Raw genomic sequence first — 141,266 nt, forward strand, 5'->3', positions numbered from 1 at the left:
ATATTGTAAAAAAGTAAAAAATTTAAATACTTATCACAAATCTATCATATTTTTTACATGTTACAAGAGAATTGTTTCAACATAAATTTATAAATGTAACATTTATAAAAGCTATCAACCAACATGACAATATTTTTTAATTAATATAAGATTTAATTTTTTTTTAAAAATGAAACGTAAAATAAAAAATAAATTTAATATATTATTAAAAATAACACAAAAAATTTAAAAAAATTATATAATTATAGAATTTTAAAAAAAATTGGATCCCTTTTTAACGTATGCGATTGCACCTCCAAACTAGATCTAGATAATGTAAGTCTTTCACCAATAATGACTTTTTCCTTCAAAAAATATATTTATTTATATTTTCCATGATTAATTCTGTTCCATGGCACTCAAGATTAATCTAATTATATATATATATATATATATATATATATATATAAAATATGACAACATGGTCGCACCATAATATATAATTTAAAAAATATATAAATTATTATTAAATAACAAAAACGTGGAAAATATTTAATTTTATTCACTCAATTATTTTTGCTACGTAAAAGGAGTGTACGATATATAATCATCTATAATAACTTTATTTGTTTTCATGGTCTTTGAATGTCAATTTTATTATTTTGTATGTTTTCAGTCGAATTTTGGTTAAGGGAACACAAGTTCATAGTTATTTTTGTTTGTATGCTTCTAAAGGACTTAAATATTTTTTAGGGATAGATCAGTCAGGTGTGTTGGTTAAGCGACACAAGTTCATAGTTATTCTTGTTTGTATGCTTTTGAAGGACTTATATGTTTTTTAGGGATGGATGAGTCAGGACTATTGATTAAAGGACACAAGTTCATGGTTATTCTTGTTTGTATGCTTTAAAAGGACTTAGATTTTTTTAGGGATTTATCGATTACCTGACAATCGTATTTTTATGGATTGTATTAAAAAGCTATTTATAATCCATAATATTTAGAGAGAACATAATTTTAGCTCAATAATTTTTGGAGGATGTATATGGTGGTGCAAAAATATTATGTGTTGTTAACTCATACTATGATTAATGACGTTAGTTTGGTAATGTAGGCGGTGCAAGAATTTATGCATGTTTTCCATATAATAGTCCTAAGTTGCGACCTTAGAGGAGGATGAGTTTCTACATTAATTTGGTTTTAAGTGTCAACTAAGTTGACAAAGTTGAAGATATGTTAGAGAAATGATTTATTATATCAAATGTTTTTTCATGGTCCAATTTTGTTGATGGAGAAGAAGGATGAATCATCAAGGTCATGCATTATTATAGGCAATTGAATAAGCTTATTATAAAAATTTAATACCTTTTGCCCATGATTGAGGATTTGTTAGATCAGTTACACTGAGCAATGATGTTCTCCAAGATTGAATTGATATTTGCATAAGACAACTTTTCGTACTAGGTATGGTTACTATGTATGTAGCCATGCTTTTTGGAGTGACTAATTGATACAATCCAAGCCAACAAGGAGATGACCAAGGACTCACATGATCATTCACACTATGAGAAGTCATCTCAACTTTCAAATGAAGACCCCACCAATGATCTAGCAAACCTTACCAGAAGAAGAAATGGGCAAAGACTAGAAGATCGAATGTTCTTTCTTCTGGTTTTCTTAAAAAATAAAACATGTTGTAAATAATTTGGGGTCACTTTAGGGGTCCAAATAGCAAGGTAGGCTAGAATAAGGTGCATTTAGCATAAAAAGGGGGTGTAGTTATCATTTTAGCTTGTTTCTAGCTCTTTAGGAAGGAAAATTGACCTATTTTCTATAACATCAAGTCTAGGGTGCGTTTTTGACTTAGTCAAACCCTAAAGGCAGCCCCTCACACATTTACCATCCTATCCTTGCTCATCTTGTTTTCAAAGGCACCCATTTCTATAAATAGGGTGCCTTACTCCATGTATTTTCATATTGAATTTGAATAGAAAAGTTACTCAACACAAATTGTGTGAGGTATTTGTGAGGCTTGTTTCCTCTTAGCATTAGTTCTCATCTTGAGTGATTGGAGAGCTCTCAAGTGGCGGCCATCAACACTTATCTTGGAGGAAAACCACACTCCAAGTGGCGTGACCAACTCTCTTCCACCACATAAGTTTTTCCTTCCTTCATCTCTTTCATATTTCCATTACTCCATTTATCTTTGTGTTCTTATGTTCTTATTTTCCTCCATTGCCAATTCGGTTTCCATCATGCTTTTATGTTTCCTTCCATGTTCATTTAATTTCCGTTCTTCATCATCAATCACCATATACTTGTATTTTTTCCTTTGCCCTTTAGAAGTGAACCTTCACACTTACTTAACCACTTGGTTAAGAGTTCGTGTCCAGTGGAGATCTTCTTTGGGTTCTCACCATATAATTAATAAAATCTCAATCCTAAGTAAAGTGTCATGTATAAAATGGATAAATAAATCAACTCACATTACTAATGCTTCACCCATATTCATGATTGCATGAAATATGATTTTTAGAGAATCTATGGTGGTGTTTATTAATGAGTTACTCTCATACGCATGAGGAATATGATTCACATACGAGGACAATGTTGGGTAGTCTAAGAGAGAAGTAGTTGTATGCCAAGTTGTCAAAATGTGAATTATTTTTGACATGTTATCTCGAGTAAAGGGATTAACGTAGATCTTTCTAAAGGCAATGTTGTTCTTCAATGAGAATGTCCCAAAACAATTTCAATGACTAAGACTTTTGTACGGGTGATTAGATATTATAGAAGATTCATGATAATGACTCCTCTAACTCAATTCACTTATAATGGACAACCTTTTATTTAGACAAAAAAGTGTGATTAAAATTTGCTAGAGTTGAAACAGAGGATGACTAGTGCTCTAGTGTTGATTATTCCTAATTTGAGTAAACCTTTAAGGTTTATATGTGTTTGGATAAAAAGATTGTTGCTCATGCTTCTAGTAGTTAAATATTCATGAAAATAATTATTTACCCATGAGTTGGAATTACCAATAAGATTACATGAACATTTTAAATAATAAATTGTGTTTAATGTGAATAAATATAGGAATTTTATGATATGACAAAGAGAAGAAGATAGAGAGAAATTATACATATAGGTTAGATATTTATCATTACTCCTTTAATTATATTATGTTAAAAGTAATATAGAAAAACAATTGTATCATTACTCCCTAACCCACAACCACCCAATGAAAAGGAAAAGGAAATTGAAAAAAAGAGTGAAAAGTTGGGTAGGATATGTAGAAAAGCCAAAACAATGAGGAAATATTGGAAGACCACAAGCAAAACATGTCTTAAATAATGAAAACTGCTTGTTCAAAATTAAGTTAGTATGCTTTCTTAAATCAACCATTCACAGTTCAATAGATGCATCCAACACTCTTTGTTTCCCATGAATACTTAGAACTTTAAAACACACTTCAATTTCTCTCAACACCCTTTCCAAATACATTCTATAATTCCAAAGTGGATATACTTAGCAAAATAAATAGAAGACATAAAAACTACACAGAAATCAAATACAAAAAATACATATATAAGAAAACTTTGATTTCAGAGCCATAAAAAAGATAAAGATATTGAAAGTGCATGTCAATCCTTACTTGGGAGATTTGAAAGACTCTCCCACCATAACTTACATGAAGTTAGTCTAGGAAACATCAAAACAAGAGATAAATAAACAAAGTAATAGCTTAGAGTGTAACCAAAGTTAATTTGGTTCAAGACAACCCCTTAAAGTTTTGTTCATTCAATTGTAAAGTACAGGACATTTATTCAACAACTGAAGAAAATTAAACAATTGTATAACTAAAATAGTAGCCAGATTTACAAAGTGTTAGGTGCATTATGACAAACTATTCATTTATAAATTAATTAAACAAAAACAGATTACAGGATTATTAAGTGAGTATTTGGCAAGTTGGTATTTGTTCACTTCATTTTACTAGGACAAATAGCATTGGTCTTTGAATGGCTGACACCTTGCAATCCATAAAGTGAAAAAAAATCATGTTACATGCTAGCTAGACAACTCATATGAAGACTGTGAACAAGCTAAACCAGCAACCTCCATTGCAAAATTACAATGAACTTCTACATGTAAGTGATCCAACAGGGAATACCTTAACATAGCCACCTAATCTCCTTACAACTCTCCACAACCTAATATTCACCCACAAGTTAGCATCATGTCAAAGTGATCATACTATGGACTAGTGTATTTATGTCATATTTAAATATAAGAAAAAGTTTAAATGAACATGAATAACCCACTTGAGTCAATTTAGTCATTCTCCATAGAACTTAGTGTTAGAACTATAGGCCTTAAACAAGAGGGGTGAATTGTTTATGAAGGATTTTCACAAATATTGAAGGCATAATGAAGGCCAATGAGAATTAATCAATCAAAAATTTGTTCAGCTGATTTTAAAAAGAGTTTTCACTTAACAGCAGAAAATTAACCAGTTGTTGTTTATAGCAACAATTATAAACTTCAAGCAAAAACAGATTTAAAGAGATAAGGGATAGAAAAATTCACACAGGAAATTTATAATGGTTCACCCTTAGCCAAGAGCTACATCCAGTTCCCAGAAAACCTCTGAGTATTCCACTAAGCAATCAAACACTTTGATTACAACACACACACACACCAAAGTGGTGATCGTGAACCCTTCAAGAACACACATCACCTTTGGCAATCAAATCACATAATTCAAAACACCCTCTGAATCTGCACACCAACAATTCTTACATAAATACAATGGTCAAAAGAGAAAAGAAATGATAACACCTGATACAATCACAAATTGAATGGATGAAGTACACAACAATCCTATTCCACTCTTAGAAAGAATCCAAAGCTTGAAGTAATCTTGGAAAAACTTGATTTGAAAGTATTCCCATGAATCAATAACAACCAGGAGCGTAAAAGAGATTATATATACTCTAATCAGTTGTTAAAAACATTTAATGCAAAAGCCAAATCAGTTTTAAAACAAACATAACAGATTAAATCAGTCAAACTGAATTCTATTAAGAATTTTTAAAAATGAACCGATTGAAAACACAAAACAATCGGTTGAATTGGCTTGACAACAAAGTCAACCAATTTCAAGCTTTTTCAAATTCTTTTCAAAAACACTAAGTAAAACAACCGGTTGAAATGAAAATTCAACATGTTGATTTTCTACTTTCTTTAGAAAACACCTTTTTCCAAAAGAACTTGAACCAAATCTATGAGTATATTTACAAATTCAAACTACACAAAACCAACACACACAAGCAACAACAAAGTCTTCAAGCTATCTTCTTGGATTTGGAGACATCAAAGCCTATGTTCAACACTTAGGATGTTTGAATTCCAAGCTCCTCTCCTTAAAGAAGTTTTCAAGCTCTTTCATAAATGCTAACTGATCCTCCTCGGTTCCTGACTCATTATCATCTTAGGAATGGTCAACATCCAGGAAAACCAAGTGCTTTGAGTTTGAATTCCCATTATCAGCAAATCAGTAGCTTGCTTTTCATCAGCCTTATTCTCAACTTCTAATACATTCACAAATTCAGTGTTTGTATCAGTAGGAGCAGGTTGTGATATAGCAGGTTCATTATGACTTGCAGACATTAGGTCACCATTGTCTCAAATTTTACTGTCAACCACTCCACAACCTTTAAGCTTCACTTCCACAGTCATTTCAACATCATCAATATTCTTCTAACAAATATAATCACTATTCTTAACCTTCTTCTTCATTGTAGGAAATTCTTCAACTTCCCCCTTCGCTTTAGAATTTTTTTCACACTCAGTCGAATTCAAAACCTGAGTACAAGCCTCTACTGAGATAAAGTGAAGAGTATTTTTAACATCCTCTTGTGGAATTCCTTCTTAAACAACCTCATGTTCCACATTTTTATGCTCACTAGTGGCTCTCCCTTCTTATTCATGAGGCACACAATAGAATTTTTTATATGTTGACTGAACCTTTATCAAACAGAAGGTACTGATTGTGGAAATAACCTGGTATTATTTGGCTACTCAATTTTCTCCCCAAACAGTATTGAGTGTAAAATTAATGCAAGCAATTAAAGTACCTCCACTCGCACTGCCATTTACATTTTACATAGTTTTATAGTGTTATGTTCTTTTTATCAATTGAGGGAATTCTAGTTTTCAACTCAAATATAATACGAAGTTAAAAAAAATTAAATATTACGAGTTAAAAATGTTTAATATAATATCATTGAGTTTTTCTTAAAAATAAAAAACACTTCAAATAATTATATTTTTATTTTATATATAAACTTGTTGTGTTTAATAGATATAGTTTCTCAATGTTAACATTTAGAATTATACATTTTTTTGATAAAAAAATAAAAACATATTAAAAGAAACATTTGAAGTGTCTTAATTCATATACAACCTACATTAATAAAATTCAGAAATCTATACTTATAACATTTGAGGGAGCACAACTAGGAAACTTTCTACACGTGGCATTCTCACGTTTTTTTGAAAAAAAAACCAAAATTAATATTTACTGAAAGAAGAAAGTTTGACAAGTGTCGCAATGTGAGATTTTTGTGTGTGAACAAAACAGGCCCTTGCTTCAACTGGTGCAAACCCGACCCAATGTTTTAAAACTCATTTTTTCCCATTCTCTCTCTTTCCCCAATCTCTTTCATTTTGTTTTCGCAGTTCTCTCACTCTCTGAAGCAACTAAATTAGGGTTCATCAGTTAGAGTTTTTGAACATGACTTTTCCTTTTCCATGAATGAGTGTGCAATGTCGATTCCAACAGATGTTGCAGAATAATGATAGAGATGGTTTTTGAATTTCAATTTCCGATTTCTATCATTTTTTCTCACTTTTCCCATTCTCTCTGTCTTTGAAACCTGATTACTCTTTTTTCTCTCAAACCCTAATCGCAACCCTTCATCTCAACCTTCCGCCCTCTCTTCTCTCCTTTTCCTTTATTCCTTCTCACCATTCCGGCAACTTCAGAGATGTCGTATTTGAAAGCATTTTTGCCCAAAAACACCATTAGACATTTAGAAATGGCGCGTGCTTTTGAAATTTGAAATGACAATGATGACTGTTTTTCACTATATATACAATGTTGTATAGAACCATTATTTCATTTCTGTTCGGTTTTGTTCTTTTCATTTGACATTGAACGAGGTAATCTTTTATATAGTTTCTAGGGTTGAGTTCGTGTTCTAGGGTTCTAAGCATGTGTTCATTTCATTTCTCTTTATTTTTGCCTTTATGATATTTTGTTCTATTGATTTGTTCATCTAATTCAACTTTTTCAGTGTATTTTACCTCATTTCTATTGAGTAGGTCTGTAAGCATGTGTTCATCTTATTTCTCAATTTTGGCTTTTTGATATTTTTATTTATTCAACTAATTTTTTCTTCTGATTTGTTCATCTCATCCAACTTATTCAGTGTGTTCTTTTTTTGTCATTACTGTTGAGTTCAAATTTTTCATGGTTTGTTGCGGTGCATTTCATATTTATTTTCAATTTGTTTTGGGCCTCTTCTTATTGGATTCATTGATTCAATTCATATGTTGTTTAGTTTTTTTCTTCCTCATTGTTTTGCTGCAAGTTGGATGGTTTTCATATTGATAATGGTTTTGTCACATGTTTTCTTCCGCACTGAATTTAACAGGGTTTCGTTTTAGGTCTATTTGGGGCCATTGCCAACGTGGTGTAGAAGAATCGTAGAGCACGTAAAAGGTAATTTATTTTTGAATTTGAATTGTCCATTATTATTGGTTTTGACATTTGTCATATTGGTTATTGTTAATATTTATATATTGTTTTATATTGGTTTATTAGACTTTATTGTGTAGGCTGCAATTGAAGAAGCACAATCTGAAGAACACGCTCACGTTGTTACTTATTGTGTAGGTTGCATTTGAAGAACAATCTGTAGGATCAAAGAATTCTTTGATTGTTTAAAGACATTTTTTATACTATGATGAAAGAAGTCTATATCAATGTAAAATCAATTTTTGATGTAAAATGTTTAGATTTGGTTCAAGGTAATTTGATTTATATGATTGATACCAGGATAAAAGATTTCTTTGATTGTGTAAAGAGACATTTTGTATACTTTGATGAAAGAAATCTATATCAATGTAAAATCAAATTTTGATGTAAACTGTTTAGATTAGATTCAAGGTCATTTTTCCTTTGTTTTAAGGTCATTTCCTTTGTTTTGTGTAAAGATATGGATTTTCTGTCATTGTTTGGAAACTATTTTCTATTGCATTGTGTTTTGGAAACCATAACATGTTAATAACGTAACATTACATTTATATGATATAAAAAAATAAAAAAAAATATAATGACATTGATTTCCATTCAATATTATTTAAATCATTTTATGAACATTGAATAAATTAGAAGACCTAAGAATTAATGAATAAAATGGAATAATATGGAAAATATTTCTAAGTATAGATTCATAACTAAACTTAAGACGAGTTATACCAAATAGTAGTATTGCAGTCAATCATTATCTCTTTTGAAGGTTAATAAATTTCATCAAATTTTTATTTTATTAATATTATGATTATTATATTAAGATTATGATTATTATTATTATATTAAGATTATGATTATTATTATTATACTAAGATTATGATTATTATTATTATTATATTAAGATTATAATTATTATTATTATATTAATTTTTTTTATTAAGATTATGATTATTATTATTATATTAATTTTTTTTATTATGATTATTATTATTATATTAATTTTTTTTTATTAAATTAAGATTATTATTATTATATTATAATTTTAATATTAATAATAATATTTGATTATTAAAATTAAAATCTATACTTATAAGTTGTAGTCTGGGATATCATTTGAAACACCTTTTCAGTTTCCCACTTTTGCATTGTCATCTTTAGCAACTGTCTTCTTTTGCTTCTTTCAAATTTGGCAAACAGATCCTCCATGCGTTCAGAAACAAGGCCCTGCAACTGTTCAAGTTCTATTCTATTAGTTTTCTTTCTGAAATGCAAAAACTTTCTTCAATTTTTTGTGTGTGTTTTTGTTCTTTGTTTCTAATCAAAGTTGCAAACTTTGATCTTTTCTACCATCCTTTCATTTTTTGTTTGTCAATATGTTTTCTCATGTTTTTTCTCAAATTTTTTTGGTCTTTGGTTCTCTGTTTCTGGTCAAAGTTGCAACCTTTGACATGTTTATGAATATGTTTTCACCATTTTTGGTTGCTTATGGTTCTCTATTTTTTACTTTTTTTCACCATTACTGTTTTTGACATTTGTGATTTATTGCCATTTATAATGTGTTCATATGTTAATTTTATTGTTTCTGATGAACATTTAAATCCATTTCCAATTCCCTATGTTACTGCTAATATGTAGATATTTGTTTACCATTTGTTATAGCACCACTTATACCAAATTTTCCAAATTTGGATGACATATTTGTTGAAGATGGTTGTTGCTCCTTCAAGACATGTGTTTGATGAAGCCATTTGTATAAATTTCATTTGTATTTGCTTTTGCTTTAAGAATGTCTTAGGTATAGTTTAGAGGTTGTTTAGAGTAAGTTTTTTGCTAGGTAACTCACCTCTTAACCCCATACCATGTGATAAGAGCAAGCACAAGTTTCTGAAACTGTTTTACACATGTTTTTGCAAAAATATCCTTACTGCATAAAAAATGAATCTGTTCTTTTCTAAATGAATAGATTATTTTCTTAAGTTGATGCTTTGATTAAGTGTTTTTGAAAATCATGGTTTGTGCATGAAGTTTTTTTTAACTCAATCTTCATTCCTTCAAAACGACTGTGTTTTACTTGTTAATAAGTTTCTTTTATCGTTTTGAAAATAAATATGTTCATCTGTAAATGAATAGATTCTTTTTGGTCTGGTGTCAAGTTTATCTTTAAAAGGCTTTTTACGTTTTTATCCTTGCACCAGTGTGTTTGACTAAGTCTCCTTTACATAACAGATTCTCTTTTGAAAATAAATCTGTTCATTTTATTTTCAATCTGTTCTTTTTATAACAACTTTAACTGTTTTTTGAAAATAAGTTATAAGTTGGTTTTCTATAAAATGAGAACTTGTTTCTACGTTTAAAGGTTGATCATACAATTGAGAAAATAAGTTTTACATCAGAGAATTAGCATGTGTTCTTGAAAGATTTTATAAATCAAAAGTGTGCTTGTTCTTGGTTGGCTCCAAAGCTTGGTTAGAGGTGCTGCTATTGTTTAAGCAATTTGTTCTATTGGTCTAAGGCAAATTTCTGCATTCTCTATCAGGTGTATTCGTTTCATATTTCGAATTCTTGTAAAAGTGTGATTGTAAACTCTTCTTGATAGGGTTTCTTGAAGAGTGTGTGTGCTGAAATGGTGTTTTTTAGCAAGTGTGCCAAGTTTCTTGTAGGGTTCAAGAACAGAGGCTGTGTAAGTGTGTTTGGTACGTTTTGTTTAGTGAATTTCACCTTGGATTAGGTGAGACTGGATGTAGCTCAGTTGAGTGAACCAATATAACTGTTGTGTGTTCATTTCTCTTCATCCCTGCACTTGATTTCTTGTTTATTTGTTAATCTGTCTAAAATTGAATTTGTTCAATTAAAAATAAATCTGTTCTTTCTGAGCTTGTTCATACTGTTCTTATTTTCTGGAAAATCAGTTTGGTTCTGTTAAGAAGATATATGAACTGTTAATTACAACTGAACAGTTAGATTGTGATAGGTTACCCAATTGATTGACAAGCTAATAATTGAACCTTTATCACTTGCTTAAAAATTGAAGGTCATTGTTTTTGCTGTTCATAGTTATCTCTGTAAAATTAGTGTGTGTGGCTTGAAAATTAATCTGCATAACCTTAAGAATTACTTGGCTGATGTAAACGTTTTTAAAACATAAACAGTATCAAAATAAATTTGTTCATTTCCAAATAAATCAATTTATTTTCTGTGTACTGTGATAAAATCTGATTATTTAAAAGGTCAATTCACCCCACTCTTGAACTTTGACACTATTAAACCCAAAAATATTGACAATGGAAGCCAAAGGAAAGTTCCAAACGTTGAACCTGTTAGACGAGGTGTGTTGTCTTCTATTTTTCTTTTGGATTTCAGATCACCATTACGGAAAAAGTAACATGTTTTTTCTTTTGAAAATGATCATGGTTTAGTTGATCGTGCTTTTGCAATCGAGTTCGGGTCTGAACTTGGTCCAACTTGGTTTTTGGTGGATAACGAAGGGCATAGACATATTGTTAAGTATAATATGGACTTGTGTGTTCCTGAGATCATTGGAGGATGGTCTCAATTCCGCGAATTTTATGGCTTTCGTGGCAATCATTTTGTATATTTTGATTATGTAGGAAATAAAAAATTTAAGATCACTTTTTTTAAGGGAAAATTTTCTTCTTCAACCATGAATAAATTTTATGATCGTATCGAGAGTTGTTGCCCTCTCATTGGCGGTCTGTAGCTTTATTTCACTATCACACTATCTATGTCAATCAAGCCATCTGGTAATTTTTTATTGCATCATTTCTTAAGTTTTATTTTACTTTATATTACTTGATTACTGTATTTATACACATGTTACTTGGCTTTTAGGATCTTCCTGTTTCTTTTGCCAATTTCATTCGGAAAAGCAGGCTAAAGTATACTGTCCATCATGGATATAAGAGTGAAGTTAAGTGCAAAATTCTGATACGGCCACCTCCAAAAGCTTCTATTAAATTTGGTGCTGGATGGAGAGAATTTTATAAGATGCATGTTTTTCGTGAAGGTGACAAATTGATTTTTGAGGCTAATATTGAAGTACAACCCACAGATCTGAGGGTGTTGTTAGTTCTGTGATTAGTGAACACGTTAATTTTGCAAATATGTTTCAGCGAAGGACAATGTTACTTTTATTTCATTACAAGTTATGTTTTGTTTCTATTTACATGTTATGTGTTTGAATTTATTTTATTTTATTTTTCAAGATTATTTAATTTAACCGTATTAGCAATAATTTAACCGAATAGTGTTCTAGTAATAGGTTCTAATAAGTGAAATTTCAAGCGTAGTATTGGATTTTAGGTCAAACATTCTTTCTTTGGTGACATTATGATGAATAGATTGCCCAACTATTGCTAAACTTTATTGATCTTTGTGAATAAAATTACACAAAGGAATTTGCATTGTGAATGATAGTTATGACATTCAAATTCAAGTCAGCTAAAATGCAATTTTGTAAGAGTTGTTGAATTTTGACATTAACATCATGCTGCAGAAGCTTCCAGTAATTCTGAAAACAAATTGCATAAAAAACCATCTCCTTTTAAGACATTGTGCATATTTAAGCTAAAGACAAGAGTTTTGCTTTCATCCACAGATTGGATGAGAATGAGCAATTTATCTTCAAAATCAGTAAGCAAATGTTGAAGCACAATCTGCCCTATAACAGAAGTGATAGTAAGATTGACACCATGATCAGATGAAGTAAATATTAGAATAATACTGATAATACTGCTTATATCACAGTATTCATTTTGAGATAGAATTGGGCACGTTTAATATCTACCTTGGGAAGCTACCAAGATCAATAGATAATCGTGTGTATAACTTTTCATGAAATTTGCTTTTAAAATGTTTGTCAGTAATATTTGTAAGTATATCACGTAATTTTGCGAATGTGCAGCCAGCTTTCACCTGTACTTTATTATCAATTATTAATACAATTTGACTGTCCTTTTTAAATCTTTGTTCTCTAGCCTAATTTGTTTTTACTTAAGAACAAGAAGGATATGATGTGGTACAGATTTCTGCAGACTATTGGAATAACCCAAACTTGAGAAAGTCAAAGTGCATCCAAAAAAGAGAATTTGGATTCCCGCTTTAATCTCTACGTATTTGATAAATTCTTTTGTCAAAACAATTTAACAACTAACTGGACTTCACTAACAATGGTATATGCATATGGATCCAAATGAGTCAAAATCTACAAGAAACCAAAGGAAGATCATCCTTCAGAATAAGTTACACAAAGAAGCTACCAAACTTACAGGTAGAACCTCATATGCCATTTATTTTTTTGAAATATAGAATTGAAGTTTATCGTTGATGACTTGATTTCTTGAGGTACTTCAGGTAAAAATTGCAACAAACAAAGTCCTCAGACAACCACAATTTCTTATGGAGAAACAAATTCTGTTTTAACAACAGGTAAATGAGGTTCTGATTGTTGGTTATTATTTACTGCTAATGTATTAAAATCAAAACTGCACTATAGATGTCTGTGACAAATCAGACCACAATCCAACAAAGAAAATGAAGATGGTTTTCAACCAAGAATCCACAAGTCAAAGGAATAAGTTAACAACATTTTCATATGGATTAAACTACTCACAGGATGCGGTTTCTGACATAGAGAGTACAGAAGATGTACATGACAGTTCATCCGAAAATACAATAGAGAGAGTTGCCATGGTTGTTACCCCATAATATACAACCCAAAAGAAAAACTTAGCAGCTACAAACCATGGAGAAGAGTGTATTTTTTCACAGAATGCAATATCAAACTTAGAGAATAGGCAACCCTCATGTCCTTTAAGTACATGTAAGTCTTAAGGCCTTTCTTATAGAGGGATATTGCATATCATTATATATATTACTGATTGTTTATAATATCCTTTACTTGCAGTTAATTTTTCTCCTAATCAAAACACACTACAATCAATTGAACAAAGTAAACCATTATCGGAATTCAACTATAGTAAGTGATGTCTTAAACCTTGAAATTCGATTGATTGAAAAATATTATTATTTGATATACATTTCAATTAATAGTGCATTTGTCATATGTCTTATCTTATTTTAAACTTTGATGACAGATACTCCAATAGCTCAAAAGTCATCTAACTCTGTGCAAAATAAGAAATTATATCAGTTATCTTTGGACACATTGTTGAATACATCGAAGCAGCCAACAAGAATTGACGAAGAACACCTAGGTTGTCATTGTATACACCTTCTCATACGAATTTATTAATTACTTTTTATATGTACATAGTGTTTATATGAATAATTTTTCTATACAGGAAGAATTGAATATGTTTATTGTTCTGAACTTGGACACTATTCTTACTCTGTCTTTCAGAAGAAAGCTATTAGATATCCTTTGAAAATCATGAATTCGATTAGCAAAACATTACATTATGTTGAATGGTCTCCTAATTTTGAAAATAATGGTAAATCATACAAGTATTTTTAACGTGTTTCCTCATATTGTATACAAAATTATTCTCATGTATAAATATGATTCTTATTATTTATCTCAGATGATGTACACAACAATTTTATAAGCGAACTATATTTAAAATCTGAAATGCAAGGTTAACACCTTATTATTACTTGGTCAAAGTACATCTTAATATAACTAATGATCCAGTATAACGTTTTAGCATGTGTATTATAGAAATGAGAATTATAGATTCTTTTTTAAATTTCCAGATCTTTTTTATGTTGGTCAACCTTCAATTGAATGTGTTCATTGTGGAGTTGTTCTCTGGTATGAGGAACGTGCTGATAAATCAAAGCATTCAAGAGAAGTGCATTTTTCTATATGTTGCCAAAAGGGAAAAGTACAACTACCTTTTTTACAAAGACCTTCCGAACTACTAAACAATTTATTAAACGGTGAAGATCCTAGAAGCAAGCATTTCTTAGATAACATTAGGACTTACAACAATATGTTTTCCTTTACTTCCATAGGTGGGAAGATTGATTCTTCTATGAATAATGGTAGTGCACCTCCTCAGTTCATAATTAGTGGCCAAAATTACCACCGTATTGGAAGTTTGTTACCAGAGGCAGGTTCCAATTCCAATTTTGCACAATTGTATATATATGATATAGAGAATGAGTTAAGTAATAGAATGAGTCATTTTGAGTAAGTATTTTTGTATTTACTGTTGTTTAAACGTTCAAATTCTGTCATTGGTTATTGTTAATTCTGTTGCATATTGTTTAAGGTCAAATAACCATAAGTCTATACTTGAAAAATCATTGGTTGGTGATTTCATAAACATGATTGATGAATACAATATTCTTGCTAAATCCTTTCGAAGAGTAAGAGACATGTCTCTTCAAGATAAACCATCATATTTTACACTCCGATTATTTAGAAATCGATTGAAAGATCAAAGAGTGTACAACACCCCGTTATCAAATGAGATAGCTGCTTTAATTGTGGGAGATTTCGCAAACACGGATGTAGACAAAGATATAATTGTGAATAAGGTATGTGGTGATTTATCAAGGCTTCATGAAACACACACTGCTTTCATCCCACTATAATATCCTAAGGAGAAGATGGTTATCAATAAAGTATTCCAATAAGGGATATTTATTGCAAGTAGAAAAATAATTTGTGTTTCCTTAAGGGAATTTATTGCATTCCTTATTCAAGAAAGACATTGTGAGTTTGGTAACATAGTACATGCACGTAGGATTTTTCAACAATTTCCGATTGTTATACCATGATTGAAGCACAACGTTTGTCTTTCATTAGGTCAAATTAGGAAATTAATTCGGTCTGAAATTTTGAATGGCCTACATGAAGCAATTAACAAAGGAGAGACTGATCCTTCTTGCGTTGGTAGACGTGTTGTTTTGCCTTCATCTTTTACTGGTGGTATGCGTTACATGTTCAACAATTGTCAAGATGTTATGGCTATCTATAGAAGATTTAATTATCCTGATTTGTTCATAACAATAACATGCAATGTCAATTGGCCTGAAATTCGTGATGTTCTTGGACCAAAAGGATTAAGTCCGTCAGATAGACCTGGTATTGTTTGCAGAGTCTTCAAACTTAAACTTGATCAAATGATGAAAGATTTCAAGAAGAATAAGTTTTTTGGTCAAACAACTGCAGGTATTCTTCAAGATGAAATAGTTTTAGTGAAATCTTTTTATAGTATTAAATTCCCATAATTAATTTGGAATATTCTTTTCTTTTTTTCAGGCATGTACACCATTGAATTTCAAAAAAGAGGTTTACCACATGCTCATATACTATTATGGTTGGATGGATAAAACAAGCTGCATAATGAAACAGACATTGATAATGTCAAATCTGCTGAATTACCTCACCCAAATTTGTATCTCAAATTGTTCAAAGTTGTTGCAAGCTACATGATACATGAACCATGTGGAGTGGCTAAATTAAATTCTCCTTGCATGAAACAAGGTAAATGTTCAAAATTCTTTCCAAAAAGGTTTACAGTTGTAACTATTATTGATTAAGATGGATATCCAATGTATAGACGTCGAAATAATGGAATTTTTGTGAAAATGGTATCCAAATGGATAATGACAATGTTGTTCCATACAGTCCCCATCTTCTTATGAGGTATCAAGCACATGTGAATAAAAAATATTGCAACAAGTCAAATTCTACCAAATATCTTTTCAAATATGTTAATAAAGGGCATGACAGGGCTATAATGAAAATTGGCAATGGTACTTCCAACGATGAAGAGAAAATGAATGTTAAAGAAATCAAGAATTATTATGATTGTAGATACTTATCTCCGTGTGAAGCTGTTTGGCGAACTTTTGGCTTTGACATATATCATAGATGGTCAACTGTACAAAGGTTCTCATTTCATTTTCCGAAGCAACAACCAATTTTGTTTAAAGATGATGATAATCTTGATCAATTGTTGGAAAAGAATGAATCTATGAAGACCATGTTTCTAGCTTGGTTTGAGGCCAACCAAAAATATGTCGATGGAAGGAATTTGACATATGCTGAATTTCCAAGCAAGTTTGTATGAATTGCTCAACAAAGACAATGGAAACCAAGGAAGCAAGGTTACAACATTGGTACACTAACCTATGTAGCACCTAGATGTGGAGAACTTTATTACATGAGGATATTGTTGACTATTCAAAAGGGTTGTGTTGACTATGCTAGCACAAGAACAGTAAACGAGCAAACATTCAATACATATGAAGAAGCTTGTTATGCGTTAGGACTATTGAAAGATGACAAAGAATTCATTGATGCAATAAAATAAGCAAGTGAATTAGGTTCTGACCATGAACACAAGCATTTGTTTGTTTCATTATTGTTCATGAACGCAATGTCCAAACCGGATGTGGTTTGGAAAGCTTCTTAGAAATTACTGTCAGACGGAATTTTATACCACAAAAGAAAATAGTTGCGATTGCCAGGTATTGAATTTTTAAAATGCTATAATTAATTACATATTTTGACTATAAATTATGAACGTGATGCATGTGGTCTTAAATAATGTTAGGTCTACAACTCGAGGAGAAACAACTACATGATCTTTGCCTATTAAAAATACAAGAGTTATTAATGGCAAATGGGCGGTCATTACAAGAATTTGTCTGTTTGCCTCAACTTGATCTTTCTCATTCATCTTTGTTTCAAAATAGGTTTATTATGGATGAACTTAACTACAACAACGATGAAATGGAAAAAGAGGATATCTCATTGTTGAAATGTCTCACTGAGCAATTAAATGTTTATGAAGAGATCATTTCATTAGTTGAGTCTGAAAAGAATGGTTTCTTCTTTCTATATGGTTATGGTGGAACTGGCAAAACTTTCATGTGGAGAGCATTATCTGCTGCAGTTAGATCTACAGGAAAGATTGTTTTGAATGTAGCATCAAGCGGAATTGCTTCTTTACTACTACCTGGAGGGAAGACAACACATTCTAGATTCTGTATTCTTATTCTAATAAATGAAGAATCAACTTGCAATATACATCAAGAAAGTCATCGTGCTAAACTTTTGATTGAAACGAGATTGATTATTTGGGATGAAGCATCGATGATGAATCAAATGTGTTTTGAGGCCTTTGACAGAACTTTGAGAGATGTTATGGGAACAGTTAATGAAGGAAATAGTCAAAAACCTTTTGGTGGGAAGGTTTTGGTTTTGGGAGGTGATTTCAGGAAGATATTGCCAGTTGTAAAAAAAGGGTTAAGATATGATGTTGTGAAGTCAACAATCAACTCTTCTCATTTGTGGCTAAGTTGTCGAGTCTTAAAACTCTCTCAAAACATAAGATTAAACAATGCAAAATCTGATGTAAGTGCAAACGGTATCAAAGAATTTGCTTATTGGATTCTCAAAATTGGAGATGGCCAAATTGGATTGAATGAAAATGGTGAGTGTGTAGTGGAAATCCCACTTGATATATTGATTGAGCCCACATAAACACCTTTGTTGTCATTGGTGAATTTTGTTTATCCTAATTTGTTGACTGACATGACGTGTTTTGGGTACTTTGAGGATGGAGCAATACTTTGTTCAACAACTGAATCAGTAGAGCAAGTGAATGATTTTATTTTATCTTTGTTAATTGGTAAAGAAATAACTTATCTTAGTTCGGATACACCTTACCAATCAAATATCAGGAAATTGAAGGTGAATGGTTCACGTCTGAGTGCTTAAATGATATAAAATGTTCAGGGATACCAAATCATCGGCTTCATTTGAAAATTGGCGTGCCTATTATGCTTTTGAGAAATATTGATCAAGCCAATGGTCTTTGTAATGGAACAAGGTTGCAAGTTCTTGATTTGAAGAAAAAATGTTATCTATGTAGCAATTCTAATAGGAACAAATATTGGTGATAAAATCTTCATTTCAAGAATGAATTTGATCTCTTCAGATTCAAGTACGCCATTCAAATTCCAGATAAGACAATTTCCAGTAGCTCTATGTTTTGCAATGACAATCAATAAAAGCCAAGGTCAATCATTGACTAAAGTTAGTTATATCTTCCACGTCCCAGTTTTCACACATGTACAGTTCTATGTAGCTATTTCTAGAGTTAGAACGAAAAAATGATTGAAAATTCTTATTCTTGATGAAGATGGGAATGTAACCAACAAGACAAAAAATGTTGTTTATACTGAAATTTTTTACAATATTTGAAAGCAATGGAATGATATGATAAACCTGGAATTATAGTTTCAACTTAAATCATAATGTGAGCTTCAATTTATATTGAAAAATGACAACATGGATATGTCCCACAATTTTGACATCGCACAAACTGTTTATTATTATAATATTAATTTATGGCATAACATAATGTTTTATAGATTCTGTGAATTCTTTATGATTCATTAGGAAATAGTATTATATGGAATTATGATAATCACTAGATGTTAATATACCAAATGTAAAAAGAGTTGAGTGACATCTATTATAATTGTTACAATAATATGTGATTAAAAACTAATTTTACTTTTATAAAAAACTGTTATAATTAATATCGTTATATTAAATATGTATAATAGTACCGTTATATAATAAATCCAGTCTTTAGAAAAGTATACTACTTTTTTTATTCCTACTTCATAATAAATGTATATGCTAATTAATTAAAAATAAATGAAATTAATTTTCTAATTATAAAAGATAATTATTGTTAGTTTGAAATTAAAAATATGATAATTAAATAGAAACAAAATACATAAAATGTATACCTAACCTGGAGACCTTTTCAAACTCTTGAATTTTAAATCCATTGTTTATCTAATGTTTTTTTTATAGTTTTAGAAAACTATACTACTTTTTTTATTCCTACTTCATAATAAATGTATATGCTAAATAATTAAAATTAAATGAAATTAATTTTGTAATTGTAAAAGATGTTTATTGTTAATTTTAAATTAAAGAAATGATAATTAAATAGAAACAAAATACATAAAATGTATACCTAATCCCTGAATACCTTTTCAAACTATTGAATTTTAAACCCATTGTTTACCCAATATACTTTTTTATGGTTTTCTGTACTTCTCATTGATAGTGGAAAATAGCAATTTATTGAGTATCACTGTCATTTCCAAAAATTTAGAAAAACATATTCCTACTTCATACTAAATGTATATGCTAACTAATTAAAAATAAATTAAATTAAAATTCTAATTATAAAATATAATTTTTGTTAATTTGGAATTAAAAATATGATATATTAAAATGAATTTATGATGTGTACATGTATGTTCAAATATGCATCAATATTTTTTTTTATGGTTTTTTGTACTTCTCATTCATAATGGAAAATAAAAATTTATTTAGTATCACTGTTGTTGGAGATCCCACAGCGACTAGAGATTAGAGCCTTTCATCGTATATAAGTGGGTGCAAACCTCACCCCATTGAGCCGGTTTTATGGGGTTGAGTTAGGCTTAAAGTCCACTTCGTAATATGGTATCAGAGCCATTTCGAGCCTATTCTAGCGAGTATTTGTTGGGCTTATCAGGCCACCCGCTATCGGGCCGCTATCGGACCACCCATAATATATAGTCCCACGCACGAGTTGGCAGTCTCGGCGTGAGGGGGGTGTGTTGGAGATCCCACATCGACTAGAGATTAGAGCCTTTCATCGTGTATAAGTGGGTGCAAACCTCACCCCATTGAGCCGGTTTTATGGGGTTGAGTTAGGCTTAAAGTCCACTTCGTAATAACTGTCATTTCCAAAAATTTAGAAAAACGTATTCCTACTTCATACTAAATGTATATGCTAACTAATTAAAAATAAATTAAATCAAAATTCTAATTATAAAATGTATTTTTTGTTAATTTAAAATTAAAAATATGATATATTAAAATGAATTTATGATGTGCACATGTATGTTCAAATATGCACCACACTCTTTATTTGGAATTCTGTTAATTTTTTTTAGATACAAGATATGTGCGAATGAGTATTTAACCACAAAAATATTTATTTATTCATGAGGGTGCATTTTTTATGCATGCACTATGCTCTGCTGGATTGGATTGATGTGTTGCCTCATAAAAGTTTCTCATTTCACATTAAAACGTATACCTAAGTCCTGAAGTCTTTTTCAAACTCTTGCATTTTAAACCCATTGTTTATCCAATCTTCTTTTCTATGGTTGTTTGTACTTCTCATTCATAATGGAAAATACCAATTTATTTAGTATGACTGTTATTTCCAAAAATTACCATTCATCATTTCAATACCTAGAAATGTAACATTATTTATAAATTATATACCTTTCCACAATCATACCATTAGTTGGCATATCTAAAAAATTTCTGAACTCTAATCTACCTTTACTCTCTGTATACTTTTCTCTGGTAAACCACTTCAGTGCTTCATTAACTTTTAAACAAACAAAATCAACAAGGCACACTCAGCAAAAATCATAAGCAGGAAAACAGTAAGTGTTGAACAAGATGCTTTGATGTCTCCAAATCCAAGTGGAAAGCTTGAAGACCTTGCTGTTGTTGTTGTGTGTATGTGTGTCTAGTTGTTTGAACTTGTTAATTCACCCCTTAAGTTGATCCAAGTTCATTTGAATCTTTAACCTTTTGAAAAGATGGGTTTTATAAAAAGTTGTTGAAATTTCAACAAGTTAAAATTTTGAAACAACAGGTTGTTTTACCTTAGCAGTTTTTGAAAAGGTTTTGAAAAGCTTGACTTTGTTGTCAAGTCAATTTAACCGATTGTTTTGACAAAACAACCAATTGTTTTTCTTAAAACCTTAACATAATTCTGTTAAGTGGTTTTAATATGTTTTAAATGATTCTAACTACCTTGGCTCCTTTATTAAATGTTTTTGACCACTTAGTTGGTCTATATAAAGATGGTTTTACGCGCCTAATCTTGGAGTAAGAAAAAGAGTTTATCAAAAACATTTTTTCCAAGATTTGAAAGAGCTTTGGATCATTCTTAAGTGTGTGGAATATAATTGGGTTGTAATTCTGAACTTTAAGCTTTGTAATACCCAGGTGTATTCTATTCCCTTCTTCCTTGATTACTGTATTTCTAGTTTGTGTTGCCAATGAGTGTTGTGTGTTCTTGAGGGGTTCAAGATCAACACTCTTGGTGTGGTTTGCCAAAGGTAGTGTGTTTCTTAAGGGGTTCAATTTGGTGTGTGGTGTTTGTAATATGGTTTTGATTGCATAGTGGTTTACCCAGTGGTTTTTGGGGACTGGATGTAGCTCTTGGTGTAAGAGTGAACTAGTATAAACATTTTGTGTGAATCTCTCTATCCTTACACTCTTTAAATTGATTTAAATCTGTTTTGAAAAAACTACTGATAAAAACAACCGATTGTTGCATAAAAACAACCGGTTGAATTTTTGCATCAAGCTTAAAATCAATTTTATATTTGGCTAGACAGATTTTCCACTTATTGATTCTTCATTGCCTTTCACTCTACCTTCAGAACTTTCGAAAATCTTTCAAAAACAATTCACCCTCCCTTTGTTTTAGCTCATTAATTCTAACCGTAAGTACATTCAATAGCATCATACAACCTTCGGAGGTATGTTCTCATATTTATTCTCCATATGTTTTTTTTCTTTCCGTTTTAGGGTTAACTATTCTTTGTTTGCATTCTCATATTATGCTTATATTATCATAGTATATTTTGTTGTGGATCGAGCCTTTGCAATAATATTTAGTACGGAACTGGATTCTATATGGACCCTTGCGGATCAAAGAGGAAATATATTCAAGGTACGTTATAATATGGACCTGCACAATCCCTTGATCTCGTTCAAGGTTGCAATGAAATGTGTAAGTTGTACGCGTTAAAAGAAGGATCTCATCAAATTCTCTTTTGTTACGTGGGGATAGCTATTTTGATGTAACGATATTTGAGGTACGTTGTCCAAAAATACTGTCGTAGATTTTTTTCTAGAGATTGAAAGTTGAAGCTCACTAACGTATCATGCACTTATGCATTTTACACTAACTTTGACTGCTTCCCAGTGCACAACAAGTCATCTTATATGTTTTTATAATTGACTTTTGTTTTACATATATTAAATGAAAATGTTTTTATTGTCGTGTAGGATTTGCCTGTGACTTTCGCAGTTTATATGCGAAGAGATAGATTCCAAAAATGTCACTTTGCACGGTCCAAACGAACAGGTGCACTGCAAAGTTCTAATCTGAAATGTTCCCAAAAAGTCTGTCAAATTCAGAAGTGGATTCTGCAGGGAACACTCACTTCAGGAGAATGATAAAATTATTTTTGAAGCAGACGATGAGCATACATGACAACAATTTCGAGTTATCATTATGAAAATAATTTGATTGAAAGTTTATTATAATATATTTGGGAGTCGGGACTATTTTTAAAGTTTGATAAAAAGGATAATTTTTTAATTTTAGTTGGACTTAATGTGGGTAACCATATAGGTTGCTCAAACATTATTAATATTTATAATTATTATATTTTTGTATTATATTTTTGTTTTCTAACATGTTTTTTTTTTGTGATTTGATATTTTGTTATTTTGTATAAATTTTGTATCTTTCTTATATTGTATAAATTTCTTTACTTACAAATTATATGCGATGATTGTATTAGGTGAAAGTATATATGTTGTAAATTTATTATTATTAAAACATTTCAATTTAAGGTTGTATAAAATTATTTATATAAGACACTTTAAGACATCTCTATGCATCTTTATTGTAACAAAAAAGGTTAAAATATATACCTACATAAATTACAATTATTTATTTATATATTAATAATATTTCATAAATAAAATCTTTCCCATTTCATAGAAAAAATCTTTTCCGTGCAAGGCACGGGTTAATAACCTAGTTTATATATAAACAACTTTGGTTGTTAATTCGGTGACAAAAATTAATACTTCCAGTTAGCCACCAAAATGAATTTGATCGATGGAAAATAAATAAATTTGGTCGCTAATTCAGTGACAGAAATTAGCACTTTCATTTAACCACCGAAATGAATTCGGTCACTGAAAAATAAATAAATTTTTGTCGCTAATTTGGTGATAGAAATTAGCACTTCCATTTAGCAACCGAATTTATTTCTATCGCTGAAAAATATATAGACTCGGTCGCTAATTTGATTGCGGATTTAACTATTTTTTAATTTATTCAATACAGTCACCAATTTAGCGATCACATTTTTTGTTACTTTCACTTTCGATAGCAGTTTCAGTTGCAAAACTAACTAAAATCATTAACAATTTATTTAATCACTATTTCATTCGTAGATTCGATATTGAGAATAGTTGGTGACTATTTCATTCGCAATTTGCAACGATTGTATTTCAGTCGCTAAATTGTTATTTTCTTTAGTGAAACCAATGCAAACAAAATGAGCTAAAAATAATATCTAAGGAAAAGATATGGTCGATGTAATGAGCAAAGATCAGATGAACTGAATTACAAAATTAAAATAAGTATGTACAATGAACACAATTTATTACTTCTAAAAGAAAATGAGTTAAAAATGAAAACAATGCATATGAAGAGTGCATTCATTGTATAATAAAGTTATAAATGTGTGCACAATGTCATAAAGGTTGAATTGTGCTTAAGATTTTTCAAAAATTTACAATGTATTGTCTTAAAATAAATGGTCAAACGATAATTTCACTTGATAGACGATTTGTCAAAAAAATATTATTTAAAGTTTGGTTAGTAAAGCTCTCATTGTTTTTGTTAGTGCATTATGATAATATGGAACGAACAAAGATAAAGGAAATAAATATTTACACTATGATTTTTATACTAATTTGTCTGATAGTGCATACTACGTTCAATTCTTAATCAACGTATTGAGTTTCACTATGCAGACTACTGTTGTAAGTTAAAATTTGAGTATTATTTGGAATACAGTCATTCTTGGCTAATAACTTTAGTATTATTTGGAAAAACAACAACTCCTAGCTAGAAACCTAGAACTCGACCATTCTTGACTAAACAAACTAAATATATTTTGGACCTTAACTACCCGTGTCTAACCAACTTAGTATTGTTTGGAACACAACAACTAGTGACTTAGACAAAATATTTTTTAGATAACACTCACTGATGACTTTGTACAGCAAGTGCACCGCGTTGTTAGAAGTAATAATTTGTCCCTAAGGACGAATATCGATCCCACAAGGAATAGTTGATTATTCAAGTACAATATTCGCTAAATATAAAATAGAACAATAAAAAGTTGGTTTGAAGATTGTTATAATGACAAGAATTAACAAGAAAACAAATCAAAGAGTAATTGCTTCAATTGAAAAAATAGGGTATGGGTTTCATATGTCTCACTCTTATGTATTTTGATTAGCATGTTAACATTATGTTCTTTGATTGAAATTGATGTCCGTATAAAAGTCATTTATATTGATTCCTCGCATATAAAATTCTTAAGAATGTTCCCTAAATATTGATCCCTCGCATGTTTATAAGAACAACTTAGAATCAAGGTCAGACGTTAATAACAATTAACATTTCAAGTCTATTCCTAGCACTCAAATATGTTAAGTATTGTTGTTTAGGTTAGAATCCTAAAAATACTTCCCAATCAGATTTAAGATCCTCAAACATGTCACAAATATTTAAAAGTAAAACAACAATACCAAAAATCAATCAAGAACAAAATATTATATCATAGTTAAATATCACCTCAATACATAAGAGTTTGAACAGATTACTCTCAATCTTAAAGGGTAGAATTAACCACGCATACTTCTAGCACCTTTCATTCTCCCAATTGGTTACAATTCACTCAGTGGTGTTTTCCTCTCAATCTTACAGACTAGGGTTGAGCGTCTGGCCCCATATTTAACCTAATTTACTAGGGTTAGGTAGCTTCCTGTGTCGTGTTGATGGGCTTAAGTGATAAAAAATAAAAATAAAAGGTTCAATATGTTTGACGCATTCTCGCTTGAGTAAGGAATTCTCGCTTGAGTGAGAAAGACGTCGATTTTCAAAAATTGTCCTGGAGCATTCTCACTTGAGCGAGATACTCTTGTTGCAAAATTGGCTTTTTTGGCGCTTTTCTCTATTCTGGGAGTCCAGCTTTCTCTTTTTAGCTCAAATCATTCTCTTTTATTCCAAATCTTTAATCCTCCCTAAAAGCCTGCAATTAACACCAATTTGGGAATAAAATGCTCTTATTCAAATAAAGATCATAAAAAATGTAAAAAGGTATAAATTCATAAATTAGATTATTTTATATGTAAATTAACAATTAATACTCACAAGTACCTCTATTTTAATATGAAATATTACTTAAATTAGACACTTATCACTTACTCAAGGCCAAAACATCGAGTATTATTTAGAACATAGTCACTCCTGGTTACAACTAAGTATTGTTTGGAACACAATCACTCCTAGCCAAGACAAAGTGTTATTTTGAACATAGTCACTATTGGCTAAGACCGTAAGGTTTACAAAGATTGAGATCTAAAAGGTAATAGGTTCGCTTACTAGAAATAGGGGTAGTGTCTTGTGATGTACACAAGAGTTATCACTCCTATAGATCGCTAATGAACATGAATAATGTTCTTTCTCACAACAACAAGGCTTTGAAGCTTAAAATATTTTACATGTTCTTCTAGCAAGACTTTGTCAACCTTTCTTCTTCAAAAGAATCTTTTATATAAAGAGCTTGAAAAAAGAAGAGTTGTCACTCATCCTTTTATAGTCATTGTGAGGGTTTCCTTATGCTACTATTTCTTCTTGTGTATAAGCATGCTTTGAAGCTTAAAAATACATTAAATGCCTTAAACTTAGCCTTGAATGTGTGTAACTTATTTGACTACACCTCTTAAATGATGACAATGTTTCACAAGCCTGAACAAGTGACTTCTCTCCATCATTTGATCAAAGTGTAATATTCGACATATTACTGACTCCACAACACTAACATGTTGCTTGTTCTAGAAAAACTATTTGCATAAAGCAACCCTCAACAATTTCTTTGAAGATATTTTGATATGGTCAAGGCATTGTGAAACCTTATTGAAAGAAAGAATAATCATATAATCCCTACAAGCATAAAATAAACATTTATTGAAGTTTGACATGTATTATATAACTGCTTAAGGCCTACATCTGTCAGATTAATTATACTTATTGTCTTATTCAAGCAAAAATTTATTGGACTAACTTTACACATTTACTTATGTTCGAACAAAAGTTTACCAAACAAGGCATGTGCACAACACTTGTATCTATTAGACGATGTATGTGCATAACATTTGCGTCAGTCAGATGAAACACATTTTAAATAACACTTTCATCTGTCCACCTATACAACTTGCGTCTATTGAACTAGACTGAATCCATTGGTTTGACATTATCTAATACACATAAATTATGTTTTATACTTAGTTATTTAAGCAAACAATCAAAACCAAATAAAGGGCTTGTTGAACTAGGATCTAACATAACAAAATTCAAAATTTTGACTCCTAAATTTATTGGATTGTATAAGATTATTCAAAAGAAAAAATAGGTCCAAGTACTTATGAGTTTGCTTTACAATCTCACCTCATCAAAGTACATAATGTGTTTTATGTATCTCAATTGAGAAAATACATAAAAAAAATCCAGATCATATCTTAAAACCTGATGAGTTTTGTATCAAAGAGGATTTATCTTATGATAATAGGCTGATGACATCGAAGATCGTGAGGCAAGACAACTCAAAGATAGAGACGTCATAATGATTAAAGTGTTATGGATTTGTAGACTGATGATTTACATGAGAATTGGAAGACAGCAAACGAGAGAGTTTTGTTATATTTTCCTTGTTATATTTTCATTGATAAGTGAATTTTCGAAAATAACAATTTTTTATATGAAGGAAAAAGTAATATCTAGTTTTGATTTTAAAAAACTTAATAGATAAATAATAAAAACTTTATAAACGAAGTATAAACATTAATTTTTTATTTCATTAAGAATCTTATATTTATTTATGAAAAACTCATTTTCTTTAAAGTCTCTATAATTTAAAAAAAAATAGGATTCTATGTTCTTAGATTACAATCTTAAGAAGACAAGATAAAGATTATCAATTTTAATCGATCAAAGTTGTGATTTAGAAAAATTCTTACTTAAAATTTCATTATCTTTTCTTCTTTTTCATTTTCATTGTGGTTAATTTGTAAAACGAATATATTATTATAGGGTTTGATATTTAGTAGATTATCAATAACCCAGATAGATTTCTAAAAGTGTGATAAGAATACTTTTACTTGTATGTACACTACATCTAACTAAAAGATTGTATGAATATTGTGTTAATTAGATTATTATATATGTAAATAAAATAAGATTTTTTATTTTTAATTATTTATTATTATTATTATTATCGTAAAAAACACTTAAACCTATGATGTGGACTCCATGGCTGATTATAAGTTATTTTACAGCTTAGTTGTGCCTTCCACTTTTTTATGCACAAACCCACACATTTATTTCTAATTCAAATAGAAAACAATCTTGCATTTTCTACATAAATTTAAATTTTCACTATTTCTCTTAATCAAACAAAAATTTAAAGATATTTTCTATTTTGATTACAATTTGCAATTTGTTGAACTAGTATTATGGTTGCAATCAATTACACAAGGAAATAAACTTCTATCTTCAATATGATAATCTAATAAAGATTATAATTTTGAATTTATTATTTAAACTTAAAAATAAGAATAAAATGTTCATAAGTAAATAACTGTTAGCCTCTATAACAACATGCTCTATGTAACTATCTTGCATGTCTAGTGTAACTGCATGAGTTTCTTATATATTCTCTTGTATCTTGTTAGGAAGCTCGGACACTAAGTATCGGACACTGACATTTGTATGACACCTGTAAAACACGTATCCGTGAATGTCCAATTCAAAAAGTATTTGTTAGATTTCTGACAATTCTAGTACGGTTCTAACATAATTTTAAAAAGGAAAAATACATTAATTTTCTAAAAATTCAAACTTTATTGTATAAATTATTATTATAATTATAGAAATAAGAAACAAATCCTTGTAAACCAGTCATGAAAAACATTTTTCTGCTCCAAAAAATAATCTGAAACATAATTGTGCACATAAATCTTTATTGTCAATTTATATAATTCATAATTATATAATATATAGATTCGTGTCCCATGTCCTACATTTTAGAAATTTTACGTATCTTCGTGTCCGTGTCCGTGTCCGTGTCGTATCAGTGTATGTGCTATATTGGTATCCTGTAATACTTACGTTTTACAATAATATCAGCTTTAACTTTTCTCTCTCATGTGTCCCACTAATACCTAACATGGTATTCAGAGCCATTTTTTTGTTCTCTCTCTCTCATGTCTTCCGCTACCTCCATAGTCTCCATGACTTCTTCATCTTCCTCCTCTTCCCTCTATTTCTTCACCACACCGATCTCTCTAAAATTGTTTGAGAAATTTTGTTGTTGTTGAAGCAACAGGTTCTTGCCACAACAAATGACTTACTTTTGTCCAAATTTCTTGATGGGTCTCAGGTTCCTCCTTCTCTTATTCCTGTCGCTGATGGTTCTTCCACGTGGAGTAATCCTGCCTTTACCATCTACAAACAAGAAGATAACTTGCTCATGACCTGGATGATAGCATCTATGACCACATCGTTCTTCACCAAGATGGTAGGTGAGTCTTTAGTCTTATGTTGGAACGTTCTTCACATCTATTTCGCTACCAACACATGTGCCTAGATCAAGAAATTTATGTTGCATCTCAAGAATTCCTAAGAATAAATGATCTCTCACTAGCTATCTAATTTTTACTGATAAAATAAATAGTTAAAACAACTATATTCATTTTATTATGCATTCAAACTTTATAATTTATTTATTATATTTTTCATTAATTATATTTTAATTTTTTTTTAAAACTCCAGAAATATATTTTTTAATTTAATATAAATTAAAAAATTCAAATATTATGAATTCTTATAAAATAAATTATTTAAAATTCAAATTACAAAATCTTCATTGTAAAATTGTTTTTAAAAAAATCTTATAAACTATTACATTTCTGCCCAGTGTTTGAAATTTCACTGTCAAAAATAATATTTTAGAATATCGATATAATATATTCTTTTAATTTTTATTTTCTAGTTATACTAATGCTTTCAGTTTCCAATGAAATATTATTTTTCATTTTTAATTTGCACCTAAAGTAATTACATTACTATTTTATATTTACAGTAGATAAAACTAATATACTTAATGAGATATTGTTGAGTAAAATTGTCCATGACATTTTAATTGTTGCTTTAATATATCTGAAGAATCTTAAACTGTAATAATTTATGAACAACAATTTTTTTTTATTTACTAATAAAAATATATCCCTCTCACTTACAATAATTTTAGAGCAGGGAATATTATGTTTCCTCTATTAATACACAAAATATGAATCTCACTTAGAAGGGAATTGAAATATAATTTAACAGTCTGAAAACTAAACAGTAAATGTAATATCCTCTTTATTTGGTAACAACTTTTAATTAAAGCAATTAGTTTAACTGGACAAGAATGATTAAATTAGAATACTTTAATGAATTGATGTACACATTAATTAAATTTAATATATTTTATAATGAATTAAAGTTAGTTAATGAATCGTGTTAATGCTGGTTAAAAATCTTAATCCCAACATGTTTTCACCAGAATACCTTCATTTATCGGGCTGAGTTACCCCTGTAACTACACAACATAAATTATTATTGTTATTTAGATTATTAGTTGATGATCCTTCGTTACACGTGTTAACTTGCAAGATACTTCATGAAAAACGGCTGAGGAGGGCCTCCGTCAGATCCCAGCAATGCCACGTAGCGAAACATAAGAGGCCCAACTCTGGTGGGTCCCATCACGTTTATCCATTTGTCTTCTCGTCTCTTCCTAAAGTTTGTGTGATAATTTTTTATTTTAATTTTTTTTGGACAGTTTCTTTCTATGAAACTCATCTCCTCTGCTCCCTCTGCTTTCCATAAAGTTGAAATCTCAACCGCGAACAAAGCCTTTCCCCTCAGTTCGTTGCCTCCTCACAACTTTCACTCTCTTCCCTCCGTGGAACCAAACCCTAACACTCTCACAAATCACTTCCCTGTTTCGAATCTCGTAAAGTGCAGAGCTCACTGCTCTTCGCCAATCTCAGATCTGTTATTTCAAAACTCGATTCATGGTGCTTCGAGTGCGGGTTTCGATTTACTTTTGTTTTTAGAGATTGGAAGTTGATCGGATTTGAGTTTTTTTTTTTCCATTTTTTATTGGTGGTGTGGTTTGAGGTAGGTTATTCACTGTTTGTTATTGTCTTTCTTATTTATGTGTGTGCAAATTGAATGAATTAAACGGTTACGCGCCTTTTGTCTATTCACATAACCGTCTACCAACTTCTTCTCCACGCCCGAATTGGTTTCATGACTCTTATTGTCGATTTTCGTTGCCATTTTAGTGTTTTCTGTTGAGCATAGCCTCGAATTCATCGAAAACATTTTGTAAGTCTGAATTTTGTGAGTAGGCAATGTTTTGAGACGAATCTGGAGTGGGGGTTCAAGTTCGCTTTCAGTTTATCTGTGAATGCTGTGGGGTAGTGTTATTTTTTCGGTAGTTTCCACGATTGGATTCCCCGGGGTTCTGTTCTGTGATTTTGATGGGAGAAGAAGCGGTTTGTGTGCATGCATTAGATGAAGGAAGGAAGGAAAACAATGAGGAGTCAAGGACGGAACTGAAGCGTGACTATGACCAATGCGTTGGTGATACCGAACGTCACCTGTTTCCTCATAAGAAACAGGTGAAAGAAGTTTCGAACGATGAAGTGCGCTCTGAGGTTTCTAACCCCAACGTTTCTGCAGCAGAGCATGCGCTAACTTTTCAAGATATCAGTAGCCAACCAACTGAATCCACTGATGTTAACCATGCAGAGTGTGGGGAACTGACGTCTACTCTTTTGGAGAATTCAAGTTCTGATGAGACCTTGAGTGATGAAGCTGGTGATCAGAATATTACTACTACTACTACAAATAATAGTAATAATAACAACAATATTTCTCAGAGTGATAAGGACACGAGTAGTGCTGCAATGACATCCTGTGTTGTGATGGAAATCCCCAAGCATGCTAGTTCATCTGGGATCAGGAAGATTACTTTTAAGTTTAGTAAAAAGAAAGAGGACCATGGTTACCAACCACCTGCTCCTGTGCACCGTTCTGCTCTTTACGCTGATGGCAATCACATTGGTTTTCATGGGGTTGATGAATATTTGGCAAGGGACTATTGTAGTGGTGGGTCGGTAGAAAGCATGGGTTATGTTCATGATGGAGATTTGGACTCGTACGCTCACAATATGGAATTGAAAATGTCCAAGAAAGTAGTTCCCAACTGCTACCCTACAAATGTCAAAAAACTTTTATCAACTGGCATCCTTGACGGAGCTGTAGTGAAGTATATTTACAATCCTGGAAAGGTAAACCTCACATCCGTTGTCTTTTTTATACTCATGCTTGGTTTCTTCTAATGTTTTGATGTTGTCAGGTTGAACTACAGGGGATTATTGATGCTGGTGGATATTTGTGTGGCTGTACAATGTGCAATTACACTAGAGTAAGACATGTACTTCACGTTTTGGAGATTTTGTTCTGTATTTACAAAATGACTAATTTTATCATTTTCTCAGATTCTTAGTGCCTATGAGTTTGAGCAGCACGCGGGAGCCAAGACTCGACATCCAAATAATCATATTTTCTTAGAAAATGGAAGACCGATATATAGTATTATACAGGAAATAAAAACTGCTCCACTCAGTATATTAGATGAGGTTATAAAGAATGTGGCTGGTTCCTCTGTCAATGAGGAGTCTTTCCAGGTTTGGAAAGGTGAGAATCATTTCTCAGGCTTATAAATGCATTGTGGAAGCCTGGTGGTTTGGGTTTACGTTGAGTAATTGTATTTGAAAAAAGGATTTTATGTGCTGGGTGAATCCCTCCTCTATAAAAAATAAATTCACTCACCTTCATTTGAACACCTTGTTAAGTTTCTGACATTTTATTTTTTGAAGATTATGATGTATATTTCCGTCGTTTGCTTCAATGTTTTTATTTCTGCCATGTTATGGTCTTCTATATTCTTAATATCCCACTGCTGTAGTATTAAATATACTTGGATTTATGAAAGTCTTGGAGTTTTTTTTAATCAGGAGCATCTGTTTTATTTTGTTGGCCTTTGCTTGTGTTGGAGAGAACAACGGCACAACCTCTGTTGGAGTTATTCATCGTAGTCAGTACACATTGCTTCCATTTCAAAATAAGTGATTTTAGAGATTTAAGCTGTTCTAGATTATATCTCACTTTAGAAAACGAAGAAAACATCATTTTCTTTTTTCCAACTTCTTACTTCTCTTCTTGAATCAGCACCAGAAAGCATTAATGCCATAACATAGTCAATAAACTTATATTTCCTTGAAATTGAGAATATTTCTTTGAAATGGAGTGTGCACAAAAAATGTGGGTTTAAAGGGTACCCTTTTTTGCCCTGTATTTTGTTAGAGCTGATAATCCATTATAGCTTATGATCTTGTCCTATAGGAAAATATTGTTACCAACCTCTCCAACTTTCCTAGAAGCTTAACGTGTTAGGTGAAATCTTATGAATTGTTTTATATCTAACACTTCTAGTTAGAAATTGGTCTTAGCGCCTAACTCGACTCCAAAAAAGCGGTTTGTGGTGAGAAATGTCCAAACTTTGTAAGGTTAAAGTCATATCTCTAATTGACGTGAGACTAAACAACCACCCATGAGACTGCAATTAAGGCAACCTTCAAAGAGGTCACAGCTAAGGCAGACTAGGTGTAATTGCAATTAAGGCGGTCTTTTTATACTGCCCCTCATGCCCAAGACTTCTTGTCTAGAGTGTGGCAAATGCAGGTGACCCAATAATGCATCTAGGATATGTTTTGGTACCATATTTGAAATTGAGCAGTTGTAAGGTGAGGGTTGCCCAAGCTTTATCATTTTTAAAAGTCATATTTCTAGTCAATGTGGGACTAAACCACCACCCTTCAAGTTGTAACTAAGGTAGTCTACAAAGAGGTCTTGCAACCAAAGCAGGCTAGGGATAACCACGATTAACATGGTGTTTTAACTGGTACAATATGCGTGAAGAATTTATTTTCTAACTTATTTTGTTAGAGCTAACCATGATAGACTTACGATCTTAATCCTATAGGAAAAAGACATTTACCTATCTCTCCAACTTCTCTATTAGTTAAGCTGTTAGGTAAGCTTATGAATTGTTTTGTCCAACAGTTTTCATTACAAAACATCCAGGAACTCAAAGGAATAAGGTCAATAACGATTTAAAATATAGAGTAACCAATGGATGTTGTACGCTGCACAACTTGCATGGGATGATCTATGAGTGCTACGAATTTAACACATATTTTCTTTGCCATGGATTCTGCAGAAAATATTCTACACAGCAACGGCAAGGTTCAGGCTTATAAAAACTGTAGCACCAAACATGTTGGCATGTCTCATACAAACATAAGGTAAATATGAAATAAACCCAAAATGATAATAATAAATCAATTGAGTTTTCTCTATCTCTTATTCACCTTGTTTAGTTTGGATATTGGCAACTTTTCAATTAAGGAGTTCTATAGTGAATGGGACATATCTGATTTTTTCCACACCAAAGGTAGCTCTTGCCATCAAAATGTTTATTAGTAGTTAAAGAAACTTGTTCTAAATGTCATGACATTGATGGTTTTTGGTCTATTTGTTCAATGAACTTTCTTGATTAAGAATAACATCTTAGGCTTTGTTTTTGAGATGCCTTTATCTTACTTGGCATCACTTAAGCATGTGAACCAGTGCATTTGCTTGTATTTCTAAAATAAAGCCTTGTTAATGGTAGCCTGAAGGATAAAACAATTACTTTACTTAGTCCTAATGCTTTGACTGGCAATGATTTCAGGATATGGGTAATTAAAATTAATCAGATTTCAGAATTCTATGGGTTTTGTTAAAGGAAAACAAATTGGTTTTTGACTGGGTTTCCCTCTGGTGTTATCTATGAGTTTACGAATTTAACTGCCTTTTAGTTTTTGGAAAATTCTAATTTGAATTTTATTTGTCTGTCAAATGTTAATATGTTCAATTTTTTTTGTCATTGTGTTAATGAAATTTGGTTCAACTTAAAAAAAAGACTGACTAGACGCTTATTAAATTGTTCCAGTCAATCTGTAGATAGTACTAGCCACTTGTCGTCTTTGCACGTGCCAAGTCATCATGAGCAGCTCAAGTATATGAATCAGACAAATGACGAATGGAAACGTGTGATGAAAAAGTTTGTCCTCTCTCTTGGTTCAATTACTACACATACTTGATAATGTGCTTGAGCAATCTGCATATGTACAAGGTTATTTGGTTGATTAAATTGTAGACCTTTGCTTGATATTCAATTACTCACAGTACACATTTTCTGTAGGTCAAGCTCCTACTCTTCTAATTCTGGTGTACTTCTGAAAAGAACTGCTGATGGTTGCACTAAGAGAAGGTACTTTTGTTTTGTTTTGTGGGGGGTGTCTGTTTTTTGTTTCTTTGTTCTCTCTAACTTCTCCATGTGAATTGCAATATTTTTAGCTACTGTTGTTTGAATTGTTTTTTGCTTTTATTAGGGACAATGATTTACACAGGTTACTTTTTATGCCAAATGGGCTACCAGATGGTGCTGAGTTGGCTTATTATGTCAAGGGACAGGTGTGTGAATATTCTTATTTAAATATTTTTCGTTTTTGCATGTGAGTTGCACTTGTTTTGTGTGGTATTCAATATTCAATATATGACATGTCTGATGGTGTGCTTCAGAAATTACTTGGAGGTTACAAACAAGGAAGCGGTATAGTCTGTGGTTGTTGTGATATTGAGGTACGGTCATATATAACTGTGTGCGCAAAATGTTTTACTTTTATAAACAAATAAATGCTAATATTAACTTTTACTATCTTCGTTTGTGTGTCAACAGATAAGCCCTTCACAGTTTGAAGCCCATGCTGGAATGGCTGCTAGGCGTCAACCGTGAGTATAATATAAAAGCAGCTATATAGTCTGGTCTATTCTTCTCTGTCTTGATATAATTTGTCCTTTTGCAGTTATCGACACATATATACTTCCAATGGGTTAACACTTCATGATATAGCTCTCTCATTGGCAAATGGTCAAAACCTTACCACGGGAGACAGTGATGATATGTGTGCAGTATGTGGAGATGGAGGAGATTTGATTCTTTGTAATGGATGCCCTAGGGCCTTTCATACAGGTGGACAGATTGTGTTCTTCTTTAGTTATTAATTATTTGAAGATATTGTAATATCTTTATGTATTTTTCTTGTTTGTCATGTTAATTTCTGAAGTTTTGTTTTCATTATATTAGGAAGCATATTCACTGTTATCCTGTGTGTAATTTGGACAATGAGTGATGTTGTCTATTGTCTACATGTAAGAAAGTTCTATAATTGTATTCATATGTTGCATAGCACATATAGCTTGCATTGAATAGACAGTCTTGCTACCTTGTTTTGTTCAATACAACTAGTTTACTATTGTAGCAGATACTGCAAAATTATGATGAGAAAATAAACTGGTTGAGGTAAGGTGACAGGATTTATTAAGATTTGCCATTTTCTGGTTCAATTGCAGCCTGCTTGGGTTTACAGTGTGTTCCAGACAGTGGTTGGCGATGTCTAAATTGTGGAGATAACGCTGGTAATGGAAGAGAATCTTCTATAGTGAGGCCAATCATGATCCGGTTGACACGAGTTGATAAAACACCAGATTTTGAAATGGGTGGATGTGTTGTTTGCAGGTAAGTTATATGGTTTATCTTAAAATAATTTATCAAAACTGTCACTTATTAATAACTTTATGAGGAATATGTTCTGTAAGGAAGTGTGCAATTTTACTTTGAAGATTTTGGATTCTGGTTGAAGGTATCGAGTGGTTCAGAAGCATACAGTGTTAATGAAGATTGTGGTGATAGGCCATTGAATTGTCGTCACTGCATTTCATTTACATATATGCATTGCTTTGACCTCTAGAGACTGTATGATATTAAGATTAATGAATATTATAGTAATAAGCCATTGAATATTAAAATTTTGGTGTTAATGTTTTTTAAATGACAGTATTTGCAGAATTTAAGCAATTTGTATTGGGTTTTTTCTGGTAGAGAAAGCTCAGTTTGGTTTCATATTTGACATTTTTATGTGTACTCGTGTGTAGTGTGCACACACACATCCTATATCTTTGCTACTGTTAAGCTTTGCTTTTGTATTAATTAATTCTATACTAATGTGCAAATACTCAACAGGGAGCATGATTTCAGTGTTGCAAAATTTGATGAACGAACAGTAATAATTTGTGACCAGGTATAATTTGTACATGACTGGCATTTGTATTGAACTGTTTCTTTTTAGAAAGTTAACAATATTGCTGGTTGTTAACTAGTGTGAGAAGGAGTATCATGTTGGCTGCTTGCGGGACATTGGGCTATGTGAGTTGGAAGTAAGCACTGGGCCTTTAACAAATACTTTTATGATACTTGCATTTGTTTTTAATATTTCATCATCATATCTTACAACAGGAGCTGCCCAAGGATAAGTGGTTTTGTTGCAGTGACTGCAATCGAATATATGTAGCTCTACAGAATTCAGTTACTGCTGGAGCAGACATTATACCAGCTTCCTTGTCAGAACTAATAATCAGGAAGCATGAGGAAAAGGGATTATGTTCCTATGGTTCTCAGGATGATATTCAGTGGAGAATTTTAAGTGGAAAAAGCCGTTATCCAGAACATTTACCCTTGCTTTCGCGAGCTGCTGCTATTTTCCGAGTGAGTATTTATGGCTTCCAAGTACGCTAATTGTGATATGGTATATGCTGTTGATATTTCATATTTCATTGGTTCTATCATCTTCTCTGAGCTTACCTTTGTGAAACAGTTCAAATTATTTAAGGATAAATGATAACTGTACTGTAACTCCAGCTTTCCTGATGAGAAAATTTCCCTTTTCATGTAGGGAGCTGGTTTTCATTTGTGTTTTCATCACATGCATGACAAAAAAGTAACCTAGTCTCTGGAAACAACCTGAAATCTTGAGTTTTACTTATGTGATATGAAAGAAGTCATGTCTTGTGTATATGTTCGGAATAAAATAATTTAGGGATTGGCTTGTTTTATTGATGCAACACTTTGTCGTTTTTAGCTATGTTCAAATATCAATCCACTCAATTGGTTTTATTTGAGTGTATCTGATTGAAATTTAGTTTTGATTGTTGGAATTAACATTTCCTTCTTTCAAGTTATTAGCCATTTTTAATAAGGGTAATAAAGTAAATTATGAAGATATAGTCAACCCAGTTCATTTTAATCATGTTCCAAGCATGGAAATTGATTTGTAATCAAATGAAGTCCCATTTTACAATACATTTTGAAACATGAGAATTGATTTGTAAATCAAATCCAATCATTTTCAATTTTATAGCAAGTCCAAACACAGCCAATTGATTGTCATACTTGGTAAGACAGTGTTGGGGATTTCTCTGGATGCAGCAATTGTGTGTTTTTTTTGGGGGGATGGGGGATGTTGCTAGCAACGGAGCTTCTCTTGTTCCATCAGGTTGTGGACAAGTTGACTGTTGAGAAAGGCATGCTTTCAAATTTCGTGCATTTTGAGAATTCCCTTCTATCTAGTGCTATCTTTATTTCGAATCTACCTTTTGATTATTGTGTGTCGGGCATTCAGTGGCACTGAAATTGTCTATTATTCATATTATATGTTGTGTTATCCACTTCTCATGCTTTGGGAATATGTTTTGGCAGGAGTGTTTTGATCCCATTGTTGCAATATCTGGCCGTGATCTGATTCCTGTTATGGTCTACGGGTAAACAAATATGAATTATTTTATTACAGATCATAGTGGTTCATTCCCGCTTCCTTCTTAGTCATAATTTATTGGACTGTGGATTATTAACAGTCTAGTGTTAGTATACAGACTACCACCAGGATAAGTTTGAATTATGATGAATGTGCCAATTTCTCTTCATCACTCTCCAATTTTCCCTCATGCATATATAAAACTATTATAAGCTCTCTGAGCTTTATTTGCATTAGAACTTAGAACATGTTTTTGGGTGAATTAAATTTGTACCTACTTATCTTATTACAAACAGTTTTTTTTTTAAGTTCTTTCTAACATTTGAATTTATATTGAATTATTGATTTAAAGTCTTGGTATGACCTTTTACTGGGCACAAGTAATGTGGCGATACATGTGTCAACAAGAGATTTTGTAAATGATTGTCAATCAGTGCTTGAATTGCATGGGCAGGATTCTGTCTATAATATTCATGATTTTTTAGTTCATTTCTTAGTAATATATTGTATTTTTGAATTTTGTGCAGGAGAAATATTTCTGGCCAAGAGTTTGGGGGGATGTATTGCATTGTTTTAATAGTGAAGTATGCTGCTGTCTCTTTTTTCATATTTTCCTGACAGTGCTTGTATTCGGTCGAACTGACATTGTATGTATTTTACTTGTACCAGTTCTGTTGTAGTATCTGCTGGGCTTCTGAGGATTTTTGGCCGTAATGTTGCTGAGCTTCCACTCGTTGCTACTAGCAGAGTACATCAAGGAAAAGTAAGCAGCAACTTATTCATGCATGACCCAAAATTGAAAAAGGTTGTTTGATAGTTGATGCATTTTGATAATACTTTCTTTCAAATATGATTTTTTTATTTAGGGATATTTCCAAGTGTTGTTCTCTTGCATAGAGAGGTTGCTGTCTTCTCTAAACGTAGAAAAGCTGGTGCTTCCTGCAGCAGGGGATGCAGAGTCAATTTGGACTAAGAAATTGGGCTTCCGAAAGATGAGTGAAGATCAGGTAATTCCGTCGCTCTATATTTACCTGACAAAGTACATATTACCTATGTGCTGAGAAATGAAAACTTAATACGCTCATGAGTCGACTGAACAGGTTAAAATTAAATTGTGTGAATTCTTCCTTCATGTGTTAGACTATTAGCAACCATAGATTTGATTCCTTATTTATAGACTGCCATGTGTTAGCTGTTAATTATGTGCAAAAGAGATAATTATTGTGAAGGAGGACCAACTTAACTATAATATGACCTGTTTATATGATGGAGCTTGCTAAGAAATAAAAAATATTTGTTTTATTATGTGTGTTGCCAATAGACGCCTACTATAATTTTCGGTGAAAACTTTTTTATTTATTGATTTCTTAAGTAGTAACACTTTAAGAACACATTCCATTTACTGACACTACATGAATTTGAAGAAATTGTTGCAGAGACATAATTAGCATTTACAATTAAGCTTTTATTTTCTTGGGCAGTTATCCAAACATCTCAGAGAGGTGCAGCTAACTCTCTTCAATAAAACTTCAATGCTGGAGAAGACAGTGGAGCAGACTATAGAATGAGTTTGATCTGGTGTTGTAACTAATTTTTGGTAATTTATTCATTTTTTTTAGCATATTATACACTGTAACATCGTACTGTTATGTTCTTTTTGTTTTTTCCCACGTAGTATGGATGCTCGTGGATGGGTCTGGGTGTCAGCCAGCCATGTCTCTTTCTTTTTGTAAAATGTAGGGTAAAAAGTAAGCGTGAAAAATAGGGAACATGGCCTAAAGGATAGAAGTAGAGGAGTTTCAAAGAGCTAGCATGCTGACCAATTTTTTTTATTAGCATGCATGTTCGCCATAAAATCCTACTGTATTTGATTTTCCCCCCCTCAGAAATTGTGTATCTTTTCCGGTGAATTTGAATTCATGAAAATCTCCGCACACCATAATGAAATATTAGTATTAATAGATGTATGTACTCGATTAAACACTTTCTAACTAGTTGCTTAAGCACTAAAAGTTTTTCTGCCTGCTTGGCATTGAGGTGATTGTTGCTGTGTAACTATTCTAAGTTCGAACATATCCTCTTGTGGTGTTATAATTTGGTTAATGAAACTGTATGGAGGTTTTAATTTAGTTTTAGAATCTAAGTGAATTAAAATAAAGTTTCTTAAAGTTATTTTCACTTATATTCATCTTATATTTCATGTAGTAGGTACTTACATATTTTTTTATATGTTATTATTAAAATAGAATTGTCTTTTATATATATATATGTGTGTGTGTGTGTGTGTAAAATAATATGTAGGGATTTATTCGAAACAAAGATATTTTTAGGGTTTTTTAATTCTTAATATTTTTTAACTAACTTTTAAAAAAATTATAATTTTTAAAGATTGAAAAGGTCATTTAAAATAATTTTTCATTAAATCTAAATAATGTTCGTAAAACATTTTTTTGCTCATTTTTAACTTAATTTCCTGAAAATTAAAATTAGTGAGAGTAGATAAATAAATTGTTAAACTTTTAAAAGAATTATACGATTTTTAATAATAGTTCTAAAGGGTGCTGCGTGCATTTTTGACCTATGTGCTAACTTGAATGTTTTTTTATGCTAGGATGTTTGAACGATTCATTATTTCTTGAGTTGAATTGGAGCTTTATGGAGTATTATCTTACATTTGGGAATGAAGATGTGTCCAGAATGGTACAGTTTCAATAGAAAAGAGAAAGATTTATGGGACGTCTAGTATAAGTATTTCTTTCTCTCATTGGATGATACAAGAGTTGAGCTTCTTGTTTAATTTCGTATTCAATATATACTACATTTCTGGACAACACATTCTTTTTTGCAAGTCTTCATTTTATTTTCCTACAAATAAAATAAAATTTCTTAATGAGTGTTCATGCATATGCCCTTCAAATTGACATGGTTTCTCTTGGCTTGTGAAGAAGCAAATTGGCAAGCAGCATGTCTTTGGCGCAGTGTTGAGAATATTTCTAATCACGTCAATCACATACAAGATCCATTTTTAAATATCTTCGACCAATCACTTATTTACTCCTATCACATTTCTCTCAACTTCCTAGCTGACGAGTTTATGCATAATTTTCCTGTTATATATTGCCATAAAGTATGAAAACAACATAATTAGCCACTGCATTAATCCATCGGATTTTAACTATTAACTCTAACTTCTCTTTTTAATAAGGATAAAATTGGTTATTTATTCTTGATATTTTTGCTTTTCAAAATAAAATTCTCTAAAATGTATAAATTTTAGTAAATAGTTAGAGAAAAGTATTGATAAGCTTTGAGCAGCAGTGAATGCTTACTAAATGCTTTGTAATCTGATTGATATACCTATGCTTAAGTAATTTGTCTTGCTCAAAAGATAAAAAAACAAGTACCTTCGTTCTATTTTATTTAGATTAGAAAATTAAAAGTGAAAGAATAAAAAGAAAAAGAAAAGTAAAAAGTGAAATTGTATATTATGTTGTAAATAAATACTTAAGGTATAGTCGCGCAAACTTTTTCGTTATTAGTGAAAAATGAACGTTTGAGTTCTTTTTTCGTGTTTTAGTTTTTCTAAGAGTTTTGATCTTTTGTTGTGTGCTTTCTCTTTTTCTTTATTTTTTCTTTGTCCTGATCTTTCTTTGCTTTTCTAACCTGGAATAAGTGTAACTGTTGTCAGAAGAAAAAAATATTGTCTACTTTGCCAGGGTTGAAAAATCAGCGCAGCCATCAAAGAACCTTAAGGCCGTTTGTTTTTGGTGAAAAAAAAGGTAGATATTTACGTGCATAAGTGAAACACGAAAAACATGACAATAAATAATAAAAAACATGAAAAACGACACAGTTACACGTGTTAAACTTTCTTTACGTGTTTTAGGTAAGAATCACGAAGAAACATATATATATTTATATGTTAAACTTTCTTCAAGTGTTTTAGGTAAGGATCACGAAGAAACTTTTATTTATATATATATATATATATATTAATAATTTACTTGTTTTTATTTTAAACTTAAATTATTATTAAATTTATTTAAAATAGGATAACAATTTAAATATAAAGAATATAACTAAAATTATAAAAAAGTAATTATTATAAAATAACATAATTAATCATATTATATATAGTAAATTATAACTATAAATAATAATAAATAAATATATTTTTAATAATAATTTTTTTATATAATAATTATATTAACTATAAAAAAATAAAAATAAAAATAATAATGTTATTTAATATAAATTTTTATTTATTAAATATTTATAATTATAAATATTTAAATAATTTTTATCAAATTTTATATGATTTTTATTTTTTTAGAATTTAAAGTTTAGGATTAATACATTATAAAAATAATATTTCAATCAATAAAATAAGTGAATTAATTTTTTTTTTAAATAAATATAAAAATAATTTTGTAAATTAATATTTGTATTAATTAATTAAAATATAATTTCAATAGTACTCATAACATTATTTACAATTTTTAAATTTTTATTTTATTTATTTTAATTTAAATAATCTCACTTTCTTTCTATTTTTTCTTAAAATTATCTTAAATTTACTCCCTCAAATTCATCCTATTCCAAACAAAACACGAAACACTTTCACTTCTCATAAGCATTACAGATTTTCTGAGATTTTATTCATATCTTATTATATTATTTTTAATTTTTTTCAAATTTTTTACTTTAATGCAAAAAGCTTTACAAGCTTTATATTTTCATATTTTTAATTTGCAGTCTTATATTTTTAAAAATGATTTAATTATTATATTAAAATAAAATAAGAAATAATTTTAAAATTATCATATCACTTCAACATGTTTAATTTTAAAATTGAAGAATAGAAGTTTTTCTTAGAAGATTCAGTCTGAAATCTATTTTACCCGCTGCAGTGGAGATCCTCTGCATCTCCAAACTGGAGTCTTAGCTACATACAGTTCCTCATCAAAATCAAACCGCTTAAACCCTAAAACATTACTTCACACAACAAAAATGTATTCCTGCATTCCTCAGCACCTTTTTCTGCACTTTCACTTCGCATCTTCCCCAAACACGAAGGTCACTCTTCACTCTCTCTCTCTCTCTCTCTATCTCTCTCTCTCTCCTCGTTCTTCTGATCATCGATGCCTGTTCGGTCGTTTCTCTTCAATGTATATATTTCCTAGACTCGCTGAGAAAACACATTTTTCAATTAACCTCTTCTGCAGGCGTTTAACTCCTCCATGCGCCATACGAGTATTCGTGCTGTTTCAACCACTGAGAACAGCATACCGGCCGCTCCAATTTTTCTACCCGAAGGACCTTGGAACCAGGTCTCTTTCTAACCACCGGCAATTTTTTCTTAGGAAGCCACGTTGTTAAGATATTAATATTTTGTTATTGTAGCTTGCAGTGGAAATATTTTACTCTGTTTTGTTTATTCGTATCTGAGTGTTTCATTTTAAACATTCGATCAGATCCCTGGTGGAGTTACTGCTGCGGATGGGTTCAAAGCTGCGGGAATATACGGAGGTTTACGTGCTAAAGGAGAAAAACCCGATCTCGCGCTTGTCACGTGCGATGTTGATGCTGTGTCTGCAGGTTCGTTTGTTGATTTTGAGAGATGCTAATTTTGCGTTTGGTGTGAACTGAACGTGATCGAATTGAATTTCTTTCAGGGTCGTTTACTACAAACGTGGTTGCGGCTGCTCCCGTGTTGTACTGCAAAAGGACGTTAGATATTTCCAATACAGTAAGGGACTTTTTTTTTTACCTAGTGTGTGCTACGTTGTTTTCTCAATAAGCAGTTTCATTGTCTATAATTATCAGTGGATAAATTCCACCATAAATAATTGTTTAAGAGGAAAAAAAGAGAATAAAAAATAAAGTTTCACTAATAAATTAAGATTTCCCTTTGCCCTTCAAATTTTTCAGAAGTTATTTAAAAGTTTCTATAAAAGCTAATACAAAAGTACAGTGATCTCTTTTATTCTCTATTTCTGTGTGTACGAATGGGTTTTTGTGTAAGAGAATGGGTGTTTGTACATACTTCGGCTAAGATTCCTGCAGTGTAACGTGTTTGCATTGTTACGCTTTTGAAATTCAACTTGATTCTTACCAATTGATCAGTTTTGCAACCTTCCAGGCTCGTGCCGTGGTGATTAATGCAGGTCAAGCAAATGCAGCTACGGTAGGTCATCAAAACCTTTTTCTGTTGTGTGCATGTGGGCTGTATTAAATAAATAGTCTACTGAAGTGTAGTTACTTAAGGGAATTCAGGAATGTTATTTAAAATTAGTGGTTGAGGCTTTTCATTTCTTCAGGGAAAAGAAGGTTACCAGGATGTAATAGAATGTGTGGAAAGCCTTGCTAAGGTATCCATCCTTTCATTGTGTTAAACTGCTTTTGGTTATGTGGTTCTTGGCCAAGGGGTTTTTTCTTAGTCTTTGCTGTAAATGTTCTTGATTGTAGCTGCTGAAAATAAAGCCAGAAGAAGTATTAGTTGAGTCGACTGGTGTAATTGGTCAACGAATAAAGAAGGTAAATGCAGAGACTGCATATTGGTTTTATATCACGTTTGCTTGTGTCCTTTGGATATTGCTTTCTGTTAAATGGACTAAGCATTCACAAAATTCTGCACAAGCCAGTTGAAAAGTTTATTGATTTATATACTTGTTTTATTTGCAGGGAGCATTTTTAAACTCACTTCCCACCCTAGTGAATGCACTGTCATCTTCAGTTGAGGGGTAATTCCTGCGTTTTTGTGATTTAATATTTCTTTTAATTTTTATATTTGACATACAATCATGTCAAGAAACTCACATTTTTTCAGTGGTCATTAAATGACCTTTGGATTCATTTAGTTTTCTTTTTGGTTTCCTTCTTTCACCATTTTGGTTTATTATTCTTTGAAAAGTATATAGTTCTGAACAACACTTGCTGTGTCCCATTTTCCTTCATTCAATAATTTATTATCAAATCTTATTAGCTTACGTACAGGGCAGACTCTGCAGCAGTGGCAATCACTACAACAGATCTTGTTAGCAAGAGTGTGGCAATTGAGTCTCTGGTATTACTTGTTACTATTTGCTCACTTGTTTTAAATTGACACAACTAGTTCATATTTTATTTTAATTACTCATTTGGTTCATATGCAGACACAATCTTTACATTCTAGTCTCTATGCTTACAAACTACTCATTTTAGTCTCTCGACATACATTTTTAACTCATTATTAACACATACACTTAATTTGTTTTAGTTCCCAAAACTTTGGACACTAAGGACTAAAATGGATTAAAAAGTGTATGTGTATAACTAAAAAGAGTAAGTTTTAGTACAGAGATTAAAACATAGAATTATGCATGTGTAGGGACCAAATAAGAAATTAAACCTTGATTGTTTATTAAGCACATATACATATATATTGATAAATACACACATTTGACATTAGCATGTATAAATCATAAGATTGCCTTGTTCAATTGATTAGTTGTGGATATGTATAGGGTCGGCAGCTTTCAGCAGCCCGAAAGTTATAGGGTTAATGGGAAAAGAACCAACAATTTGACTGTTTTGGAGATTTCTACATTGATATGTATATGATAGCTTACCATAATTCAATGAGTCTCTAATTTCTAAGACAGAAACCTCAGCTCTTGGCGTTTGGGAATTAATTTGTGAGACGTGTCTGGTTAATTCCCAAATTCTATTTGCTAATTTGAAGAGTGACAAAAAGCGCAATAATCTTATTCTAATTATTGTTGTGCGTTGGTTAGGTTGGAGGAACTAAGATCAGAGTTGGTGGAATGGCAAAAGGTTCTGGAATGATCCACCCAAATATGGCTACCATGCTCGGGGTATGTCTTATTTGATGCTTCTTTCTTATTTGGAATATACAGATTATCCAGTTCATTCCTTGAACTATATCTACCCTAGGTAATAACAACTGATGCTCGGGTAAGCTATGCTGTTTGGAGAAAGATGGTGCAGGTTGCTGTAAGCCGAAGTTTCAACCAGATAACTGTATGTGTTTTTCTCACCTTTTCTGGATATAAAGAATTCAGTTAATTTATTTTCATTATTTTCCCTAAATTAAAATGCAAAAACAGATGGCTATAATTTCACAATTGAAACTAGTGTTGTATGTTGCAAAAAATTATTCGCAAAATTTAATATATTTGTCTCTTACAAGGTGATGCCATGTTATCTCCAAAGCTTTTGCCCCCATTTTTTGGATTGTAATTGTTTCTTATGTTTCTTTTTACTTTGTTCTGCCACAGGTAGATGGAGATACTAGTACTAATGACACTGTAATTGCTTTGGCTAGTGGGTTGTCTGGGCTATCCTGCATATCTTCTCTGGACAGTGATGAAGCTATTCAACTTCAGGCATGCCTAGATGCGGTAAAGTTCACCTTGTACAGTTTCATCACTATTTTTTCATCTAATATTTTTATTCTTTTCCTTTGAACAAGTTAATATAGTCATGTACTTAACTTTTGCTGGAAGCTTTTCCTTTCTAGTAGAACTGGCAAATGAAGTACTATGACCATTGTGCTGGAGGTAGTGTCACACTCCATTTGGTATTAGATATTCAATAATACGTATGGGGAAATGTTGCATAATCACCGTTCCTTTTTCCTGTAAGTACTTAAGACTGAAAATATTAAAAAAGAACTTAAGAGATTGATTATCTCTTTGCTGATCCTTGTTATTTATAGAGGAAAATTACATCAGGAATACCGTGAGCTATAAGAAAAAAAAAACTATGTCTAGGTAATTAATGCTAATAAGCAAAACAGCTTTTTAGGACAGACAGACTACTTAACCTATCTAAGCAAGTTAAGTTATATAACCAAGATAAATTATTCTAACATAAATAATAAAGTAGGTCCCTGCTCCCGTTCATTCAAGAAAAAGGCCTGCAAAAATGGCTGAATTTTCCTTTTTATGATTCTTTCTTTCCTGTAGATCTTGTTCCATTCCATGATTTACTTGAAGCATTTAATTTTTTTCTTCAAAAGTGATCTGTCAGCAAATGTGATGTTTTAATTTTTTTCCTTTTAGAACTTGTTCCATTATTTACATGAAACATGTAATTTATTCTTCAAAGTGATCTGTCAGCGAATGTGAAGTTTTGAATTGCTTGTTATTTCCAGGTAATGCAAGGTCTTGCCAAATCAATAGCTTGGGATGGAGAAGGAGCAACATGCCTCATTGAGGTATGCTTTTTTTGTTGTCAAGGATATTTGTGCAGCATCACTGTTGGTTTAATGCTGCTGTCTGTGTTCTTTTACACATCCAGTATTAATGTTTCTGTCTGTGCATGAATCTTGATTGAAAACATCTTTACTCTTTAAGAGCACTGGTGATACGTTTCATGCTGCCCTCCTTGTTTCCAAAGAACCTCATCAATTTAAAAATGTTACTAATGAATAAAAATGCAGGATTTGACTAAGCTTTTTTCACGTTGGAGACCAATATGGAAAGTGTTTCAACTTGTAAAGTTAATTACCACTTCTTCCATTGTGGATCTATGAGACTGTTTGGATAGAGCCAACTATCATTAAATGGATTTATCTTTGAGACCATATTAGGATAGAGCCAATGAATGACAGCAGTAATTAGAAAATAGACCCTAAAATTGCAAATCAATCCCCCTGATGACAGTGGCGACGACATAAGATCAGTAGTTGAACGATGAAGTGAGAGAGATAGAGATGGCAGCATCCACTATTGCAAAAGGGAGGCTAACAAGAGAAAGAGAGGCCCATTCCTTTTTCCGTACATCTGCTATTACTTTTTATAGTAAGATAAATAAGCCATGCTACTGATGTAATGCGTGGGCACTTGTCTATTTTTCTGTATGATTTGGTAGCTGTGTTTTGATTTTGACGTAGCTCTTAATGAAAATGTGGACTTATCTTGCTTTATATTGTTATTTATCATCAATTCCATCTTATTTTGCAGGTCAGTGTAACTGGAGCAAACAGTGAAGCTGAAGCTGCAAAAGTTGCACGTTCAGTTGCATCATCTTCACTTGTAAAGGCATGATGGTTGAACTAAAGAATTATTTTACCTTTTCAATCTGGCAAAGTATAGTTTTCTAACATAATGTTTCATCAGGCTGCTATTTATGGTAGAGACCCCAATTGGGGTCGGATTGCTGCTGCAGCTGGTTACTCAGGGGTTTCATTCCATCAAGATTTACTTAGGGTAGAGCTGGGAGACATTTTATTGATGGATGGTGGGGAACCACAATTATTTGACCGGTAGGACTTCTTTTGTAGGACTTCTTTTTTTGGTTATTTTTCTTGCACTGACAAATTAGTTAAAAAAAACGAACACTTTTTCCCCCAATACCAGTTAGTAAATGTACAATTTCTGATGTTGTGGAAGGGTTTCACTTTTCTTGAACGTGAATCATCCAGTCAAATTATTAATATGTTCACATAATAAAAAACTCAAGAATGAAAGCCGAGTAGAATAACATTTTAGGTTCTCATTTTTTTCCATGAAACACTAGCATTTAGGATTTTGTAGCAAGAGATCGGTGTAAGAATTGAGTTTTATCACTGCCAGCTATTATTAGTTTGTCATCCCTTTTTTTGTCAAAATAGTATTTTTAATTTAATATTCAATTTTAGTTGCTAAAATGATTCTTATAGCTAGAAAAAATCTGATTGTATCCATCCAACTAATAGCTGATCATGAACATTTTTATGAGATTTTTTTATATATAAGAGATCTTTGTCAATCTGGCCATGCTTGCATGTGTGCTGTGCTTCATTATACAAATCTCTTAAAGCTTGTAATCGTGGCAGGCACGCGGCAAGTAGTTATCTCAGAAAAGCAGGGGAGACTCACGACACTGTGAGAATTCAAATATCAGTCGGTAAGTTATATCCCTAACGGTAAACTGTTTTCTTTTTTAATCAAATATGGAATTAATACCCACATATATACTGATTGATGTTCATTTCCTATTGACAGGCAATGGACCTGGACGTGGACAAGCATGGGGCTGTGATTTAAGTTATGATTACGTTAAAATAAATGCTGAGTACACAACATAACCAAATGAAAATCCTAATGAAGTTAGATATTATTTAAGACTTTTTAATATTGATTTCATTTTTAGAGATTTGATTTTGAAATATACGGTATTAGCTTGGATGATCTTTTAGATTTGATTTTGAATTTTGAACCTTTTGTTTTGTAGTTTTGACTGCTGGCCTATTTAAAAATAAAATTGGATATTATTCAGATAAAAGTATACAAAATTAAGCTCTTGCACAAAATACATCTTCACTTCCTTTAAAAATATACTCTAGAATAAGTTTTTTAGATGACTGAAGTTGGAGAGTTCCCTGCCGTCTGCAATGAGGCAATGAAGTTTCTTGGCTTCGTTTATTCATCACATTAATTTCAGTGGATGACTAGAATTGAATACCAAAATGTTGAGGCATATAATATCTCGTAATTCCTGATTGGTAAATGAAAGCAATGGCTGTGGAGCATGTGGCCTCTGAAAACAGAAGCTAAGTATGCCGATAATAGTGATGTAAAAATATCAGCCGTTTAAAGATCCTTCCAGCAATGTTAACCTAGAACCCTAATTAGTTAACAAAAAGGATATAGCATCGTACTTCTTCTTGGTCAATCTATTTCATCATACAACAAAACAGAAATGTATTCATGCAGTCTCGATACTTGATACAATCGATCGTGTTACACTCGATACTTCTCCAATAGGCCAGTGCACCTTTGTAACTGATGCTTTTAAGTAGCTAGTTGCACAGTAGGAATCATGATCAGCAACTTTAAGATCATCTACTTCAGTGGAAGCTTCAAACAACTCATCACCAGAATGCAGCCACCTGTTTCGATACTGTTTGTCTTTGCTGCTGCTGCTGCTGCTTCTTCTAGAGTAATTGATTACCTTCTGGCTCTTCTTTCCATTTTTCTTTTCACTCTTCCTGACCCTGGCTTTCTGCTGTTTCTTGTTTTTAACAGTATGTGATGACAATGTAGGTAACGGATCATACACATCAGGGGCCCATTTCACAGTCAATTTAGTTTGAGATCCCCCCTCTTTTTCACGGCTACCCTTCATGGCAGATACAAGTTTTGGAGGAGCCTGTGGTGTATAGAACAGAAAAAATGGAAATCAATAAGAAAAAAAAAAGTGCTTATAAGAATAGATGCCAATAATATATGCCTAAGGCCATAGTGCAGCATCGACTCTATCACACAAGTCAAAATACACATCCGCTATTATGCTCCTACACACTTTCAATATATCAACCTATAAATTACACCTACCAACGTTTCCCCCCAAATAAAAACATCTAAACTTTATGAATAAAGAAGCCCCAAACCCTAGCCCAAAATCTTAAGCACAGAGAACAATTCTGTGCAGTCCTATTTTGGGTTGGAAATCTTAGATAAACTACAGTAAGCAACGTACTAAGAAGCCACAATGTTCTAGCTACCATTGCAATGAAAAATAAATAAAATCATGAAAGAGGAATTATTACGAATAGTAGTTACACAATTTGCAAAGTGCTAAATAACTAAAAATGTCTGCATAGATGCACAGCATATAATACACCAAAAAACTGATGCCATACACCGGAACACGCAAGCAACAACTCAGCTTAAACGTCACTACCCTTAAAATGAGCATACAACAGAAATCGGAACAAACCCTTCTGTTTCTTCATTGAATAAAAATACATGCTGAAATTAAAACATTAAGAACTTACTTCCAAAGATACCGAGCACGAGTAGTTATGCCGAGGAGATTGCTTAGAGAGTGATTTATCTGCCTCCTCGTCAGAAGAGCTCGAAGGCAGAATCATGTCAGGATAAGGAATCGTTGAACACTCATTCAAGCACTTAATCTCTAATTTGGTTTCTTGCGGTTCAAAATCTCGGCACAAATTCTCCTCCACGTAAAAAATATCAATACTATCCACCTCGGATGCATGTTCCAACTTTTGAGCATCTTGTACATGCAGTGACTCAATAAAGGTACCTTCAAGCTTACTTATGACGTACTCATTCACAACACTAACAGTAGCAGGCGTGGCCATCAATTGTATTAGGCACTACAAGTAACAACCAGACAAAAAAAATTGATGAATAATAATAAAAAAAAACACCACCAATAATCTACATACACAAGCATTACCAAGGAAACCATTCCAAACATACTTTGTCCTCATGAGTGCCAAGAAATCAAAGAGCTAAAAAAGGAAATTAATCAATATCATGGGGTAAATATTAGCTGTAACAATGAAGTAGCAACAATAGAATAAGGAACTATATTGATAATGGAGACGAATCAACCTGTAAAGATTTCCAGATAAATTTACCAGTCCCACAGCTTATGATGGTATGATGACTAATTCAGAAATAGTAGTGAAATTATCATTAAAATATGAAATACGTAAACACTAAGAAGATTCCATGTTTCCATCAATTCAATCGGCCCAAAACATTGTTACTATAAACATAACCAGAAACGACCAATTTAAAATTTAAACTACTATTTAAATGCAGTGAAAATGAGGTAATGATTTTATATTATATTATGTAGATATTTTCAAATGAGCATACACGAGACAATCGGAATACAAAAGCAAATAAGACGACCCTATAAGCATCACTATTTTTCCATCAGCCAGTTTTCATGAAATTCAAATCATATACCTAAATCAACGGCGTTTACAGCTGCAAAATTTTCACGGTCTTTGAAGTCAACACAACAGCAAGGGAAACAACGGTTCGATCCACAATTTCGCGAACAGGAGATCGAGGAAGAAAATATGAGAAAGGAAGAAAAACAGAAGAGAGAAAAGGGAGGAAGAAAAAGTGGTGATGTTAACTAAGACTACAACGCCGATCACTTTTCTCAAGATGTTTGAGACGACGAGTGGAGGATCCAGCGTGGAGCATGGCCAAGGAAGGAACGAAATGGCATATAAGGAGTAGTCCAAAGGGGAGCGAAGGCATCGTGGAAACCCTAATTCTTACACCGAAATCCGAAAGGCTCTGTGCGATTTCAACTGCAAGAACATTCGATTAGAGATGGATGCAGAGAGGAAGGAGATTGAAAGGTGGTTGAAAGCTTAATTGTTTGGAGAGAATTATTGTATTGTAGAGGAAAAAACGCGTAAAGATATAATGTGTTAGGAAGAAAGATGAAGCAGTATTTATAGTTGGTGCTAGCTTGGAGGGAATAGGAAAGGTCCTGTTTTGGATTGGTCAGAACAAATCTAGACCTACACGTTGCGTTTTTTTAGACCTATTACCCTGTCAAACCCCAACTTTCAATCTCTGGTACAGATAATTCAACCTTTTTATTTATTTCACAGCTTTGTCAATAACCATAGAAAAGTTAAATTATTAAATAAGTAAATTTATTGAATAATTAAACTATTTTTTTATTTATTATAAGAATATAAAATCAATATATATTAATCTCGTCATATTGTCATTTTTTTTTTCGGTTAACCAAACAAAACATTGGCAAAATTCTTACTACACCAGCACGCGATTATGTTAGATGACGAAAATGTTTATGTGAGATGAGAAAAATGACTTTAAATAAAGAATGTGGAGAAGAAAAATATTTTTGAAATTTTCTTATAATATTATTTGGATTTTTGTAACACATTCCTAAATTTTAAAAATTTAAAATATATTTATACAAATTTTATATTTTTGATTTCTATAAAATATATTTTTTTATTCTAAATTTATATTTTTTAAATAAAATTTTGAGTTTTTAATTGTATCTTTTGAATTTTTAGATTTTTAAATTTAAGGATAATTTTGAAAAATTAAAAGATGATAGGGTAGAAATTTAAATTGGTATTTTGCAGGAAGGCCTAAAAGTTATTGTAATTCACTTCTGCCCCAAAACTGTTTTGAACCTCTACTACTGCAGTATACCTTATTCTAATCCCTTTATTTCTTAACAAAACACTAGCTTATTATTTTTGTTTGTACTAAGTTAAGACCAATCATGATGAGCTCCAGTTCTGAAAAGTTATCATTTGATATAGTTTATAGTGAAAAAATTATCAAACCTCGGTGGGTTGTACAGATTAGCCCGCGGTCGGTTGAAAGAAATATGGACGGGTTGCTGATTTTCATCCGTTGTTTGTTTAGGTTCATTCTTGATAATTTGTTGTTTGCGCGGGGTTAAGTGTGGGGGAGACGGATTGACCTATATAATCTGCATAATTTTAAAATATAATTTTTTTTTTATTTCTATATTTTTTTTATGTAGTCTCATATTTTATATTTTAAAAATATTTTGTGAAAATAATATTATGAGACCATTTATTTACCTAATGTATCTAAATAAAATAAATTTAAAATTATTTCAAAAATTTTATTTCAAAAATTTTATTTCAAAAATTATTTAAAAAATATATATATATTTTTTATGCGGACTGGTCCACAGACCTGCTGCCCAACCTTATACGGGACGGGCCAACCCGCATTGCCACCCAATATACTATTATGGCTCTTTCTTCCTACACCTCCATACTAAATGTGAAAATATCATTTTATCCCTTTTGTGCCACCCTCATACATAATTCGAAAGATGTTTTTGGATCTTGAAGTGTTCTTTAGATTTATAAAATCTGAAACTCTTTTTTGGTTTGAAATAAGCCTATGGATTATGTAATCCGGAAGTTAATAACAAACAACTTCTTCCTGCACCTCCATGACTTCTTCTCCCATCCCATACTAAAAGCACATTTACTAATATACCCTTCAGTAAAAATATTAAAAAATTAAAATAATATTTTAATATACTTTTAACCTTTAACCTACCTAACCTTCACTTTCACCTTCGTGCCTCTTCTTTCTGTTCCCTTCCAGCGGTGTCGCTCCACACCCCCATTCGAAGGTTTCTTTCTCTTCATCTCTCAAATTTCTCTAAATCCCACATTCTTTATCACTCACACATCCAAAGTGCCCTCTTCACAGGTTAATAAGTTGAATTTTCCTGATTTTGCATTGCTTTTGAAACCTGCTGCTGTGTAATCCGATATTGTAATCCGTTTGTTGTGTAATCCGGTACTCTGCATTTTTTCATAATAGGCACCGAATTATGTAATCCGGTATAGTTGAGAATGTAAAGTAATATCGGATTACTTAATCCGGTTTAGGTTATTTAAGTAATTCCGAATTAGGTAATCCGGTTTAGGTATTTTAGTAATTCCAGATTACGTAATCCGGTTTAGGTTTACATTATGTGTGTTTCGGATTATGTAATCCGGTAGTGTTCTTACAAAGTTTGCATTTTTGTGATTTTGCGTTTTTGTTATGTATTTAGTTTCCAACCCACTTGTTAAAAACTTTTATACATTTTATATTATGTACACAAATTCATGATTATATTATTTATTATTTGTAAATAATTGAAATTCAAATTGTGTTGTGGATAGATATGGCTAAAACTAGAGGTGGTGGATCTCAGGATCATGATCGCATAAGACCGACGACATCCGTCCGTAGAAGAGACCGAGGTGGTGTCGAGGAAAGGATTGATGATGATGTTCATATTGATAATGACAATGAATAAGGATTACAAAATGATGACCAAGTAGACCAGGGAGAAGGGTTTCCTGGAGGACCTTCTGATATGTCTTTACTAGTAAATTTTGCTGACCATGTTGCTGTTAAGCTTTGGGAGGGTGAGGTAAGAACGAAAAAACCTTCAATTAAATTATCTTTATTAATTATTTTTTAAATTTATTTAATTATATTTAATATATACAAAATTTATATTAGGATCGGGGAGAACTTAAATTGGTATCTCACGGTAGGAAATTACGTAAATTTGGGATGCCTCATGCTAATATTAAGCTACTTGTACAAAATTTTGGATTGTTTAGTTTGTGCAATATAAGTTATGAAGTGGGTGACAAGGGATTGATTTCAGCCTTTGTCGAAAGGTGGCATCGGGAGACAAACTTTTTCCACCTTCCCGTAGGTGAGATGACCATCACACTTGATGATGTGTCATCTCTTTTACACCTCCCCATTTTGGGTCAATTCCCAACATTTGTGCCCTTAGAGTACAACGAAGCTGCAACAATTTTAGCTGAGTTACTAGGGGTGGATGAGACTCGGGGGAAGGCTGAGATGAGGCAGTGTCGAGGCGTCCACGTACGATTGAGTTGACTTCGAGATATATATGAGGAATTTGCGCTCAGGAGGCTTGGGAGTGTGCTGCCATGGCTTACTTGTTGCATCTGCTTGGATGCACTATTTTTGCAGAAAAAAGTGCCACCTCTATATCTATATTGTACTTATTGTTATTCAGCAATCTACATATGTGTCATGGATATGCATGGGGAGCAGCAATACTTACATATCTATATGAGCAGTTGGGGGATGCATCTTATTTTAACACGAAGCAGTTGGCCAGTTATGCGACACTGGTTCAGGTATGAAACCATACAAATAATTAGCAATCACATGTTATATTCCATAATGTTTTGTATTAAATATTTTATAATTAATATGATTGAATTACGTAGGCATGGATTTATGAGCACTTCTCGGGCATGGGAAGAAGAGATATTAATCTCTCATAAGACGAGGTACACCGACGGGCAGCACGATATATTGTTGCCCATCAGATTTGCGCAGTTAGTGATGTGCAGGTGCAGTTGGATGGGGTAACACATGATGACATCATCTGAACTCCGTATGAGGACCATAGATTGAGCAAACCATTTGAGACCATTTATTGATTCTCGGGTCACTTGCGATTGGGAAGCTTATCACATAGACATATGCCCGAGCGTGTTTTGCGCCAATTTGGGTACGAGCAGAGAATTTCACCATCACCGATGACGGCTGAGGCTCCAGGTGCACATGTCATTGATCAAAGGTGGTTGCAGTTTGATCACCATGTGGTGATAGGTTTGAGAGTTGCTTCTAGTCCATCTGCATGTGTTCCTGAATACATGTCTTGGTTTAGGACGGTATCACACCCATACATTCGCAGAGGTGAACTTGGAGATCGACCCAGTGTTGTACAACGTCGTCGCCTTCGTAGTCCAAATGTTGAGCAGGCAGGTCATTCATCTCAAGATGAGAGTGCACAGGCGGTAAGTTTTTTTATTGTTATGTGATTAAACAATATATTTGACAAGTTTAATTTATTTTGAAATTGGTGCAGGGTATATTTAGGCGCATTGTCAGTATCCTCCAGCGCATGATAGATTGTCGTCAGGTCACTGAAGGCACTGACGCATATGAGAGTACGGAGGCAACGCTACAGTTAACCCGGAGTGTGACAGATGACGGAGCAGTCTACACTGAGATATTTCTTTGAATAAATCCATTCTGATGAGTGGTCATGACTCTTCACCCATCCCCAACAATGAGGTAATAACACGAAACCCACAATGTCCATCAGCTTTAACATCTATTACATCCAAAATATAAGGGTGACATTTCAGATGAAATTAATCAAGCATGGGAATTGCATTGGTGTTTAACCTTTCCCTTACAAGTCTTCAAAGATGATGAACTATCATTTACAAAATGGATGCGATCTACATGCTCAAAATATGAAGGGGTGCGTTTTGTAGACCACTGAAATTTATTTGATTGACTCTTTTGAGATCCTTTTGTCTTACCTACATTAAGTGGTGCACATAATGTTGTCATGTTCGGATAGGCAATTTCACACAACTTGTTTTAATTATCACTTTGCCACAAATATCAACCTCGTCGAACCGGGATAGAATCACATCCCATTCTTGTTGAATTGACAACCGAGATGATGAATCACATTCAGATAAACCTGAAAAACTCAGTCTCGTCCACATAACATGAACTTCATTAAAAGGAATGACACTCATAGCATACCTGGCTAACTGACAAGCACATGGTAATTCATGAGTCTGTCTGAGTACACATCCACATCGTTCACTATCAATCCCCACATCATTGACCTGATCAAACTCTTCAGCAATGAGAATTAAAGCATGTTTAGATATAGAGTTAACCAACATTTTATACAATTGCACATTGAATGTGTGTCCTATCACATGTAGACAAATTTGAAATGATGCCTTGATCTCGTTGTGTTGAAGTATAATAACATGCTTAATAGCATCGCAACACGAGCACAGGTCTCCCATGCTATTTTGTAATATTCGTTTCAAAGACCAATGAGCTTATTCAACCCTGTATAAGTATAAAACATAATAAAAAAATTACACGTTATACACATTCTAAACAAAGTAAAGGCATTCATATACCTGTTTGATGTTGTATTTCCCAAATGCATTAACAAATTTGTCCAACACTTGACAAACTTTTCTTTGTGCAAAATAATCCAGGTGTTCTTCACATATTCAAAAAGTAATGGCCACGGTGAACAAATATTTTCAAAAATTTTCACAAGCTCATCAAATTTACCAATCTCTGTACAATCAATGATAGTCTTCCATGAATCCATCACAACTTCCCAAGCCTCGACAGAATCTACCAACATTTTACACTTTGCTTTAACATACTTATTGATGTGAAACCGACAAAGAAGATTTATTGTTTTAGGAAACACAATATTGATGGCATTCATCAAAGCAAGATCTTTATCACAAACAATGACTTCAGGCCCCACATGCGATGTCAAAAGTGACCCTCTAAATTTTTGTAATGCCCATATGAAGTTCTTTTCTTTCTCGCTAGATAAAAATGCAAAACCAGCAGAAAATGACAAACATGTACAAGTTACACCAACAATCTCAAGCAAAGGCAATCGATATTTGTTTGTTTTGTAAGTTGTATCCATTAAGAATACAATGTTAAATGCATTCAAGAGTTTCATAGCATCAGGATGAGTCCAAAAAATATCACTAACAATATTTGAAGACTCATGACACGTACTCCAATGAAGATAGTTGTCACGGTCTAACAACATCATTAACTGTTGTAATTCAGTTATTGGTTCTCTAACTGATCTCTTGTACGAGTATCTTGCATTGTATATTTGCTTTATTGTTGTCATATTATCCTCATTATTCTCCTTCAAAGTACGTAGAATGTTACCTGGCTTAACCATGTTTTTAGTCATATCAACAAGCATTGAATGTTCATTCGTTTTTAATCTGCCTGCATATGGATGACCAACTAAGGTATCATACATATCATGATTATGAGTACCACATATTACCTTAAGTACCCAACCTTGACCCTTTCCAACAGGTTTACCTCGCAATTTAAAGGGACATTCACATTTTCGAGTACCAGTTACACTAACCTCCAAACCATCCTTGTACTTTCTGTAACTACCCCCCCCCCCCCCCCCTTTCACAGCCTAACGAGACATATGTCTTTCTCCCTTGCTTACCATTTGCTATGTCAGACCTAATAATGACAATAACAAAACCAAGTCCATAACCAACCCTAAAGACCCATTCAAGTAAGTCTTCTCGCGAAGGAAACACCAACACAAAATTATTCTAAAACAATATTACAAAATCAATTCTTCAAATTATAATGCAATAAAAATAAATGAAATGAAATTTTATTCACCTCATCTGTTGTAAAATGGATTTCATAGTCCCCTTCAAACAATCCATGTTGATGCACAAAATTCATTAATTCTTCCATACTTACACCTTCATTCATAAAACATAAATTTTCATTTTATTATAATTTCCATAAATTCACATATGCAAAACAAAAATAGCATAAGATTTTGTAATTGACAACTTAAACATGACTTCCGGATTGTATAATCCATAAGTCAAATTTTAACAACATAATGAATTCTGGATTACGTAATCCATAAGTCATTTCAGGTGACTTCCGGATTGTGTAATCCATAAGTCAAAATTTTCACAGCAAAATGACTACCGGATTATGTAATTCGTAAGTCATGTTTGATGTTCCAAATGTCTTCCAAATTGTGTAATGCGTAATTAAAATTCATATAGCAAAATGAGTACCGGATTACGTAATACGTAAGGCATATTGAAAGTTCTAAAATCACTTTCGGATTGTGTAATCCATATAGTTCATTTGGTACTAGATTACACAATCCAAAAATATGACTTTGGCAGGTTCCGGATCCGATATGCACAGAAGTTATCTAATCCGAAACGCTTTACTTAAGCACTAGATTGTGTGATCCGTGGATCCACCGGATTAACTAATGCGGAAATATTTATTTAAGGCAGAAGAATGAGAATGTACCTCACCAACGGTGCCAATGCCAACACCACCTACCACCGTGCACCACCTCAACCACCTTCTCAAGCACCACCTTCAGCACCACTTCAAGGACCACCGCCACTCAAGCTCGAGGGCTGCACCCCACCACACGAAGTAACTTCCTTTTTTTCACTAGCAGACAAACAATATTTTCATTTTGATCTTTTTACTGAAGGATAATTTTGGCATTTTAAAACTTTATGGAGGTGCCCGAAGAAATCATGGAGGTGTAGGAAGAAGCTGTCTTAATAACATATCTGGAAAAAAAAAAGGTTCTGAATTACATCATCCGGAAGCTAAGCTTATGTATAAAAAAGACTTACAGATTATGTAATCTAGAAGTTAATCACAAAAGACTTTCAAATTACAGAAACTAATTCTGAATTTAAAAAAAAAATTCTAAATTATGTAATCCAAAATATTAAAAAAAATGTATTTTTAGAATATAAAAACTCATGAGAATGACGTAAGAAAGTATGGAGCCTACTATTATACCTTCTTTCCTTCTTGTAAACCCTAAGAAATCAAGAAAAAAAATAATCCAAAAAAAATGGGCTTACCGTGTCTCTTAGTATTAGGCACATACACTGAATTAAATACCTTTTTATAATAAAAAATGGTTGTTTCTGCCTGCATGATATCATTTAAAATATGTACTTGCCTCTATTTTTTTTTTTAAATGCTATAAAAGAGTGTTGTGTTTATGGTGGTATGCATTTGAAGCCCTTATCTTTTTTGAAATGCTACATATTATTTTGGTGTGCGTTTGGAATGGAAGTGATGGTGGTGTAGTGAATTGCAACCGTGGCAATAGTGTAATGATGGCGCTCACTTCTCCAGTAACTTCTTAGTGTCGTTGGGTGCAAATGCAGTCTTGTTGGGTACATCAATGAAAACAAAGTTTTATATCATTAAGGATAAATAAAACTTTTCAAATAATATTATTGAGTGCAGTATTAATTAGTCTTAATTGGTATGATACAGGAAAAATCTGCCATAAAAAATAAATTAGATTACCTCAAAATAAAAAAAAATATTAATAAAATAATATTTTTGCTAGTTCAATAAATATGGAATGTTATAAGACGCTCTAACCCCCTGTTTGCTATCATGGATGTACTGTTCAAGAGGAAGGATGTGAGTGGATATCCATGGTTTGGATCAAGGGATGTGCAGGGAAGTGAATGAGAGGATATACCTGTGAACAGTAAATATCATCTCCCCTCAAAATGAAGAGATGTAGAGGGAAAGTCATGTTAGCATCCCTTATTTCCAAATTTACCCTCATTTGAATGTATCACAATGCTTCATTTGAATGTATTAGTATTTTAAAAAATTTATTGTACAATGTTTAAAATAAATATATATATATATATAATATTTAAAATGAAGAAACAAATCATAATAAATTTTAAGGAAGTTTTAAGTTTGTTTATTATTTTGTAAAATATTATAAATTAGTGTAAAAAAAATATAGTTAAATAAAATATTTCATTTATATATTAGTTATTAGAGTAGATCAGGTGATATGTATTTTTCAAGTTCTAATCAGATATTTTATTAAATGTGGTTGAATTTAGTTTTTTTTTTTTTAAAAAGAATATATTATATCTAATTAAAATTGAAAATATTACCTGGATTGGATCATGGTCATCACCAAAAGGTTATACTAAACATTTTTCATTTTATTTTATACTAAATATTTAATTTATTTAATACAAAAAAAATCCCTAAAAATATCCATCACTTAAAATAATTTTATTCTAACTTAAATTATTCATTAGAAACTGACGTATTTTTACATAATTTATTAATGAAAATTACACTTTATTATAAATATTAGTTATTAAATAAATTTAACTAACACAAATATTTAATAAAACAAAATAATAATAATTAATTATTGAACTATATCAGATTATACTACTAATACTTTTTTATCCTTATTTTTTATTATAATTTTTTATGAAATCCTTTTCTATGGTTAATTAAGTTATATTTTTGTTACTGTTGTATATTTTAGATTGTTGTATTGTGAGATTTTTTAATATTAAAAAATATTAATTTTTTATTCATATAAGATGTTATTTATTTTTTAATTTTATAGTATATGTTTAATATTTAAAGAAATTATTTGAAATCCTGTTTTTATTTTGTTATAATTATATTAATATATTTTTATATATAGTTATTATGTTTATGAGTTATAATTTATTTTATTATAATTTTTTATGAATTTTTTTTTTATTGTTAATTACGTTATATTTTTGTTGTTGTAGTATTTTTTATTTTTCATTTCTAGAGAGTTTTTAATATTAAAAAATAATATTTTTTATTTATATAAGATTTGATTTATTTTTCAATTTTATTACTTGAAGTTGTGTTTTTATTTAATTTGTTGAATACATATTTTTTTTCTAATTATAGTTTTTATATTATATATATTTACATTTAACATATATTTTTTTAATTATAATTTTTAAATCTACGAAATGTGTGAAAGTTTTTCATTTTTAAACAAAAACAACTCATTTTATTATTAATTTTTTTAATAGGCAAGGGTTAATCTGTAAAGTAACATTTCACATCTTTAAAAAATCTAAAATTCCCTCATAACCATCACATTATTCACAAACTCGCATAAACTTTCTTCACACATCCACCTTAACATACCTCAATCTAAACACTCTCACTTTCTTCACACTTTCCTCACACATCCTCACACATTCACTCTCTCATATCCTCACACATCTCCTCCTTAATCCAAACAGAGTCTAAGTGTGTATTTGCTGTGGGAGTGATGGAGATTGAAAATGAATGAGTGTCACCTTATTTAATTCTATGAAAGGAAGAAATTAAAAATAAAAATAAATAGAAAGTTGAGAATATTTAGGATTATCAGTAAAATGCGATAAAAACACCATAAACCCTTCATACAATAATATTAATAAAATTATTATTAATAATAATTTTGTATAAATATATAACATAAATAATTTAAAGAATTATAAATAATATTAAAATTATCTAAATAAATTAAATTAAAAAATAAAATTAATTTAAATTAATAAAATAAAATGTAATAGAATTAATTTAAATTAATAAAATTCTACTTATATTTATAATTATATTTAATTATTTATTTTAATTTATATTTATTTTTTTATAAATAAAATTTTAAATTATTTTAATTAATTAAAATAAACACAAAAATAATAATTTTTTATATCTAAAAATAAATTTGTGATCTTACAATTTATCATATTTAAAATACTCTTATAAACATCACATCTCAATAAACTTTATTCACCCATCTACTTTAACATACCATAATCCAAATACACTTTTTTTTCACTCTCACCTCAACTTTTCCCTCTTCCAATCCACTCAACTTTACACTCTCCAATCCAATCCACTCAACTTAAATCAACTTAACACTCTAATCCCTAAAACCTAAAAGTGCAAGAAAAAATAATCTAACACTATAAAAGAAAATAAAACAGAGACCTCTGGCAACAAAAACCTGAAAATTTTAATAAGCCCACTAAGCAACCCATTTACATTTAAAAAATACCTTAAACATATACATAAATTAATGACAATAGCAAAAATAGTGCTAAAAATAATATAAATAAATTTAAGGATTTGAAGAGCCAATAGCAAAAATAGAACTAGTAATACTCATGACAAACACAAACCGACAATTCACCAAACAAAAAATCTAATTAAGTACTAACAATCAAATCGACACCGCCAAACACACATTCCTCACCGAATCATCTTCAATGCAACAAAAGGAAATCAAATTAAATTCATGCATATACACAATTATTCAAAGTTAAGCTTCCATTAAAAACAGTTCAGATCATTACATCTACACACTAAAAACCAAAAAAACAGGGATCCCCATGAAACCCTAGATCCTCATCCTCAACACAGCCGCTTAAAAAACCTAAGAACTGGTAAATTTGGTAACAGCCTTAGTGCCTTCAGAAACAGCGTGTTTGGCAAGTTCACCAGGGAGCACAAGGCGCACAGCAGTCTGGATCTCCCTTGAGGTGATTGTAGGTTTCTTGTTGTATCTCGCCAAACGAGAAGCTTCCTGTGCGAGTTTCTCGAAGATGTCATTGATGAAACTGTTCATGATTCCCATGGCCTTGCTGGAAATGCCGATATCAGGATGAACCTGCTTGAGGACCTTGAAGATGTAGATCTTATAGGTCTCAACACTCTTCTTCACGCGCTTCTTCTTCTTGTCGCTACCGCCCTCCTTCGATATCTTCTTCTCTGCCTTTGGCTTCTTCTCCGCCGGAGCCTTTTCTGCCGGCTTCTTCTCTGCAGGCTTCTTCTCGGCCTTTGCGGGCGCCATCGGTGAAATGATAGACTAAAAACAAAGTTGTTGCGATTTCGAGGGTGGAAGAGGGAGCGAATTGTGATGCAATGAGTGAGGGGAAGGAAGAGTGAAAATATATATAGGGATAAGAAATGGGTTCTTATTGGAGGAAAGGGTTTCACGAGGATCGGTTACGTGTCCTGGTAGATGTTTGTTTTTAGTTTGGTTAGTTAACGGCTGAGATCTCACGGTATCTTTCCATATTCTTGTTTTTGGGTTCGGGATACAAACTTAGGGCTCCAAAGGCCAGCCCGAATAAAGCCCAGGTACAAAACACAAAACGATAAGGAAGGTTTGTTTTGTTTTTATTTAATTTTTATAGAGATTTCAAAAAATAAATTATTAGTTTTCTAAAAAATTAACCAAAATTTGCAATGTATATGTATATTCTTCAACATCATTAAACCATGAAATTAAATTAAAACTCTATCTAGTAATTCAAATAACTATAAGTATTATTTTTAAATGACTTTAATAGATTTTCAATATGTAATAAAATTATTTATAAATATTATTTTATCTATAGTCAGACATAGTTTCAAAATTTTATTTTTTTAATAACTTAATTAATTATATATATATATATGTGTATATGAGTGTGTGTATATATGTGCATATTTATATAGTGTGTGTGTGATGAATAATAATTAAAATCTTTTTGGTACAATAGTAAAAAGTTTTAAACCCCTCTTGCATGAATCCTTGTAGATGAGAAAAAGAGAATACATTTCAATGTAAAAAAATATACAATATTAATTTACACTTGCATTAATGAATCTGGTATGTACTCATAGTAAATTTTACTTGTTTTCATCTATAAGAGAATTCTCAATATAAGACTCCCATAGATGTCTTAAATTTTAGACTTGATCCTATAACAAACATTATTGTTTATTAGAATCTATTAACATGGTATGGTAAAGATCTTAATCTAAGACCTGAATATTACATAAAATAAATGAATCTAAAATAAAATATTTAATTATATAACTACCAAGTTAGTTTCTTAATTTAAAAATTAAATTTAAATTTGATTTTATTTTATTGTTGAAAAAATTTGTAAGAGATAATAAAAAATGCAGTTTGTTAGAACTCAATAAAATAATATCTGTTGAATTAAATTCATTCTTTTATTCTTCTTATTATGCAATCAATCACAATCAAAAAAATTATTACTAAATTCACAAAGGATCTAGAAAAATAAGAAAAATGCATTGTTCATGATCATTTTTCCCAGGCCATGCCTAAATTACAAAAAAGCATAATAGGGGTAAGGTATGCAAAAAAAAATTTCAGTTTCGTAAAAAAAAAACATTTTTTTTTCCTTTCATTCTTTCCCTGTCCAACCCTGACCATTTCTGAGTCTCCTCCCTTCGGCGATTCCAACTTTACACTTCCTTCTTCAGAACAAAAATAAAAATACTGTTAGTTTTTCCTCTCTATCTCTTTGTATTATCTTTTGGTTTTTTAGTAACCTAAGAAAATGAAAGAGGGAACTTAACTGGAATCCCCTGCACTTTGATGTTTGTGTGGGAAAATCTCGAAATACATGGGAATATGTGTGCACTGGGTTATTTCTTATTTTAAACAGTTTTGGGCAGCTAGTGATTACTTTCTTTTGGGTCGAGCTTTGAGTTGAATTCAATGTTGATTTGATAAACAGCATTGAGCAGCGTAGAATTTAGGTTTTTAATCTTGCGGATCTTGACTAATTGTCTATTCCCTTGTCTTTTGGTGAAAAATCTTTTGTTGATATAAATTCCAGTGTTTAATGTGTTAGATTTTTCAGAATCACAATGTGTCCTCTGCTTCCTTCAATTTGCTCCTTATTTGGCTGTAGTTATTTCAAATGCTTCTAGAATTGAATTATGCATTAGTTGTGATGGTAGTCTTTCACAATAAGTTTGTACTTAAACAGGTAGCTATAAGTTTAACTATTTCTAGAGTTCTGTTAGATTAGAACTGGTGTTGAATTTGCAATTAACCAGTTGTGTATTCAGATTTTAACTCCAATAATCATTATTTCCATTTTGTTCAGTTGAAAATGAAGTTTCTTGATTGGTACTTGAAGATTGGGATTGTATCTGCTTTGGTTGGGGCTTCTATGGAGGTGTTCATGATCAAAACTGGCTTCTGTGTGAGAACTTTCCTTTCTTATTCTCTAACTTCTCTTGCCCTGCATTACCATTTTCTTGATTTTCCATTTTATAAGATGGTTTCTAAAATTTATTATAATTTTGCATTATTGTTAATATGATATGACCTTTTTAGGAGGTGTAAGGTTGGCTTGCTGGTAAAAATGGAAGGGAGAGTGAGATAGGTTGTGGGTTTGAATACTCCTCTAATAAACATATTAACAACTACCATTTTGCAGATTAAAATAAGAAAAAGAAAAAGATGTGGCCTTTTGAGTTGTCTAGTTCTAGCATGTTGTTGATTTTGGTTTGTTAGATTAGTATATTGATTTTTCATTCTAATTTAGTGAGTATTGATTTTTGTGAAGCATCATGTTCTTCCAATGAGAATGAAATTTAGAAAATAACGTGTACTCTGTTATACATGTCTTTCACATTATTTGTTTTGGCCAAGTTGCCCAATAAACACAATATTTTGCATATCAAGAGAGTTTAATAATTGTTTTCCTAAGTATTGCGATAACCCCCATGATTGTTTTTCATTAAAGGATTTTGACTTTATAAAATTTTGATTTTGTTTCAATTTTTCCTTGCCTTGTATTGTATTTGTACAGATGACAAAGTAACTGTTTTGGAGTCAGAAAAGCGTGCCTGGGAGAATTCGCCGGAGGCTCAGGCAGTTAGACAAGCTCTCAACCCCTGGAGACATACTGACTCAGAAGAAACAAAAAAGTCTTGACTCAAGTATGAAGCATTTTCTTAAAATCCACCAGTCATTTTTTGAGAACTCAAGATTTATGACAATATACTGGAATAAAATGATAACAATTGGACTAGCTATTATGTTATGAAACTGGATCTGGTATTGTCCATCCAACAACATTGATTGCTACATCTTGCCAGCTAGACCCTAAATCATGGCAACTTTGGGATGCCTCTCACAACCTTCAATTTTGTTATCTGGTTTTGAGTTTTTTACATATTTTACTTGACTCTGGAAGAAGTTTTCGTTGTTTTCTTGGTAATATGATACACATACAGCACCAAGACGAGTGCAAGTTTGTAACATCATTCTCAACCAAAAGAAACTTAATTTGCTTCGATGCCTGACATTTACCTCTTATATGCAAGCCTTTTGGTATAATCCTACTCTTCTACAATTTCAATTGACCTGTGCTTTTAGCCAATCTATACTTCATCTCCTGCAGGAAAAGGAGAAACACATTTCGGGGCTGCTTATTATGGCCCTATCACATAGCTTCCACAATGTTTCCAGTGACTGTCATATATAATCATGGTCATTCACTAATTTCTTTTCTTCTTCATGACTGTCACCTTCTTTGTCTATTCTTTTTGAAACACATATTAGCTTTATTTTCATTATGAATCTATGATAGCAATAACAAGTAGGAAAAGTAGGAAATATCGTTGGGTAGAGAGTAGAGAAGAAAGAGGCTGTTATAATAAACTTCTCAAATATCAGTTACAGGAGAAGAAAAAAAAAGAATCAAGTTCCTGTTGTAGTTAAAACTTAAAATTAACTTATAATTTGCACTTCAACCTTTTTCTAAATTCTCTTATCTTACTTTATAAATTGTTAAATTGAGTTAAGAGAAGTTTGATTTATTTTATTTCTTCTATAGGTGTATTTGAGAACTTTATCCAAATTGGCTTATAGAGTGTGCCAAGTGCTTAAGTATCAGTGTTTTATTCTATATGGTGGTTCCTTATTAAAATAACTGGGTGTTTCATTTCACTCATTCGAGTCCGAATTACATTTCTCCCCTCCCTCCCCCTTTTTATTAAAATGTCATTGTTTGTTTTCGTTAATCTTTCTTGAGGTTGAATGCTGTGGTTTACTTTATGTATGTTTAAACACGGTTCTCTTTTCACAGTTTGCTTATTAGTTCTGTATGAAGAAATTTTTCCTCCTCAGTTTAATTCCTTTTGTTTGTATTCTAAAGTAGTTTGCGGCAACCCATATATGTGTTTCATGTTACAAGTCTAAACTGATGTCGTTCTGAAACTTATTGCACATAAAGGCGCTAAATTTAAGTGACGCCAGCTTTAAAAAAAAATTGTTAGCTTAGAAATATAGTAATTTTAACGGATGAGATTGATGCAGTTCGTTCAAAAAAAATTGCAGAGGATCTGTGATGTGTAGCACAAGGTCTCCAAATGTAAAGTCTCTGCAAGCACTTGCAGAGTTGCATGTCTAGCAACCATCTGGCCTCTGGCTGATGACTCACTGAAATTTAGACTGATTCGTACCTCATCAGTGACGTGCCATGTGTTTTGCTTAAGCTCAAATCGAAAATTTGATCGGTTCTTCATTTTTTTACTTTGTCAAATTTTGTCACGTGGATCTAGACTGATGCATGGTGGATAATTGAATTATTCTATTCGCATTTTTATATGCAGTTTATTGTTGTAAAAAAGGGGGAAATGTCAAACTGTGCATTGTAATAGGATTCAGCTAATAAAACTAACTTTACTATTTTCAATATCAAACTGTGGGTTGTTTATACATGAATTGAGATGGAAAAAAATATTTACAAAGTATAAATATTTTTTTAATTCTTTTAACTTTAATTGGAACATGAATAAAACTAGGGTATGTTTAGATTTCAGTTGCAAGACTCAAACTAATTTTCAGTGTTCATTAAACATCGTGTTAACATATTTAGTACCTTTTTTTTCAAAAGCAATATAAAAGTAAAATTCACCTCAAACTTCAATTCACTTAAAAGCTATAATATTTTTTCCAACTCTAGCTGGATTCAAGTTAGCTTAAAATTGATAGGAAATAAAGTAAGTGTTTTTAAATAGAAAAATGTGTTGTTTAAATTAATATAACCAAGAGTAAAATTTCTTTTTTATTTGTTTGATTTTATTAAAAAAATGAGGGAAATTATTTAATTTCCAAGTCAATAGAAATTTTTTAATGCTATCAGTCAATTGGCAATTAGTTTCGACTTAATTTTAAAGTAATTATAATGAAAATTAACAAATTTAATATATATATATATATATATATAATTGAAAAAACACTGTAAATTAGGGCCTTTTAATTAAATTAGGGAAAAGAAATGAGAATGTAATACATAGATGTTAAGGTACCACGAACAATTCTTGAACTAGTTTTATAAAGAAATGTGAGGATGCTTACTGGTTGTCTTTAATTTATAACATATTGTTCATGTATTTGAATTATATTCTAAATGTAATACATGTCTTTTGTTGGTTGCATGATTGGTTTGTCTTTGCAAAAAATAAAAAATAAAAAATAATCTATTTTGATAATATATGATAGATGATCAACATTTAAAGTAACTAAAAAAATCTATCTGATGCCTAACTCTTAGCTACTTGTTTGACACCATTTTGAAATAAGTATAGGACTCCCACACAGTTTGTGATTTCCAATATTGCAATTCAATCTGTTCGACACCATATACAGTTTTGAATGTATTCATCAATGCTTTTGTGTATAAAATTAAATTTTGCCTCGGCAATGTTTTACTGTTAATTGCAGATAACTCTGCAGTAGCAGGCTCAAATGCATGCGTGGAATGTGATTGCCTATCTAGTAGTCGGGAAGAATTACGCAGAACGTCAAATTTTACTGCAATTTGTTCATTTTGCGTCATAAGCAATAAAAAAATTCATCTTTGATTCAACGCGATTTTAGGGAGAACCAATGGAAATAAGTACATAAAAGCAAGGTGCAACAAGTGTTGTAAAAATCCTTTATAAGATGTAAGATTATGGTCCAATATTCGGTAGATTGAACTATAATATAAAACTTTGATATTAATAAATGAAAAAATCATTCACTCAAAATTAAGGACATGTGTAGAATATGCATGTTGCCAGCCCTGAGACCAATGCACACGCGACAGGGATAGAAAGCTTTTGATTTCGTCATAATCGTAATTATAGTAAGAGTCTTCACAACCAAACAAGGCGTAGCATCAACACTGCCTACCGCCTCAAGCTCTCCACAACGTAGTCAGCATACAGGGTCCTTCACACAAAATAAGAAAAAAATTATTAACCTCTATCAAATTTAGCACATGAAAAAATGAGGAAAGTAATTTTATAATAACTAGGAGATCATTTTAATAATTTTATTACAAAAAATACTATTTCAAAATATGAATCGGAACTGATGTCAAAACAGTTTATTGATGATATCAGATTAGTATTGCTTACATGGAATGCTTGACCGCTTCATAGGCAGATGAGGCAGGAAGAAAGTCGTTTACTGCAACTTCCTTGTTTTCATTCTTCTTGTCTAATTCCTTTATGAAGGGAAACATAAAGAACAGTTTGACAAATATGGAGGCCAAATGATACTTTTGCATTTCGCTGTTATATAGATGCCAACATATAATAAGTACTGCACAAACACATAATGAAATTTTTTGAAAGGATACAATCTTCAAAAAAGCGACGGATTTCAGCTAAACGGTGGGGAGGAAGGTCCTTGATATCATTGTAATGACGATACTCGGGATCATCAGCACATACGGCAATTATCTTGTCATCTTTCTCACCCTGAATTTCATTAGAATTAGTGGTTGTTCAGTAAACAAAAGAAAATTCCTCGGGGGAAAGACATAGACTCTTGCTATGAGGAAAAAGGGAGTGTCTGATATACCTGGTCAATCATAGGCATGAGTCCAATAGCTTTAGCCCGAAGAAAGCAACCTGGAAGAACCGGCTCCTGCAACCAAGTACAACCAAAGCTTAGTTTCACAGAAGCAATAAAGACATAAAACAAGGCGTGCCTAATAATTTATTGCTATACTAAAGATGTTAAAATGTAGGATGGTTCTCAATTCTGTAATACGAAGTCGTTGGACAAGGAAGACCAATTCATTGATTCTTTAAGAAAAAGGCAGAGTAATAGAGGATAAAGTATTTCCTAATCCTCTTCCCGAATTATTACAACAAAAATGTATTCTGGAATTGTATTACAATACAAATATAGAATAATTTTATTAAGGTTCCCACTTTGAGATCACCTTGACCTAGCTAAATTTTAGACTAAGATTAACTTTTAAAATGATAAAAGATCATTTCGTAAGACAATGGAATCATGCAAATTAAAGAAATTCCATTGAAGAGAATTTAGTTAAAATGTTGACCTCCTCACTTTAACCACCAACATGTGTATTTGTTATTTGAGCAGTTGAACGAAGATTATTGACTTGTTACACAATCGATTTTAAAAAATATTGTTATTAAAAATCAGTAATATTGTTACACAGTCAAGTTGTCAAGTGCAAGAACTCAATTGCAAAACATTGATAAAGTGCAGTCAAAATGGGCGGAAAATTTGTTCAAACCACGGCGTTAATTGGAACTCGGTGAATCACTAGGCAATTCTCATAATTACATGCTTACACACTTTTAAGAAGTGACATTATGAACAAGATGAAATTACCTGCATGATAACCAAGACATCAATTGGGTCACTGTCCTCACAAATAGTACGGGGGATAAACCCATAGTTGTGAGGATAGACAACTGACGAGTAAAGTATACGATCAACCTGCACACAAATGCATGTTCAGCAATGCCCTGTAGCAACGAGTGTAACAAGGGAAGAAAAAGCTAGGCAACCATGATTACCTTGATAAGTCCAGTTTTTTTGTCAAGTTCATATTTCACCTTGCTTCCTTTCCCAATTTCAACCACCTGAAAGATTCAGCCATATATCATAATCATTCAAATCTATAACTGAATAAAAAAATCATGTTTGATGCCATTTGTAGAAAAAAAAAATCTTAACAATTTAAACTCACAACATGATATGTTGAAACATTATAGGTCATGCACACAATTTTGAAAGAGTTCCGACTTCTCATTCAATAGTGTCAAAGACGAACAAGACAGAGAAAAAGAAAGGAAAAACAATATAATACAGGGCTAAATTTTTGGCACTTTACCACCAGATAGTCCCACAATGCTAGTTTGCCTAAATCTTAGTACAGGTGTAAACAAATAAAGTCAGGATCCCGTACAAATAATCAAACAATGCCCTTCCAGTAAGTCAGTCATGTAACAAGATGATTATTTCAATTAATAAGACAGACTAATTGCATAAAGCCGAGATGGAAACAGAATCGGAATTATCCAATATGTTTCCTGTTCAACCATCAGTCTACAAACCACCAATACTTGGGTACTTGATACCTATTTGAATTCCAATTTACACACACACACAGAGCAAGCATTGTTTCCCACATCTTTGGGAATGGTCATTTGGTCTCAATAAACAATCATGCATATTATATCTGTGCATTACATCCATTAGTACACCAAATCCCAGCTAAGTAATCATAAAAATTTCTTTAATGTTTAGGATTGTAAGTATTTTAGTTCATATACTTACACAGTTGAAGATCTTTGGAGCTTCGGGTCCTGCATTGTGGGGAAAACAGTTAGTACAGAGAATAAAAGCAAAGGAGCAATGCATTAGGATCAAACCACAATCATGTAACAAGTTTACAATTTTTGAACAATATTGCTTACCTATCTCAAGATCATGCCATGGATGTGCAGCAACAGTCCTCCGGGTCAAGGATGAAAGAATCCTCTCATTAAGAGGAGGGTGTGGGGTGTGCTGGTAGGCGGAAACCTTGTTTGGGGTCTCAATTGGTGGAGCCATTTCTTCAGCCTGGAACGAGATAATAAACATTATATTTTGCATTACATAGTATTTTTACATAACTTACCAACCATTAAAAACCCAAATTTGACCTTTGACATTTCAAGAAACACCCCGAGAGCAGACTCCGAAAATTAACACCATAAAAAGTCAACAATCAAACCATTTCACGCGTTAACTACGGCGAGAATTAGCAAAGCATACTTTTTTATTTCAAATGTGATATTTAGAGACAACTAGTTTTCCCATTTCCAATCTCACCGGCAAAACAAAAAAAAAAAAAAAAATCAGTTCGTCCAAAGCCGGCGTTCATCACGGTTTCATTTCAACACCTCAGTGAAAAAAAAAAAACGTTTTTCCATAACAAACACACTTGGCATTTTCCGATTCAGAAGCCATTTTGCTTTTCCCTGCCGTTACAAGCTAAACGGCAGAGCATGAACAACACACGCCGGCAGGGAAAACCAAAACGGCCACAGATCTGAGGCATTCGAAACCGTACAAATTACTTCACAAATCATTCTTCGAAAAAAAAAATAAACCAACCAAGCAGAAGCTACTCAGAAACGTGGACTTTACGAAACCGTGCTTCTAGCAGCTATTGAGAACCCTAAAGAATTAAGAACTTATTTAGAAAATAAAAGATTTCAGCAGCAACAGAAGCTGGTAAACGACAGTGAAACCCTAGTGGTGGAAGTGTGGAAAAAGGGAGAACGGGAACTCACCGAGAAGTGAAGGAGGTGAAGAGAAAAACGAAGGAAATGAAGGCTGTGAACGGAAAATAGATCTGGAGAAAAAGACGAAGAAGTGTGAGAACGGTGAATGCTTGTTGAGTGTGCAAAGAATGGGATGCGAGGGCGCTTATGTAGAGGAGGAGGAGGATGTGAGGTCTACGCAACGCGTTCCCGCTCTCTTTGCTGTTTCACAGACACACAGCCACTTCAACTTTTCACAATCAAATATTGAAAACAAGAAAAAATAAATTAAATAAAAAAAATAAGGAGAAAGAATCAACGAATATCTGTTTGGTAAGGTGCCCAAAAGAATAATTCTGTCATAAAATTCAAACAAAAAACAAAAGAAAAAAAAAAGAATAATTAAAATTTAAGAGTTCTGTTAATTATATTAACCATCATTGCTTACATTATCCAGATTAATCAGAAGCTTAGATTTTCGCGTTCTTAAATTAGAAACAACGTGGGATTTAAATTTACTAATCTCACACTTTTATATTTTGAGATATACAAAACTGCTCCAACTTGATCCGTCTAAAAACTAATATAACTCGTAACATAGCGTTATCTATGTATTAAATAGTCAATAAATAAATTAAAATTTAGACATAGTTAACTTTAATTATTACTTGTAATTTATTTGTTTTAAAATACAGCTTTATTTATAACAATTAATTATGGAATTAAGACAAATAATTGATAACGAAAATCACAAGAATTAAAATAATTTGATAACTCTTAATTGAGGATTAAAAAGGATTAGGCCATTTCCAACTCAGCATGGATAAGCATCTCTTACCCGTTATCCGTATATTCTGTTGAGACTGCAAAATCGCGTTCGTGGCTAATGCTAAATCATATGCTGACTGGGTCTGCCGTGTACGTGACGTGGACCCACCGTTGACTAAGACGGCGTTCCTAACGGTCGTGCGGTGCAATATGAACCTATTACCTACGCTACATTCTCTTCTGACAGCGAAGAAGTTTGTTACAGTTAACTAAACGGATCTTCCCCCACGGCGATTGGGGATCTGGTTTCAGAGTTTAATTAGTGGATATATATCAATGTAAAAATACTATTAATTAATTAGAAATCTTATTAATGTGTTTTCTTAAAATAATTGTAATAAAATTTATGTCTACTATGAATTAATAAATACTAAGTTTGTTGATATCATTAACAGTAATTAAGTTCATAAAATTAAAATATTTAATGACATTACTCGTAATTTAACAAAACTATTGTCGAACAGTATAACATGTTTTCAATAACCCAACAAATATGATATACATTTTGTGAGAGATGAGTAAATATTTGATACTTTATAAGTTCCTTTTCTTATAAGACCAAATTATTTAATTCACAATAAATATTAGTTAGCTTGATTAATAATATTAAATTTATTTTATATAAAAAAAAATCATAAAATTATCGCTAATATTAGTGAAATGATTTTTTACTTTTCAAATACTATTATTAATTTAAATTTCTCTAATATATTTTATAATTAATTTTAATTTAACTAACGCAACCTTATTTAACATTATTGTTTTAAAAATATTTGTAAGTTTAAACTTAAACATTACCTCCGATAAATATAATCAAGGGTAATAAAAAATATTTTTATAAAATTAATTAAACAAAATGAAATTACTTAAACACGTTTTCGTCCTTGAAAATAGTCATGTTTTACTTTTGTTTCTAGAACAAAAACTTGCTTGACTTTAGGTCCCGTAACAAAAATATTTTGGTCATTGATTTTTTTATTTTTTAAAAAATAAGGATTAAAATTAAAAGAAAAAAAAAGTGTGGGATCAAAAGTCAGAGTAACTTTTATTAGGAATCAAAACATATTTAAATTTAATTAAGTTTATTAATCCGTAAGAAATTAGTTTTGTGGCGTAAACTTGAGTGTGAAGATGGTTAAAAAATAGAATTAAAAAATAATAATAACACATTAATGTATTTCCTTTTTTTAGTTGTTGAAACAAAATAGTCATAGCTAAGGACGTTTTGTCAAAGTTATTAATACAAGAGTATTATGAATTGAGTATTACAAAAACATATAAATTATATATTTATTATTCTATTATACATTCAACATATATTTATATCACATCATTTAACTATTTACAATAAAAAATTAAGCTACATGGTAAAATCCTCAGCGCTAGTATCAAAATAGAATCATAAATATAAACAAAATCAAAAGAGGAGTTCATTATTCAACTAAACATATAATAGTTAATATTAATATATGAATATTTATACATTAGATCTACTAAAAGTTATTTATCTCATCAACAAAAAAAATATACAATAATAGTTTAGAAACCAAAAATAAATTAAAATTGTATTTTGGAGACCAAAAATATATTTAAAAGAAACTAAACAAACTATTAATTAAAATCCCCATTTTTGAGGTGAAATAACTACCTATTCATCTGCTTAGTAGCGATATGTGATCTTCATATGCATCTTTAAACTAAAAGTTGTTCAATTGTCTATATATATGTTAATGATAATTGATAGATGGTAACTTGAGATTTCACGTAATAGTATAATGATCTTAAATTAATTTGTCTTGTAATTACAACTGTTATTAGCACATTTGATAGGTAGATATTTTTTGCTAACTTTTTTTAATATTTGGTAGTGTAAATTGATTTCTTTTGAAAGCAATGTCACCTCTACAACAAAAATAATAAATGTGAGATTCCTTTATTCCTTATTCATCAAGAACCAGAAAAAGAGAAAAAGGGTAACATTCCTTGGCACCGTCCACACAAGATGCGACCTTGCACTATGTAGAGTGAATCAAAGGAAGTGGCGTAGAAGCAATCAAAATGTGTCCCTCCTAAAGCAACAAGGGGGCATTTAGGTGCATGAATTTAAAAAAATAAAAAATAAAAAATCCTATACCAAATATTATCAATAATTAAAGAAATCGTATGAGTATTAAAAAAATAACAAATATTAATAATATTATATGTCAAAAACAAAACATGAAGCCAATTAAAAAAACTTCTTACGCGAAGATTTTTGTTACTAGAGTCATAATATAAAATAAAGTCATAAGATTAAAATATAAGTATTCAAACTTTTTCATTGGAATATATTTACATAATATTATTTCCCATTTTAAAAATATATTTTTACTAATAATTAAACAAAATATTAAAAAAGATATGAGTTCATTTTAAAAAATAATGTAAAAAGTAAAATTACAAAAAAATACACTATTATATAATAGAGATCTCACATCTACTAGAGATAAAAATATTGCATAATATATAAATTGATGCAAACTTCAGCTAATTTTTTTTTTTTTTTATCAACTAGCTAATTTTTGTAAAGTTGAGTTAAACTTAAAGTTTATTTTTTAAAATATTATCAGAGTCACTTAGAATTTATCCCAACAAAAATTTGTTGACCTTCATCCGTTGAACTACCCATAAATAGACATAGTCCAACAAGTCTCAGTGTAAGTGAGTAGATACCTTTACCTTATGAACCAGATTTATAAATTTCAGTTAAATTTAAAGTTTATTTTTTAATGTTATAAATAAGTCTATAATAAAAACATTAATCCAGCAAAATCTATGAAAAAAGATACATTAAGATATTATAAAAGAATGTAACTTAGTAAAATTGATAAAGAATTGATTAAGAAATTACATAATAATGAGTGTATAACGAGGAATCTTCTAATTCATATTTATTTTTTGAGAATATATGAATGTGAATTAAGTATACTTTATTGGATTCAGAATGGATGGTGGCATCTCATTATGGCTTCCTTTGGCAACATTACAGCTACTTCCATTTCAATTCTGATTAATTTAGCTTTAATAAACTATTCGCAACTATGATTCGAAATTCCTTTGCCTAACTTAAAAAAAAGAATGGGAAAAGAAAACACGAGATTTGAATGTTGATCGTGTTTTTGACGAGAACAAATTTTGAATAAGTTGGTTGTTTAGAAATGAATTAAGAAGAAGACTAGGTCGATCAAAATGAGTTCTCCAATCTCCGAGGTTGTCGTTTTGTGTCTTACGTGTATCTTAATGTTGTTGTTGTTTTTTGTATGAAGCGAAGAAATAAAAGTGTGTAGGGAAAATGAATGGTAGATGGAAAGTGGTGCCCACAACGTATCGGCTGAAGCATCGTGTCCTTGAATGGAGGAACGTTGTTTTAGAGAAATAATAATAAAAGTATAGAAGAAGTCTGCATTAAAGCTACGCGTCAACAACACCTTTTAATTCGCAATTAAAGGTAAATTCACAATTAACTAGTCTTCAATCAATACCTGCTAAAAAAAATCATTACTCTTTTTTGTTTGCTATTACGATTATATGATTTTAATTTCTTAAATTACTATTTGATAATGAAATTTTATTAAAAAACATATTTTAAATGTAACTCAATGGTTTATAAGGTTTTTATTTTATATATTGTGAATGTTCTTTATGTAGTGAATGTGAAAATTTAAAAACTCTTTATCCTCTTTTGTATTTTAACTGAGTAACATAACTTTTTTACGAACTATAATTATTTGTACAGGAACATTATTATTATTATTATTATTATTATTATTATTATTATTATTATTATTATTATTATTATTATTATTATTTAAGTTTTATAAAATAATACATGATAAATAATGAGATGATTAAGCATTAAAATAATTTGTGCCCTTAATCTAAGTAGTTTAGATAAAAGTTTATTAAATTATTAAAAATAGGTTCGATTTCAATTCGTGTTTATTATTATATTTATTTATCAATTAATATAAAGACTAGAAATATTTCTAAAGACACACTTATATATCAGATAAATGCTAGACAAAATATATTAGATAAGAAGGAGAAAAAATAGTACATATCAAATAACACAAAAGATATTAATCTTGTAAAGACATTTCTATTCTCATACAAATGTTTGATGTAATTTACATGTCAAGTTGAACTATTTCATACCATGTGGTATTAAAAATGAGTGTGATAAACTTTCTCCAATCCATTATCTTTTTTTGATATTTTGCATTGTCTTTCTTTTATAATTGTTCTCATTCTTGTCTTGTTACGTTAAATTTATTATTTTTTTCCTTTATCCGTTCATGTTCTTGTTCTTATGTCACAGTATATAATATAGTATCTGTCTCAATTTTATTTTCTACTTCTCTTGTTATAATTTTCTTATTAATATTTTGTGAATTTGTTGTTTAAATAATTAACTTGAGTTTTTCATAAACTTTCATAATTTGAAAAGAATGAAAAGTTTTTTATATATTTTTTTATCTTTAATATGTTGAACATTTATTTTGCTACATGACTCTTATCTTTCAAGGTACACAAAAAAAATCATGTAAGTGATGTTGCAATGTTAGATGAATTCATGAAAAAGTAAGTTAGTTGAATTGAGGAAGAGAAACGTGGAGGAGATGGATGCCTTGACTAGAAAACTCTAAAGTAAGAGAGAGGTTGAAATAAAATCATAACACTTTACCAGTTTTCAGCATGGAACATCACTAGGAAAATATGAAAATGCAAACTTATTCATGACCAATTCTAGCCTCTCTGCCTCAACACATACCTATAGTGGAAGTCAGCATTTAATAAGAAGATTGATTCACAATACCATAATTTCGCTCACACTTCCCTGACTATGAGAGAGTCTCACTAACACCTTTTTTTGTGTGGATGAGATCATAGATTCACATGGATCACTTTATTTTTGAGTTTTATTTATAGTTTTTATTTAAGTGGTTGAATTGTCACACGGAAAGATAAAAAAAAAACACAAGATAAGGTGAATCACCTGTATTTTTGTATTTTTTAAGTGGGAAATAATTATGCATATAATATGAATGAAATGTATTACTCAAAATTAATTAGTAGTGACATTAAATACTATTTAGTGATAATTAGTTTGAATTCAATCAAACAGGGTGAAAGAAGCATAACACGGAATACTACACTGAATCCAAGATCTTATGGGAAGAACTAGATTATTTGCAACCCATACCTGTTTGCACATGTAGTAACAAATGTTCTTGCAAACTTTCCAAAGTCATTCTTGAACGGAGAGAATCAGAAAGAGTCAAATGGTGAATCCTCTATTCAAACTTTTGAGAAAGGTAATGAATTTTTGTTCAAACTATTGAGAAAGGTAAAGTCTACACAAACTATTGGATCTTGGACACTGGTGCCACAAACCATGTTTCATGTGATATTACTCTTTTCCTAAGTCATCACGAGATAAAGTCAATAAGAATACGATTGCCTAATAATACTTATGTTATAGCAAGACATACAGGAACTGTGTTTTTGTCAAAAGAATTCATGATACACAATGTTTTCTACATACCAAAATTTACTCTGAACATTCTTTTTGTACATAGTCTTGCATTTTCTTTAAACTACCAGTTAACTTTCTCTCGTGATACATGTGATATACAGAAAATGAGTACATATAGGATGATTGGACAAGTTAGGATTCATAATGGTCTGTATCAGATTCAATGTACATCAAAGGCAAATTTTGTTCTGTCTATGCAAATCGAGAATCTGTTCCAGCATCTTAATAACATTGACGTGTGGCACTGCAAACTTTACCACCCTTCAAGCAAAGTTCTTGAGTGTTTGAGTAAGAAATATGATGATATACATTTTGACAAAAACAATGTTTGTACTCCTTGTCATTTGGCTAAACAACGCAAACTTCCTTTTCCTTTAAGCAATAGTATATGTAAAGAAGCTTTCGATATCATTTATGTTGACATTTAGGGTCCCTTTAGTGTTTAGTCTATACATGGTCACATGTACTTTCTTACTATGGTTGATGGTTTTACAAGATTCACTTGGGCACATCTTATGAAGAATAAATTTGAAACTAGAAATCTGTTAATGAGTTTGTTGATTTTGTTCAAAATCAATTTGGTAAAAATATAAAAGTTACAAGAACCGATAGTGGGCAAGAGTTTTATTGGAAAGAGTTATATGATAAACATGACATTATACATCAAACAACATGCATAAAAACTCCACAACAAAACTATGTGGTTGAGAGAAAGCATCAACATATTTTAAATGTAACAAGAAGTCTTATATTTCAATCAAAAAGACATAAAGTGTTTTGGAATTATGCTATTTCTCATTCTATGTACCTCATTAACAGATTACCTTCTCCTGTTATTCAAAATAAAAGTCCACATGAAATGTTGTATATATTTGTGCCTGATTTTGATAATTTGCGCATCTTTGGTTGTCTGTGCTTTACATCTACTCTTGAAAACAATAGAAATAAATTGGATCCTAGAGCCAAGAAATGCATCTTTCTGGGTTTCAAAAATGGAACCAAAGGTTATGTGGTTATTTACACTTACACTGGAGAAATATCTGTTTCTAGAAATGTTGTATTTTTTTAGCATATTTTTTGCAAAGTTCTTGTTAATGACTCGTAGAACAACATTGAGAGTGATAGAAGCTTCTTTGATCACATACTCGATAATGACTATATGAGGAAAAAGGAAATTGCTCTCAGTGGTGAAACAATGGCAAAACCAAATCCTGACCTCAGAAGATCCACAAGAACTCGCATGATGCCTCCTTACTTGGAAGATTATCATCACCAACTCACAGTATCTTCACAAGAAAAGGTTAGATATCCTTTAAACTCAGCTTTGTCCTATAAAAGATTGCCAGATGCTCAACATAATTACACTCTTTCTATATATTTACAAAATGAACCGAGGACTTTTGAGGAGGATGTGAAGTCACATAAATGGAAAGAAGCCATGAATGATGAAATCAAGGCGCTAGAAAGAAACCACACATGGAATATTGTTGATCTCTCTGTAGGAAAGAAACCCATTAGATGTAAGTGGGTGTATAAAATCAAATGAAAAACTGATAAAAGCATAGAGAAATACAAAACATTATTGGTTGCAAAAGGATATACAAGCGCGGGTATCGACTTTCTTGATACCTATTCACCTATTGCCAAACTGACCAACATACGTGTTATCCTTGTGCTAGCTGCTATCAAGGACTGGTTCTTGGAGCAACTTGATGTAGATAACGCTTTTTTACATGGAGTTTTGAATGAATAAGTCTATATGGAGGTCCCACTTGGAGTCGACACAAAGAAAGCTAATCAGGTCTGTCATTTGGGTAAATCGTTTATGGTCTAAAACAGGCAAGTCGAAAATGGTACGAGAAACTAACTTCACATCTGTTCACAATTGGCTTTACTCAATCTAAGGCTGACCATTCTTTGTTCATTAAAAAAACTGAAAAATCATTCATTGCTCTTCTTATTTATGTTGACGATATTGTTTTAGTTGGAAACGATTTAAATGATATTACCACTGGAAAGGAATCTTTGAATGCAGTTTTTCATATTAAAGATCTAGGAAAGTTGAAGTATTTTATGGGATTAGAGATTTCTCGTTCATAGGAAGGAATCCACTTGTAAGTAAAAGGAAATATGCTTTCGACATTTTGAAAGATACTGGCATGCTTGAAGCCAAACCAGTCACGACACCCATGCAAAAACAAAGTGATAGGTTGTTTAACCAAGAAGATTAAACACATGATATCACTACCTAGAAAAGGACAATTGGACGCTTGTTATATCTCGTTAACACATGATTAGATATCTGCTTTGTCGTGCAGTTCCTCAATCAGTATGTTCAGAGGCCATTTACGTATCATCATCAAGCCATACAATGAGCTCTCCAAATTAGAGACAAGATCCCTTAATATGTAGATTCCAATGATTGCATTTGATTGTGGCAATCCTTGAAATTATTGTAATTATCAATCAATGGTTATCAGCATTGATTGTTACCTTATTTGTTGTAGTGTCGTGATACTAGGTATTAATTGTAGGATTATATATTGTTAGGTTTTTACTATATACGTGCATTGTAATCAACAAAATAAAGAAGATATTCTTTTACCTTTTCATTACCCTATTTCTCACCTGGTATCAGAGTTGTAAAGCTCTGAAGGCTTTTTTGATCCAATTCAAATCATGGCATCCGCTGCAGATTCAAAATCCCAAAATTGTCTTCCATTCACTGCATCTATCAAGTTGGACAGAGACAACTATCCTTTATGGAAATCCTTGGTGATTTCTATAGTCAAAGGTTGCAGGCTCGATGGGCACATGCTAGGGACAAAGGAATGTCTTGAAGAATTGATAGTTTCTGCAGACTCAAGCAAGAAACCAAATCCCGCATTTGGAGATTGGCAGGCTCATGATTCACAACTCCTTCGATGGTTGATGAATTCAATGACTGTTGAAATCACAACACAATTGTTGCACTGTGAAACCTTAAAACAACTTTGGGATGAAGCCCAAAGCCTAGCTGGTGCACACACAAGATCTCAAATCATCTACCTTAAATCTGAGTTTCACAGCATCAGGAAAGGAGAAATGAAGATGGAGGAATATTTGGTCAAGATGAAGAATCTCGTTGACAGACTTAAACTTGCAGAGAGCCCTATTTCCAACTCAGATCTAATCATTCAAACCCTAAATGGTTTAGATTTTGAATACAACCCTGTGGTGGTCAAACTATCTGATCAAACTAATCTCACTTGGGTTGATCTGCAGGACCAATTACTGACCTTTGAAAGTAGACTTGATCAACTGAATGGTCTTACCAAACTCCCTCTTGATGCATCAACAAATGTTGCTAATAAAACTGATTACAAAGGTAACAAATTCAACACAAACAACAACTGAAGAGGCTCTAACTTCAGAAGTTGGAGAGGAGGCAGAGGAAGAGGAAGAATGTTTAAACCAACATGCCAAGTTTGCAACAAGGTTGGGCACACAGCTGTAAACTGTTGGTACAGGTTTGATAAGTCTTATTCTAACTCAAATTATTCAGCAGACACTAACAAACAAGGAGCACACAATGCTTTCCTAGCCTCACAAAGCGCTGCTCAAGATTATGATTGGTACTTTGACAATGGTGCAAACAATCATGTGACACACCAAACTGAAAAAATTGAGGATCTAGCAGAACATCATGGTAAGAACTCGTTAATAGTTGGAAGTGGTGAGAAATTGCAGATTGTTGCCACAGGTTCCTCAAAACTAAACTCACTCAACTTACATGATGTCTTATATGTGCCCAACATTACCAAAAATCTATTAAGTGTGTCAAAATTAACTGTTGACAATAACATTCTTGTTGAGTTTGATGCAAATTGTTTCATTGTGAAGGACAAGTTAACAGGGAAGGCAATTCTAAAAGGGACACTTAAAGATGGCTTGTATCAGCTCTCAAGGACTGAAAGGGACTTGTGCGCTTATGTGTCTGTCTAGGAGAGTTGGCATAAAAGGCTTGGTCATCCAAATAATACAGTCCTAGATAGAGTCTTGAAAAGTTGTAATGTGAAACTATCACCTAGAGATCATTTTAACTTTTGTGAGGCTTGTCAATATGGCAAAATGCATTTTTTACCCTTCAAAGCATCTTCCTCTCATGCTAAGGAAATCCTTGAATTAGTTCATACTGATGTTTAGGGTCCTGCACCAATAATATCTTCTTTTGGTTTCAAATATTATGTTCACTTCATTGATGATTTTAGTAGATTTACTTGGATTTATCCTCTGAAACAGAAATAAGATATTGTACAAGCTTTTATTTAGTTTTAAAACATGGCAAAAAAATTGTTTAACAAGAGAATTAAGACAATCCAATGTGATGGTGGTGGTGAATACAAAGTTGTGCAAAACTGTGCAGTAGAAGCAGGGATACAATTCGAATGTCATGTCCTTACACATCACAACAAAATGGTAGGGCTGAGAGAAAACACAGGCACATTGCTGAATTTGGCTTGACATTGTTAGCACAAGCCAAAATGCCCTTACATTTTTGGTGGGAAGCTTTCTCCACAACAGTTTATCTCATAAACAGATTGCCCTCTCTAGTCACTCAAAATGAAAGCCTTTACTCATTGCTTTTTCAAAAGAAACCTGACTACAATTCCTTAAAACCCTTTGGGTGTGCTTGTTATCCCTATCTTAAACCTTATAATCAACACAAACTACAATTCCACACAACTAGATGTGTGTTCTTAGGGTATAGCAACTCTCACAAAGGATACAAATGCATAAATTCTCATGGAAGAATCTTCACTTCAAGACATGTTGTTTTCAATGAAGAACATTTTTCATTCCATGATGGGTTTCTCAATAAAAGAAGTCCCTTGAAAACACTAACTGAGAGTTCATCTCTCCCTTTTTCTTTGCCTACTGCAGGTAACCCACACATTGGAGCAACCACACTTCCAGATGATAACAATCTTGGTGATGATGACCAAGAATCAACCAATCCAATTGAGAGTGTTGCAGTTAATTTTAGCAGAGATCAGGCTGCAAATAATTCAACAAGGAACAGTCCAATTTCTGAAAATAATTCACCAAGCAACATTCAAATTCCTGATCTCACAGAAACATATGCTAGAGATCACCAAGATCTTGTTGAACCAAAGAAGCCATATGTTGGGTTTGTTGAAACTACCACATATGAGAACGAACCAGAAAATGTCACAGAAGCACTCACAAGACCACATTGGAAAGAAGCTATGGAAAAAGAGTATCAGGCACTCATGTCAAATCAAACTTGGCTTTTGGTACCGTATTAAGGCCAAGAAAACATCATTGATTCTAAATGGGTCTTCAAGACCAAGTACAAAGCATATGGGACAATTGAAAGGAGAAAGGCAAGACTAGTAGCAAAAGGATTTCAACAAACAGCTGGATTGGACTATGAAGAGACCTTCAGTCCAGTTGTTAAGGCCAGTACAATTCGGATCATACTCTCAATTGCAGTACACCTCAATTGGGAGGTCAAACAACTGGACATAAACAATGCATTTCTTAATGGCTATCTCACAGAAACTGTGTTTATGCATCAACCAAAAGTATTTGTAGACTCAACTAAATATGAACATGTTTGCAAGTTATCCAAGACAATTTATGGATTGAAATAGGCCCCAAGAGCCTGGTTTGACAGCCTAAAAAATGCCTTAGTCAACTGGGGTTTCAAGAACACAAAAAGTGCTTCCTCACTATTCACTCTAAGAGGTACAAATCACATTACCTTCCTACTTATATATGTGGATGAATTGTCACAGGGAACAACACCAAGTTCTTGGAATCGTTCATCAAGCAACTCAATGATGTGTTTTCGCTTAAGGATCTTGGTCCACTGCACTACTTCCTAGGCATAGAAGTTCAAAGAGATGTATATGGCATGTACTTGAAGCAATCAAAATACATAGGAGACATTATGAGAAAATTCAAAATGGAAAATACTTCATCTTGTCCAACACCTATGATAACCGACAAGCAATTTACAACTGAAGGGGAGAAATTACAAGACCCAACCATGTTCAGACAAGCTATAGGAGCTTTGCAATACTTAACAAACACAAGGCCTGATATAACATTCTCAGTTAACAAGCTCAGCCAATTCATGAGCTCTCTCACTATAGATCACTGGCAAGGCATAAAAAGAATATTGAGATATCTCCAAGGTACCATTCAACACTGCCTAGACATCAAACCATCAATTGACTTGGACTTAGTAGGATTCTCAGATGCAGACTGGGCAACAAGTGTGGATGATAGAAAATCCATGGTTGGTCAATGTGTCTTCCTTGGTGAAACACTTGTTTCTTGGTCTTCAAGGAAGCAAAATGTAGTCTCAAGATCCAGTACATAATCAGAATATAGAGCATTGGTTGACTTAGCTGCTGAAATAGCATGGACCCATTCACTTCTTGATGAATTGAAACTCCCTCTGCCAAGAAAACCAACATTGTGGTGTGATAACTTGAGTGTTAAGGAACTAGCTTCAAATCCAGTTATGCATACTCGATCTAAACACATTGAAATTGATGTGCACTACATCAGAGACCAAGTGCTGCAAAATGAGAATGTTGTAGCATATGTTCCATCAGCTTATCAAATAGCTGACTGTCCCACTAAAGCATTAACTCATACAAGATTCAGCCAACTCAGAGACAAACTTGGGGTGACTCCTTCACCCATCAGTTTGAAAGAGGGAATTAGAGACAAGATCCCTTAATATGTGGTTCCAATGATTGCCTTTGATTGTGCCAATCCTTGTAATTATTGTAATTATCAATCAATGGTTATCAGCATTGATTGTTACCTTATTTGTTGTAGTGTCGTGATACTGGGTATTAATTGTAGGATTATATATTGTTAGGTTTTGACTATATATGTGCATTGTAATCAACAAAATAAATAAGATATTCTTTTACCTTTTCATTACCCTATTTCTCACTTTCCAATACATCAAAACATCTCCTGTCTAGGGTATCTTTTATCCCAAATCTTCTACTCAACATTTGAAGGCTTTTAGTGACATGCTCCATGACTAAACGATCCACGACTAGATTTTGTATTTTTCTGAGAGAATCATTGATCTTTTGAAAAACCAAGAAACAAGACATCGTCTTCAGATCTTCTTTAGAGATCGATTGTCGTGCTTTTACTTCTACATCATTTAAAATACAATGGATTTCCTATTTACTAGAAGATCTCGAAATCACCACTGCAAGTGCTGCTAACCTATATTGTGATAACCAATAGTCAAGACATATTGCACACAATAACAGTTTTCACAAACGAATGAAGAACATTGATATTGACTGTCACATGGATCGTGAAAGATTGCAACAAGGTCTCTTCCATCTTCTACCCATTAGATCTTCTTAGCAACCTGCAGATTTGTTTACAAAGCTCTCGAGAAAGAAGCTTTTAACCAATTTATTTTCAAGTTTGGAGTTTCTTCTATTCACACCCCAACTTGATGGAGGATTTTGGATTTCCCTTTGTAAGCCTTTGGGTCATTTTCTCTTTTGACCCAATTATTGGGTTTGTATTTTTATTTAAGTGTCTTGTTTCCTAACGGTTAAAACACTTTTTGAATAATACGAAAAATTATATTTTCCATAATATCAAACGGTTAACACAGTTTTTGAATAATACGAAAATTTTTGTTTTCCATAATATCACGCTGCTTCATTCTCTTGCTTTCATTATTTTCTCCTTCTTAATCTCCATGGATTTATTACTCTGCTCAGACAACTGAGATATAGTTTGCAACTATAACAAATCTTTCGAGTGAAGTAATTACTGAGAAGTGTAGCCAAACATTTGCATTATCTATAATTATAATGTTTTTATCATTAACTATCCATTTTTTTTTAAAGTTCTTTCCTTAAAGGTGATCTATGTTTTGTTATCGGAAATCAACTTCAGAAAAATGCGGATAAAAAGGTTAAAATTTCAAACCTTCTGACAAGTATTTTGTGGAACGAGTCAAATTTTAATATTTTGAAAAATATTTTCCGAAATGTGTTAAAAATCAACACTTTAGAAATCATTTTACTAATGTGCAGAAATTTTAATTTATTTTAAAAATCACTTTATAGAAAAAATATTTTTTTTTTAAAAATGAGGTATATTATAAAATTAATAAGCGTATATAACAATTGCTAATTATTTGTACGTCTGATGGGCTTGAGTTATGAGCCTTCTGAAGCCCGTTAACTTATAGATAGAGAAAATCTTTTCTGTACCCCCATGATTTCCTCATACACCGCATACTTTAAAAAATATTGAAATTATCTATTTTGGGTTCTATATCCAGAATACAAATTTTTATTCTTGATTTTACCAAAAAAAAATAGAAATTATAAATAAAAGATTTATATTTCAAATTGTACAACCCAATCCAAATTTTATATTTTGATTTGTATATTTTGAAAAACATTTATATTCCAAAATTTATATTCTGAAATATAAAAAATACACAAATTTTAATTTTTGAATTTTATAATACAAAAATTATCTGGATTCTACATTTAAAAAAAAACGATCAATGTAAAACTAACCCAAAAAATAAATCAATATCAAAGATTAATTTCAATATTCTAGTATGAGATGGAGGAGAAAAACATAGAGGTGCAGAAAGAAATTGTCCATACATTACATTGTAAAAACCGGACCCAAACGTTTTTTGCACGCCAGTATGCACCTTTGCAACATAACATTATCTGTAAAAATATATAAAAGAATTTCCGTATACAACTTTTTTTCTTTCTAAAATAATTAAAATATAATTATTTTTATATTTAAGACACATGATTTTATAAATTTCCTACAATTACTCCATTTAATGTTTATCTTTTAATATTTCAAACATCAAATAATGTATACTAATATTTCAAGCATTACAATGGTAGAATAGCATGAATTGTTATGATTGACACTAGAATATAAAATGGTAAAAATCAAGAAAAATAAACCAAAATTTTATACTACAACTGTTTGGCATCATTGTGGTTGATGTGAAAGGTAAGGATGGAAGATTGATTATTCTTTAGATTTTTTTTTTCAGAGGAAAAGGAAAGAAGAAGTAAAAAAGAAAAAAAAACTGAATCATGAACCATGTGTCTCATAAGAAATGGACAAGGGGCAAAGCATTTAAAGTTCTTCTTATTAGTATTTGCAAAAGATGAGGCCCAAGCCCAAAGTCCAAGGCCAAGCCCAAGAAAGCCCACTCCAATCAAAGAATCACTAGGAGCATGGCTAGATCATTGGGAAGAGATTGCCAAATGAAATCTCTCTTTGTAATATCTCTTGTATTAAATTGTAAATAGGATAGGATAATCTTAGGGAAGTGCCTAAAGAAGGAAACAAAAGAAACTATGCATGTAAAGGCACTTTTAGTCACTAGTTACTTAGAAATGGCTAGGAAGGTCACCATTTGGCCTAGTTAGGCTCCTTTTGTTCATAGAAGGAACTTGAAGGAGTCTTTCCTTCCTTCCTTACCTAGAGGGTCGGTCATCTCTCACCTTATAAAAGAGCCTCATTGTAAAACAAGTTGAAAATTGAGAGTAATGAAATGCTAGTGAATTTTAGAGAAAGTTGTGAGCCTTGACTCTTCTTCTTTCTTTAGTCTCATCTTGTGAGCTCTTGGGACTCTCAAGTGGCGACACCACCACTCATCTTGGAGCAAACCACCCTCAAAGTGGCGTGAAGATCATCCCTTGGTCTACAACCACATAAGTCACTCTTTCCATCTTCCATTTTCTTCCATTTTTGTGTTTCTTGCTTGTGTTTTCTATTCCATTCGGTGCAATCTGTTCTTTGCTGTTTTCCCTTTCTTTTTCTACACTTTATTTCTCCTTTAATCAGTGCAGTTTGGTTGTTCCTTGCTGTTCTTGGTTCTTCCATTTTCTGTATCCAATTACATGTGATAATCTTGTTGTTTTCAAATTCCTTTCCTTGGGTTTTGTTGTTTAGCTCATTTCATTCGGTAGATCCTTGTATGCTGCGTTAACTTGTTGTTCTTGGCACTGTTCTTGTGATTCCTGAACTATTCTTGAGTAGTTCTTGGGGTTTACTTGCTGTTTTAGAGTTACCCCTTCATTCTACATCCATATCATGTTATTGGAATCATATCATGTGGTATCATGAGTCTTAGGTGTGTTCTTGTGTATGTTTGAGTTGTTTTGGCACTTTTAATTCAAGAACTTTACATTCTTGTCTTTACCTTTCTGTTTAGGTTTATTTTTGAGTATTTCTTGCTGTTTTCTTGTTCTTATTACATTGTGTTTGTGTCATTTTGATTTTTGAATCCTTATTAGTTTTGTCAAAGTCATGTTTCTCCAAAAATGTTATCAATTCTATGTAGTCCATTTGTTGATAATTTTAGTTGCTTGATTTTGTTTTTCTTAATTGAGTACAGTTTTTGTGTTTCTGTTTTTGATCCTTTGGTGCATTTTCTTTTTAGTTTTGAGTTCATGCTTGTTTATTAGATCTATACAAGTTCTTAAACATTAAATCTATTGTGTCTTTTGAAGTTTCTCAATTCTGTTTTTCATTCTAGTATAAGTTCCTCTGTTTTTCATAAAAACGTGCTGACTGTTTGGTTTATCAAAATTTCTGTGCTTACTGGAAAATTCTGAAATTCTGGATTTAAGTAGTTTGAAGTGTTACAAAAGAATGAAAAAAAGAAGTACATCAAAATTCTAAGTACAAAAAAAATGATAAATGAAATACGTATAGTGTGTAAAATTCTGACGCTGGAAAACGGTGATTAGGTAGTAATTTTCGGAAATTTATCACAATTAATTGGCTTACTGTTTTTGAGTGATTCCAGTGCCAATTTTTAGATAACATCTTGAATTTCCAGTGGTTAAAATTTCACATTCCAGTTCATTTTCTACAGTTACAGTTCAATATTTTAAGTCACGCACAGTTTTAACAAAAAAATTCCAGTAGCATTGTTTTTGTTTTCTTCATCTACTCTAGTGCTTTTCTCTAGGTTTCTTTTATGTCACCCTTTAATTGAGTACCTTATTTTTCTTGCTTGTCTTTTCTTCACTATTCTTTGAGTTTGTCATATATCTTGTATTGCTTTTGCTATAACCTTTCTTGTTTACACCTTTTCTTGCTTGTCTTTTATTGTTCTTTAAGTTTTGTGGTGGATGCTCTTGGATAAAATGGGTGAGTGCTTTGACATATTTCACTTGAGAATCACCAAACCACAAGATTAGCTTGGAAGAGAATTGAATTCTTTTTTGGAGTGAATTGAGTGCAAATTTTGTCACAAAACTGCAAGCATCTTTGCCATTTTTTCACTTGTTTTACTAACTTTGTTTTCTCTTAATTGTTTGTTCATTTGTGTACTGTTTTGTTATTAAAATGGAGCATTATTGTTCATCCAAGTCTAATTCTACACCAAAAGTATACATTAAAGGTGAATTGAAGGATGCCAAAAAGACCATTGCACAAAAAGATGAAGCCATAAGACAATTAGAAGCAAGATTGCAAAGGCCGGAAGAAAATCATGCCACATCCAACAATTCTGCACATGGAAGGCGCCATTTACATAGAAGTCCTTCAAGAAGTGCTTCTAATCATCTCGGCCGTGAAAAAGAATCGGATGGAGGACCATAGAGAAAGAAGGCAACATGAAGAAAGGAGGCACCATAAAGAAAAATCCTTAGAATTTTTAGACCAAGAGTGTTTAGGAAAAATATTATTTTCAGATTTTACTTGTTTTTAATGTAAAATACTTTTAGACTGTTTGAATTTTAATTTTTAGGTAAATTATATTTCTTACTGATAAAAATATCTAAAGAATTATAATAACTAAATAAAGTACACTTGTTTTCTACCATTATAAATATATTATTCAGTAAAAACTTGAAAACAATATTTTTACTTTAAAAAAATAATGTGATACCTTACAAATAAATTATGACAAAAAAATAACAAAACAATTGTTTGTATAAAAAAAGTAAAATAATGATAAATATTTTAAGAATATGATATGAATAAAAGAACTAAAAGTTAGCCTTTTAAACAACTATGTAAAAGTTATTATATATGGAACTGTATGTGAGATATTATCTCAAATTTATTATTGTAAATACATAATAAATAATATCTGGATCTTTCTATATTATTTTATGTTAAAGTGAATATTCATAAAGTTTAGTTCAGGATTATAAAGCGAGGACGTGATTAAATATTTCTTTTAAAAAATTTTAGAACAGAAAATGTTTCATTTATGCAGCTCGGAGTGATGAAAATACATTTTAATTATATTTAGGCAGTAAGATATCTTTTCATCCTGTGAAACAATGTTCATAAAAAAAATTAAATTTTAAGTCTCTTCTAAGTTTAATTTAAACATTTTTAATTAAGTTTTTATTAATTTTTTTTGTCTTATTGAATATTTAATTATTGATATTTTTTAATTATGTCTTAATATTTAATTTTGCTGTAAACTGAAATTGTTACTTTGAATTTACTGTGTACGTGTTTTTATATTAAAATTCAAAAAATAACTTAATTAAATTTTAATTTAAAATATTCAAATTTAAAAAAATAAAATTTTATACAAATTCAATATATTCATAATATACTACCGCCATATAATTATTCAACATTGAACTTATTCAGAAATATATTAATATTGTTCTTGAAGTTAGAGATATCAATATTAAAAATAAATATTTAATTTAATTTTCAAATGAGATTAGAAATATTATTTTCTTCATATTATATTAGTCTGAAGTTGTGACGATTTCATTTTCTTTGAAAATAGATGTTACAAATGAAGTCAAACAAATTAATTATGTTATTCTGTATACAAATATTAATAATGTCAAACAAAACTTACAAGAAAGTTAGAAACGAGGTGAAATAACATATACATATAACTTTTTTTTACACTATGAACTAATTAAAAAATTAATACAGAATTTTAAATAAAATTTGTACATACAATAATACTATATAATTAACGATAATTTTAAATATTTTGATGAGCGGTTGAAGGAGTTACGGAATTTGGTCGTGGAACGGAGTTATAATTGAGAAGTGGGAGATAAAGATGCACAGTGTTTGGAATTTGATTTGCCTAAAAAAAAAGAACTTTTCAACGCTTCACCACACAAGAGAACACCTTCTCTTTCACTTTCACTTTCCCTTTCCCTTTCAGATCTCGATTCTACCTTCCTCTCTTCCATTTTCTCCCTTTCTCCAACCACTTCGCAATCGCTTCTACTTCACCCCACACTTTCCCTTCACCACAAATTCTCATCATTTCCAATTCCACCCCACTTCGCTGGATCACCTTTTTCTACTCTCCTCTTCCTCTCTATGGCCGCTCCTCCTGCAAGAGCTCGAGCCGATTACGATTTTCTCATCAAGCTTCTCCTAATCGGCGATAGCGGTAATTTATTTTGTTTTCAGTCTTATCTTATAATTCTTCGGTTCCCTAGCTGTGACTCGATTCGATCCGGTTTTTGATTCTGATTTTTTTATTGGTGAATGTTTGTTTGGGGTTTAAATTGACCCGATTTGGTGCTAACCGCTCTGTGAGTTTAAGCCGTAAATGGATGATTAGTACTTTTTTTTTTCAAGTGAATGCTGTGGTTGTGAGTTTACTGTGATGAATGGAGCTAGTGGTTAATTGTCAAAGAAATTGCAAAAGAAAGGTTGTTACAGGGTAGTAGTTGTTCACTGGATTGGTTGCTTTCAAACGTTGGAAAATTTGGGAACTTTTCCCAGTCTAATATTGAAAAAAGTGGGTATTTCTTTGCTTAGTACCTAAATTTTAAAATCCAGCTCACCTGTTAGCTTGTGTCTGAAAATCACTTATTGAGTAAAATGTGGCAACTCTTCAGTAGTGCGTTTGCATCTCACTATTTTATTTTTCTTCTTATGGTCAGGTGTGGGTAAGAGTTGCCTTCTATTGCGATTCTCGGATGGATCTTTCACTACAAGTTTCATCACGACCATTGGGTAGGTTCTTTTTTCGTGAAACCACCTAACTTGTGAGGAGTTGCCTCTGATCTTACTAGGATGTTTTTTTTTTTCAGCATTGATTTCAAAATAAGGACCATAGAGCTCGATGGCAAGCGAATCAAATTACAAATATGGGATACAGCTGGTCAAGAGAGGTTTCGAACTATTACAACTGGTTAGTATTTTACATTGTATGTGTTTTGTTTCCGCTCCTCCCAGAGTCCTAGTATGCTCTATAATGTTTGGTCAGAGCTTGTGATTCTTTATATCCAACTTATTAATCACTTCTATTGCAATGTGTACTTCTCACAATCTTAAAACTTAACAATGGTTATTTACGTATTTATCTACATTCTTTTCTTTCAATTTGTGTAGGAACTAGTTGAATGTAATTGTTGATTGTATCTTGGTTCTGATGACTGTATTTTGGCTATTATTGATTGCATATATATATTTCTCCTTTTTCTCTATATTGCTAAACCATTTTATCTTAAACCCGTCAGCTGTGATTTGGTGTGTTAAAATTTCAGTTGTCGGTTTAAATGTCTAATATGCTTGATATGACGTGGTGGTATTTATATTGGTGGCTGTTTGAGATGATAACTGTATTCCATTATTCATGAGGTCCTTGTTTGAAGAATTCTGTGTATTATGATGAGGCTTGTCGATTAGTTGGATCTTCAGTGTTTGCCTCCTGCTGTTTATAACGTCATATGTTTTTATAAACATCAAGGCTTTTAAACTTATTAAAGTTTACTTTGCTTCCTTTTACGAATGTAATATTTTTGCTGTAGGGTGTTGCTTTGTTTGTGAATATGATTTCTATCATAATATCAGTCAACTATCCCGCCTCTTTCAAGCATGCAAATTTGAGCTTCTTCCCATGTTTTTATTGATTTTGATCCTTCTTTTGCAGCCTATTACCGCGGAGCAATGGGTATTTTGCTTGTGTATGATGTCACTGACGAGTCATCTTTTAACAGTGAGTTTTCCTTCCTCTAATTTTTCGGTCTTCTATTATCCCCCCAACCCAATATTGTTCTCCAATCTGTGTTTCCTTAAAGCACCATGTATTAGTTGAACAAGTATTTTTCAGTTAAGTCTAATTTTGAACTTTATAATTTCAGTAGATTAACAATTTGACTTACTAATTCCATTTCATCTCAGACATCAGGAATTGGATTCGCAACATTGAACAGCATGCTTCTGATAATGTCAACAAGATATTAGTGGGGAACAAAGCTGACATGGATGAAAGCAAAAGGGTTTGTCCTAGTTACTCTCACTTGTTCTTTGTTTTTTAATTATGCTTGGATATGTGTCTCCTATGGTTACTACGCACTATTTGATGCGGGACAATGTTATCCTTAGGCTGTTCCAACTTCAAAGGGCCAAGCTCTTGCAGATGAATATGGCATCAAGTTTTTTGAGACGGTAAGTGGTACTATGGCACTTGTTGCTCTTGCTGAACATGCCAAAATTGTTGATATGTTTTTAATACGGAGATTATGGTTATGCAGAGTGCAAAAACCAACATGAACGTGGATGAGGTTTTCTTTTCAATAGCCCGGGACATCAAGCAAAGACTTGCAGATAATGACTCAAAGACTGAGGTTTTTGTTTTGAACTTTCTCCCTAGTGATGATGAGTGTGTATCTTGTGACAGTTCATATTGCATAAATTTCTGATTACAAACTTATTGATCAATGCAAGAGTAAACCATTCTTTTAATACAAGGTTTTGTGCTTGGTAGAATGAGAAAGCCCTAACTAAATTTAATTATCAATTTTTTTGCATTGAGTTTCGTTTGTCCTTTTGCAGCCCTCGACACTGAAGATTAACCAACCTGATAATGGACCGGGATCTTCTCAATCCGCTCAAAAATCTGCTTGCTGCGGTTCGTAAAGGGAACTCTAGCTGATACATTTGACTGAAAATGTTAATTTTGTCAATGACTTCCATCGGTGCTTGTATTGTTATTATGTCACAGTTATACTCATTGGGTGTGAATGGTAGATACTGCATATGTCGGCAAATTAATTATATATCAATTTATTGTTGCCGAAACCAAGAACCGCATATATCAATATCCAAGTTCTCCAATTCTTTTTCATAACCTTTTGAGGGAATATCAAAATATACCCTTGAATGCACATCTGGGCCACGTAGATTTATTTTTTTACGTGTCATAGTAACCTAAAATTTTATTAACACTTGGATATTGAATGTTTCTAAAATGTTTCTACAGCACCTTTTTAAAGGAAATTTATTAGCTTCCGAAAGTACTTATGAGTTTTTTTTTTCCTTTTAAAATGAAGGAAATTCTTTCAAACAGGTCGGTCCATTTGAAATAATATTAATGCTAATCTGATTTGTGAAAACGTTTTCTAAAGTAAGAAATATTGAAAAACGAAATTAGAAATGAATACAAACATTTCAAATTATAACGGGAAAATTGTACTTCTTGAAGGATTACACGAGTTTTTAATCAACACAAATAAGGATTACATCAGTTTTTTTATCAATAAAATTAATATCTTAATGAGTTTAAAAAATATGGGTTTTCAAAATTACCGAAAGTTCATATAAGAATTCATATATCAGATTTATATTAAAACATTTTATTTATTGATACAAAAATTTATGTAAAGAACTTCCGTAAGAGATATGTCTTTAAGGTAAAGGAGTCGAAATGTTTATCACTAGTCTTGGTTTCAAAGTTCTTTCCATTACTAGTATGATAATCGCTTACAAAATAATTGTTAATTATTTGATATTTGAAAAAGATTTTTAAAAAAATAACATTATGTAAACAAATAATTTAAAAAATATAAATTCAAGTTGATTTTTTTAAAAGTAAAATGAAATTAAAACTCCATTATAGAGTATGACTAGAAGTAAATAATATTTTAGAATAGCAAAATAAAAGAAGTTGCTCTGGAAGTATTTAAATTTAAATTAATTAATTTTATCTTTAACAAGTTGATATAAGTGTATTAGTCATACAATAGTAGCAATGAACCATATAGATGTAATTGCATAAAGAAAGAGACCAAATGATGTACACTATAAATCATAAAAATAATTAAGTATTTTAATGTCTAGAAAAAAAAGTAAAATTATTTTCGATGAAAAAATTTAATAACTAAAAGTATTTTATTTTAAGTACAAAAAAATAATCTTTTATATTTGTGTTTTGCTAACTGTCTATGAAGATTTTTAATTCGAATGTATTGAATAGAACTATACATGTTAAAAAATATATGAAATCGCAGATGCCAATTGAATCTATCAAAACGACTTTTATGTTTATTTTTAAGAAAGGTGTTTGATTTTTAAGATGTAAAATAATATATATTTCATTCATGATGAAAACAAAATTCAATTGAGGATTTTCAAGTAAATATTAAAATTCAAAGAAAAAGTAACAATGAAGAGCAAAAGGATATTCAAAGTAGAAAGTAATAAATAAAAGTGACTTACAAATTGTAAATTAATAAGGATAAAACATAAGTCTCAACAAGAAGTAAATTGAATTCGATTTTGTTTTGCTATTCTCAGTTCAGCATTACAAAGTTGTTGATATAATGTTTTTTTTTTTCACTTTTAAACTATAAATAAGAAATTTTATATATAACTATAATTTTTGTAAGTAATTTAAAATGTTATTTATTCCATACAAAATCTTACACTATGCTTTATTTAATGTCAAATTGTTACTTTTAGGTTGTGTTTGGATTAGGGAGAAGATTTGAGGGAGTGAATTTGAAATGATTTGAGAGGAAAATATAAAGAAAATGGAGTTATTTAGATTAAGGTATGTTAAAGTGAATTTGTGAGAAAAATTTATTGAGATTTGTGAGTGATATGATGGTTGTGAGAGAATTTTTAATTTTTTTAAAATATGTAAAATCTAAGTTTACAAATTTATCTTTATCTTTAAAAATATTTGAATAATAAAATATGAGATTTTTTTATAGATTTAAGTTAATTAAAATATTTATATAATATTTATTTTTATTGAATAATTTTATTTTTATTATAAATACATTAAAAAAAATATTTTCATTAAATCAAATTAAAATTGATTTTTTATTATTATTAACATTATTATTTAATAAGTTTATTTTAATTATTATTAAATATGTAATTTATATTTATATTTATGATTATTTTTTATAATTTATTATTATTATTGTAATATATATATATATATATATATATTTATATAATGTTATTTTGTATGTATAAAAAGTCAAGGATAATTTTGATTTTTTAGTCATATGTAATTTTTTTGTTGGTTTCATTGCCTTTCTTCGTTACACACGAAACATTATTTTTTCTCGGGCAACTAATCAGTTTTCTTTCCTCACAATTATATAGATACAAATGTATATTTTATTCACTTTTCAATTCAAGTAAATAGTATTCACTCATATGCAAACAAAGCCTTAGTGGAAAGACATAATATATTATTAGTTCTAACTCCTTATAACAACTTCGCAAGTTTGACAATATATTAACCATCTTTCTTTGGATTTAGTCTGACAAACCATTTCCATTCACAAAGGGTTTTTCTTGAGAAAAATGAGGGACTTATCTTGCTTTTTTCTTGTTGGAACAAATAATTTTAGAAGGAGCTTGAGTAAAGTTTTGAAATCTTTTTGTAGAGAATTAGACTATATCATCGTCTAGCATATAAACAATAGAAATAATATAAAGTAATTTATATTGGTTTACTGAAACACATAGACTATATTCATCAAATTATCTTTTAAGCAAGTTGTTTAGGAGATTCCACTAATAAAATCAATTGATTCAAATAATTACACAAATCATTCTTGGTTACAACGAATACACAAATCACTCTTGATTATTCGAGTACACAAAATACTCTTAGTTATACCATCTTAACCCCTTTGAGATTAATACCTCACAAAACAAAATAAGAATAAAATCTCAAAGAGAAAGCAATTTCAACTTATGGGTTTACTTCACCTTGTGAAGAATTACAATGGTTTCACTCACTTATAAAGAACACTTAACACTATTTGAGTACTAGAAGATTAAAAGAATTGTATGTACTAGTTCTATATCCTTCTATATAGGCTTCTACAAATGACTGTTGCAACAATTATTTTACTAATATTTAATCTTTGATTTATCTTTATTATCAATATGAAATCTTCAATTCATTCCTTAATGTTTGCTTGATATAGAAAGTCTTGATCTTGTATTTACCTTAAGCTTTATAAGGAAACACATTTTTTGTTACGATTTATTTACATACACACATGCACACACCCACACCCACACACACACAAACACAAATATATAAAGAAACTTTTAGTTGTTGTAAACTCTTATATAATAAAATATCTTTGATTATCTTGAAATATTCTACAATCCAAAAGACACTCAATGCTTATGTGGGAAAAAAATTATAAGGTAGGAAAGTTACATGAAGAGTTATTAACCATCACATGTAACTTTCATGGGTGTAATGATGGTTGTAACTACTTCACGTGACTTTCTACCAATTCATGCACCATATGTGTTTCTTGGAGATGTAATTATGAGTTTTTCCTTAATTTTAGGAGCTATCATGTGCCTTTCTGTAATTTTAAAGAACCGTCCATGTGCTATGATTAATTAGAAGTTAACTAACTAATATATATATATATATATATGATTAATTGAGTTAACTTTAGCTTAAATGGTCTTATGCTTTTCTTTGAGTCTCTCAAAGTTTCTAAACACTTTAAGAGTGTCTTTTCCTCTTTAAAATTGGGGCATGCTCCTTATAAAAGAGAGTCAACCCTCTTACAAAATTACTTTTGAAATTGAACGAAATTACTTTTGAAAGTATTACGAGTTCTCTACTCTTATCTTGATTTTTATCTTGAGGAATTTTCTCAAGTAATGAATCTTCCTGAACTTATCACTTGGGATTAATGATAAATGTTTCTCACAAATCAAATATTCATATGTTCATACATGTTATAATACCAATAAACTATTTCTAATTCAAATTCAACTCAAACTAACATATTAATTCATTCAATAGCTTTACCAACTTACTAGAACCATCCATTTCTTTCAACATATGCATATTACTAATTAAAACAATTATTTCATATGTACACCAATCCAACATTAATTACAAATTTTTGTTTTTAATCAACTATCAATATTTACTCAATCCTTATATTCTCAACTTACACTTATGTACTGGGCCGAGAGATTGGACCGAAAGCAATGTGTACTAAGCCGAGAGCTCAACCCGAAAGTAAACTAAATAACGAAAGAAATAAAATAGAATGGAAATTATTATTAAGCAAAAGCCCATGAAACTGATTGGGCCGAGAGTTCAACCCAAAAGTGAACTAAAAAAGGTCAATTGAAATTATTATTAAGCAAAAGCCCATGAAACTGGGCCCAAATATGTAGGTGTGTGTAGTAAATGTTTAATGCAAAGAGAAAAGGCCCAAATAACTTCTGGGCCCAATAAAAGAGTAGTATAAATAGAGGGTCATCCTGAGAGGTAAGGGGGTTGAATTCATTCTAATATCTTGTAAAACTGAATCTAACTTTGGCATCGGAGCACCTTTCAGGTACGCACACCCATCTGTGAGAGGAAGCCGAGACCAAAAACCGAAAGATCAAATGGAGTAAATTAAAGTTGACCGGGAAGTGTCCATCAAGCAATTCAATAAAACGTGAAAGATTTTCGAACCAAATACAAACCAAGAACAAATAAGCCGAAAGATCACACCGAGAAGGGAGTCCGGAAGCGAAGGCCGAGAGGTCAACGGGTGGAAGGCGAAGGGAGTTTGTTTCTAGGTCCTTGTAAGAACATTTTGGCGCCCACCGTGGGGCCGAGAAACAAAATGAGCGAAAGAGGAGAACATTCTAGAGAACAAGAAGATTGTCAGAACGCCATGACTATGGCCATGTTAATACAATTGCAAGAGGAATTTGAGACACTGAAGAAGAGTAATGAAGAGGAGTTGAACATGTTGAGAGCTGAGAATGCTTACATGAGACAAAGATTGAATGGAGAAACAGCGTTAAATACTTCCCCGAGAAACTTCGTTAATGAAAGAGAGAACAAGGAAGAGAGTTTCGGGGTTACACAAAGGAAGATACCTGAGACTTCCGGTGTTGCTGTGGAAACGCCAGCCAGAAGACACCCGTTTTCTGAGACTATAATAGAGACCCCATTACCTGACAATTGGAAGAGTCTAACAATAGAGAAGTATGATGGGAGCACAGATCCAGATGAACATGTTGCAATATACACAACTCAAATAAGTCTGTACACGTGGAACGACGCCATTCTATGTAGGGTTTTCCCAACTACCTTGAAAGGAGCAGCTCTGAGCTGGTTTACCTGGCTACCACCCTTATCTGTTGATTGTTTTGACACTTTGATAGAAAAGTTTGGAGCTCAATTCGCTACAAGTAGACCACATCACTTAACATCTATAGCTCTCGTAAACATAAGACAAGAACAGAATGAGTCACTGCGAGCTTTTATGGAACGCTTTGGAAGGATGGCTTTAAGTATTAGAAACCTCAGTCCGGAAGTTTTTATGCATCATATGATAACTGCCTTGAGACCGGGACCATTTGTCGATAGCTTATGCAAAAAACCAGCCGTAAGCCTTGATGAATTAAGACGGCGTGCTGCAAAGTTCATGCAAATGGAGGAGTTAAGGGACTTTAGGAATCAGGCAAGGATGGACGTGAAGAACGAGAAGAAAACAAATGAAAGAGAGGCAGGATATCAAAGCAGACGTTTCAGAGAGGAACCCCGTGGCCGAAAGTTTCAACAATACACACCATTGAGCACAACTCGGACCCGAATACTTCAAGAGGCGATGGCAACTGAAGTAATACCGCCACCAAGGAAAGCACGAACCCCAGATCGAGCTGACCACAACAAACGTTGCCAGTACCATAAAAATCATGGCCATCACACTGAAGAATGCATAGCGCTGAAAGACCGAATTGAAGAGTTGATCCAGACAGGGCAATTAAAACGCTTTGTTAGAGTCGGAAGAATGAAGGCTAGTCAAAGTCCAGAACAAGATGTCAGGAGTAGAGGAGAAAAATTTGGAAGAACGACTGATATACAAAACGATCGAAAGGAGAGAAGAGGAGGAAGAGATGAAAAAAGAGATCTAAGAAGTGGAGGAAGCCACCTCCATTCTCAAGAGAGAAGGAGCCGACAACGCAGTTTGGGAAGGCCAGTCAGGGGGTTCATTAATACCATCTCTGGAGGCTTTCCGGAAAAGGAAACATATAATACGATAGGAAAGAAATATTTGAGAGGTACCATGACCGTGAATTATGTTTTCAAAAGAAGAAGTTTGCCACCTATGTTATTTACGGATGAAGATTTCCAAGATATTGATCCTGATCAACGAGACCCAATGGTGATAACAATTGAAATTGCCAGGTACGCGGTAATGAAAACTCTAGTAGATCAAGGGAGCTCATTCGATATTCTGTTCTGGGAAACCTTCAAAAAATTACATTTGAAAGAACAAGACATGGTTCTTTTGAAGGAGCAAATAATTGGGTTTTCAGGTGAAAAGGTTGACACCAAAGGATATATTATTTGCCGACAACCTTTGGTAGAGGAAATGCAACGAAAACAATTACAATCAGATACCTGGTGGTAGATGCTCGTACTTCTTATAATGCCTTGTTAGGAAGATCTTCGTTGAATAAGTTGGGAGCTATAGTGTCGACGCCACATTTGGCAATGAAATTTCCAACAGAACGGGGAGACATAGCAACCATATATGTCGATCAAAAAGCAGCCAAAGAGTGTTATGCGACCGGATTGAAGATGGTCCAAGAGCCGAGAGTGGCGACCGGAAGTATGGAAGCAAGAAACATGGTTGCAATGGTGGACTTGGATCCCAGAATGAATGATGATGAAAGGATAGAGCCAAGAGAAGAAATTACATCGGTTCAATTAGGCGAAGATGAAACGCAATGTACATATGTTGGGGGTAGTATGCCCGAAGAAATGATTGATGACTTAGTGGCAGTAATAAGAATGAACAAAGATTTGTTCGCCTGGAAGGCATCAGACATACCGGGAATTGATCATAACATCATTTCTCACAAATTATCTGTTTGCCGAGAAGCAAGACCGATAGCTCAAAAACGAAGGAAGTTGGGAGAGGAAAGACGAAAAGCTGCTCTTGAAGAAACTGAAAAATTGTTACAGGCGGGTTTCATTAAAGAAATCCAATATACGACTTGGTTAGCAAATGTAGTTCTAGTCAAGAAGGCAAACGGAAAGTGGAGAATGTGTACTGATTATACAGATTTGAACAAGGCATGTCCGAAAGATTCATATCCTTTGCCGAGTATTGACAGGTTGGTTGATGGGGCATCTGGTCAAGCCATGATGAGTTTCTTGGATGCTTATTCCGGTTACAATCAAATACAAATGTATAAACCTGACATCCCGAAGACTGCATTCACTACCGATATGGCAAACTATTGCTATCAGGTCATGCCTTTCGGTTTAAAAAATGCCGGAGCTACATATCAAAGATTGATGGATACGGTGTTTAAAAAACAAATTGGAAAGAATATGGAAGTGTATGTGGATGATATGATTGTCAAGTCTCATGCGGTAGATAACCATGTGAAAGATCTTGAAGAAATATTTGCACAGATAAGGAAGTATAACTTGCGATTGAATCCAGAAAAATGTGTTTTTGGAGTCAAAGGTGGGAAGTTTCTCGGCTTCATGTTGACTAACAGAGGAATTGAGGCAAATCCAGATAAATGTGAAGCAATAATGAATATGAGGAATCCGATAAATTTGAAAGAAGTTCAGAGGTTAATAGGAAGGTTAAATGCATTGGCAAGGTTTTTGCCAATACTTGCCGAGAAGTCCAAACCGATAGTGAAGTTGTTGAGGAAGGCCGAAATGTTCACGTGGAATGAACAATGCGAGCAAGCTTTTGCAACGATTAAAGAGACGATAGCTAAACCTCCCATCCTGGTCAAACCTATGTCAACTCTGCCTATCATCGTCTACCTTGCCACTTCTCACGAAGCCATAGGAGCAGCCTTGATACAAGAAAATCCAGAACAAAAGCCTATATACTTCGTGAGCAGAGTTCTCCAAAGCGCCGAAACCAGATACCAACGGGTTGAAAAAATTGCCTTAACACTTGTGTACACAGCAAGGCGACTCCGGCCATACTTTCAGAATCATCAGGTTATTGTCAGAACCGATTGCCCGATAGCCAAAGTATTAAGAAAACCTGAACTTGCGGGAAGAATGGTAGCATGGTCAGTAGAGTTGTCAGAATTTGGAATCAAATATGAGCCACGAGGAGCAATCAAAGCACAAGCATTAGCAGACTTTATTATCCAAATGCCGACAACGGAAGCCGATCATGAAGCATGGATTGTATTTGTTGACGGATCATCCAGCAAGAAAGGGAGTGGGGCAGGAATCGTGCTAGAAGGACCAGGGAACTTTCATTTGGAAATGGCTCTGAAATTTGAATTCAAAACTTCAAATAATCAAGCCGAGTATGAAGCTTTAATTGCAGGATTGGTTTTTGCCAAAGACATGGGTGCACAAAATGTTATATGCCGAAGTGATTCTCAATTAATGGTGGGACATATGAAAGGTGAATACCAGGTAAGAGATCCCTTATTATTAAGGTATTATCACAAAGTCTTAAGCATTATGGAAAACTTTATCACCGCCGAGATCATACATATTCCGAGAGAACAAAACACAAAAGCAGATTCTCTATCCAAGTTGGCAAGTCAACGAAGACAACCTCAGCACAACTCCATTTTACAACAAACCTTGCACAATCCGATAGTTGGAGTGGAAGAATGTTTGATTGTTACCACAGCGAAAGATGATTGGATTCGATCATACAAAGAAGTGATTAACAATCAAGAACAAGGAATTGAAATTGATGTTAGAATGGCTAGAAAAGTCGCTAATTTTATCCTCACAGGGGATGAACTGTACAAGAGAGGGTTTTCAACTCCTTTGTTAAAGTGTCTTTCTCATGAGCAAGCTGAACATGTAATCCGAGAACTTCATGAAGGACTATGTGGATTGCACTGTGGTGCGCGAACAATGGCAACAAGAATCTGTCGTGCCGGATATTATTGGCCGACAATACGTGAAGATTGCAATCAATACGTTAAAACCTGTAAGAAGTGTCAGGAATTTGGAAGCCTCAACCATATACCATCACAAGAGTTGCAAAGCATTGCTTCTCCCTGGCCATTCGCTAAATGGGGAATGGATATCCTCGGCCCATTCCCTTTAGGCCGAGGACAAACAAAATTCATGATTGTTGCGGTTGATTATTTCACAAAATGGATAGAAGCTGAAGCGTTGACAAAAATAACAGCTCAACAAGTTCAAACATTTGTGTGGAAGAATATAATTTATAGATTCGGTATTCCACATTCTATTATAACTGACAATGGCCGACAGTTCACTGATAAAAAGCTTCTGGAATTCTATGCGGATTTGGGAATCAAGTCTACAACTACCTCAGTTGAACATCCGCAAACAAATGGGCAAGCAGAATCAGCTAACAAAGTCATTCTCAGTCAACTAAAGAGAAGATTGGGAAGTGCGAAAGGGTTGTGGGCCGAGAAGTTACCTGAAATATTGTGGGCATATAGATGCACACCGCAGACATCAACTGGAGAAACACCATTTAATCTCACATATGGAACAGATGCTATGTTGCCCATAGAGGTCACTGAACCAACATTACGAAGACAAATAGAAGATTGGAGTGTTAACAATGAATGTTTAAAGGCAGAATTAGATTTGATTGAAGAACTTCGAGAGAAAGCCAAAATCAGAGAAGAAGCAGTAAAAAGAAGAGCATGTAAGAGGTTCAATGCGAAGGTAAGACCGAGAACTTTTAGTGAAGGAGATTTGGTATGGAGAATGAGAGCTGATGCAAGAAAAGATCCAGCACAAGGGAAGTTAGCACCAAACTGGGAAGGACCGTTCAGAGTAAAAGAAAACTTGAAGAATGGAGCCTATAGGTTGGAAACGTTAGACGAAAAGCTAATACCCAGAACTTGGAATACGAGTCACTTAAAATTTTATTTCAGTTAAGGCTTGTATTTAAGAACACTAACTATTGTATATTAAGATCTTTTGTTGAAAGTTCTAAGTGTTAACTAGAAACTTTCGGTCTTGGATGCTTTCACTCCAGGTGAAATCCTTCCCGAAAGAACGGTTGCCCGCTTGCTCGATTAACATCGCAAGTGCCGGCCGAACGCTCACCAAATTTGCTTGATTAACATCGCAAGTATTGGCCGAACGTAACATCGCAAGTGCCGGCCGAACGCTCACCAAATTTGCTCGATTAACATCGCAAGTAATGGTCGGCCGCCCACTACACTTGCTTGATTAACATCGCAAGTATTGGCCGAACGATTGCCCGCTTGCTCGATTAACATCGCAAATGCCGGCCGAACGCTCACCAAATTTGCTTGATTAACATCGCAAGTATTGGCCGAACGATCGCCCGCTTGCTCGATTAACATCGCAAGTAATGGTCGGCCGCCCACTACACTTGCTTGATTAACATCGCAAGTATTGGCCGAACGATCGCCCGCTTGCTCGATTAACATCGCAAGTAATGGTCGGCCGCCCACTACACTTGCTTGATTAACATCGCAAGTATTGGCCAAACGATTGCCCGCTTGCTCGATTAACATCGCAAATGTCGGCCGAACGCTCACCAAATTTGCTTGATTAACATCGCAAGTATTGGCCGAACGATCGCCCGCTTGCTCGATTAACATCGCAAGTAATGGTCGGCCGCCCACTACACTTGCTTGATTAACATCGCAAGTATTGGCCGAACGATTGCCCACTTGCTTGATTAACATCGCAAGTATTGGCCGAACGATCGCCCGCTTGCTCGATTAACATCGCAAGTAATGGTCGGCCGCCCACTACACTTGCTTGATTAACATCGCAAGTATTGGCCGCACGATTGCCCGCTTGCTCGATTAACATCGCAAGTGTCGGCCGAACGCTCACCAAATTTGCTCGATTAACATCGCAAGTAAGCTGGCCACCTATCCTTAGTTGTTTGATTAAAGATCACAATTAAATGGCCGATCGCCCGTTCTTGTTCGATTAAACAGAATACATTTATCGTATGAAATTAAGATAATAAATAGCTGGAACCGATCAAGTAAAATAGACACGAAGTAAACCAAATATTATCATATAATTTGATGCCGTATATCCAAAATTCCTATCACTGCAGAGATAAAACGTCCTAAAAAGTCCGAAAGTTTTTACTCGGAGCTATTACAAAAAACAAAAAACATCCTAATTAGATTACTATTCCGCCTCGTCATTCATTTTTCATCCTTCATTTTCCCTCTCATCTTCTGGAGATCCGTCATAAGGAATATCACTAACCGGAATTAATTCGCCCTTATAGAAGTCTTTGCCGACATCAAAGTTACCGGCATCTAACGGGATCTTGTAGAAGTATTCGGCTTGTTGAAGAGCTTTCTCAAAACCCAACTGGTGTTGTTGGATAACAAAACTCTCAGCTTCACCAACTCTCAACTTTAACTTGTTCACTTCTGCTTCCAATTGAGAAATGCCTTCAGCATCGATTTTCTTCGCAGCAGTGAGTTTAGCAACGTCTCCCTTCAATTCTTGATTCTCCGAGTTAAGTGCCAAAGTTTGGGCCGAGAGCTTGACATTTTCACTCTTCAATTTTTCTTTCTCAGTTTCTTGTCGGTTATTAACCGCAGAAAGTTCATCAATTTGAGAATTTAGTAACGCGATTTTCTCATTTGATTCAGCTGCTTCCCTCTTCAATTTCTCAAATTCAGCAGAAGTAACATGGCTCTTTGTTTTTTCCTTTATCGCTTCACTAATCAAAAAAGCACGGCTAGTCAATTCAAACATTGAATCAGCTAGAGAAGGAACAGAAACCACTTTGAACATATCCCGAGCAGAGGAATCAAGATTGCAGTCAACAAAATCTGAAAAGCGTGTGGATGATGTGAACATTGTTTCAAAAAGCGATTGAGAAGAACTCCCAGAACCATGACGATGCTTCTTAGAGGAGTGTGACCTTCTATTATTCTTGTCTCGTTTCCTACTCTTTTTAGAAGGTCCTATTCCGGCGTCCGCGGCTATTTCAACCTCTAAGCGAGGGGTAGGCTCAACAACTTCATTTTCTGTTCCTGGAGCTTCATTCTTAAGACGAGGAGTTGAACCTCCAGCCTGATTAAACAGCTTAGAGAAATAAGCACGATCCTTCGGTTTTGTGGCCGCCATTAAACTTGGACATCACCAACAGATTCAGCAAAGTTAAAATTCTATTATTACTAAAAGAGAAAATCCGAAAGAATCACATACCCATGAAATCCTTTTGGGGTTTACGAGAAACATATAGCCGAAGCAGAGCACGAGTTGGAATCTTATGGGAGAAGTGACCTAGAACCGCAATACCATGCTTCTCTTCGGTAGTCATCGAATGGTAAGAACAAGAGTTGAATTTCACGGGAGCACGGGTCCAGTAAAAAGGGAATTTTGGAATATCACCATCAAAGAAGTACTTTCTCCCGGTTTCCTCAATTAGAATTTTAAAGAAGCCTCCTTTGAAATTTTTATACGAAGAAGTAAATGGAGAAAGAAAACACACTTTTCTCTTACTGATCAGGGACAACCAACTAGGCTTCTTACCGGGCCGAGAGCTATAGTAATATAAAAAGGTTTTCGGACTCGGAATTAAAGAAAGGTATCTACACAAAATATTGAAAGCTTGCATATAAGCCCAACCGTTGGGGTGAAGTTGGGTAGGAGCAATATTAAGAAAACGCAGGACACCCATATGAAATTCACTTAACGGAAACCGAATATGGAGATCAGTAAAGAGACATTCATAAAAATAAAAAAATTCGTGTTCGTCGCCTTCACGGCTATGGCAAACATTATCAATGGCACAAGTTCGCCGAAAAGAAATGATTTCCTCAGTGGCATCAGGAGAATACACATAAATTTTAGAAAGGAAGTTACGAAGGGTTGAACTAAATTGGTACCGAGAGAAATATTCCCGAACTTTTGGATTAACCCATTCGTACCCGCGCCGAAGGCTTAATTTTTGTTCGGCCACTTCTTCTCTTTCCTCGACCTCAACATCTACGCCATCCTTGCTTGACGAATTCAGACACGAAACCGTTTTAGGTGACAAAGCAGGGTTGGCATTCTTATTGGTCTCAATCACTCTCCCAGTAGATTCATTACTCGTGCTCGAAAATTCCGTAAACTCAGAAGAAACGGAAACAGAACTTGATGAAGACATTATACCTTTCGTGAATATTTGCTTCAGCTTTAATATATAATGCAGGGAGAAACTGTGAAATAAGGTGAATAGAAGTGAAGATTTATAGTGGTGGAAGAGTGGTGAAATCTGAAGAGTCATGGCATAGTGACCATCAGATTTACTTACATCCGATGGTTGGAACTTCTAGCTTGTCCTGTCAAGCGGTCCCATCAGCTTGTCTTTTCGTAGTTAATACACCATTCAAGTTTTTCTTTCTTTTCTTTCAAAAATGATTTTCCCCCCAAAAAATACAAGAGGTAGCATTTTATCTTCTAATAGACATTTCGTCGTCTACACCTCCTTATGCCTGGGGGGCTTAGTGTACTGGGCCGAGAGATTGGACCGAAAGCAATGTGTACTAAGCCGAGAGCTCAACCCGAAAGTAAACTAAATAACGAAAGAAATAAAATAGAATGGAAATTATTATTAAGCAAAAGCCCATGAAACTGATTGGGCCGAGAGTTCAACCCAAAAGTGAACTAAAAAAGGTCAATTGAAATTATTATTAAGTAAAAGCCCATGAAACTGGGCCCAAATATGTAGGTGTGTGTAGTAAATGTTTAATGCAAAGAGAAAAGGCCCAAATAACTTCTGGGCCCAATAAAAGAGTAGTATAAATAGAGGGTCATCCTGAGAGGTAAGGGGGTTGAATTCATTCTAATATCTTGTAAAACTAAATCTAACTTTGGCATCGGAGCACCTTTCAGGTACGCACACGCATCTGTGAGAGGAAGCCGAGACCAAAAACCGAAAGATCAAATGGAGTAAATTAAAGTTGACCGGGAAGTGTCCGTCAAGCAATTCAATAAAACGTGAAAGATTTTCGAACCAAATACAAACCAAGAACAAATAAGCCGAAAGATCACACCGAGAAAGGAGTCCAGAAACGAAGGCCGAGAGGTCAACAGGTGGAAGGCGAAGGAAGTTTGTTTCTAGGTCCTTGTAAGAACAACTTACATTCCAAATTCATGTGAAATAAGTATATAGATTGACTCCCCTTCCCTCTTTTAAAAAACTCCATAAGAAAATATTTTAAACTAAGTAAGAAAAATCCTTACTTGTTTCGAAGGGACATGATTCACAATAGAACATATAAAGAATATACACCAATACCCACCTCATACAAACCACTTAAAGACAAAATCTGGTCAAATCTGGACATAATATTGTTATCTTAAAGAAAAAGGCTTTTGATAAGAGAAGATATAAAGGATGGGAAATGAAAAGGTTTAGAGATGGTAGAATATATAAAATTAAAATTAAAAAAATTAAAATAGTAATTTATATATTAAACATAATTTAAAAAATTAATATTTATTCTTTTTAAAACTGTTTTTACTAAATATCAAAATTGTTTTAAAATTTGATTTATTGTAAGATAATTGAATAATAGAAGAAGAAAAATGTCGAGTCTCAAAAATATTGTAATTCTAAAATCAAATTATGGTAAAATTTAGATACCAACTTCCTAAAATCTACATAACAAATTAGTCTTAATCCATGCATTTTGAAACTGAAAACGTATAAAAAATCTCACAACGGCGAAAAGAATAAAGATAATCCAACAAAAAATATTGAAAACAGTGGTAGGAAATATAATATTTAAAAGATGTCAATTACGTATATAATATTTGTAAATTTGAATAATTTTTAAAGGTTAATAAATCATTTTTAATTCTCAAATGAATATAAAATAAATGTCAATAAAGTCATTTGAATGCAAACTACAACTATTTATAATTTTTAAAAGGTTTAATTACCTTTTTCGTCCCTATATTTATAGTTAATAGTTAATTTGGTACAGTGGTTTTTAAAAAATTCAATTTGGTCCCTAAGTTTTTTAAAATGTATTCAAAATAGTCCCTTATGTTAAATATCACCAAACGTTAAGTGGTGCTTATGTGGCAGACACGTGTAAGTTACGTGGATGGTGCTTACATACATTAGAATACTGAATTAGGGTTTAGGTTATTCAAATTGGGGATTTCGAATTTCTGATTTAAGGTTTCTAATACGAGGATTGCTCCGCTGGTTGGATTCTGTGGTGCGCTTCCCTGCTTCGATTCCATTCGGAGGTGTGCACCACAGAATCGAATGAGGGGAGCACACCTCCGAATGGAATCGAAGCATGGAAGCGCACCACAGAATCCAACCAGGGGAGCAATCCTCTTATCAGAAACCCTAAATCAGAAATTTGAAATCTCCAATTTGAATAACCTAAACCCTAATTCAGTATTCACCAAAGTAATGTAAGCACAATCTGCGTAACTTACACATGTCTGCCACATAAGCACCACTTAACGCCGTTTGGTTATATTTAACAGAAATGACCATTTTGAATACATTTTAAAAAACTTAGGGACCAAATTGATTTTTTTAAAAATCACTTTACCAAATTGACTATTAACTATAAATATAGGGACGAAAAAGGTAATTAAATTTTTTTAAAATGATAATGAAAGTATAAAAAGGCATTCAATTTAAAGATAAATGGTTCTCTGACATCTTGTGTATAAAAATGATGAAAAGAAACTCAACTATATGTGCAATAAAATTACAATTTTCTTTTATTAAAAGATAATTCAAATAACATTATTTACTCGTTTAAACCTCTAAAAAAAGAATTGAAAAAAAGAAGAGGGTGGCAAAGGCTACAAAGGTAAAGATGGATAGGGATAAAAGGTCTGAAAAGGCATGGAGAAAAGTTGATGGCACTGTGAAGAAGACATTCACTGTTTTAGATATGATGGATCAGAGAATAGCTACTCAATGGGATGACACTGAAAGTCACATGATTTTTTGCCATTTTATTTGCTGATGCACAAACCAATTTTCTATTTCTCAAAGTCCAAAGCAACACCATGATAGGACACAAATTTTAATTAATGGAAAACAACACAACCTTACTATTCATTTAATTATTGAAGTGCTTTGTCAAATCATATCCATGGATCCTAAGAATAAATACACTTTTGTTGCTCATTGTTCTAGAGATTAGGATAAACATTTCTGTTAGAAGTTGAATTTAAGTGAAATTTAACTTTGCATAATTTTTTATAAAATAAAATTTAAACTTATTTATATATTATAATATTTTTATTTTATAGAATGACATTTATATCATTTTATACCCTATAAAATGTTATAATTAGTAGACGTTATAAAATTTTCAATAAGATCTTAAAGTTTTAAAAAATTACCGTATCTTCTTGTGTTGGTCGCCATCGTGATGTATCCAATTCAGAATTCAATTATTCCATTTCTTTTCATGTTGTTTATTCTTATCCTCTAACATCATTTACAATACAATAATCAAAGAATAAAATTAAAAAACCTGGGTTTTAAAAGTAGTTTATTTTGAAATTTATGAATTTTGTATAAACAAATTAAAACAAAAAAAATCACATTTTTAGCTTGTTTTACCTTTTTTTCTTTCAATAAAATTCTTAATTAAAAGTGACATATAAAGACACATAATATTTTAAATTTTTTAATTAATGTCTTTAATTAGATAAATTAAATAATTATTATCTTTATATATTAACCTATTCTATTATAATTAATAATTAAAATTAAAATATTACCAAATATTTACATATTTTAAATAATATAATATAATATTTTTTTTAAATTACTTTTTGATTTTACTTTTGTTTTACAAAAATTGAATTAAATGTGTCTTTGACCTACCGGTTTAACGAGTTAAATGAGACAAACTAGAATAATCTGAGATTCCGTAAATCCAGTCTCACTTTGAAGAACAAGGGAACATCTCAAACCGTTGTTCATATCAGTTGAAAAATACTTACCGTAAATAAAAAAATTAAAATATATGTTAAGCATAAATTACGATGAAATTAACACATGGTTTATTTAAAAGAAATTGGATTTGATCTCTTTAAATAAAGTATCAGAATCAAGTTTTATAAATAAAAATAACACAATTCAAAAAACAAATTTTATTAAAAATGATCGGTTAGTTTTCTGCCAAATATTAATCATCACAAAAGTTAATAAATTTTCTATATTAATAATATGATTAAAAACAAATTAACAAAAAATAATATCCGTTATGAGAGTGGAGTCTTTAAATAAAGTCTCCCATTCAAAATTTATAAATAAAAATAACATAGCTAAAAAAAGGTTATGCTAAATATAGTTGTTTAGATTTTCTGATACGATTATAAAGAAAATTAGCATGAAAACAATAATTTTTAAATATTTATAATATTGTATTATGTCTTGGAAATAATTTCATCCGCGTGCTACGAACGAAAATGGTTAGCTTTGGCAAATTTTTATTTTTCTAAATTAGTCTTACTTGAACAAAATGATTTAATTAACATTTTATGGATGTCATATTAGAAGATGTTTTTATCCATCTAGATAATTTTAACTTGCAATACTGAATGCATTGGTTCAAAATCTTCATCAAAATAACACATTTTTATTTTTTAATAATATATTATCTTAAATATTTACCTAAATAATATCCTATGCTAAATAATTAATCTACAATTTAGAATTCAATTTTATTTTAAACTTGATTATTTTTTATTTAAAAATGAAGAAAAGAGAATTGGTAATTTTAAGTTTTTAAAAAATAATTGTTTACAAAGTTATTTTGGAAAATAATTTATAAAAAACGTTATTTAGAAAATTAAATATACAGAACATAATAGTTTATAAAAACATATAATTTAAACAAAAATTATTTAAAAATAAGTAAATAAGAAAAAATTGTTAACAAAATTAACATTTATAAATTTTTAAATAATTATTTTTGAAATTTTGGTTTGAAAATTTTATAAAGAAAAGAAATAATTTCTTTCTGAAAATAGTGAAAATTGTTTTATATGATTAAAATTATTGATTTATGAACAATAAATATAATAGTTAAAATATTTATAAATGTAATAACTATTCAAAGAAAAGTAAATAATTTATAAAAACATTTTTTTAAAGAATATTGTTCTTCCAAAGGCCTATAAGCAAACTTCTTTCTTGGATTTGCTGACTTCTTGGTTCTCCTCCTCGGTTATGGGCTTTCGATCTAGGCTCTCAGTTTGTACTCTCGGTTTGTGCTCTCAGTTTGGACTCTCGGGTAGGTGTGTGTACTTGCAAGGCGTTCTGATCCCAAAGTCAAAATAAATTTTAAATAATTATAAGGTAAAATCATCACTCTACTAACCTCTTGGGTTGACCATCTATGTATAATGTTCTCTTATTGGACTCAGTAGCTGTTTGGGTCTTTTCTTTTTTTACCTAATATTTATTAAACACGTACCTGTACATTTGGGCTTGTTTTATGGGTTTTGGTACAATAATTAATTTAATATTATTTATTTATTTTTTCTTTGCATTTAGTCTTACAACCTAATTTTTGGGTCTAATATTTCGATTTGACCTTTCGGCCTAGACAATACAAATATTATTCCCTAATTTTTATCTGTGCTCTCGGGTAGGTGTGTGTACCTGCAAGGCGTTCTAATGCCAAAGTCTTTACTAACCTCTTGGGTTGACCATTTATTTATAATGTTCTCTTATTGAGCTCAGTACCTGTTTGAATCTTTTCTTTTTGTACCTAATATTTATTAAACACACACCTGTATATTTGGGATTGTTTTATGAATTTTGGTACAATAATTAATTTAATATTATTTATTTATTTTTTCTTTGCATTTAGTCTTACGAGCCTAATTTTTGGTCTAATCTTTTAGTTTGACCTTTCCACTATAAATTACAAATACTATTCCCTAAATTAGGGTTGAGAGAGAAAGAATATTAAGATATATTTTTGTTCTCATTAATACTCACAAAATCAATCCCACAAAAAAGACCATAATATGTCATACTATTACATATACATATATAATTATTATGGCATACTCACTCTAATAATAAATTACATGTGAATAGCTATATATACATGAATCCCTAAATGCATCTTAATGATTTTAGGATAATTTCTTACATTTCTCATCTTTTAAAAAACTTATGCTAAGAATATTTCAGGATAGTCTAATACTTAATTAATTAGAAGTCTCTTGACATGAAAATCTTAACTCCATGTATACCTCAAACATCTATAGAAAATTACAAGACCATATTAAATATCAATATATACATACAATACATTAACAAGTATATCATACAAATACAAGTGCGTACATCTCATCATAATATAATATATATATACCAATGCTGCTAATTTATATCTTATTTTAAATGTTTATAATATCATAATAATTATAATTTCCTTTTACAATTCATACTAATATTCCAAACCCAAATATATACATTTATTTACATTCTAACAACTAAACTACTTTAACAACAACAATACATTATCACTAATGTAATTTAATACAAACATTAATAGATAGATATACTGAATTAACTTCTTTTAGAGATAATATGTCTACGGACAAAATTATTCCTTCACAATTCCATGAACATCTTCCCTTAGTAATAACCCAAATGGAAGAAGAATATGTTTTATTATACAAACAAATAACTGAACAACTTACACTTATAAAGAATGTAAAACAAATCTCGAAAGAAATAAAATTCTTATAAAATAAAAAATAATACTATATATATTTTTGATCATTAAAACTGACATCTTTTAAAATTTAAATATTACATGTAATTAGTTTTGTTAAATAATTTCCAATAAGTTGCCAATTAATAACTTTCGTAGACAACATTTTTGCAGTTTTTACACGTTTTAAAAATTTATTTCTTTTCAACAAATTATACATATTATATAATATTTTTTTATTAAAGAACAATAAATACAGTAAAATAATTAAATTAATAGCATAATATTAAATAGTAAACCAAAAAAGTAGTTTAGTGGTTATTCAACAATGGCATGGTCGAATGGACACCATTAAAGAAAGAGTCTGTGACATAAGCATTGCAGATACCGCAACGTTAATTTGAATATTATTTACAAAAATGTTATAAATTACTTTATCAAAAAATTGTATTTTGTAACACCCCAGAAAATTACATCTAACTATTACAATACAAGTTCTACGTATTTCTATACAAATTTGGAGTTTTTCAAAACATTCCTAATACATGATTAAGATTTATAGAAATACAAATATTTACACATCCATAACTCAAAATAAAACTTTGAAACATCTACGGCTTTCATGCACCTGTATGGTCATCTGCTCGTGTACATAGTACAATCATCGCAGTTTAAACACAACACAAAAAGCAAGGGTAAGCTAGTGAAAACAAAATTTTATAATATACGAAATTAAATTAAAATAGAAAATCAATTTACATGGCCAATTTCTCAATTATTCAATATTCTTCAAATTCCGACATAAATCAATCACATAGATCTCACATGGATCTACACATCCAGAATATTCAACAAACAACGTCTTCCGGAATACCCGTATTAAGTAAGTCCTACCAGAGACTAACACCTGATCCAAAGATTACCAGCGAATCCAACAGAAAGGATCAAGGTAAGTTCAATACAACCCAAGCCGTGCATCTCATATGTCACGGTGTGCATGACCTCCCCCATCAGCTTCTCACCACCTGATATTTTAGTCTATGTGACTTAGATCATTAGTGAAGCTCGGTGTGCATTGAGGATTAAACTTCTCAACTGACCCCACCAATATTGATAACTAAATTCTAAGAAAAAACACAGAACAAAAGATATTTAGAGTAAAAATGAACTTACTCTGTTTAAAAATTTGATCAGGTAGAAATGTTCCTTAACTCCTCAGCTACAACGTGGTATGATCAGATTCTAAAATAGATGAAGATTGGGAGAGAAAATTAGGAGAGAGGGAGAGAAGAGAATATGGAGAGAGAGAGAGAAAGAAGAAAATGGCACGGGGAAGGGGTCTGCAACTTTTGAAAAAAAGCGTTGTTACATTATCTCCAACTACAAAAAATTTTCGTCCTCGAAAATGAACTTACCAAGAAAGAGATTAGGGTATGATGCTCACATCTCCTCTTCAATTTCCCAAGTGGAATCTCCAGAGATGAGATCCCACAATACTTTCACCATGGGAATACTCCGTCCACGAAGTTGTTTCACTTGTGAATCTAAAATTCTGATTGGCTTCACTTCAAATGATAGATTTTCTTTCACCTGTATGGAATCAGACTCTAGAATGTGGCTAGGATCGGGTACATACTTTCTTAGATGGGATACATGGAAAATATTGTGAATGTTAGCTAAAGGAGGAGGCAAAGCAATTTCATAAGCCACAGGGCCTATTCTTCGGAGAACTTGGTAAGGTCCTATGAACTTAGGAGTCAATTTCTTGGATTTGAGTGCTCTTCCTACACCAGTGAACGATGTAACTCTCAAAAAGACATGCTCACCCGTAGAGAATTCTAAAGGTCTTCTTCTTTGATCTGCATAAGATTTTTGCCTGCTGAGAGATGTTTTCAATCTTTCCTGAATCATTTTGACATTCTCACTGGTTTGTTGTATTAATTTTGGTCCAATTAACACACTCTCACCCTCCTGAAACCAACACAGAGGTGTCCTACACTTTTTTCCATACAGTACCTCAAAAGGAGTCATTCCTATGCTAACTTGGTAACTGTTATTGTAAGTGAACTCTACCAAAGATAGAATTTCATCCCAACTGCCCAAATGATCTAACACACAAGTCCTAAGCAAATCCTCTAAGGACTGGATAGTTCTCTCTAATTGTCCATCAGTTTGAGGATGATATGTTGAACTAAGTCTGAGTTTAGTCCCCAAGGCTTCTTGAAGTGTTTGCCAGAATCTGGAAGTGAATCTGGGATCTCTATTTGAAACTATGTTGGAGGGTACATTATGCAATCTGACTATTTCATCTATGTAAATTTGGGCCAACTTCCGCATAGAGATTCTCAAGTCTATAAGTAGGAAGTGTGCCGTCTTTGTCAACCTGTCCACTATGACCCAAACAGAGCCATGCTTCCTCAAAGTACATGATAAGTGGGTAACAAAATCCATTGAGATATTGTCCCACTTCCACATTGGAATGTCTAACTGAGTTAAGATGCCTCCAGGTCGTTGATGTTCAATCTTTGATTTCTGACAAGTCAAGCAAGCAGCTACAAACTTGGCTACATCATTCTTCATGTCATGCCACCAATAAGACTTCTTCAGATCTTGATACATCTTGGTCATTCTTGGATGTAAACTGAGTTTGCTTTTATGACCTTCAGATAACACTGTTTGCTTTAGTTCATTATCCTCTGGTATGCATATTCTATTTTTGAATATCAAAATACCATTCACTCCTAAAGAAAAGTCTTTAGCTTGGTCAATATTTAATAAGCCCATGAAGTTCTTCAATTTTGAATCTTCCAACTGCTTCTCCTTCACCTTTTGCAGAAATTCATTAGTTATAACAAGTGTATTACAACTAATGCAATTTGAAGACATGGAAACCTTCAAATTCATACTCCTGAAATCTTCAATCGATGCTAGCTCTCTAATCATAAGCGACGACATTTGTATTTTTTTACGACTCAATGCATCTGCAACAACATTTGCCTTCCCAGGATGATATATTACCTAGAAATCATAGTCTTTTAAAAATTCAATCCATCTCCTCTGCCTCATATTTAACTCCTTCTGATCGAACAAATACTTCAAGCTTTTATGATCACTGAACACATTAAAACTAACTCCGTAAAGAAAATGTCTCCATATTTTTAAAGCAAAGACAACTGCTGCCAATTCTAGATCATGAGTTGGATAATTTCTTTCATGCAACTTTAACTGACGAGAAGCGTAGGCAACAACTTTCTTATTCTGCATCAGAACACAACCCAATCCCTGATAGGAAGCATCACAAAAAACTTCAAAAGATTGATTGGTATCAGGGATTGTCAATACAGAAGCATTAGTCAACCTTCTTTTCAACTCTTCAAAGCTTCTCTCACATTGTTCAATCCATGCAAAAGGATGATCATTTCTAGTCAATTGGGTCAAAGGAGCTACTATTTTAGAAAAGCCTTCTATAAATCTCCTGTAATATCCTGCTAACTCGGCAAAGTTTCTAATTTATGTAATTGTTTTAGGACGTTCCCACTGAAGTACAACCTCCACTTTAGAAAGATCTACTGAGATTCCATGTGCAGAGATGACATGTCCTAAAAATTGTATTTCTGACATCCAGAAGTCACATTTTGAAAGTTTAGCATATAACTGTTTTTCTCTCAAAATGTTCAAGACAGTTCTGCATGTTCTTCTCTTGTACGAGAATAGATCAAGATGTCATCTATGAACACTATCACAAACTTATCAAGAAAAGGTCTGAATATCCGATTCATATAATCCATGAAGATAGCTGGAGCAATTGTCACACCAAATGACATAACCAGAAATTCATAGTGACCATACCTTAATCTAAAAGCAGTCTTCTGAACATCTTCCGCTTTCACTAAAATTTGGTGATAACCTGAGCACAAATCTATCTTAGAAAAGACAACTGCCCCATGCAACTGATCCATCGGATCATCAATTCTAGGAAGAGGATATTTATTCTTTATTGTTAACTTGTTTAATTATCTATAATCTATGCATAGACGTGACGAACCATCTTTCTTCTTCACTAATAACACTGGAGCTCCCCATGGAGAAACACTAGGTCGAATGAATTGTTTCTCTAATAAGTCTTCTAGTTGTTTCTTCAATTCCGCTAACTCTGCTGGTGCCATTCGGTATGGAAAAGTTGACACAGGGCCTGCTTCAGGAATCAAGTCTATTGCAAACTCTATCTCTCTTTTAGGTAGAAGTCCAAGAATCTCATATGGAAATACATCTATAAACTCTTGAACTACAAACATATCTTTTTGTACTTTATCAGTAACTATAGAACAAGCCATGAGCATAAAACATTCTGCACCTTCTTGTATCTCTCTCTCAAATTGATGAGCTAAGATAACTTGCATTCTTTCTAATCCAGGGAAAATTAACTTCCTCCGACCATAATCTATAAGGATATGATTAGCAGACAGCCAATCCATTCCCAAAATAACCTCCAAATCTTTTAGAGGTATACAAAACATGTTGATCTTGTATCTCTGCCCATCTATAATTAATGGACACTCAACACACATGGAAGAAGTTACTATAATACCTTCTGTTGGTGTAGATACCACCAACTCAAATTCTAATTCTCGGACTGGCAACTTAAGTTTCTTAGCACAATCAAAAGATATAAAAGAATGGGTTGCCCCAGAATCAAACAATACAGATAACTGTGTTCCAAGGATAGAACAAATACCTATAACAGGGCTATCAAACTGTAAAGCTTCAGCTCCACTAATAGCAAAAACTCTACCAGCAGCTTTGGGTTTTTTATTACTATTTTGTTGTACTTGTTGCACTCCGCCAGAATTTGGAGCTCCCAAATGGACACGACAATTTTTTGTTGCATGACCATACTTGTGACATCGATCACATGTCACATTTGACACTGAATGAGGGCAAAATCTAACAACATGTGGCCCACCGCATCTAAAACATCTGAAACTAGGTGGTGATTGAGAACTGGGTCTTCCACTGCTATAAGATTGAGGTCTGAAATAAGGTTTCTTTTTATCTTCATATTTAGGCATGCTTTTAGAAGATCCTCCCACTTGAGGCTTAGCAAGTCTGCTACTATTTTTCAAACTCTCCACTACTTTTTTTTTCTCCACTAGAGCAAGGAAATCTCTAATGCTTCAACCCAAACTCAAACTTTCCACATCTCCAAGCCTCAATCATGGTCTGGGTATAGAATCTAGCTAGGTGTTTGAACCTAGTAGCATATTCAGTGACTGAAAGATTTCCTTGTTCCAGCTGCATGAATTCAATTTCTTTTGCATACCTGACACTATCAGGAAAATACTCCTCCAGGAATCTTACTTTGAAGTTCTCCCAAGTAGCATCTTCTCCTTTGTCTTCCATCATTTGCTTCATGCCTATCCACCAAAACTCAACTTCTTTAATAAGCATATAGATGGCATAAGATAACTTTCTCTCTTCAGGGCATTGAGTAGCTTCAAAGATTCTTTCTATGTCTCTTACCCACTGGTCTGCTCCATCTGGATTTACCTTGCCATTAAATCTGGGTGGATTGTGTCTCAGAAAATCCTCCAGACTAAAGGTATGGGGTTGTTGATGAAGCTGAGATGCTTCAGCTGCTAATCTAGTAGTTTCTAATTGATGAAGGGTAGTCTGATGTTGTTGTGCCATAGTAGCACTCTGTTGTTGCAAGGTTGTTGCCATCATCTCTATTGCCCGAGTTAAGTTGGGCATATCTACTGGTGGAGGAGGAGTAGGTGGTCTACGTGCCATCTACTAAGCACGTAAAGAATTGGGTTAGAAATTACTAAAAATTTCCAACTACATCTTTAAGACAAATTAACTTAAAAGAAATAATCACACAAAATAGATACAAAACCAATCAAGACTTATCTCTAAAATGTACTCTAACGGTTTAGAATTAAGATAGAAAATAATCTTGATCCAGTCATGAGTGTGCACCCTCACCACTCTATCAAGATTCTTTTCATTCTTAATACTTTCATCTTTATTCATAACAATTAATTTGACTCGAACACAAACAAGATTTCAAGAAAAACAACTTTGTCAAACATATTATTAGAAACTTTTAACTAAGTCTTGAGGCTAGACTTAAACAAAAATCTACACGCAGGAGAAATAGAATAAACCCACTACCCTCAGGTTATCCTAAGGATGAACTGCTCTGATACCATTAAATGTAACACCCCAGAAAATAACATCTAACTATTACAATACAAGTTCTACGTATTTCTATACAAACTTGGAGTTTTTCAAAACATTCCTAGTACATGATTAGGATTTATAGAAATACAAATATTTACATATCCGTAACTCAAAATAAAACTCTAAAACCTCTAAGGCTTTTCTGCACCTATATGGTCATCAGCTCGTGTACATAGTACAGTCATCGCAGTTTAAACACAACACAAAAAGCAAGGGTAAGCTAGTGAAAATAAAATTTTATAATATACAAAATTAAATTAAAATAGAAAATCAATTTACATGGCCAATTTCTCAATTATTCAATCTTCTTCAAATTCCAACATAAATCAATCACATAGATCTCACATGGATCTACACATCCAGAATATTCAACAAACAACGTCTTCCGGAATACCCGTATTAAGTAAGTCCTACCAGAGACTAACACCTGATCCAAAAATTACCAGCGAATCCAACAGAAAGGATCAGGGTAAGTTCAATACAACCCAAGCCGTGCATCTCATATGTCACGGTGTGCATGACCTCCCCCATCAGCTTCTCACCACCTGATATCTTAGTCTATGTGACTTAGATCATCAGTAAAGCTCGGAGATCTCTGTTACCACATAGGCATCAATACTTAATACACAACAAACATCAGTCCATACATTATCCCAAATGTATGAATTCAATTCCATACCATTCTGTCATACAATATCATTCAATAATTGATCCACAATATTCAAAAGTCTAATTAACATAAAAAAAACAACACTTAAATATTAAACCATCAAAATATAATATTTTTACAAATTTAAATAATCTATAAACAAACAACCCAATATATAAACACACAACATCCCAGCAAGAAAATTGAATATTGGGACCACGTCCCTTCCGCATTCAGATCTTCTATCCTAGGGTGCTATTAAAAATTAAATTTAGCTTCCCTTACCTCGATTGCTTGCTTTCCAAGCAACTTTTAGAATTTTATTTCCCACAGTCTGGATAAGCTTCAAGATTTACGGGCCTAATGCAAGTTATCCAAACAGAACAAAAATTCAGTATAGAGTAGAATAAGTTGAGAGTATTAAACTTCTCAACTGACCCCTCCAATATTGATGACTAAATTCTAAGAAAAAACAGAGAACAAAGGATATTTAGAGTAAAAATGAACTTACTCTGTTTAAAAATCTGATCGGGTAAAAATGTTCATTAACTCCTCAGCTACAGCGTGGTATGATCGGATTCTAAAATAGATACAGATTTCGTCCTCGGCACGGGGAAGGGGTCTGCAGCTTTTGAAAAAAAGCGTTGTTACATTATCTCCAACTACAAAAAAATTTCGTCCTCGAAAGAGATTAGGGTATGATGCTCACATCTCCTCTTCAATTTCCCAAGTGGAATCTCCAGAGATGAGATCCCACAATACTTTCACCATGGGAATACTCCGTCCACGAAGTTGTTTCACTTGTGAATCTAAAATTCTGATTGGCTTCACTTCAAATGACAGATTTTCTTTCACCTAGATGGAATCAGACTCTAGAATGTGGCTAGGATCGGGTACATACTTTCTAAGCTATAGCGTGGTATGATCAGATTCTAAAATAGATGAAGATTGGGAGAGAAAATTAGGAGAGAGGGAGAGAAGAGAATATGGAAAGAGAGAGAAAGAAGAAAATGGCTCGGAGAAGGGTCTGCAGCTTTTGAAAAAAAAGCGTTGTTACATATTTTGTTCAAACAAGTTTTTGTTATGCCATAAAACCAAGTTCTTATGGAGCTAAACAATATTATAAAATAAAACACACTCATAACAATATAAGTCATCCATCTTGAATTAAATATTCGAATTTAACAAATAAAAAATACGTTAAAAGCATCAGTTAAATACTTTAATGGAAATTAATCATCCATAGAATTGATAAATATTTTTATTAATAAAATAATTTCAAAAAATATTATACAATTCATTTTCTTAAATTATAATTGGAAAGTTTCTTATTTTATTAAATTTAAAAAAATTTAAGTAAACTTCAAATTTAAATAAAAATATTCAGAAGATAAGGAAAAAAATTAATTTAAAATTAAAAGCCATCTGAATAGGATTAAATAAATCTGAATAGTATTAAATAAGAAGAAATTCTATTATATATTAATATTTTTGTATTAATTTTATAAATTTTAGAAAATAAAAAAATGAGAAATGTAACTTTAGAGTAATATTCTTTAGTTTTGTTTATTGCATGTTTTCATACTCATTAATGGAAAGAAGGAGAAGTTATAAACCAAATCTTATTTATCAATTTAAATTTTGTCTAACTATGTATTACAAGACAATACTCTGCAAAAATTCCAAAAAGTATTAAAATACAATTTAATCATCATTGTTTTGATTTATTATTTACACAATCTTCTCACTCAAAACGGAATTGGGATGGATAGAATTTGACATAAGAAATGCAAAAATCCAACCCCACCTAATATTTTTTTAGTGGACTTAGTAATGAGTTTATCCAAACCTACAACACCACTAAAGATCGATAAATTGATATATAGATAGATTGATAAATGAATCAATAAATATATGAAAAGATAGATAAATAAATGGATAGACACATATATAAATGGATGAATACTAGGAAGATAAAGAAAAAAATCGATATATAAATAATTAAATAAATAGATAAACATTTTTCTTAAGTTTCTTCCTACATTAATAAGTATTCGTAAAATATGAATATGGTTGAATAAAATTCTTTGCACATACTTATTGGGAAAGTAATAATAAAGGAAGTAAATTTTCAAAAATCTAAAATGAACTTATATACAGATTAAAAATTGATTTAAAAAAATCTTGAGAAGTTTACTCAAATTAGTTTTCACAAATTAATTTATACATTTTTTTTTCTTACAAGTCTTTATAGATAAGTTATTTAAATAAGTTGTAAGAAAATCACTATAGAATTGGACAGAAGCAGAATTAATAGAAATAAAACAAAAGAAATAAAGTAAATTTTACGTAAATGAAAATAATTTTTTATATAACTTAATTTGAAAAACTACTTTAAAATTATATGAATTAAATTATATATAAATTAGTTTTAATTCATAAGAAATAGTTTTATTTATGTTCTTCTTATAGAAACACCTATACAAAATCATCCAAACAGCTAAAAATGGTTTGAGAACAGAAATTAATTTTATAATTGGTTTAACATATGAAGACAAGACCAAGCAACGTTTTTCACTTTTCTTTTTCTCTTCTATTCTCCTCTATGTTAATTGAGTACACGTAAGGGTTGATACTGATACTAATGATTTTTTAAGCTTATATTATTGTGGTTATAATTTCTGTTCTGTGGTTAACAACTTTTAGAAAAGAAACTTTATAAGGATACTTTGAGACGAATTTCTTAAGACCAGAATTAAGAAAAGTTTAAAGCTCAATAATTAAAGTATGAGATAGCATACCACTATTCCATTATTCAACTAATCCCTTCACTATTATTGGAAAGTAACAAATGGGGTTATATTCACTGTCAATATCAATTTTAGTTGTATATTATTTTTTAACAACTAATCAAATTTGAACTTAAATGCTAGTGAATCGTTTACAATTATATATATATATATATATATATATATATATATATATATATATATATATAAAGATTCATATTAAAATAATATTTTTATTATCATGATTAAATTACATGTGTATTTGGTGAGTATGAAAATATAACTCAATCCTATAAAATCATTTATAGATTAACATAATAACTTATGTATTATGAAATATTTTTGTTTAGTTGACGTGGAATCTCCAACAAATAATTATAGATGAATTGGTATGAATTTTTTTTCTGATTTAACCAGATTTGAATTAAAATTCTAGACATGTAATTGGGTTAAATAGTAGGAAGTGGTAGGATAAATTCTTTGTTTGGTGCTCATAGTGGTAGTGGTTTTAGCTAGCTCAAACAAGGTTGATTTTAATGATAGATATTGGTGGTATATTTGAAAAATGGGAGTAAACCTAACTAGTAAATAATAAATTAAATACAATAATAACATCAACCACCTCACAAATCGACAAAATCAAAATAGTTAACTATGGTAGGTCAAGTAAAAATTGCCCACATTTCTCTAGATTCAAGTCATATTTAAGAGTTTTTACATGTTTTTACTAAAATTAAAGATATGATTTAAGCTCTAGAAATTAATATTCATGTTAAGATATTTAAAGGTTGTATCACCAATTATAAATAGCCATTAACGGATACTTAAAAGTCATAGTTTAAAGCTTTGATGGAACGTTGGACGATGATGGTTGAAATTAAAATTTGTCTTTCATGGATTTTGGATTTAAGGTTGAGATAACATTTTATCTGACTTGATTCATTTAGATACTCTTTACGATAATGATTTTAATGATAACTATAATTTATGGATACTAAGGATTCAAATGGAAATCGTCGTGTAATATCCTAACGTTTGAGTTGTGTAATATTTTAACTATTATATAAATATTTATTATTTAGTTAAAATTAATTAAATATTTTTTTACATGAATTTTTTTTATATAAAACATTAATTATAGCATAAACTTTTATTTTTATATATATATATATATTATATCTTTATAATTATACTAGGTAGAAAACATATAAGTTATCTACAATAATAAAAGTTTTATATCAAAATATAAGAATATTCATATATTTAATAACTTCTATGTATATCAAAACTAAGTTGTCTATGTCAACATCTTAAAAAAAATTATTTTTTCTAAAAAACTCTTACTGGACAGGTTATTTATCAACTTGTACCACATGTTGAACTTGTACAACATATACAACGAAAAACACAAAAAGGATGGATAGATTTGTAAATCTTAGTAAAGTTAACCTACAATACAAACAATGGGGTCTAAGATTTGACGACTCAATCTAACTTTATCAAACATATGGATACATATCTCACTTCTAATGTTCCACTATGAATATAAAAAAGTTATTTGGATAGTGATTTGGTAGTTGAATTTATTATTAAAAATATTAGTACAATCATAATTATTTTTCTCGAGAATATAAATCATTTTAGCTACTAACTTTAGAACCACTAGTACAAAATATAAAAATAATGATATTTTATTTAATCTGTTTTTACGATTAGATGTTGTCATTCCAAACGTGATGACATTTTTTAAATTAACTTCATTTAAGAATGCGGCTATAACAAATAGTCGCATTCTTAAAACAGAGCGCTTTGTTTAAGAATGAGGTTTTACCTCTTAGTCGCATTCTTAAAACATTTTTTTTACCCTAAGACAAAGCGCGTCACTTACGCTTTCATAGTTCCTTCTCTGGCGCTTTCGTTCTCTTCAGCTCTTTTGCTCTGGTGCTTCCTCTCGTCTTCCTCAAGCCTGCATTTGTCTTCTTCATGGCATTAGTAAGTTCGTTTCAACCTCTCTACTTCTTCTTCACCATTAGTTTTTGTATTTTTTTCGTTTCTCTTATGTATTTCTTTTCTGTCATCGTTCATTGCCTCGTTGGTGTTTGGGTGTTTAAAAATGACGAAAGCGAGGAAGCTAAAAAACCAATGGCAATAGAAGAAGACAAAGGCAGAGAAACTCGTTCGAAACTCTCACCTCTCGTCTCGTCTAACTACCTTTCGAGATCTGAAAACGCATTTTGTTGTTTATATGAGAGACAGAGAGAGATAGTTCGCGAAAGAGAAATTCGGAAAGGAAAAAAATGAAGTGTGAGAGCAAGAGTAAGTGGGTGAAACTTAGTTGCGTTCAATTTGAATATCTGAGATGAGAAAGGAGTGATGAGCAAAGAATGTAAGAAGAAAGACAAAGTGGTGTGTGTGTACACTGCAATGTGGCTATTATAAATGCGGCTATTTACCATAGTCGTCCTTATAACTTTGCATTTAAGAATGAGGCTAAATAGTCGCCTTCTTCTCTGTTGGACATAAGACTACGTGTACATCAAATGCGGTTAGAAAACTTTTGTTTTAAAGTGAAAATAGCCCCCCTCTTTTAACCTTTTTGCACCAGTGAATATAAATAATTGGTAGTTAAAACCTTGATAACTAATTAGATACACATTTAAAAATTATTTATTAATGATAGAAATTACCCAATAATATTTTAGTCTCTAAAATAATATCTAATTTAGTCAATATAGTGTAATTATTTTTTATCTCTAAAATTGGTTTTTATTTAATGATTTTTTTTAAATATAAGTGTCACTATTATATAATGTAATGACTGAAAAACATTGTGCAAACAAAAATTTGGAAGGGACCAGAATCAACAAAAATATAACATTAAAAATGCTATGTTTATAATACAAGATGTTATATAAAAATGTGATGGTTATAAAAGTGTTATGAGATGCTTTGAAGTTGTTTGAGTCTCAGGGTTAATTAATTATGGATAGTGATACTTTGACCCTACAAACAGCCAAAAACATCTATTCTATATACCAATAAATTATTATTTTAATTATATTTATTTTATTTTTTAATTTAAAATATTATTATAATTGGGTGTTTTAAGATATGTTATTTACTATTTGAGTGCTAACAAAAACTTTTCCTTATTCTATTTTTAAGATACCTAATGGAGTGACTTGAAAGTTGAGAAGATTAAAAAGTAAGTTCTAGTAGGAAGAGAGAGAGAGAGAAAATCAATAAAGAAAACACATATTGGATTAAATGGGATAATATACATTATCCGAAGAACCATAGAAAATTAGGCATGAAAAACATTCCTACATTGAATGCTACAGTTTTAGCAAAATGGAGTTGGAATTTACAAAAAAAGAAAACTCTTCATTGTGGAGCAAAGGTATGATGTCCGAATGTGGAAGGGAGAATCGTGGGAGTGAACACACAAATAAATCAACATATAGTAATATACATATGTAGTCAAATGTGGTTGTGTAATGGAATATTTGTACAAGGTGTGTAATGAATTAGGATCCTAAAAAAAAGGTTATGCTTTTTACTGAAAATGGTCAAAGATAGAGTCAATTAGAAGAAGAAATGTGTTACTTCACAATAATGAGTTGAGTATCCCATTGATATTTAAACTCACACCCGCAATAACCTAAATTAAAAAAAAAAAAAAGTTTACTCCTATAACCGACATCTTAAACGAACTTCAAATTTTAATAGGTTGCACCTGCATGTTATACGAGCTTACCTGCATCTATACAAATATAATTAAAAATAGTTTTAATATTACTCAAACACATTTTAAGTGTTCCTTAAATTACTTTAATTCATCCTAAAAACAAATGAGAGCTAGTAAGAAAATTAAACAAAATCTTGAGTTTAAACAGAAATGAGCAGAAGTTTTTAGTGTTAGAATGGAAATAGAACATGTTAGAGAATGAGTTAGATCTTCAAATTGAAGATGAACCCAAAAATCTCTTTCGAAAGGTGAAGGTGATAACGATGTGAATCGGAATTGAATAAAGAACTTTGTTGAACTTTCCATTACTGAATTTCTTATATTGCAGGTTATATTGGTAGTTTGGCAGCCTAATACGCAACACTACTTGCAAGCATTGTTAATTGTGTTGCATAGAGTGCTTAATGGCGGTGATGATTACTGTTGCGTTGAGTAAGACTCCATTTATTGTTTCAAAACCAGGGCACCATAGAAACATACAAGTAGACAATGTCATTGTTTCTCAGCAGTTAGTGGGGTCACAAATCCACTTATATATATTATATTTTGATGAATGAAAACAGAGTGGTGAATGGAGTTCCATGCAGGAGGTGGAGTATCCAAACAGCTATGCTAGTGCCTGCACATAATGAAAGCACAAAAAACAACTCGCCCACCAATTACATAGTGGACTCAAATGCTTCCATCATCCCTTCACACCAACTCTTCTCTATAAATCTCAACACTAATAACAATATATCACCAATTCATCATTATCCCACAAAATCTTTTTCCAATGAATGTCAAGTAATCTCTCCATTTCCCTTCAATAATTCTTTCATCAAAATTTAAAACTTTTTTTTTAACTATCTATTATAAATATAATTTGATTTTATAAAATTGATTTATAAGATAAGTTTTGTACATATTTATATACTGTAAAATATTTTTATCTATAATGGATGTGAGATTTTCAACACACTTCTTCGTATCGAGATTGTCAACTTGTCCGTATAACTATACATTTGTAGTGATCCAATAATAACTTGAAACTAACCCTAACTATCGTTAAGATAAACTCTACAAGATTATAATATCATATTAAGAAAAAATTATTTTAAACCTCACTTTTACCGGATCGACAAATCTAAAAGAAAAACTATAATTTGACATCCATCACAAAAAATAATTCACTTTTACAACTATTTTAATAATATAATAATATATATTAATATTTTAAATTAAAATATAAAACAAATTAAAATAAAATATTTATACTTTGAGTTGTACAGTAAATGTATTTTATTTTATGAGTGAGATAAAGTATCAGTCCTCCCTTATCTGATGCATTTTGTCTTCGCTTCATATCGCTCTTTTTAGTGTATAACTCTTTGTATGCAAACACAATTTCTCAATTATAAATCATCTAACTGACCCCACTCTTTGTCCAATAACGTGTTTAAAAATAATATGTTCTTGAATTGTCGATTTTTTTTGTCGACCTATCATTTCTTTTTGTGTTAGAGAAACAAGACACACAAAAATGTTCTTTATATATGCATAATTCAAAAGCCGATGACGTAAACCACTGAAGAAAAAAAAAAGAAAAAATATTATTTGACACCTACTTTTTCATTGCTCCAAATTACATCTTCCATATTATAAAGGTTATGTGATGTGAAAAGGTATCTTTATCAATTAAAAAGGTGTAATTTGGAGTAAGAGGGTCAAAGTATCATTTGCTAAAAAAAATTTAATACAGAATCATGAACGATTAAAGCTACTTTAAAGTCAGTAAGTATTAAATTATTTAAAAGGTAAATAATTGAAACTAACCACAGATTCTCCTTTCCTTTAAGCCTCTGATTGGTATTGGATACTCATTTTTTTTCTTTATTTCTCTTTAATAAAAATATTTTAAATTTTACTTTATTTTCTTATCTATTTTCACTCGTATCACAGAATTCTACAGAAGTCGATTTGTTTTACGTTTGAACTCCGTTTACGAGCGTGAAATAACGGAGTTCGTGTGTGTGCCTAGTGGACGCAACTGATATACTCATAGCAGCAATAATTTTTTACAGCACCCTCTTAAGGGACGTGTCATTTTTCAATTGGAAGGGCAATACAAATAACCATATAAATACGAGCCTCTTACGTTGTATCATTTCATTCTCGTGGCTCAACAGATTAGTTATTAAGGTTGTTCCAGGAGCTCTACCAAGACATGGAGAACCAGCAGAAGCAAAGTTGGTTCGAAAAAGCAAAGCCTTTGGCAGCAGTGGTATCAATACAGTTTGGATATGCACTCATGGATATTATATCCAAAGCTGCAATGAACAAAGGGATGAGCAATTATGTGTTCGTCGTCTATCGCCATGCAGTTGCATTCTTTGTCATGGCCCCTTTGGCATGGTTTTTTGAGAGGTATATATATATATATACCTTTCTACCTCTATGTGTGTTTGTTTTGTGTGTGAATAATTGAAGTAACACTGCATCGTTTTAACAGGAAAGTAAAGCAAAAGATGACACTGTCAATTTTCATGAAGATATTGGTGCTGAGCTTGCTAGAGTAACTATTTTCCTTCGTTGCTAAACACATTTAGCTCTTCTTTTTTAATGGAAACATGTGATAGTAACTTCAATTTTTTGGTTTGTGGCAGGCCAGTTATTGACCAGAATTTGTATTTTTTGGGGATGAAGTACACAACAGCAACCTTTGCCGTTACCATGACCAATATGCTTCCTGCTATTACCTTTGTCTTCGCTTGCATTCTTAGGTATAACTAACTGCATTAGTTCATTCTCTCCACTAATGGGAAAAAGAGAAACTAGCTTTCAAATATGGTCGAAAACCAATCAGATAAAGTGTTGCCGTGTTGGTTTTGCTTGCTTGCCAACCTGCTCAATCATAGAGATTCTAAGCTAATAAAATTACCACTTTTGTAAGAGTTTAGACATGCATTTTTTAGTTTAATTCAAGATTAGTTTTAAGATGATTGTTATAAAGACTAATGAACTTAACTTGTGCACCTGACAGTCTGTGATTTGGATAGTGTAAAACTCTTTTGCTCCTATTATTCATTCATTCTTTTTTTAGCTTAACACATCATTTCTGTGTGTATACGCTATGATAAAGTTAAGCAATTTCCGTTGTTCTGATCAGGCTTGAGAAGATAAATATAAGAAGTATACGCAGCCAAGCGAAGGTGGTAGGAACTGTAGCAACTGTTTCGGGTGCCATGATCATGACACTGATTAAAGGTCCAGTGCTTTTTGGGTCACACGTAAGCAATGCTCACAGCCAGAATAATGGGACTAGTACTCAACATTCAATGACAGGGTTCGTAATGATCACTATTGGATGCTTTTGTTGGGCTTCTTTCATGATCTTACAGGTAAAAAAAACATAACAATTTGATTCACAATCATGTATGTAAGTTGGTGTATACATGTATTTAATTGACACAACTTGATCTGTCTGTGTAGGCTATTACGCTAAAAACCTACCCTGCTGCACTTTCTCTTTCGGCATGGATATGCTTAATGGGCACAATTGAAGGTGCTGCAGTGGCTTTAGTCATGGAAAGGGGCCACCCTTCAGTTTGGTCTCTAAAATTTGATATGAGATTGCTCTGTGCTGTTTACGCTGTAAGCCCTTTCAACCTAACAATTCTAAATATGACAAAAAAAAAGCACGTTAAATGCAACATGCATTGCATGGAATATAATATAAATACTATAATGAGGAAAATGACGTTACCAAGTGGCAACTTTATTCCTACATTTGTTGGGGTTCGCAAAATCCACTTTCTAATATAATGTTTTCCTCAGCACCCTTGTGAAATGAATAGAAAATTCAAAAATAAAAAGTATACAAAAAAAATGAGATAAATAACTTAATGGGAAAAAAACAAAGGAAATGAGAGAAGGAATGAAAAATATGAGAAAGTTGACAGTAAAAAGTATGTTTAGTAGAGGGTGATATTCTATCCGAAAAAGAGAACCCACTATAGTAATATAATATGTATTAATATTTTTTAAGTTAAAAAATAAAAGAATTAATATTTTAAACGAATTGCTTTTGGGTGTTAAACATCACTATCCAGTATATATACCCGCTTTTATTTTTCTTATTATTAATAATATACTAATATGTATTAGTATTTTAAATTAAAAAAAATAAAAATAAAAATAATGAAAACATTAATATTTATTTTATCAATATAATACTATGTATTAGTATTTTAAATTAAAATACTAATATTTTAAATTATGGAATAAATGATTATTTTTGGGGGTATTAAATCATCACTATCGAGTATATATTTACTCGCTTTTGTATTTTTTCTTTGAAAATTGAGATGATCTCTTAAAATATTCCTAAGATAAGCTTAACCAAAGATGCACTAGTTAAGGTAATAAACATAGGAATTAAATCATGTTACTAATATAAGACTATAATCTCAACTTTTATTATGTAAGGTATTTTTCTACTTTCCTCTCATGCCTCTTTAATTAATAAAGTGACACATTATAGCAATTAAAATTGATAAGAGAAAAACTTTCAGTTGTTTAAACGTCACGTTTTAATCAAAGTGGAGCTGTCACCTTCAAATGGAAGTATAAACTTTGTGTGTGGTTCATTTCCTTCTATAGAGCTATGTTGTCAAGCTACTACTAATATTAAGCTAAAAAAAAGATACAATTCCTTACGCCTTTAAGATATTATTCTCTAATTAAAATGAGATTTTCTTCCCAAAATAAATTCGATTTTTTCAATAATCAGTTAAATAAAGGTTAGAATTTAATGTAACATTACTTTTCAAGGTGAAAGATCAACTCTAATTGGAAAATAATACTAAAAATGTTAAATCTATTTTGTTCCTATTAGGAAAAGTTTTATCATAAATATCCATAATATTCTCCTATGTATTTTTTTTAATACATATTTATTTATTTAATTTAGTATGAGAATGACAAAATAGGGAATCAGACCAAAATCATTGATTCTTCCTTTCTTATGGTTTTAGAAGGTAAAAAGAAGAGGACATAAAATATTTGAGAGTCAATATATAATGTAAATTCTAATAGATTAAAACATTGATATGCAGGGCATAACCTGCTCTGGAGTGGGTTATTACTTGCAAGGAGTGGTGATGAAAAGTAGAGGCCCAGTCTTCGTAACAGCCTTTAGTCCACTCTGCATGATAATCGTGGCTATCATGGGCTTCTTCATTTTGGCTGAGCAAGTTTTCCTTGGAAGGTAATCATGAAAATGAAGTACCTGTGAATCTATGATATTTTTTAGTACCTATGATATCACATTAACCAGAACCTTACTGAAATCTGATAAATGTTGCAGAATGATCGGTGCCATTATCATTTGTTTGGGCCTATACTCTGTGGTGTGGGGAAAAAGTAAAGACTATAGCCCATCAGACCCAAATACTGAAGAGCCCATAGTGGACATGGACAATGCTAAGGAAAATTACACTTGCTGCACTCACGGAGTCACCACTGCCACCAATTTAGGAAATGGAAACACAACTCCAAGTGAAGAACAAGTGTGAGGAAAAGTTGCCATTTATTTCAAAACTTCAACTATTTTAGGACATGTCTGCATGAGCAAAAGCAGCTATGTTTGTTCCTAGTTGTTTAATCTTCCACGAAATACAAGAACACAGATTTTAACGTGGTAGATAAGAAGCACATAGTAGTGAGAAATACATTATGGTTTTGCATATTATATGTCACAATGTAAGAATAAGCCCCTTCAGATTTCACATCATACAGTATTTCTACATTCATTCAGAAAAAGAAAATGGTAATGACTCGCTAAGAAGATGCCGACTCTGGAGTAAATCCACTGGATAAAAATGAATGAGCAAATCACAGAATATTTTGTTGTATTAATAATGAACTCGACAACATAATCAATTTACCTTCATGAAATTTATCGACTATAAGCTACCATGAATGATCCAATTTGCAATACATATTTCATTTTGTCTGGTAAATTCCCTACGATTTTCTCAAATGGGTAAAGGATTCAAAACCTATGCATATCGGTCAGCAAAAGGTGTATCAAAAGATGGCTCCTATGAAACCAACAAAGACTGTCCTATCTTGTAACTCAAAATTTCTCCTTTATTACAATTGCTTTACTTGTTTTGCACATATGTGCTGGAGTTCCCTGCTGCAGCCAAAAAAGATTCTGTAAAGGAGGAAGGAAAATCAAACGTGAGAAGGAGCATCTCGGATCAATACAAAGATATTAGACAAATCCAGAAAACACAGCGTAAAGGAACATGATAAATTACCTTTCCAGATGCAGAAGGATTTCTGATTGATAGGTGAACCAGTTACAGTCTGAATAACTTCAAACAGCATGCTCTGTGGAGTGCTCCTCAGCTCTTGTACAACCCCATAAATAGTTTTCCCATTATCAAAGTAAATGTGATTATTGGGGTGTTTTGTCTTGCAACCAGCATGTCGCTCAAATTCATATGCATTAATAACCTGGAAGAAATTTAATATTAGTCAGAGATAGCATTTTGGCTCAAAAAGGATTCTAGTACTCTGTGATAAGGATCAACCAAACTTTACCTTTGAAAAATTACACGAGTGACAACTGCACAAATACCCAGCACCTTTTATAACACCTCGAAGTTCCTTCTAACAAGCATAGGAAGAACCACACATGTGATGAAAGATAAGCTACTGTGAAAGATTAACTCATTAATACTAAATTTTACCTCCCGTGACCACGCTTTATACTTTACTGAGAGACCATCCAGCATACCGGTGGATAGCAAACTTCTGACATTTGAAGGGAAGTTGTTTGAAATAGCCTTTTTAGACATTTTTATCTCCTCTTTTGTCTTGAGAATATTTTCAGTTCCAGGTGCAGATGTCTGTGTTGTACTTGGAAGTAAATTAGAACTAGATGTAACCATCTCCTTCTCTTTCACAGCTTCTGACTTGTGTGAAAGTGCTTGACACATCAACAGTTCATACTCAGAAATGAACAAGTCTGAGGGTGTTGTGTCATCATCACGGCTACCAAAACATATGATAGTGCTCTCTCCATTATCATAGGATCGTGGAACAAATGGCACATCATTTCCCTCCTTGTGGTAGGTGTAATGAGATGATATAGTGCCATTGTCAACCTTATTGTACAACTGGTTGGTTAACATAGAATTGCCATGGGCCTTATTGTAAGCTTGAGCAATAGATATGACATTGCTATCCACCTTACTGAAGCCCTCATCCATTGATACCGTATTACAAATCTCATTGAATGTTGGATGTACAGATAAGCTGTCATTTCCCTTGTTATAGGATTGACCCATTGACATGAAATTGTTATCTGTACTGTCATACGAACCATTCATTGCTATTATATTGGCTCCCCCTTTGTTATAGTTGAGATTTGCTGACATGGAATTATCACCCGCCTTGTATAGACAAGGATTTGACAAAGTGTCACTAACTCCTCTATCATAGGGATTTTTTGTAGTAACAGACATGACATTCTCGGATCCCTTCACCTCGTTTACTCTGACTTTTCTAATTCCATCATAATTAAAAACTAAACGAGGATCTTCTAATGCAGTTGATATGGATAAACCAAACGAGGACCCACTCCCAAAGGGGTCCATATTATCCTTTCTTTCCACACTCAACTTATCATCCATGCTAACAGAGGGAGTATTTGCATCTTCAAAAGTCATATTTGCAGCATCTGGGCCAAAAATTTGTTCAGTAAAATGACCATTTAAAGAGTGAAATCCTGAGGAATTCCCCCAGGAAGGAACATTCGAGTTGAGAATTCCAGATAACAAATTGTTTGGAGCATCTACTGCTTGTTTCTTATTGGGAAGCAGATCCAAATCAGGGTCATCCATGAACCATGAACAAGCACGCTTGGAATCAATTCTAGAAGAATTGTCATTTGTCATGTCACCATCATTCAAACATCCAGGGCTCTTCCCCATCCAAAATGCTTGATTGTGGAACGACTGTCACACAAAAAAATCATTAGAAAGAGGCTCCTTCCTACCAAAGAATTTCAATGTAAAAAACCTTGCCACTAAATCGAACTATAGATACAACAAACTTTAGCATGCATCTGGTCACCAACAAGGAAAATGATTTATAAATACAAGTGCCATTAAGAACCATGAAAAGGCAAAAATACTGCCTCGCCTCCTCTTAAACCTCTACATCACATCACATTTTCTAAAGACACCTTAAATTATGACTGCAGAAAATGGATCTGAACCAAAAATGTAAGTACAAGATAAAAAAAAAAAAAGCTTTGCACATGAAAACACTCTCATCTAGCTCTAGATTAACACACAATGAATATGCATGCAAATACGATTATTTCAATTAAATTTCCTAATCGAGTCGCCATAAATTTAACCACAAATTCCACCTATAGTCAATTGCCACCAACAAAGAAAATAAAAAACAAAAAATAAAAACAGCAATTTTGACAAAGTTTTAGATTAGCTTAAAACTGCTTCATCCCCCCTCCCCCCCGGACCAGCTATGTAAATATTTGAAACAAAGCACAACATAAGTTGAAGATAAAACAAATGCATGTAGAAAAAGGATGCAGAATCAGCATAATCAATGTTTAGTGAATCATGCAACAAAAGGATATACTAATTGTAACTGGAACAGAATGGGAAAATTCCAAAGCAAGACACATTTTCCTTACTAGTAACACAAAGTTCCGATTGTAATTAAAAATGGAGCACAAAAGCACAAGCAGCAGCAAACAAATATTCCATGCAACGAAGCACAAGCGAAACATACCATTTCCCTCTTCACTGGTTACCAATAGATTGAAAAGCTATGCTGGTGTTTCCAATGAAGCTTGCCAATCAATAATGAGAGCTGTTTAGTCAAGAAATTTGCCTGCAACCGAGCACCCCCAAAAGCAACTTAAACTAAAAACCGTTGCTTTAGTCGAAAATGGAACATGCAATGATAAAAACGGCATCTTTGGTGGGTGCAGAAGCTAATAAAAGTTGGGTGAAGAAAAAATAGGAAAACTCACATGTCAGTGAAAGGATGAAGCCGAAAAGAAGAAAAAGAAGAGCATTTGCATCGGTTTTGATTTGATTCTGGTAGCCTAGAGAGTGGAAATGCGTTACTGTGAATGAAGCAATGAAGCTACGTTTGACAGAAAAGGGTTGTGAATGATGCGAAGCAGAGGCACACGGTAAGATCGGTAAGGGGAAGTAGAAAGATATTGAAGATTTTGTGCTTGTCGGAAAAGTTAAACCGTGGTGCTCCGCACGATCGCATCGTCACATTAAATCTTTGCCGTACACGTGGCGACATCGAGTTCTGTGCGTCAGAGGTTCATCATACGCCGGCTGCTTCGCCTCCCCTTACCTTCTCAATTCTTTCAATTTTATTTTTTAAAAAACTAAAAACATTTATTTCGTATATTTACTTTATTCTAATTAAATAAATTATAATAACACTTTATATTAGAGATGTTTTCATGCGTTAAATATAACAACTTAATGTATACTTGAAGTTTAATTAAAAATATTCATTTTAAGTATTTAAAATATTTTTAAATTTTTGTTTGAGTATTATAATGTTTAATTGTTACTTTCATCTTTCATCTTTTCATTTTTAATTGTGTCTATCAATTCATTTGTTTTATTTTTAATTTTTTTAAATTTTTTGATCAACTTTTTTTTTCTCTTCCAATTATTTTCTTAATGAAAAAAAATATTTTGGTAAAAATAAAAAATATTTTAAACAATTATTAAATAAATTTTATTAATAAAAAATAATTGAATATATCCAAATTTGTAAGATACATAAATTTAATACAAATAAAAATATATAATTTATTTTTAAATAAAAATACAAAAACATTTTTTTATTTAAAATTCTTCATTTATATATATAAAAAAATCATATTAAAAGAAATATTATTGAATCTTCATTTAATTAAATAGAATTTTAGAAGAATAAATTGTATTACAAATATTTTTATTTTATATTATTAAACACATAATAATATTAACATTTTCCTCACCCAAAATTATAACTATAAAACAAGAAAATAATAATAAAATATTCATCAAAATTCAGAAGGCATCTATTTGTTTGTTTGAAAGGTATTTTACATAGAATTAAATATAGAAAAGTCTCTTTCACATTCAAAATTACATTTGTAACCAAAAGGAGACAGTATAATAAAGATATTATCATATTCCAAGTGTTTTAAATGATCAAAACTATCCTTTTTGTGAATACTTTTAATTTCAAGTTTTTTGCTGTGCATAAGTTTAGCCATAAATGTTTTTTTCTAATAACTTTTTTCTACTTTATATAATTTTCCATGCATACATGTTTTCATACCACCCTCATTTCATTATACATCATCCAAAATAAAATATTTTATAAGAGAATAGTGTGTATATTAACCTTTGGTAACACATACTTTTTTATATATAATAATATAAATTAGGAGTAAAGTTTTGAATCATATATTTAAGAGATAAATTTATTTATCACTTATCATTTATTATTTATTATCTATACTACACATGATGTTTCGTATAAAGATTGTAGTACCTGACACAAATTTTATTACACTACAAACGTTATCTAAGTTTTTTTATTATATCAAATGTTTTTTTTCAAAAGAGTACAAAAGTATTACTACTTGAATTTAACTCCTTAACAATATGAAGAATATAAATATATTTATCATTCAATACTTAGTAATATAAAATATCTTAGTCATTAATTATAATATCTTTTTTTTAATTTTAATTAATATTGCATTCAAAATATATATTAGTAAGATTAAGGAATTTATTTTTTAACAATAGAACGAAATTAAATATTAAGTCATCCATATAATTAAGAATAACCCTTTTAGTATTGGTTATATAACATACTTTAGTAGTTTATTTTAACTCCCTTCATATAGAAAGAATGTATATATATTTATTTTGTAAGTAATGATTTTTTTTAAATGGAGATTAGAATCGTACTACATATTAAGTATAAAAATATAAATTTTCAATTATTCAATTTATTTATTTAAAATTTATGCAATTAGATATTAACTTTTTAATTGTAAATATTTTTTATTTATATGTAATAGTAATTAATAAATTTATTCAAAATACAATATGTCATTGAGTATTAATCACAATGAGATATCATGAGATCAACATTTCAATGTAAATATTAATTAATAAATTTAATGTAAATATGATATACACAATGGATAAACATTATATATTTTTTGTTTTTATTTGATTTGATGTAATTCTCGTTTGGTTTAATTCTCATATACATGGTTTCACATTAATTAACGATGAATTCAACTGTATTAAAAATATTGGTAGATACTTATTACATCGTATTAATTTCATATTTATTTTGTTCCATCTGTTTTCAATATTATGTTCTAGGATTTAAATATCCTCTGAATTCAAGGTTAT

At 31.7% G+C, this 141,266-nt stretch overlaps 13 protein-coding genes and 1 pseudogene across 22 annotated transcripts; 9 read left to right on the top strand and 5 right to left on the bottom strand.

Moving 5' to 3' along the window:
- Positions 1-16,389: 16,389 nt before the first annotated feature.
- Positions 16,390-16,863, top strand: LOC137829329 (uncharacterized). Its single transcript, XM_068636138.2, has one exon. The coding sequence runs from the start codon at positions 16,390-16,392 to the stop codon at positions 16,861-16,863; it is 474 nt and encodes a 157-aa protein (XP_068492239.2).
- A 548-nt stretch (positions 16,864-17,411) lies between these two features.
- Positions 17,412-18,281, top strand: LOC137829330 (uncharacterized). Its single transcript, XM_068636139.2, has one exon. The coding sequence runs from the start codon at positions 17,412-17,414 to the stop codon at positions 18,279-18,281; it is 870 nt and encodes a 289-aa protein (XP_068492240.1).
- A 12,855-nt stretch (positions 18,282-31,136) lies between these two features.
- LOC137829496 (Acyl-CoA N-acyltransferase with RING/FYVE/PHD-type zinc finger domain-containing protein) lies at positions 31,137-41,731 on the top strand. 2 transcript variants are annotated; one of them, XM_068636302.2, is made up of 20 exons: positions 31,137-32,342; positions 32,411-32,479; positions 32,553-32,751; positions 34,337-34,421; positions 35,111-35,221; positions 35,363-35,431; positions 35,553-35,634; positions 35,743-35,802; positions 35,900-35,952; positions 36,027-36,193; positions 36,574-36,739; positions 37,244-37,301; positions 37,381-37,437; positions 37,517-37,765; positions 38,756-38,817; positions 39,338-39,394; positions 39,480-39,573; positions 39,677-39,817; positions 40,292-40,407; positions 41,422-41,731. In XM_068636302.2, the coding sequence occupies exons 1-19, from the start codon at positions 31,530-31,532 to the stop codon at positions 40,376-40,378; spliced, it is 2,679 nt and encodes an 892-aa protein (XP_068492403.1). In that variant the 5' UTR covers positions 31,137-31,529; the 3' UTR covers positions 40,379-40,407; positions 41,422-41,731. The 2 variants fall into 2 exon arrangements, with proteins under 2 accessions (XP_068492403.1, XP_068492402.1); XM_068636301.2 differs by lacking the exon at positions 41,422-41,731 and having other exon boundaries at positions 40,292-40,777.
- Positions 41,732-43,657: 1,926 nt separating this feature from the next.
- Positions 43,658-50,081, top strand: LOC137829497 (arginine biosynthesis protein ArgJ family). Of its 4 annotated transcripts, none has more exons than XM_068636303.2 (17): positions 43,658-43,886; positions 44,036-44,140; positions 44,285-44,408; positions 44,486-44,559; positions 44,953-44,997; positions 45,131-45,181; positions 45,279-45,347; positions 45,495-45,553; positions 45,807-45,876; positions 46,586-46,666; positions 46,746-46,832; positions 47,090-47,212; positions 47,968-48,030; positions 48,779-48,856; positions 48,935-49,080; positions 49,633-49,703; positions 49,802-50,081. In XM_068636303.2, the coding sequence occupies exons 1-17, from the start codon at positions 43,821-43,823 to the stop codon at positions 49,882-49,884; spliced, it is 1,395 nt and encodes a 464-aa protein (XP_068492404.2). In that variant the 5' UTR covers positions 43,658-43,820; the 3' UTR covers positions 49,885-50,081. The 4 variants fall into 4 exon arrangements, with proteins under 4 accessions (XP_068492404.2, XP_090160846.1, XP_090160845.1 ...); XM_090304720.1 differs by having other exon boundaries at positions 43,684-43,886; positions 44,937-44,997; XM_090304719.1 differs by having other exon boundaries at positions 43,684-43,886; positions 44,937-44,997; positions 45,812-45,876.
- Positions 50,048-53,114, bottom strand: LOC137829498 (uncharacterized). The gene is made up of 3 exons (XM_068636305.2): positions 52,526-53,114; positions 51,577-51,921; positions 50,048-50,948 (listed from the first exon to the last, which is right to left on the bottom strand). The coding sequence occupies exons 2-3, from the start codon at positions 51,904-51,906 to the stop codon at positions 50,505-50,507; spliced, it is 774 nt and encodes a 257-aa protein (XP_068492406.2). The 5' UTR covers positions 51,907-51,921; positions 52,526-53,114; the 3' UTR covers positions 50,048-50,504.
- Positions 53,115-57,516: 4,402 nt separating this feature from the next.
- LOC137829332 (protein FAR1-RELATED SEQUENCE 5-like) lies at positions 57,517-58,922 on the bottom strand. Its single transcript, XM_068636141.2, has 2 exons — positions 58,277-58,922; positions 57,517-57,818 (listed from the first exon to the last, which is right to left on the bottom strand). Exons 1-2 carry the CDS (start codon positions 58,920-58,922, stop codon positions 57,517-57,519), a joined length of 948 nt encoding a protein of 315 aa, XP_068492242.2.
- Positions 58,923-63,904: 4,982 nt separating this feature from the next.
- On the bottom strand, positions 63,905-64,531 carry LOC137829499 (putative histone H2B.3). The gene has a single exon (XM_068636306.2). The coding sequence runs from the start codon at positions 64,443-64,445 to the stop codon at positions 64,029-64,031; it is 417 nt and encodes a 138-aa protein (XP_068492407.2). The 5' UTR covers positions 64,446-64,531; the 3' UTR covers positions 63,905-64,028.
- Positions 64,532-65,741: 1,210 nt separating this feature from the next.
- Positions 65,742-69,163, top strand: LOC137829500 (uncharacterized). Of its 5 annotated transcripts, XR_016523231.1 has the most exons (5): positions 65,742-65,893; positions 66,508-66,604; positions 67,219-67,348; positions 67,813-67,901; positions 68,751-69,163. XR_016523231.1 is itself a non-coding variant. In XM_090304879.1 (4 exons), exons 2-3 carry the CDS (start codon positions 66,514-66,516, stop codon positions 67,341-67,343), a joined length of 216 nt encoding a protein of 71 aa, XP_090161005.1. In that variant the 5' UTR covers positions 65,742-65,893; positions 66,508-66,513; the 3' UTR covers positions 67,344-67,348; positions 68,751-69,163. The 5 variants fall into 5 exon arrangements, 4 of the variants coding, with proteins under 4 accessions (XP_090161005.1, XP_090161006.1, XP_090161004.1 ...); XM_090304879.1 differs by lacking the exon at positions 67,813-67,901; XM_090304880.1 differs by lacking the exon at positions 68,751-69,163 and having other exon boundaries at positions 67,813-68,729.
- A 1,176-nt stretch (positions 69,164-70,339) lies between these two features.
- On the bottom strand, positions 70,340-74,253 carry LOC137829502 (soluble inorganic pyrophosphatase 4). Its single transcript, XM_068636308.2, has 9 exons — positions 74,009-74,253; positions 73,148-73,292; positions 73,008-73,036; positions 72,245-72,310; positions 72,057-72,164; positions 71,268-71,333; positions 71,044-71,164; positions 70,820-70,901; positions 70,340-70,631 (listed from the first exon to the last, which is right to left on the bottom strand). Exons 2-9 carry the CDS (start codon positions 73,281-73,283, stop codon positions 70,589-70,591), a joined length of 651 nt encoding a protein of 216 aa, XP_068492409.1. The 5' UTR covers positions 73,284-73,292; positions 74,009-74,253; the 3' UTR covers positions 70,340-70,588.
- Positions 74,254-83,060: 8,807 nt separating this feature from the next.
- LOC150025951 (uncharacterized) lies at positions 83,061-84,304 on the top strand (annotated as a pseudogene).
- A 9,121-nt stretch (positions 84,305-93,425) lies between these two features.
- On the top strand, positions 93,426-96,512 carry LOC137829506 (ras-related protein RABE1a). Its single transcript, XM_068636313.2, has 8 exons — positions 93,426-93,834; positions 94,334-94,406; positions 94,484-94,584; positions 95,326-95,391; positions 95,577-95,674; positions 95,781-95,843; positions 95,930-96,022; positions 96,231-96,512. The coding sequence occupies exons 1-8, from the start codon at positions 93,762-93,764 to the stop codon at positions 96,312-96,314; spliced, it is 651 nt and encodes a 216-aa protein (XP_068492414.1). The 5' UTR covers positions 93,426-93,761; the 3' UTR covers positions 96,315-96,512.
- Positions 96,513-101,350: 4,838 nt separating this feature from the next.
- On the top strand, positions 101,351-103,099 carry LOC137829333 (uncharacterized). The gene has a single exon (XM_068636143.2). The coding sequence runs from the start codon at positions 101,351-101,353 to the stop codon at positions 103,097-103,099; it is 1,749 nt and encodes a 582-aa protein (XP_068492244.2).
- Positions 103,100-131,735: 28,636 nt separating this feature from the next.
- Positions 131,736-135,551, top strand: LOC137829511 (WAT1-related protein At2g37460). The gene is made up of 7 exons (XM_068636322.2): positions 131,736-132,189; positions 132,275-132,337; positions 132,429-132,545; positions 132,932-133,163; positions 133,255-133,416; positions 134,880-135,031; positions 135,131-135,551. Exons 1-7 carry the CDS (start codon positions 131,990-131,992, stop codon positions 135,336-135,338), a joined length of 1,134 nt encoding a protein of 377 aa, XP_068492423.1. The 5' UTR covers positions 131,736-131,989; the 3' UTR covers positions 135,339-135,551.
- Positions 135,552-135,645: 94 nt separating this feature from the next.
- Positions 135,646-139,038, bottom strand: LOC137829509 (uncharacterized). Of its 2 annotated transcripts, none has more exons than XM_090304868.1 (6): positions 138,842-139,038; positions 138,598-138,699; positions 136,524-137,792; positions 136,375-136,440; positions 136,089-136,287; positions 135,646-135,982 (listed from the first exon to the last, which is right to left on the bottom strand). In XM_090304868.1, the coding sequence occupies exons 2-6, from the start codon at positions 138,598-138,600 to the stop codon at positions 135,930-135,932; spliced, it is 1,590 nt and encodes a 529-aa protein (XP_090160994.1). In that variant the 5' UTR covers positions 138,601-138,699; positions 138,842-139,038; the 3' UTR covers positions 135,646-135,929. The 2 variants fall into 2 exon arrangements, with proteins under 2 accessions (XP_090160994.1, XP_090160993.1); XM_090304867.1 differs by having other exon boundaries at positions 136,375-136,443; positions 138,842-139,035.
- Between the last annotated feature and the right edge of the window lie 2,228 nt (positions 139,039-141,266).

The sequence above is a fragment of the Phaseolus vulgaris genome, chromosome 7, assembly GCF_051622355.1.
Source record: "Phaseolus vulgaris cultivar YP4 chromosome 7, ASM5162235v1, whole genome shotgun sequence".
NCBI classification, from domain to species: Eukaryota; Viridiplantae; Streptophyta; class Magnoliopsida; order Fabales; family Fabaceae; genus Phaseolus; species Phaseolus vulgaris.

Coding starts and splice junctions, on each gene's coding strand:
- LOC137829329 (XM_068636138.2), top strand. CDS start 16,390: ATGGATAATGACAATGTTGTTCCATACAGTCCCCATCTTCTTATGAGG.
- LOC137829330 (XM_068636139.2), top strand. CDS start 17,412: ATGGCAAATGGGCGGTCATTACAAGAATTTGTCTGTTTGCCTCAACTT.
- LOC137829496 (XM_068636302.2), top strand. CDS start 31,530: ATGGGAGAAGAAGCGGTTTGTGTGCATGCATTAGATGAAGGAAGGAAG. Junction 36,740..37,243: donor GGTGGATGTGTTGTTTGCAG/GTAAGTTATATG, acceptor AATACTCAACAG/GGAGCATGATTTCAGTGTTG. Junction 38,818..39,337: donor ATTCCTGTTATGGTCTACGG/GTAAACAAATAT, acceptor AATTTTGTGCAG/GAGAAATATTTCTGGCCAAG.
- LOC137829497 (XM_068636303.2), top strand. CDS start 43,821: ATGTATTCCTGCATTCCTCAGCACCTTTTTCTGCACTTTCACTTCGCA. Junction 46,667..46,745: donor ATATGGCTACCATGCTCGGG/GTATGTCTTATT, acceptor TATCTACCCTAG/GTAATAACAACTGATGCTCG. Junction 49,704..49,801: donor GAGAATTCAAATATCAGTCG/GTAAGTTATATC, acceptor TCCTATTGACAG/GCAATGGACCTGGACGTGGA.
- LOC137829498 (XM_068636305.2), bottom strand. CDS start 51,906: ATGGCCACGCCTGCTACTGTTAGTGTTGTGAATGAGTACGTCATAAGT. Junction 50,949..51,576: donor CGTGCTCGGTATCTTTGGAA/GTAAGTTCTTAA, acceptor TATACACCACAG/GCTCCTCCAAAACTTGTATC.
- LOC137829332 (XM_068636141.2), bottom strand. CDS start 58,922: ATGGTTAAGCCAGGTAACATTCTACGTACTTTGAAGGAGAATAATGAG. Junction 57,819..58,276: donor CATTGATTGTACAGAGATTG/GTAAATTTGATG, acceptor TCATTGCTGAAG/AGTTTGATCAGGTCAATGAT.
- LOC137829499 (XM_068636306.2), bottom strand. CDS start 64,445: ATGGCGCCCGCAAAGGCCGAGAAGAAGCCTGCAGAGAAGAAGCCGGCA.
- LOC137829500 (XM_090304879.1), top strand. CDS start 66,514: ATGAAGTTTCTTGATTGGTACTTGAAGATTGGGATTGTATCTGCTTTG. Junction 66,605..67,218: donor CATGATCAAAACTGGCTTCT/GTGTGAGAACTT, acceptor GTATTTGTACAG/ATGACAAAGTAACTGTTTTG.
- LOC137829502 (XM_068636308.2), bottom strand. CDS start 73,283: ATGGCTCCACCAATTGAGACCCCAAACAAGGTTTCCGCCTACCAGCAC. Junction 72,165..72,244: donor AAAAAACTGGACTTATCAAG/GTAATCATGGTT, acceptor ATTTGTGTGCAG/GTTGATCGTATACTTTACTC. Junction 70,902..71,043: donor CCGTCGCTTTTTTGAAGATT/GTATCCTTTCAA, acceptor TAAAGGAATTAG/ACAAGAAGAATGAAAACAAG.
- LOC137829506 (XM_068636313.2), top strand. CDS start 93,762: ATGGCCGCTCCTCCTGCAAGAGCTCGAGCCGATTACGATTTTCTCATC. Junction 95,392..95,576: donor TGACGAGTCATCTTTTAACA/GTGAGTTTTCCT, acceptor ATTTCATCTCAG/ACATCAGGAATTGGATTCGC. Junction 95,675..95,780: donor ACATGGATGAAAGCAAAAGG/GTTTGTCCTAGT, acceptor TGTTATCCTTAG/GCTGTTCCAACTTCAAAGGG.
- LOC137829333 (XM_068636143.2), top strand. CDS start 101,351: ATGACTATGGCCATGTTAATACAATTGCAAGAGGAATTTGAGACACTG.
- LOC137829511 (XM_068636322.2), top strand. CDS start 131,990: ATGGAGAACCAGCAGAAGCAAAGTTGGTTCGAAAAAGCAAAGCCTTTG. Junction 133,417..134,879: donor TGCTCTGTGCTGTTTACGCT/GTAAGCCCTTTC, acceptor ATTGATATGCAG/GGCATAACCTGCTCTGGAGT. Junction 135,032..135,130: donor GAGCAAGTTTTCCTTGGAAG/GTAATCATGAAA, acceptor TAAATGTTGCAG/AATGATCGGTGCCATTATCA.
- LOC137829509 (XM_090304867.1), bottom strand. Junction 136,288..136,374: donor ACTCGTGTAATTTTTCAAAG/GTAAAGTTTGGT, acceptor AATTTCTTCCAG/GTTATTAATGCATATGAATT. Junction 135,983..136,088: donor ATCCTTCTGCATCTGGAAAG/GTAATTTATCAT, acceptor CCTCCTTTACAG/AATCTTTTTTGGCTGCAGCA.